Below are 144,179 nucleotides of genomic sequence, written 5' to 3'. Positions count from 1 at the left end.
GGGACAGGTTGACGAATGAAGAAGTGAAGGAACGTTGTGGGGTAGATGTGGATGTGGTTGAAAAGATTAGGAGAAATACACTGAGGTGGTTTGGACATGTGGAGAGAATGGAGAATGAAAGACTGACTAAGAGGGTGTATGTAGGTGAGGTGGAGGGAGGGAGAGGGAGGGGTAGACCGAGGATGAGGTGGAGGGATGAAGTTGAGAGGTATATGAGGGAGGGGGGGGTGAGTTGGGGGGAGGGGAGTCAAATGGTGGGTGACAGTGACTTGGAGGCGTTTTGTCTGCGGCCACCCTTTGCGGGATTAGGGCGTCGGGCTATAGATAGATAGATAGATAGTGTGTGTGTGTGTGTGTGTGTGTGTGTGTGTGTGTGTGTGTGTGTGTGTATGTATATAGTACACGAGTAGACCGTAGCATCAGTCGAGCAGGGCAGTACTCCCAAAGTGGGTGGAAGCTAATGACAGGGAGAGCTGTAGCTCCAATTTCATCATCCCTAGGGACTAGTTCCTGACCATCCCTCTTTGCTGAACTTTTTTCAGTGTTTCAGTAACACAGAGTAGGCCAGCATGCTCTCCAACACAAGCTTCTCTAACTGTCATCACCAAACTACATGCACAGTATACACTACGCTTCCTTTTCAAAATCAAAACAAGGAAAATGGCGCACCTAACCATGCCTCAGAGTCCCCGGGGAGGGGGGGGGGACCACCGTTCTCCCGGTGACGACTCTACGAGCTGCCTGGAACCACTGTGTGACTCACTTTTTCATTTCTGCAACATTCCTCTAACTTTCTATCTTTTGAACACCTCTAAACCTCACCTTCAATTTTTAACCGAGACTCATCTATCTGAGGCAACTAACAGCAAACCCTTTTCTGTATCCTCCTACTTTCTCTATACTCATTTCAAAGCCAAAGGTGGCTGTTGTGTATATGTATGCAATGACTTATCTTGCTCTCATGTTCTTGAACTTGATTCTTCTGCATTCTCCACTCTCTGGCTTCGGCTGTCCTGTCATTCTCTGACTAAATATATCTGCACTGTTTACTTATCCCCAAATTCTACTATAAAAAATTCTTTGACTACCTTACTTCTACGATGGAACACATTCTATCCATTTCTCCTTTCTCTGAAATCTGCATTCTATGAGATTTCAGTGTTCACCACCACCACCTCTGGCTCTCCTTTCCTTTCACTGATCCACCTGGTGAACAAGCCTACATCTTTACTATCCTTAACGACCTACAGCAGCTTGTACAGCACCCTACCCTTATCCCTGACGTCCTTTGAGAGAGCTCCAACATACCTGACCTCTTCCTTGAAACTAATCCTTCTGCTTACACTGTTAATTTTTTCTCTCCGTTGGGCTCCTCCGAATACAACCTTATTACCTTAACCTGTCCTATTGCTCCGGCACGGCCTGTGGACCTGTGGACCTTCCAACTGTGGCACTCTGGAGCTGCAGATTGGGAAGCCTTCAGGCAGTACTGCTTTGATTTTCCCTGGAATGATTATTGCTTCCACGGCCAGGAGCTATCTGAGTGTGCCTTGCATTAAGGTGGTTATTCTTTCGGGCATGGAAGCATACATTATTGTTTCATATCCTTTGACTAATGCAAGAAGGCCTTGGTTTAATCACGCATGTTCTAATCCTGTCCGCAACAAGGAGAGGGCCTAGAAAAGGTACCAGAGCCAACCCACCCCTGAATCACATCTTTGTTATGTTTCTGGCCGGAATCGTGCTAAGTCTGTTCTTCGCCCTGCTAAAAATAATTTCATGCATACTAAATACTCTCAACTCTCCATCTCGAATTCTTCCCGCTTCTTCTGGCACCCTACCAAAAACCTTTCTAACAACTTTACCCCAACATCCTCTCCTCCTGTTTTCTACTCTGATGGCTGTGTAGCTATTTCTTCCACAGATAAACAGATCTCTTCACTCTGACTTTCTCCTCCAATACCACCTTAGACGATTCCGGTGCTGTTCCTCCATCACTTCCCCTCTCTGACTTCCCCATGACTGACAAAATTTCTTCAGCTCATGTATTTTCTGCCATCACTGGCCTCATTACTAACAAGGCATATAGGCCTGATGGAGTCCCTCCTGTTGTCCTCAAGAACTGTGCTTCTGTGCTTACACCCTGCCTAGGTAAACTCTTTCACATTTGTCTCTCAAATTGTACCTTTCCTTCTTGCTGGAAGTTTGCTTTCATTCAGCCAGTCTCAAAGGAGGACCATTTCCAACCCTTTAACTATCGTCCAATTGCCTTGCCAACCTGTGTCTCAAAAGTTTTCGACTCAATTCTCAATAGAAAAACTTAAATCATCTTTCCTATCACAACCTTCTTTCTGATCGTCAGTATGGGTTCCGTCAGGGACGCTCCACTGGCGATCTTCTCACCTACCTTTCAGGCTCCTGGTCATCCTCCTTTCAGGACTTTGGAGAAAGCTTTGCCATTGCACTTGACATCTCAAATCCTTTCAATCGAGTCTGGCATACATCTTTAATTTCCAAACTGCCCTCTTACGGTTTCTATCCTTCTACCTGTGCCTTCATCTACATCTTCCATTCTAGTCGTTCTATAATCGCTGTTGTAGACGGCCATCGTTCTTCTCCTTGATATATAAACAGTGGTGTTCCTCAGAGCTCTGTCCTGTCACCAACTCTTCCTTTTATTCTTCAATGATCTTGTAAGCTGTACTTCTAACCCTAGCCACTTGTACGCTGATGAAACCACCCTTCACCTTTCCATTCAGTTCCCGCAACATCCATCACAGCAGTTATTTAAACAAACAAGGGATTATTCTATGGCACACCTAAAGTCTATCTTGGTTCGTATCTCTGACTGGGGTAAAAATAATCTGGTTGTTTTTAATGCATCAAAGACTCAGTTTTTACACATATCAACCCATGAAAATCTTCCACAGTAGTACCCACTAATGTTTAATAATATCCAGCTCAATCCTGCATCATCCTTGAACATGCCTGGGGTTTCATTCACTCGGGATTTATCTTGGAAAGATCATATTACATCTCTTGTAAAATCGGTTTACAGGAGATTAGGTGTACTAAGCTGCCTCCGTACCTTCTTTACCCCTGCACAATTGTTGAGTCTATACATGGGATTTTTCGCCCCTGTGTAGAGTACAACTCTCATGTGTAGGAAGGCTCCCAACATAGAGCTCTTCTCAGTAGGATGGAGTCAAAGGCTTTTCGTTTCATTAACCCTCCTCCTCTTACTGGCTCCCTTCAACTTCTGTCTCTTCGCTGCACTGTTGCAACTTTATCTCTTTTCTATCGCAACATTAATGATCACTGCTCCTCTGAACTGTCTGCTTGCATCCCTCCCTTTTATTGACGGGTGCATAGCACGGGTCTAGCAACATACAAATGCTCTCAACTCTCCAACTCGAATTCTTCCCGCTCCTTCTGGAACCTCGCCAAAAACCTTTCTAACAACTTTATCTCATCATCCTTCCCTCCTCTTTTCTACTCTGATGGTTCTGTAGCTATTTTTTCAACTGCTAAAGCAGATCTCTTCGCACAGACTTTCTCCTCCAATTCCACCTTAGACGATTCTGGTGCTGTTCCTCTATCACTTCCTGTCCCTGACTTCCTCATGGCTGACATTAAAATTTCTTCAGTTGATGTATTTTCTGCCATCACTGGCCTCAATACTAACAAGGCATATGGGCCTGATGGAGTCCCTCCTGTTGTTCTCAAGATCTGTGCTTCTGTGCTTACACCCTGCCTAGGCAAACTCTTTCGCCTTTGTCTGTCAACTTGTACCTTTCCTTCTTGCTGGATGTTTGCTCTCATTGAGCCAGTCCCAAAGAAGGGTGACCACTCCCAACCCTCCAACTATCGTCCAATTGCTCTAACGTCCGGTATTTCAAAAGTTTTCGACTCAATTTTCAATAGAAAAAAATTTAAGGCATCTTTCCCATGACAACCTTCTTTCTGATCGTCAGTACGGGTTCCATCAGGGACGCTCCACTGGCGATCTTCTCACCTACCTTTCAGATTCCTGATCATCCTCCTTTCGGGACTTTGGAGAAAGCTTTGCCATTGCACTTGACATCTCAAAGGCTTTCGATCGAGTCTGGTATAATTTTTTTTTTTTTTCAAACTGCCCTCTTACGGTTTCTACCCTTCTATCTGTGTCTTCATTGCTAGCTTCCTTTCTGGTCGTTCTATAGCCGCTATTGTAGACAGCCATCGTCCTTCTCCTAGATCTATCAACAGTGGTGCTCCTCAGGGCTCTGTCCTATCACCAACTCTCTTCCTTTTATTCATCAATGATCTTCTAAGCTGTACATCTAACCCTGTCCACTCATACGCTGATAACTCCACCCTTCACCTTTCCATTCGGTTCCCGCAACGCCCATCTCAGCAGTTACTTCAACAAACAAGGGATGAGGCTATGGCACACCTAATGTCTGACTTGGCTCATATCTCTGACTGGGGTAAAAATAATCTGTTTTTTTTTTTAACGCATGTAAGACAGTTCTTACACCTATTAACTCGTCAAAATCTTCCACAGGTATACCCTCTAATGTTTAATAATATTCAGCTTAATCCTGCATCATCCTTGAACATGCTTGGGGTTTCATTTACTCGGGACTTATCTTGGAAAGATCATATTACATCTCCTGTAAAATCTGCTTCCAAGGGATTGGGTGTGCTAAGCCGACTCTGTTGTCTCTTTTCCCCTGCACAATTGTTGACTCTATACAGGGGTTTTATCCGCCCCTGTGTGGAGTACAACTCTCATGTGTGGGGAGGCTCCCCACATACAGCTCTTCTCAATAAGGTGGAATCAAAGGCTTTTCGTCTCATTAACTCTCCTCCTCTTACTGACTCCCTTCAACCTCTGACTCCTCACCTCACTGTTGCATCTTTATCTCTTTTCTATCGCTACTTCAATGGTCACTGTTCCTCTGAACTGTCTGCATGCATTCCTCCAGCTCTACGACCGGAGTGTAGCACCTGTCTAGCAGCAAACTCTCATCCCTTTTCTGTCCAACTCTCTAATGCAAGAGTTAACCGTTACTCCCAGTCCTTCATTTATGCAACAGGTCAACTCTGGAACTGTCTCCCTCTGTCTGTATTTCCTACTCCCTATGATCTCCAGTCTTTCAAACGCAGTGTGTCCAGGCATCTCGAAATGAATGGATCTTGAATTTGGCTCTCTTTTGTATTTTGTTTTTCTCTTGGAGGGAATTCTTATTGCGGGCTCATGGCCTTTGGTTCCTTCTTCCTCGCATAAAAAAAAAACTCTCATCCCTTTTTTGTCGAACTCTCAAATGCAAGAGTTAACCGTTACTTCCAGTCCTTCTCGTATGCAACATATCGACTCTGGAACTGTTTCCCTCCATCTGTATTTCTTACTAGCTATGATCCCCCGTGTTTCAAACGCAATGTGTCCAGGCATCTGGAAATGATCGGATCTTGAATTTGGCTCTCTCTTGTATTTTGTTTTTCTCTTGGAAGGAACAGTTATTGCGGGCTCGTAGCCTTTGGTTCCTTCTTCCTAGCATTTATATATATATATATATATATATATATATATATATATATATATATATATATATATATATATATATAGCTATATAGATAGATAGATACAAATATATAGATATATATTTAGAGAGAGACAGAGTAATTATAGATAGATAGATAGATAGATTGACAGATTTTACGCATTCATTTATTTACTTATTCATCTGTTTAACTATCTATCTATCTATCATATATATATATATATATATATATATATATATATATATATATATATATATATATATATATATGGGGGCGCCAATCATCCACTCACTCAATGCGGAGTGATGCCATATGAGCTCTACACTGGGTGACAAGCCAAATGGTTTCATTTACCCAGGAAGCCATATACTATGCTGGGTGGTAACCATATACCCGGGATTTCTGGCAGAGTTTAATTGTCCCCCGGATTCCCTTATCGAAAATCACTCAATCATGGCAGTCGTTTCAGAGAGCCTCGGAGGGCCCAATACCTGCCCAGGGCCCCAACCAAATGGGCAGACTCGCTTGGCCATGTGGAATGTGATAGCTGTGAATGAGGAGAGGAAGAGGGTGGATGTGGTGAATGTGTTTAAGAGTGCGGGATATGCTGTGATGGCACTGTGTGAAACGAAGATGAAAGGGTGCGAAGTGGAGGAATGGGAGTGCATGAAATGTGGAAGATAGGGAATGAATGGGCAAGGAAGATATAAGGAAGGAGTTGCTTTGTTGATGAGTGAGGTGTGGCAGAGTGGAATGAGAGACTACAAATGTGTCAGCTCAAGGTGTATCTATGTCAAGTTCAAATTTGAGAAGGTGAAAGTGGGGTGATTGTAACATATGCACCATGTGAGGGCAGGAGTGAGAGAGAGAATGACAAATTTTGGGATGAGCTGGATGAAGTAGTGGGAGAAATGTCCAGGAGCTATAAAGTAATCGTAATATGGGATATGAATGGAAGAGTAGGCACTGGCCCTGAGGATGACATAATGGGTTGTTATGGAGTACCAGGAGAAAATGATAATGATAAGTGACTAAAGGACATGTGTCAGGAGAGGAGTTTGTGCATTTGTAACTCATAGTTCAAACACAAAGATGCACATAAATATACATGGTATAGATGAAACGGGGATCGTGTTGAAAGAAGCCTAATTGATTACGTGCTCGTAGAGAGGTCGATTATGAGAGTGGTTGCTGATACTGGGCCGTGAGAGGACGATGTGGAGGTCTGTCAGATCTGTGATTGTGGTATGCAAGATCAAGCTGAGAGGAGAGAGGTAGATCAGGAGAGAGAGGAGCAGTCAGGAAGAAAGACTGATAGTTGAGGAGCTGAGGATCAAAGAAAAGGGAGATGATTACAGGACCAAAGCAGAAGAGGAGTTAGTATCAATGAACTGGAATGAAAAAGATCTGGACAGCCTGTGGAATGTATATAGGGATTGCTGGGTTAGGAATGCTAAAGTGGTGTGTGGTGTGGCAAGAGTAACAACAAAGAAGAAAGGTATGGCATGGTGGAATGATGAGGTTAAGAGAGTGGTGGAGAAGATGAAGAAGTGGCCAAAGTGGTTACAAGATATTGGTTCAGTTGAAATAAGAACTGAGTATAAAGAAAGCAAGAAGCAAGTAAAGAGACTAGTGAAGAGGAAAAAGAAGGAGGTAAATGATGATCTGGGAAGAAAAATGAATGTGAACTGCTCTGCAAATAGGAAGTTATTCTGGAAAGAGGTGCGGAAATGTAGATGCGAAAGCGGAAAGAAATGTGATGGTGTGAAGTATGCAGATGGTATTATTAACCCGTAGAGTTGAAGACAGGACCAGATGGAGAGAAAGTTTTGAAAGCCTGATGAATTGGAATAAAAAGAGCACAGCGGCTCTAAACGTGATTCGTTTGGGGGGGGGGTGCAGAGAAGGAATGCAGTGCCAGGAGACGTGACACTCGCACAGGTGAAGAGTGCTGTGTAGCAGCAGTAAAATGGGAAAGCAGCTGCGGTTGACGAGGTGCATGCAGAGATGCTTAAGTGCAGTGGAGAGAGTGGAATGAAGTTCTTGTTGGAGATATGTAAGAAGGCATGGATGAGTGAAACTATGCCTGCAGAGTGAAAAAAGGCTGTGATTGTACCCCTGTACAAAAATTAAGGTGAGCGAAGTGAGTGCAAGAATTATCGTAGCATAAGTTTATTGAGTGTGGTAGGGAAGGTTTGTGGAAGAATTATTACAGAGAAAGTAAGAAAGATATCAGATGTCCTAGTGAGTGATGAACAGGGTGGCTTTAGGAGTGGCAGAGGATGTGTGGATCAAATATTTGCAATGAGACAGATAGCAGAGAAGGCTTGTGAGACGGACCATAAGATGTTTATGGCATTCATGGATCTGGAAAAAATATACGACAAAGTAGACAGAGAGTGATTGTGGAAAGTTTTACGCATGTAAGGTGTAGATGGTAAGCTGCTAGGTGCTGACAAAGTTTTTATCATGGTAGCAAAGCATGTGTAATGGTTAATGGGCATCTAAGTGAATGGTTCACGATCGGTGTGGACTTGCGACAAGGTTGTGATGTCCCCAAGGTTGTTCAATATATATATGGACGGGGTGATGAGAAAAGTAAAAACAAGAGTAATGGAGAGAGGGATGGCATTGGTAATGAATGGTGATGAGTGGAATATCTCAAATTTTTTGTATGCTGATGATGCAGTACTGCTTACAAGTACCGGACAAGAACTTGGTAGGCTTGTGCAAAGTTTTGCTGATGTCTGTGAGCATCGTGCCTTGAGAGTAAATGTAGAAAAGAGTAAAGTGGTGGTAACTGAGAGAGAAGGTGACTTGCAGTGTGATTTTAACCCTTTAACCGCGGGTGTCATCTCAGAATGACATTGCAAAAACTGGACCAAACCGCGGGTGTCATTCTCGAATGTTTGTGAATATTTTGAATACCCCGCGTTTTTTCCGTGCGCCAATTGTTTCAAGGGAGAGTAGCTATTAAGTTCTTTCACTCCAGCCGACCCCCACCTCCCTCCTCCCATCCCCCGGACCTCCACCTCCCACCCCCCGGGCCCCCCACCCCACCCCTGACCAACATGCATCAGTATCTGTCCAGCTGTGTGAGTGACAACACCGCTGATGTGGCAGTGAAGTGCGGGCAATTACAGTGCCTTTTACCTGCCTCAGTGAACACAGGGTGGGTGTTTATCGTATGTGCAGTGTTCATATATGTTTATAGTATTATCATCAGAATGAAGTTGGCATTTGGTAATGGTGTGTGAACGAAAAATAGTGATTACAACACCGCTGATGTGGCAGTGAAGTGCGGGCAATTACAGTGCCTTTTACCTGCCTCAGTGAACACAGAGTGAGTGTTTATCGTATGTGCAGTGTTCATATATGTTTATAGTATTATTATCAGAATGAGGTTGGCATTTGGTAATGGTGTGTGAGCGAAGGTAATGGTGTGTGAGCGAAAAATAGTTTAGATCGCTCACTTCTAACGGCACTGCCCACCCAGTGATAGTCAACGAAATCATGAAACCTACATCATTGCAAAGCCGAAGGTTAGTACTTTCTAATGGTACCTTATTTTTCACTCTAGATTTATTCTGTGCAGAGTTATAAAGGTTTAAAGTTTGTTTACATTTCGGTTGAAACCCCCACGGGAGAGGCCAGTTGGGGCAAAACAATGCCCGTGGTTAAAGGGTTAAAGTGAATGGAGTGTCAAGAGTCGGCGCGATTAAGTATTTGAATAAACTCATGACATTAACTTTGGTGGGAAACCGCGAATTCTAGTGGAATCCCAGTATTTATCGCTCAGTTTAACCGCCACGTATTCACCCGATCGGGAGTGTTTTCAGAACAATTTTTCACTGTGTCATAAATGATCGTCTTTGTGTGTGACTTTAGCACCTCCGCTGAGTACTTTGTTATGGGCGTGTTTCGCTCATTCTAGCCATTAGCAAGTGCGGCTCGACACTTGCCTCTCTCTCACGATTTGAAGTCAGTCAAGATTTGTGCGCCGTGGAAGCAGATAGTGTGTGTGGCAGTGTCCTTCCTCAGCAAGGACTCCCAGTTCCTGCCGCCGCCATTGAATTCCAGAGGCTCAGCATGTGCAGTGTCCTTCCTCTGTAACGATGCCCAGTCATCCGCTTAGTCCACTTTTCTGACCAGTACTTCTTTTCGTTTTTCCTTGGTTTAAGAGTTAGCTTCTGAGTGAGCGAGTGAGTGTGATCTCCTTATTTTGAATTCATTTTGAAATGTAACATAAATTTATTTCTTTGTAATCAATAAATTTAACAGTTCTTTTTCTTGAGCTTAATATAACGTAAACTTGTGTTTTATTTCTCCATAAGCTAGTTGCAGCTCCTTGCTTGCATAAACGCTTTGCTGTTCATAACTGGTACTTAGGCCAGTTCTTTTGTATTAACTCAAATCCGTTGTGCCATCTAGGAGTTAATTGTATCAGCAAGAACTTGTTTACCATTAAGAGGAATAGTTATTGATTGTCAGGGGTGGAGTCACTTTCTCCAGAGGCCAACAGTACTAATAAACAGCACTTGTGAATAATTAGTCTCTGCTGTGTACTGTTGAGAAAGTTTATAAATTCTCGTCCTTAGAGAATCGGCGAAGTAAGCAAACATAAAGTAATCATTGCTTGATTTTCACAATACAATTCATTGTCCTGTTCTTAAGTATTATTGAATAATTATTCTTTAATATTTTATATTCTTAAAAACCCCGTGACAATTGGCTACCTCATTCCGGGATATTAACTCCTACCTCTATAGTTGTTCACGAGATAATACTCACTCGTTCATACTTAGGTATTTATCATTAAAGTCTATAGGCACTATCTTACTGGTGATTATTGATTCAGTTCTATTAATTTACGTGATAGTTTTCACAGTCAGTTGTTTGTTTAATTTTCTTTCCTTACCAGTTTAATTAGATAAAAACTGGTCACCACTAACCTGTGCCTATATTCTTTATTCTTGATTATTGGCATCTTTCTTTGCAAATTGCAGTCAGTACTGAGTCGCTAGTTTACTTAGATTGAGTTAGCATCATGTCTACGAGCGTCTATGTACAGGAAGCCAATTATATGGGGCTTACGGATCCGGAGAAAATAAAGGACTTTGTCCTGTCTCAGTTTAATTACAAACAGCAACGCGATAATGATGCTCGTTAAGAGCGTCCAATTCAGTGTGAGGAACGCGAAAAGGAGCGCGAATACGAGCGAGAACAGCGCAAACTCGAGCGAGAACAGCTCGAACACGAGCAGAACGTGAACTCGAGTTAGAACACGAGCGAAAACAACACGAACTCGAGTTAGAACACGAGCGAAAACAACGTGAACTCGAGTTACAACATGAGCGAGAACAGCGTGAGGAACGAGAGAGAGAATGAGAACACGAACGTGCCGAGCGAGAAGCACGCGAAAAACATGAATTTGAAATGTTGAAGCTCAAGCGAGATTTCTTGGCTTCCGACACATCTGGTGCAGCTGGCCCAAGATCCATGAGCGCTATCGCTGCACGTATTATGGTGACCCCACACATCAAGCTTCCCCCATACAAGGAAGGTGAGCGAATCGAGCCATACATAGCTCGTTTTGAAGACATAGCTCAGCTTTACCGGCTGGATGATGCAGCTAAGCGGCTTCTGTTCCTTAGCCTGTTTGAGGGCCCTGCCTTCGATATTCTCTACAGAATTCGTGGAGACAATCTCATGTGTGAGATGATGGAGGCCGCACTCGTCAAAGCATACAGTCTCACAGTTGACGATGCCAAGAGTCAGTTCATGAGGGCGCGTTTACAGGAAAAAGAATCTGCCGTTCAGTTTCTTGACCGGCTTACTGCTTACTTAGATGAGTGGATGGAGAAAGATGAAACTCCTTCCACACATGAGGGGATAATTGACCTTATGCTGTGCACACAGCTAGAAAAGTCGTGGCCTACTGAATTTATGGCTCAGTTTAAGATCTGCCAGGTAAGAGATGCCAGCCAAATGGTGAAGAAGGCTGATGCATTTTTCATTGCATATGGGTATCAAACTCACAAGCAGCATACCTGGAACAGGAAACCTGATATATCTGGGAAACCGTCTCAGACTGAACCCCAGCAACAAGGCCGTTTTCAGAATAATGGCCAAGATCCAAAACCGCAGAAGAAGGACCAGGGGCAAAACACTCAGAAACCTGAGTGAAAGCGGTACGATAAGCAGAACTCTAACCAGCAGCAGTACCGGTATTTCAAGAAGCAGCAGGGCAAGGACAAACCATATAACCCTCAGACAGGACAATCGACTTTAGTGTATGCAAATGCAGTCCTCATGCCACAACAAGCGTACAGTGATGCCAACCCCACCAGTACAGGTACTTCGAGACAGTTCACTATGGTCCTTTCACCGCAAGAAGTCCATTCAGGGTGGGGCCCACCTGGTGAATCACCTCTAGCGATGCTGCCAAATCAACCGTAGTACATGCCTCTCTCTCTCTTATTTCCCATCTATGTGCTAGTTGAAATTGTTTTTTATATTCTGTATATAGTAAAGGACGCTATATAGTACATTGGGTATCACTTTTTAGAATTATAACAATGATTTGAATGAATTCTATGACACGTGGCAGGGCTTTTTTCCCATGTTGCCAGGCCGAGGGCGGCGAGGGACCCAGGGTCAGAGAGAGGATTAGGCCTACAGGGGAAACCTCTTAGAAATAAAACGCGCCTAGACTTTTATCTCATAGGTGGTGTGGAAAAAAGCTGAAAATAAATAATAAATATATACAAAATATATATATATATATATATATATATATATATATATATATATATATATACACATAAAGAGAGAGAGAGAGAGAAACAGGTGGGATGGGGGTAGGTAGGGAGACAGAGTGATAATCCGATAATTGGTGGTCAAATTGGCAACGTCGCACTCGGGGAAAGTCCAACTCCTGCCACACCCTGAACGGACTTCTTGCTGCGAAAGGACCATAGTCCCTCAACGACAGTGAACACCCCTCCACAGATGGCCAATGCTCCATCTCCCCAGGCAGTGAGTACGACCCCTCAGGTATCTAGTTCACAGGGAACCATGTTTGCCGCATCATTTATTCAGCAGCCTAATCAGTGGCTAGCTGCTTACTCCACAGGCCCTTCCACAGGTGACAGTGCCTTCCTTGTTCAGCCAGGGTTTGTGGGAGCCATTTTCCTGTGATGGTCCTGAGAGACAATGGTTCCTCAGGTTGCTCTGTCAGGCAGAGTCTAGTTCGGCCTGAGGAGTATACAGGTCGACAGATCCAAGCTAACCTTATTGATGGATCAGTGAGATTGTTCCCTGAGGCATGTATTCAGGTGGCATCTCCATTTTACACTGGTACGACACTCACAGTTGTCATGCCAGAACCCTTATTTGACCTTATCATAGGCAATATTTCCAGTGCCAAGGATAGTTGCACTGAAGATAACGCTACTCAGACTTCGGCTGCAGTAACATGAGCCATGGCTGAGGCTCCAAACTGTGTCACCCCGGTGACCATTGAATCACTGCAAGATCTGATGTGTAGCCAAGTTGTTGTTCAAGAACAACACTCTGACCCAACTCTTGCTGCCGTGCAGAAGAAACAAAAGGGTAGAATGATAAAGTATTCATGGGGAGGTCAAGCCAAGTTCCTTCGCAAACAAGGACGGCTGTACCGTGAGTCACGAACACCCCAGAGCAAGGTTCGACTGCAGTTTGTCGTTCCCGCCAAGTACCGCCAAGCAGTGTTAAAATGGGGTCATTGTTCAGCCTCAGAAGGTCACCTGGGCAAAAGGAAAACCCAGGGCCGTATCCGTGCTGACTTTTTCTGGCCAGGGATGGCCAGATTAATGGTATGTGTGTTCATGTACCACTAATCAGGGACATGTCCTTCCTGCCCGTTTGAAACCACACCCATAATCTCTGAGTCAGTTGAGAGACAGGGCAATGGTAATGTGGGTGCAGACCTAACATCTCGCCCGTTGGCCCTACAGGACACAGTGTGTCCAGGGCCTGTACATATATATGTACTGTAAGTTAAGGGGGAAGTTCGAGAACCCCGCAGAGACAGTCCGAGGCTGTGTATGAATTACCTTGTGGAACGTCTCGAGCTGTGGGCCTCTCTGAGGATTCCCGGAGAATGCACAATATCCACATGAGTGTTCACACCCATGATGGGTGTTAAAATGTGACCTGCCCAAGATTGCGTAGGGATTCTCAGCTTCCTGTCATTAATCGTAAGTGTAGAGTTAGGTTAACCAGTAAACTGCCCGTTCTAAGAGATTTGAGCAATTCAAGAACTGACACGTTTCCTGGTTAATAGTTAGGTTAACTAGTAAACTGCCCGTTCTAAGAGATTTGAGCAATTCAAGAACTGGCACGTTTCCTAGTTAATATGCATTAACCAGTAAACTATAAGGGTCCTGAGAGATTTGTGAATCCTAAGACTACGTTTCCTGGTTAATAACGACATAAGTACTGATTGCTAGGCAGAAAGAGAGAAATGACACTTTTGATGCTCCACCTTGATTCCTTTTGCAGGTGCAGCTGGCAGGTGCAGCATTGCCATGCAGAACAGCTGATCGTCCCTGACGCATGCTGCCGCCTCTTCTCTTCTGCCTCGTCGTAATCATTTATTACTGATTTGCATTATGTAATTTTACACGTAGTACAGTTACACTACAACTGTCACACATATATCACGGTACATAACAATTAGTTGTTAATGTAAATGTAGCGAACTTTTTGCTCAGTTTGACCTGAGTACAGGATTTTTCACCATCATCATGGAGTTTTTCCCTCAAGATTGCTTCTATTAACGTAAATACGATTTTTTTTTTTTTTTTCGCTCACTGGCGACTGTGACTTTCTCCTGTAGCAGGATAGCACACACACACCACAGTGTGAATCTTGTGTGACTGAGTTAGGATTTATATGTATGTATATTGAATTTTTTTTTCTTGAAAAAAAAAAATTCATATTTGATGGGGCATAATATCACAATTAAGTATTTGAATAAACTCATGACATTAACTTTGGTGGGAAACCGCGGATTCTAGTGGAATCCCAGTATTTATCGGTCAGTTTAACCGTCACGTATTCACCCGATTGGGAGTGTTTTCAGAACAATTTTTCACTGTGTCATAAATGATCGTCTTTGTGTGTGACATTAGCACCTCCGCTGAGTACTTTGTTATGGGCGTGTTTAGCTCATTCTAGCCATTAGCAAGTGCGACTCGACACTTGCCTCTCTCTCACGATTTGAAGTCAGTCAAGATTTGTGCACCATGGAAGCAGGTAGTGTGTGTGGCAGTGTCCTTCCTCAGCAACGATGCCCAGTTCCCGCAACCGTCGTTGAACTCCAGAGGGTCAGTGTGTGCAGTGTCCTTCCTCAGTAACGATTTCCAGTCATCCGCTTAGTCCACTTTTCTGACCAGTATTTCTTTTCGTTTTTCCTAGGTTTAAGAGTTAGCTTCTGAGTGAGCGAGTGAGTGCAATCTCCTTATTTTGAATTCATTTTCAAATGTAACGTAAATTTATTTCTTTGTAATCAATAAATTTAACAGTTCTTTTTCTTGAGCTTAATATAATGTAAACTTGTGTTTTATTTCTCCATAAGCTTAACCCTTTCCTGCACGATAAGTTTCAGTAAGTTTTCTGGTGCAGGAATTTTCACTACGAAGCCGCCCGGCCGGGGAGCGCGCGCGCGACAAATTTGAGCAAATTTGAGCAAATGAAACACATTCTTGCCTTATTTTCGCCACCCAAAAATCCATGTATTCCCATGAAACCTATCTCCAGGTATGCATGGATGTTTGTTCTATCTGATAAACATGACCAAAACACAGGAAAACACCAGCAAAAAAAGTTATTAGCCCTGGAAGCATGGTCGAGTAAACTTTTTTCACTTCCCAACATCGCCGTTTGAAGGTTTTCCATCATACAGGAAAATGACCTAATAAGTTTTTATAGAGAATTTCATCAGCTTTCTAATGAAACAAATCCGGTTGAGATACAATGTATACTTTTCGAGAAAATGGCCAAAAACTGAGAGCCATTTTTGGAAAAATTTCACTGACCTCTGAGAGCAAAGTTTTCCCAGGCCTTATGTTTTTATTACATAGTAATATGCCCCAATTATCCAGCTTTCCCACTGTGACGGGAAAACCCCATACGCCTCATAGTTCTCGAGTAAATCGAAAAAAAGTACTAGGCACTCCGTGCGTGATTGACTTTCGTGATGCTCGCAAGGCGTATGCAATGTTCCCGTCTACGTAACAACGAATTTTTATCAGAAATATTACATAATTATGTATTGTACATATGTAGAATTTCCTGCTCTTCATCAAGGTTCAAACGTGAAATCGATACATCCAATAGTTTCCGAGTAATTGGCAGAGAAACAGAGAGTATTACTACGAGCATTTTTCAATGGTAACAGCCGGGAAGAGACACTCATTTCCACCGCCTTTTCTCGCACAAAACGTAACATAATGCTTACATTTTGGTATTGATCATACGTAGAATTTAGTGGTATAGATCATGGTTGTTACAGAAAATCGATCAGTCTAATACTTTTCGAGTAATTGGCCGACAAAGTGAGGTTAGTACTCCGAGCGCTTGTCACTGATAACAAACGCGAGGAAAAAGAAAAAAACCCTCGCCTTTTACCCCCCAAAACGCTACCAAAGGCTTACATTCGGGTATTGATTATACGTAGAATTTAGTGGTATTGATGATGGTTGTAACAGAAAATCGATGTCTAATAGTTTTCGAGTAATTGGCCGACAAAGTGAGGTTATTACTCCGAGCGAATGTCACTGATAACAAATGCGAGGGAAAAAAACATTTCCCTCGCCTTTTATTCCCCAAAACGCTACAAAAGGCTTACATTTTGGTATTGATCATACTTAGAATTTAGTGGTATTGATGATGGTTGTAACAGAAAATCGATAAGTCTAATAGTTTTCGAGTAACTGGCTGACAAAATGATGTTATTACTCCGAGCGCTTGTCATGTCACACAACAACCGCTAGGAACAAAAACATTTCTCTCGCCTTTTACCCCCCAAAACGCTACCAAAGGCTTACATTCTGGTATTGATCTTATGTAGAATTTAGTGGTATTGATGATGGTTGTAACAGGAAATCGATAAGTCTAATAGTTTTCGAGTAATTGGCCGACAAAGTGAGGTTACTCTTCCGATCGCTACCAACTTTTACACACACTGTTTCTTCCTTGCACACCGGCCTGAAGACTATGCTACTAACTTTTTTTTCCCCCTATCTGTACAGACTGTTACATCTTCCATGGATGTTTTTCTATTGTTATAACCTACTACACATAAACATAACTCTTCTATAGTTACTGCTGTGGAGATTTACTTTCTTTCATATGTGTAATCTGTAGGAGAAAAAGGTTATTTGTCTGAACGTGTGAGAGGTAATGGTAATAGATTATTACATATATCAACAAAATTTGCAGAACTCACTTCCTCCAGGGATGTTGATCCAGTTAGACCAGGAATTTGAAGATGAGGAGTTATGTAGTGTGTGTGTGTGTGTCAGCTTCTCCCTGAGAGTATGAGGCAACGCTATTTTTAGCACACACCACACTCGTTCACGGAAACTCGCAGCTTGTTTGACTTATATTTCATACAATTCCATACGCATTTACACTATCAGAATCACAATAATTCCAGCCCTAAAACACCGGTAATTCTCCCCTCCCAACTTCAGGTTTGTCCCTTCACAACACTCTGTTTCATGCCACACGTAACGCTTGCTGGCTCCATAATTTCACCAAGCCATCCACAGTATGTTTCACACAATATATATTAATGCCTTGGCTTCATTTATATACGTATTTCCACTCACGCCATACGGCCTACGGGGGGGCGGAGTGGCGAAACCCCGCTACACTGACCATGCGTCTGGCTCCAAGGCCCAACGATTGCTAATGGCCAGAATTGCTTTTCAATACATATATGTATGTTCCATCGACAATATCACGTCACTATATGTTCACATACAATGTATTATCTCACTGAGTCAATAGGGCCTTTGCCTTGGGCAAGAGGGGGAGAATTATGGACGATTTAAAGGGAACCACGAGCTGTCAAACACCACCGCCTGACTGCTCAACAAACACTGAGGTTAGAGGGAGCGGGCTGAGGCAGATAAGGCAAAGCAGCGTTGCCAGTGACTTACCTCAAGAAAGCCTTGGCTACCCTATGACGCACCCAAAAATCACGCAAATCGGCCTATAAGTTTTTTTCTGACGAATATTTTTGTGCCTAAACCACGCGATTTGCGTGACTGTGCCTGGCAGAGTGCAGGCCGACGTCACGCGAATCGCGTGACTGTGCCTGGGAGGGTCTAGTTGCAGCTCCTAGCTTGCATAAACGCTTTGCTATTCATAACTGGTACTTAGGCCAGTTCTTTTGTATTAACTCAAATCCGTTGTGCCATCTAGGAGTTAATTGCATCAGTCAGTACTTGTTTATCATTAACAGCATTAGTTATTGATTGTCAGGTGGAGTCACTTTCTCCAGAGGCCAACAGTACTAATAAACTGCACGTGTGAATAACTAGTCTCTGCTGTGTACCGTTGAGAAAGTTTATAAATTCTCGTCCTTAGAGAATCGGCGAAGTAAGCAGGCATAAAGTAATCATTGGTTGGTTTTCACAAGACAATTCATTGTCCTGTTCTTAAGTATTATTGAATAATATTCTTTAATATTGTATACACTTAAACCCTGTGATATGGAGAGAGACTGGAATTGGTGAGAGACTACAAATACCTAAGTACAATAATAGAAAAGAGAGAAAAATGTGCAAAAGAAGTTGAAATTAGCGTGATACAAGGAAGAAAACTAGCTGGTGCAATGAAGGCCTTAATAAGAAAGAGAGGCTGGAGTGTTGCAGCTGCACAAGGGTTACTTTAAGGAGTGTTTGTGCCAACTATAACGTATGGATGTGAGACTATGGTTTGGCATGAAATATATATATATATATATATATATATATATATATATATATATATATATATAGATAGATATAGATATAGGTAGATAGAGATATAGATAATTATATATACATAAATAGATATATAGATAGACAGATAGACAGATATATACAGATAGATAGATAGATAGATATAGATATAGATATACAGTTATACATATATATATGCATATATAAATAGATAGATAGATAGATAATTTATATATATAGATAGATACATAGGGCATATATATATATATATATATATATATATATATATAGATATATATATATATATATATATATATATATCTATATATATATATATATATATATATATATATACATATATATATATATATATATATATATATATATATATATATATATATATATATATATATATATATATATATATATATATATATATATATATATATATATATATATATATATATATATATTGTTACGGAACAGAGAAAGATAATGTACACTTTAAGTGAGAATACTAATAATCACTACTGTCCCGTAAAGGTCCAGGTTCAAAATAAAAGAGTTAGGTAATATTACAAGTTAAAGTTTAATGCTCAAACTAACAACAAAACATTCAGGACTCATAAGGATAATGTAATGGCAAAAACAGGTTAAATATATAGTTAACTGCAATAGCCTCTATTAACACGAAATTAGCATGAGTAAATTTATATAAGTCAGCCCTGTTAAAATGAGATACCAGATAATACTCAGTGAATGCTAGATATATTATTACAGATACAAAATATTATTAATGATGGCTGACAATAAGAACCTTTACATTAATTACAAAAACCTTACTAGGCCTAAGAATTAACCTTATGCTACACAGTACAAGAAAAAATGCAACAACAGTTATACTCAAATTACACACAGCTGCTAGATGGCTGGAGACTTCCTGAGCACTCACAATAACAACTGTACAGGGGAGGACAGAGATGTGAACAAAATGAGGAGCAGATCTAAGTGGCAATAATGCAGAGACTGAGCTCATTATATAGGGGCCAGCAGAGCTTGATACAACTTGTAAGAAGGACGTGCAAATGAAGCCATAGGGGACAAAGAGTTGACAATCCTGCTCTGAACAACAGAAAGGACGACTTACTCTACTATAACGGTAGAAGGGGGGACTGAGGCAGAACACGCTCGTGATCAAACAGGCAGCACACTGTACGTTAGAATTACACAAAGGATGATGAAATCATAGGCTATGTAACACCTCCCCACAAAGAAAAAAGAAATTTACAAAGGAAATTTCTTATTACTCTAAAACAATCTGTCTAAAGTCTAGATAAGCAATATGCAATAACATTTTCTTTCCCTTGACATGTTGTATGTCTAATAAATACTCCTGAAGAAGTAGACTCCATCTTGTCAATCTCTGATTTTTATCTTTAAACTTACTAAGGAATTTCAGTGGGTTATGATCGGTATAAATGACTATGGGGTCAAAACCAGAACACAAATAAAATGAAAAATGCTGTAAACCCAAAATCAAGACCAAAAGCTCTTTCTCAATAGTTGAGTAGTTCTTTTGAGGTGGAGTGAACTTCTTACTGTAATAAGATACAGGGTGTTCAATACCCTGATCAACCTCTTGCAGCAAAACAGCCCCAGCTTCTGTATCACTTGCATCAACAGCCATCTTAAAAGGCTTAGCAAAATTTGGAGTAGTGAGCACTGGCTGACTTAATAGGATAGCTTTATGTTTGTTGAAACAGGATTCACAGTTATCGGTCCAGACAAATTTAATTCCCTTTTTCAGTAGGTCTGTAAGTGGTGATACAAGAATTGAAAAGTTAAGAACAAATCTCCTGTAATAACCTACCATTCCCAAAAATCTTTGTAGCTCTTTCCTACTTTTAGGTCTGGGAAGATCACTTATAACCTGAACCTTAGCTCCTGGTGGTGCAACATGTCCATCACCAATTACGTACTCAAGGTACTGAACTTTAGCTTGACCAAACTCACACTTTGATAAATTAGCTACAAGATTAGCCTGAACGAAACGCTCAAGAAATTTACTGACATGGCATAGGTGATCTTTCCAGTTGTCACTGAAGATTAGTACATCATCAATATAAACAACACACCCTGCCAAACCCTCTGTTACAACATTCATGAGCTTCTGAAATGTGGCTGGTGCATTCTTCATACCATATGGCATTACGGAACATGCAAAAGTCTTTCCTAGTGTTACAAAACATGAGATCTCCCTAGCACGTTCAGTCATAGGTACTTGCCAGTATCCCTTTAACAAATCAAACTTACTTATGTACCTAGCCTTTCCGATCTTGTCTATGCACTCTTCCACACGAGGGAGAGGGTAAGTGTCTGTTTTGGTTATCTGATTAACACGTCTGTAGTCAATGCAAAGCCGCTGTGACCCCCCTGGGTTAGGGACCAGAGTGACAGGAGAACTCCACTTGCTCTGACAGGGCTCAATCATCTTGTGGTCCAACAGGTAGCCAAGCTCCTTCTGGATGAGAGGAACTTTCACTGGGTTCACACGATAAGGAGGCAATTTAATTGGCTTTGCGTCTCCAACATCGACATCATGCATCAACACAGTGGTTCTTCCTGGAGTGGCACGGAACACTTGTGGGTACTCCTGCAGTAATGCCGAAAACTCCTGCCTTTCCTCGGGAGGTAGATGAGAAAGCTTAGTCTGGAGATCGTTCATGATATCAGGATTCTTCCCCAAACTATCACTCAGGCTCATGCTGCATGGGAGAGCTTCACTTGCAGACTCGGGTGGAACAGCTACAGTGCAGACTGGGTTATTTTCGTCCTGCCTGTGATATAACTCTGGCATGTTGATGTGACATAGTTGCTTGTTCTTTCTACGATCTGGTGTGGCGATGACATAGTTGACATCACTGAGTTTCTTCTCCACGAAATAAGGACGACTAATCTTGGCTTGAAGAGGTCGCCCATGAACTGGTAGCAGAATCAAAACCTGATCTCCTGGCTGAAAGTGGCGTAACCTGGACTTCTTATCATACCAAGTCTTCATCTTCTGAGCAGCTCCTAAATTCTCTCTCACCAGCTGTAAAGTAGTGAACAGCCGTTCTTTGAACTTCATCACATACTCCAGCAGGTTGACGTCATCTTCCTCCGACAGCCAGCATTCCTTGAGTAACTTAAGGGATCGTCTTACTTCATGGCCAAACAGTAGTTCAAACGGTGAGAAGCCCAGTGATTCATTTGGAGATTCTCTTCCAGCAAACACAACGAATGGAAGACCTTTATCCCAGTCTTTCTGATGTTCCAAACAGTATTTCTTGAGCATCGATTTGAGTGTTTGATGATATCTCTCCAACGCTCCTTGGGTCTGGGGATGGTAAGCTTAGGACGTGATCTGGGTGATGCCCAACTGTTTTAGAGACTGCTTGAAAACGTTTGATATGAAATAACTTCCCCGGTCTGACTGTACCTCCTTGGGCAGACCAAACTTTGTGAAGAACCCTAGCATTTCCTTAACCATGTTCTTTGCTTAGATATTTCTAAGTGGAATGGCTTCAGGATAACGAGTAGCCATATCAAACAGGGTCAACACATAAGAAAATCCTGAAGAAGTCTTAGGAAGAGGGCCCACAATATCCACCAACACACGGGTGAATGGCGCCTCAAAAGGAGGAATGGGAACTAGAGGTGCAACCTTTTTGGTCTGATTACACTTCCCCACAACTTGACAGGTGTGACAAGACTTACAATACCAGGAAACATCCTTGAAGATACCTGGCCAGTAGAAGTGTTTCAAAATGCGTGCCACAGTCTTCCTCACTCCAAGGTGTCCTGCCAAACTGGAATCATGAGCCACTCTAATGATGTCCTGCCTACAAACACGAGGGATGACAACTTGATGTACAACCTCCCATTCACAGTCGGCTGATACTGTTGGGGGTCTCCACTTCCTCATAAGTACTCCTGACTTTACATAATAACAAGTAGAAGCACCAGCTGACTTCCTCACTGCAAGCAGAGTTAGCTAGACCTTTCAACTCAGGGTCAGCAACCTGCAACTCAACCAACTCTTGACGAGACAAATTATCAACACTACGGGGTACTGCCTCATCTGGTGAGTGGTCCAAATTAGCAAGAAAAGTGTCAGCTAGGATAACATCATCATCATCATTATCCTCTAAATCACCAGTAACTTTAGACTTAGCCCTAGTGACAGCACATGCAGGGAACACATCAGGGACATCACAATCCTGGGTCGCAGCCACTGGCTCACTAGACAACTGAGGAGCTGGACACACTTGACTTCCACCAATATCATTTCCAAGTAAGAAAGTTACACCTGACATTGGGAGTGTCTCAACCAACCCAACCATAACGGAACCATTAACAAAACCAGACTCTAAATTCACTCTGCACAGAGGGACAGAGAAGTAATTATTCCCTACACCTTGTAAGATTACAGTTTCATCAGAGGAATTAACATTAGAGCCTAGAACACTGGTCAGCATAAGGGATTGGCAAGCACCTGTATCACGGTATATTTTAACTGATTTCCTGTCATTACTGTCCAGAGGACTGATAAAACCATCAGACAGGAAATTAGCACATGAACTCTTGAGAGTGTCACCCACGTTACTGCTCAAAAGAGGAGCTCCATCATAAGAATTTAAGTTACCCCTCAAAGCAGGTTCAGTTAACTCAGTTAAAGAATTCTGGGAACTCTCAAGGGTGGACACTAGACCAATTGACTGAATATATAAAGACCCATTTTTGTTCACATCACGCTGTCTCCTGAAACATTTCTCCGTAGTATGACCAAGCTTACTACAATAAGTACATTTACTTTTCTGAAATCTAGAGGTGAAGCTGGTATTTACTTCCTGAGAAACATCATCTTTATTCTCTTTCCTGTTACCTGTACTCTGAGTAGAGGCAACGTACTTACTCTCAGCTTTCCTTTTTTCTCTAGAATATCTCTTGTGAGTGAGAACATATTCATCAGCTAAAACTGCAGCATCAGACAAATTATCTGTTCTTCTCTCATCAAGATATAGGCTTACATCTTTATAAATACACCTCTTGAAGTCCTCCAGCAAAATTATCTGCTTAAATTTACCAAAATCAGAATCCACATTCTTAGAATTTAACCACTGCTCTAACAGATCTTCTTTGATTTTTGCATACTCAACATGGGATTGCTTATCTTGCTTATAAGTTTTCCTAAATTTTACTCTATAGGCTTCAGGAACAAGCTCATAGGCCTTAAGAATCAAGCTCTTAACTACATCATAATTATCAGATTGATCCTGAGGCAAAGATGCATAAGTTACTTGAGCTTTACCGGTGAGAACAGTTTGAAGGAGTACTGGCCAATACTCCTTAGGCCAATTAAAACCTGTAGCTACCCTCTCAAACAACTGAAAATACTTTGTTAAATCAGATTCATTAAAAGGAGGGACAAGTTTAACATTTTTAGCCACATCAAAATCATCAGAGCTAGATGATCCAGTTCCACCTTGTTTCATGCGATACTCATGGTCTGCCTGAATCCTGGCAAGTTCAATTTGTGCCTGTATCTGTGCCTCCTGAATACGAGCCTGAGACTCCGCCTCCTTAGCCTGAGACTCAGCCTCCTTAGCACTTGCTTGAAATACAGCCTCCTTAACACGAGCCTCCTTCAGGGCTAGCTGTAACTTAGCTAATTCGATCTGCGTTTGCTCATTTGGAGGAGTTACATTAAACAAGCTTTTATTAATCATGCCAACGATTTGATCTTTAGAATGATGAGAGTGAACTGCAATTCCCAATTGTTGAGCAACAAGCTTAAGTTCATTCTTTGTTCTGTTTTCTACATCACACACTGTTTGCACATTTGACAAAAAATCTTTGGCTTCATCAAGTGTAGTAATAGTAGACATCATGAATAAATCACAGTCACAAAATATCAAGCAATATCCTTATGATAATATCCTGAATATCCTGATATGAGGTCGCCAAATTTATGTTACGGAACAGAGAAAGATAATGTACACTTTAAGTGAGAATACTAAAAATCACTACTGTCCCGTAAAGGTCCAGGTTCAAAATAAAAGAGTTAGGTAAAATTACAAGTTAAAGTTTAATGCTCAAACTAACAACAAAACATTCAGGACTCATAAGGATAATGTAATGGCAAAAACAGGTTAAATATATGGTTAACTGCAATAGCCTCTATTAACACGAAATTAGCATGAGTAAATTTATCTAAGTCAGCCCTGTTAAAATGAGATACCAGATAATACTCAGTGAATGCCAGATATATTATTACAGATACAAAATATTATTAATGATGGCTGACAATAAGAACCTTCACATAAATTACAAAAACCTTACTAGGCCTGAGAATTAACCTTATGCTACACAGTACAAGAAAAAATGCAACAACAGTTATACTCAAATTACACACAGCTGCTAGATGGCTGGAGACTTCCTGAACACTCACAATAACAACTGTACAGGGGAGGACAGATATGTGAACAAAATGAGGAGCAGATTTAAGTGGCAATAATACAGAGACTGAGCTCATTATATAGGGGCCAGCAGAGCTTGATACAACTTGTAAGAAGGACGCGCAAATGAAGCCATAGGGGACAAAGAGCTGACAATCCTGCTCTGAACAACAGAAAGGACGACTTACTCTACTATAACGGTAGAAGGGGGGACTGAGGCAGAACACGCTCGTGATCAAACAGGCAGCACACTGTACGTTAGAATTACACAAAGGATGATGAAATCATAGGCTATGTAACAAAATCTATATATATATATATATATATATATATATATATAAATATATATATATATATATATATATATATATATATATATATATATATATATATATATATATATATATATATATATATAAATATATATATATATATATATATATATCTATATCTATCTATCTATCTATATATATATATATTATCTATATCTATCTATCTATCTATATATGTATATATATATATATATATATATATATATATATATATATATATATATATTACCCCTGGGGGTAGGGTGGTTTCCAGGAATACTCCCCCAGTATCCCTGATTGTCATATGAGGCGACTAAAATGATTGGCGGAGGGTTAGTGCCCCTCCCCGGAAAAAAGCTAACTAAAAAAACGAACAAGAAGCCTCGGACAAGAACTGACCAAAAGATGACGACCAAGAGCCGGGCAAAGGACATGGTACGGATCGCGACGTGGAATGTAAGGGGTGCGAATGATGAGGTGAAAGAGACAGAGATTTTCCAGGTGCTTCAGGGTGCGAAATCTCATGTATGTGGAGTAACTGAAACAAAATGTAGAAGAGAGAGTGTGAGAGAATGGGAGTATGGATGGGATATATCTGCAGGAGTAGGTGAGAATGAGAGGGCAAAAGGAGTGTGTATTGTTGTGAGTAAAAGATGGAAGAAGAACGTAAGAGAGTATGGATCAGTTGGCTTAAGGATTGTGTGGGTAAGATTGAAAGTTGGAATACAAATGTAGGCGATTGTGTGTGTGTATGCGCCAATGCAAGATCGTGGGAGCAGAGTGAGAGAGGAGTTCTGGACAAATGTGGAGTGTGCATGGAAAAGTTTGGAAGGAATGAGAGAGTGTTTTTTATTGGTGGTATGAATGGTAAAGTGGGGAATGTGAAGGTGGATGGAATAGTTGGTGAGTGGGGTGTGCCTGCTGAGATACATGAAAATGGTAGTGCGTTAGCGCACATTTGTGCCAGAAGCGGGATGTTGATAGCCAATACCCTCTTCAGGCATAAAATGATCCACAGGTATATATGGCGAATGATGAGAAGGGTGGGTCGTAAACTGAATGAACGGAAGGCAATGATAGCTAATGTGTGTGTGGTTGAAAGGATGCGAAGATGTGTAATGGATGCAAGAGCTTATAGAGGTTGGGGGAGTAGACTTTCTGACCACTACTTTGAGTGGCCAGAATCAAGATCCAAGCAAGATGGAGAAATAGATGAAGGGAAGGATGGGAGGAAGGAGTAGTTGCAAGGAGAGTGAAAAGGTTACAAGAGGATGAGAAAAAGGCAGAATATAAGAGAGAAGTGGAGGAACGATTGGGTAAATATGAATTGGAGCAAATGCGGGACGTGGAAGGTGTGTGCAAGATATTCACAGAAGAAATATGTGCAGCATGTGATGTGGTGTGTGGGGTGAAGAGAAGACGGATAGGGGTGCAAGGAACAGCGTGGTGGAATGAAGAGGTGAGACAGGCTGTGGCACAAAAGAAGAAAGCATACGATGAATGGATGAGAAATAAGTGCATGGAAGAAGTTGAGAGGCAGAAGAGAGAGTTATATGGAGAAAGGAAGAGAGAAGTGAAAAGATTAGTAAGAGAGAGTAAGAAGAGAGTGGTTGAGGAATTTGGAAGGAATTTGAGTGTAAATTTGAGGAACAGCGTGGTGGAATGAAGAGGTGAGACAGGCTGTGGCACAAAAGAAGAAAGCATACGATGAATGGATGAGAAATAAGTGCATGGAAGAAGTTGAGAGGCAGAAGAGAGAGTTATATGGAGAAAGGAAGAGAAGTGAAAAGATTATCAAGAGAGAGTAAGAAGAGAGTGGTTGAGGAATTTGGAAGGAATTTGAGTGTAAATTGGAGGGACTGTAAGAAAATGTTCTGGATAGAGGTGAAGAGAGTAACACAGGGTGGTAGTGAAGTTAGTAGGGGAGTGAAAGATAAAAATGGTAGATTACTTGTGGAGAAGGGAGAAAAAGTGAGCAGATGGAGAGAACACTTTAATGAATTGTTGAATATAAAGAATGGAAGTAATACGAGTATAAGTGGCTGGGGAATGGCTGTGAGAAGGAGGGAGGTGAGAAGACAGGAAGAATCAGTAGGACAGAAGTTGTGAAAGAAATGAAGAAAGTCAAACTGGGGAAAGCCCCAGGAATTGATGGAGTGTGTGGTGAAATGCTGAATCATGAGGGAGAGATAGTAGTAGAATAGATGTAGAAGATGTGCAGATTGGCCTAGGAGGAAGATAGAGTCCCGGAGGATTGGAAGGCAGGCATGATTATTCCCTTGTACAAAGGAAAAGGGGAAAAATAAGTGTGTGGTAATCATAGGGGCATTTGTCTTCTTGGTGTAATAGGAAAAGTGTATGGTAGGATACTTGTTGACAGTTAGGGAAATAACAGAGGAATTAGTTGGAGAAGAACAGGGAGGCTTTAGGAAGGGAAAACGTTGTGTAGACCAGATTTTCATTCTTAGATCTTTAGTGGAAACGTGTCTAGAGAAGGGAAAGAAGTTGTATGCGGCCTTCATGGATTTGGAGAAAGCAAATGACAGGGTGGATAGAAAAGGATTGTGGAAAGTATTAAGAATGTATAGTAGATGGGAAGTTGTTGAATGCTGTGAAGAGTATGTATGATGGTGCTAAGGCTGCAGTGCGTGTGGATGATGAACTGAGTGAATTTTTTTCTTTGAAGGTTGGGTTGAAACAGGGATGTGTCATGTCTCCATGGTTGTTCAATCTGTACGTGGATGGGGTAATAAAAGAGATACAAGGTAGGGCAGTAGATGTTGGATTGGCCCTAGTGAGAGAGGGTAGTGTTTGGAAACTCCCTGTATTGTTGTTTGCAGATGATACTGTGTTGTTAAGTGAAGACGAAGGGGAGCTTCAAGGTTTGGTGGATGAGTTTGGGAGAGTGTGTAAGAAACGGAATCTAAAGGTGACTGTAAGGAAGAGTAATGTGATGGTCTTTGACAGAGGTGAAGTCAGCGAATGTACAGTGAGGTTGGATGGTGGGGAAATGGAAAATGTGAGTGTGTTTAAGTACTTGGGTAGCGTGATGAGTAAGGATGGAAGTTTGGAGGGTGAAGTGCTTGAAAGGGTACAACAAGGAAGAATGGTTGCTTTTTCCTTGAAAGCAATTATAAGAAACAGGGAAATGAGCATGGAAGTGAAAAAGTTACTACATGACAGTATTGTGATACAAACTCTAACGTATGGAAGTGAAGCTTGGGCGTTGTTGGAAGGACACAAGTCAAGAGTGAGAGCAGTGGAAATGAGTTATTTGAGAGGAGCCTGTGGAACCACGTGGAGAGACAGGCTGACACATAAGGATATTAAGGAACGTTGTGATGTGGATGTGGAATTGTGGATGTGACAGGAAACGTTTGGAGGAACACACTGAGGTGGTTTGGCTATTTGGAGAGGATGGAGGGTGAGAGACTGACGAAGTGAGTGTATGCGAGTGAGGTGGAGAGGGGGAGAGGGAGGGGGAGGCCAAGGATGAACTGGAGGGATGGAGTGGAGAGGTATATGAGAGAGGGGGTGTGAGTTGGGAGCAAGGCAGTGAAATGGCGGGGGACAAGGCGACGTGGAGGCAATGTGTTTGTGGCCATCCTGTACGGGATTAAGGCGTTTGGCAATATATATATATATATATATATATATATATATATATATATATATATATATATATATATATATATAGATAGATAGATAGACAGACAGAAGACACACACACACACATACACACATACATACATACATACATACATCCATGTATACATATTTACATATTAAATTTGGTGCAGTCGGTAATAGGATCGTGGATAAATGATCCGTTGCTGGAACTGGCTCATGAAGTAATAGGTTTTGGGGTAATTAGGCCCAAATGCAAACATAAGTCTATAAAATATGAAAGATAGATCCCGGTGGCAAATGATTTTTATCAAGACTTTCCACAACCCTGTGGAAAGTTTTATTTTTCTAGTGATAATTTTTATTATTATCACTTTAGCAGAAAGTCGATAATTCAAATTCTGTTTGGCCTAGAGTCTTGTTCCTTGGTTAACTTAGAGAGCTGTCGCCTTTTTTTGGCCAAAAACGGCGGCAATCGGTCAACTGGCTTTCCGGGTGTTACCCTGAACATAGAAAAGTGATTTAGCCATCCTATCTCAAGAACCGCTTAAGCTAGAAAGCTAAAATTTTACTGAAACATAGACTGAAGGCAGATACAGTGCAGAGAGAAGTATGGTGCTACTCGGTCGGTTATTCTCTGAGAACGGAGCTTTTCTCTATATTCTGCATGTCACCTGACTTTCCATGAAGGATTAAAGCTACAGCCACCTACCTTGGTTGACTAATAGAATATAATGCCTAAGGTGACGTGACAATATCAGTGACTTTGACTTCAAGGTCTCTTTATAGCTCGGCTTCTATAGTCGCGAAGCGTGACTTTGAGGTTGTTATTATCGTGACCTGGCAACCTAACATCCAAAAATGCGTCTGATTTCGTATATAATATGAGACGCATGTGAATGTATATAATATGTTCGTGTATAATAACATTCGTGTATAATATATTCGTGCATAATAATATGATTCGTGTATAATATGATACGAAATCAGACGCACTTTTCAATGGTAGGTTGCCAGGGTACGATAATGACAACCTCAGAGTCGTGCGCCGGGACTATAGTAGGTAATGGCTATGGGAAGTTATTCTTTATCAATATACTCCTTGGACAATTTTGCCGTGTTCCAGTTATTATTACTAATATTATCATTATTATGTGCGTTTTAGTACTTGGGTAGTGTGATGGGTAAGGATGGAAGCTTAGAGGGTGAAGTGCTTGAAAGGGTACAACAAGGAAAAAAGGTTGCTGGTTCCTTGAAAGCAGTGATAAGAAACACGGAAGTGAGTATGGAACGGAAAAAGCTATTACATGCCAGCATTGTGATACCAACTCTAACGTATGGAAGTGAAGCTTGGACCTTGTTGGAGGGACAGGAGTCAAGAGTGAGAGCATTGGAAATGAGTTATTTGAGAGAAACATGTGGAGTCACATGGAGAGACAGACTGAGAAATGAAGAAGTGATGGAGCATTGTGATGTGGATGTGGATGTGATAGGAGGCATTAGGAGAAACACAATGAGGTGGTTTGGACATGTGGAGAGGATGGAGAGCGAGAGACTGACGAGGAGAGTGTATGTGAGTGAGGTGGAGAGGGGAGAGGGAGGGGGAGGCCAAGGATGAGATGGAGGGATGGAGTGGAGAGGTAGACGAGAGAGGCGGGTGTGAGCTAGGAGCAAGGCAATGAATTGGTGGGGGACAGGGCGATTTGGAGGCGATTTCTTTGTGGCCACCCTTTACAAGATTAAGGCATCTGGCAATAGATAGACAGACAGACAGATCATTATTATTATTATTATTCATTATAATAACAATAATAATAATAATAATAATAATAATAATAATAGTAATAATAATAATAGTAATAATAATAATAATAATATTATTATTATTATTATTACTATTATTACTATTACTATTACTATTATTATTATTAAAATTATTATTATTATTATTATTATATTATTGTTATTATTATTATTATTAAGCCGGTGAAGGTTTATATCCAAGGGGTGGTTGGGGTTGATTGCTCATGTAATGCCACTCAGGGATGAGTGAGGCTGGTCACTCATCTTAAATGTCGAGACTAACTGCCTATCCCCGGGCTCCTACGCTCCTCTTGGGGCAATGTAGGATTGAATGATGGATGGATTATTATTATTATTATTATTATTATATTAGAATTGGTATTAGTATTAATATTACTATTACCATTACTATTTTTCTATGGGAAAGGAAATTGATCTATGGGAATATAGATCTCTTGTGCAGACTTAATTACTTGAGGAATTTCACCCATGAAGGAAGAAAAGTCCATTCAGGAAAATATGAATGTGGAAAAAATGTCTCCACAGATCAGAAATAAGTCCATGTTGTAAACAGGTCATGATGTGAAATACTTCCATGACGAAAATTAGTCCAAAGATTGATCTGGTATAAGGGAAAGATAAGTTCAGGGGGAGGTATAAGTACCATGCAGAAAATGGGTTAGTGGCAAAAAATAGGTGTGGGTAAGAGGCAGATAACTGGGCCATGAGGGAAAAAAAGCTCCTGAGGAAACAGGCCAGTGGGGGAAAAGGATCCAATGAACAGGTTCACAAGGGAAATTAGGTACGTGTTGGTTGAGCCCAAGAAGGTATAGTGTGAGACCGACTCATATGTGAGTGAAAATTATTTGATTATCATGGAAGAAATACCATATATGCATATAGGTATATATGTGCACTGAATGTGTGTGCATACTTTAAGCAAATGTACCTGCAAGAGGTGTCAACAGAGAGCTCCTTGCATCACATGCGGCGTGTAAGAAGACCAGCAGCAGACCAAGCTTCATCATCCTTAGGGCCAATATCTGTGAGGGCAATCAGCCTTTTAGTAATATGGAAAGTTCATGTATCTGTCATGCAAGACAGTAGATAGGGGTCTGGCGCCAGGATACTAAGTACAGGCATTTAAGACAAGGGTGACAAACCACGATAAGCCCGAGAGGCATCGTTTTAGCAATGATCCCGAAACAACCCTCAGACTGAAACCTTTATGGTTCTTGCCCAAAAGCCAATAGAACAGAAAGCGTCGATTTCGTTAACTATTTACCACCCATCATGGTATATGTTTCCCTAGATTAGAAGAAACCATTTGGCTTGTCACTCGGGTAGCCACCAGAAAGATGCATTACATGGAGGAAATGGATGGTGGCCACGCCCAACTACCATAGTGTTCGTAAAAAATATATATCGCATTGGAAATGTACTAAACATTTCAAAGGGCACCCAAATGTATATTAGTGTACGGCTGTTGTATCTTAAGTAAAGGTTCATATCCATGTAATGCACTTCTATAATAAGTTAATAATTGCTTTTTCTGCTAGTTGCTGTCACATTTATAAATACTGGCTTTGAAGCCGAAGACGAAATCCCTACTTACGCCAAGGAAGACGTTCGCCAAAACTTTGACAAAACCAACAAATGCGTGTATAATCCCCTCCATACTCTTACCCCATCTCTGCCCTTTGCTTGTTCAACGTAGGTGTTGGCAAGACAGGTCATTGTCATAACACCAGATCACCTCTGGGGAGGATGTGAAGTGGGGTGGGTAATCATGATAAACGCGAACACCCCCCTCGCCCCTGACATAAAAAGCCTTTTCACATTCTTCAAAACTGGTGTTATGACATGGTTGGGGAGTTTGCGTTTAGTTAGCTCCATATCAAGAGGATTGAAAGAGGTAATAAAACAACATAGTTTCTTTTTTGTAAAGTTTAATGCTTGACAGGAACATATACACTGGGGATCACGGGCTATAGCTCGCAGGCTAGGTATAGCACTGGACATTTCATCTGGCAGGATCTTTTTTTTTTTTTATTGTTTCTCTTTTTTTTTTTTTTTTTACGAGGACGACGTGTGTAAAAGGTAAATTTTTCAGTGCCTGATTTGATACAAGGCATGTGCATGGTAAGGGGTCCTAGGGCCAAGTCATCACACTGATGGATCGCATAGCACACAAGAGACATCCAGTTGGCACACATTAACCTTCACCTTTTCACATTATATCACCCATATATATATATTTTTTTCACTGTCATTCGCTTGCATTAATTTTATTGTTTTTTCTTTGTCTGCTAAGATCACAAACAATCCAAAGAAATAATCTTGTGAGAGCACCAGGGAGGTGCACCGTGCTACCTCTGGTGACGACTGGGTGCCTGCTGCCCTCCTCACCCAGTCGTGGGTTGGAGCACATTGTGCAGGGGTCTCCTAACTGGTATGGAGTAGCGTGACAGCAAGAGAAAGTGTAAGCGTCACTTCTATGAGGGTATGGAGCACGGTGTTATTTTCCTTGGTTACTGCCTGGGAAGGTGCTAACTGCTCTGAATGGGGCATCCCCCAGGGCGTGATTTATGTATGTCATGATGAAGGACGTCCCTGAACTTCACTGGCCACCTCTCTGTTCAAGTGAGAGTGAGTGTGTGGAGCATATGCCAGAGATGCCGCTATTCCCCGAAGACCGTGTGTTCACGGATCACTTACCCAGTCTACCTCCTCTCTTATTTCACGGGTGATAGCAGACTTTACTAGTAGACTCTCTGCTAAGCATAGAGTGCCCTCAATGAAAAAGGGGGCACTTGAATCTCCACAGAACAATGTCTCTCTCGAGTCTGTGCCCATTGAAACTTCCAGGCACTGCTTAAGAGCTGCTACTGGGCATAGATGGTGGTGGACAGTACGCATCCTACAGGCTGGGATTGTGAGAGGAGCAAGTCTGAAGTCTTCTTTCTCGTTTTTTGCAAGCGTCCTTGGAGATGGCATTAGGGACACCGCCAATCCATCCTGTGCAAAGATAGTGCATGCTCGGAACAGTGTATAAATTTACGACAGTTCCCACCTTGCCTTTCGTCTGCACCAAACTCGATTGAAACTAGAAAGCGCTCACAGAGCACATACCTTCGCCAATGCCATTGCCATTAAAAAGGATCCTGATCCGTGGATATAGGATCCGGATCTGAATCTGCCACAAAATTTAATCAGTTCCTTCTTGGTTCATAGCCCACCTCTCCACAAAATTTCACTGAAAATCATTGAGAACTTTTGGAGATATTGTGCGGGATACTCCGGATCCGGTTCGGATCCGACCCTAATTCAACAAATTCTTCCTTGGCCAATGGCCCGTCTTTCCGCTTTATTTCATCAAAATCAGTTCACAAGTTTCTGAGAAATCTCGGATCCGCATCCGTGGATACAGGATCCTGATACGACCCCAAATTTAATCAAATCTTTCTTGGTCCTTGGCCCAAATTTCCACAAAATTTCATTGAAATTCATTGAGAACTTTTGGAGAATTTTGTACGGGATACTCTGGATCCGTATCTGGCACAATATTTAATCATTTTTTCCTTCCCCCATGGCCCACAGTTCCACAAAATTTCGACAAAATCTGTTCATAACTTACAGTAACCCAACTAACAGACAGGCAGACAGACAAACAAACCAATGCATTTTAAAACATAACCTCCTTGGTGGAGGTAATGACAGGACCTGAGACTCTGCTACTAAAGGGCCTCTCTAATCCGCTCAGAAACAGAGGAATGCAATCCAGAGGGATTGTTGGAGGAGGCCGACAGTGTTCACAGCATATCCTCCACGAAATTCGACAAAGGATAGAACTCACTAGAGAAATATCATACATAAAAATTCAATGTTGCTCGGGGCTTCACTGTTAGGGGTTGGTGAGGCACTCCATCCCCACAGGCAATACATTAGGGCTTACCCTTTGCAGCACTCTGGTATTAGTACCAGATTTCTCACAATCAAAGCTGAAGTCGCAAACTACGTTTAGGAGAACTTTGGTTGCAGGTGAGCGAAACAAGTATATGAGTGTCAACTTCATCCAGTCCTCCTCTATCGCATTCGGGCCATTTGTTGGCATACAGTGCACCTTGGATAGGTGGAGCAGTAACTGCATTGTGTCTTTGGTGACAAAGAGGTCCACATGCATGTGGCCATACCTGAGAACCAATGAGTTGATTATACCCCTCCAGACAGTCCATTCAACTGAGGCTAACTTAAACTTGCAGTGTGCAAAGGCCCTCTGTTCTTCTCCCCAGATAATTCTGAGTCGACAGGTACCAACGGCAATGGTGAGTTAGCCACTGGATTTGTTCTGTCTGTGCCAGGAAGGGCTAAGACCTTGACGTGCCATACTATTTCATGCAATGCAATGCCAGTTGGTTGTGCCTTTGCATTACCCCTAAATCCCTCATATTTATGTGCTTGACGCATTCTGTCTATGTCCAAGCCCGCAGTTGTTGGTGCCACACTCATGACAGAATGTCCTCCCAAGTCTTAGGCATTGGTTACAATGGTGGGATTCTGGTACCATCCATCATCAAAGTAGCCTCCTGGGGCTGGCAGGGACTGGATGGAGCATGTCTCCTGTGCAACATCCTTTCTCTTGGGATCACCTTTACCGTCCGTGGTAGGTGGTAGTGGCATAACCTACCAAGATCAGTACCCATAGCAGTGGCTCCCCATGTGTTCATGACTTCAGGTAGGCGTGAACTGCCCTAAACAATTTTCCCGAAGGCAACATGCACTGTCCGGGGAGGAACGAACTCGTATTTGCCTGGTGTTCTACTCCAGACCTAACCAGAATACTTGCTTCACAAGGGTTAACAAAGATTTTCCATATTGATTTTGAAGCCGAGCTCCCCAGATGACTTGATTACTTAGCTTGAATTTTCTGGACACTCCTCCTTGGTGGCTCTGGCGAGAAGCCAGTCGTTAAGATACATTAATACATTGATCCCCTCTGACACCATATGATGCACCAGCACCTTTGATGAAGACATGACTAGCTAGGCAAAGACCGATAGGCCAGCATGTTGACTGGTGAGTAAGTAATCCTTCTAGATCAGTGCTTGTTGTGTGACACTCCTTTGCAAGTGTTAAGTTTTAAAGAGTAGGGGCCTTTGTGCCGTTTTATCATGCAAATGTGTTCAGTGATGAGGCTGGTGCCTTGTCGTCCAGTCTGGGATGCTTGGAGAGCTTGTAGTGATGAGGAGAAGGCGATCTCTGCTGCATGAGAAAGGTTAGAGCAGAGAGCAGGAGGTGTATGGTACGTGGAAGGCGAGTACATGCCTCCTTTACATATGCATCCAGGACCTTGTTAGAAGAAAAGGGACCCTCCCAGATGATTGCTTCCCTTGCCACTCACTCCGTCATGATGAACGCCATGTTTCTCACATTAATGCAGTTTGTCACTGTCTGCAGTGGAGATTAATAGCAAGTCATTTTAAACTATTGTTGAAATTGAGATGCGAGTACCAGCACAGAACCTGAGTAGTTAGATGACAGTTTCACTGCTCTTTATGGACACTGGGAATTGAATAGGCATTACCCTATGAGGAACTTTGTAAGAGTCAGTCCATTCCTCCAGGCTTAGCAGGAAGTAGGCCTGTGACAATGAGAGGGCGAACTACTCTGAGAACATTGCCCCTTTCCAAATGCTGTGGTTGTCAAGTTCCCACTTGGCCCAGTAAAAGGGGAGCATCACCATCAATGCTGGTAGTGTTGTGCTGAAACCATTAGCTGCACATTGCTGTCTTATTCAGTGGAAGGTACTGCAATTACCTCGCCACTGTAGGCGTCTGTGATGGCTGTGACATTGGTCGTGAAAGGTCTTGCTCTTGCTTACACCATCATAAGCCAGATAGAGGGGAACTGGACTTCCGTGGATTCCTGCACTGTTAAGACCCATCATTGTTCTATGTTCTGGCATTCTGGTAATGATTTGTCTAAATGCTCCGTGAAAATTTTGATGAATGAGACCTGCACAAGCAGCTCCCAACCCTTCAGGACTAATTGACAGTTAAAGCAGGTGGTTTTCACTAGGTCTGGCTATCTCGCCCTCCTCGTTCCATTCCCCCTGTGAATATTAGGGTGTGTAGTTGTTTAAAGAGGGTTGGGGACTGCTCCCCTGCTGCACCGGAGAACCCCGTTTGGACTCCCAGTCAAGTGACTGACGAGAATCCGGGGATGAGGAGATGGAGGACAGTGACGAAGGGGGCCTTTGGGAATACCAGTGTCTAGTAAGTGGAGGAATGGAGACATGGGAGTAAGGTGAGGTGGGTCAGTGAGGTGAGAGAGGATGAATAGTGGTAGCAATCGATCTCTGCAGTCACCCTCAGCTGCAGGGATTGCTGGTAATGGTGAGTGAGGTCTTTGCTGTGGTTCGGGAGAAAGTGTAGTGTGTGTGTGGGTGGTGTCGTGGCCTTTGTTCACCTATCTCTATGCTCTGGATGGCTGGAGTAGCCAGGTGATGAATTTCCTGTTTGATGTCCCAGGTGCGCGTGCATTGTCAGGGAGAGTGAGGTTACACCTTCATCTATGGCTACTGTCTTGCCCTCTAATTGTACCTCATCAGACCGGGCAGAGGTGTTGAAGGACGGAGCTGTATCACTGGCCATCCTTCACAAGCAGAAACCAAGTTTCACAGCCATCTCACTGTTCTCTCATGTCAGACTGCTTTCTCTGTGGTGAGCTGCTGACTTTTGAGCCCTCTTCCAATGGGCTACCATGCAGGTGTATTCCAGGAGGCTGTCCGAGTTGTGAGCAGTAGACAGGGCGTCACACCATGGAAAGCAGGTGCCACAACACTGGAAAATGAAGACATAGCCCTCTGTACATCAGGTGTGAGACTTACAAAGTATATGGCCTGTAGGACTACATATTATATTTACAAATCATGATAGATAGATAGATAAATAGATAGATAGACAGCCCTCTGCGAGCCTGGGAAAAGGAAATGAGGTTTGCAAGTTACACTGAGGAAAGCTGATGACAGCAGCCAGTAAGGAGATGATGCAGTTAGCTGTCAGCAGTCCTCTCGTGAACAATGACCTGGTGACCACACGCACATATACACACATACTCACACACAGGCTTCTTTAAACTTTCCATCCACGAGGAATACACGTGATACGTCTTCTGTTTCACCAGATTTTAGGAAAGAGAGCTTAGAAGGGGACAAGCGATCCTAGAGACAGGTCACGGGAGAAGGGCTTGGCAATTTGAGAGAGAGAGACAGATAGCGAGACAGGGAGGTAGCTACCCGGGACTTATACTTCGATCCGTGTGAGAGACTTGTTAATATTTCCAAGACGAATAAAAATAGTCCCATACTATTCTTTACCTCTCCTGTCACTATCACCCAGCATCGAATGTGTTGGTAAAGAGACAAAATAAAAAGGTATTAGATGTGCTACGACACATTCTCAGTGAAAATTATGCAAGCTGGGATGATTGGATTCCCAGAGTAGAGGCCTCAATTAATGGGTCTATAAATAAATCCATTGGTGACACACCACATTTCATTATATATGGCACAAATAAAAAATTACCATATGAGCTCCTAGAAGGTGACAGCATGCCTATATACAATTACGATGATTACTCTAAACTCCGTTTACGTGAATTCCAGGACATTCACAAAAGAGTCAAAAAACAATTAACGATGTCCAAGGAAGAAATGACGGAGGCATTTAACAAGATGGCAAAAGATTCACTTATCAGCTTATGAGACCTTGTTTACGGAGTCATTCATACGAGAGACAATAAATTATCCCCAAAATTTGAGGGCCCATACAGAGTAATTAACATAAAAGCAAACAAAGTTTTAATTAAGTCACTTTCAAGTGGCGAGGAGAAACAAGTTCATATTGACCATTTAAAACGAGTTTCAAGGGAATTTCACATAATTATTCAGCCTCGGATACAACCGAACAGGTGAAAGTACCTCAAGAAACCAAGCAAGAAAACAACAATGATTACAAAAAGAAATTAAGGTCATATACCAAACAATCGAACATAGGTGCAACTATTCCAATAAAATCTACAGTACATCATTTACGAGAATTAAATATCGATTTAAACTCCTTCTATAAATGAAATAACAGTTAACCGTAACGCACATCATCACTATCATCAACCACAGCTTTATAGGAAATTAATAGATTTTTTTTTTTCGGTAGGTTACAATGAAGGGACTTATGCTATGGATTCTCCTCTACATAGTAAGAGTATATGCGCACCTAGACCCCAAGCATATAGTACGACAAGGATGCCTCATAGCTCCAACGGCCACGACTACAATCGTTAAGGACGTCATGAGTACTGAAATAAGTCTAGATTACTTGTATGACTTACCTACTTATCTAGAAAGACTTGCGACGCCGATGCGAACTCTGGACTTCAAGATAGGGAATTATGTTTCACAAGCACATAACAGCAAGGAAGTGAATGAAATGGTGGAAGTTAGCGAAATGGAAACTAGAACAGGCGAAGTCAACTATGCTCGTCATGATCCAAGATCTCCCATCTTATGGACCGGAGGTACTGAGCGACAGGAACAACATCACACGTACTCGCCAAAAGCGCAGTTTGTTCGATCTGGGCGGCGCAGTTCTTGGAAACATCTTTGGATTGGCTACAGAGGATGACCTTAAAGAAATAAACAACAAATTTAATAAGATAGCTCAGGTACTAACATACCAAGATAAATTCATCACAGGACAGAACTCAGCAATGAAGACAATTGTGAAAAATCTGAAACAAGCAGAAAACGTAGCTCTCGAGAGTGTAGATAAAATAAATGAGTTAGAGGGCAACGTTACTCTTTTCCAGCACTTCTCCATCATCACAGAACATATTGACACGATTCTACTACAATTAGAGAACACTAGAGATCGTTTCAGGGCACTTATGCAAGGAATTTCGAATGCTGGTGATGGCAAGATCACAAATGACTTACTCCCAGTTCATGAGCTACGTCAGATAGTTAGTCAAGGCATACATAAACATAAATTGAAGCCATTGTTCCGCAGTAGGGAATTTATGCAATATTACCCGTATTTAGAAGCAACACTAACACCAACATCAGTGGTAGTTCATGTACCATTCATCACTGAAGACCTGTTCACAGTATACCAAATACACCCTTTCCCCTATAAAAATAACAACACTTTGGTCATCATCAACATCAACATAGACATCGAACTCATCATGGTCTCCAAGAGACGGGACACTGTCACTTTCGCAAGTGATTCAACGATTGAACGAAAGTGCCGCACATCTTTACATGCTGTTCATCTTTATCCTGCGTACATTTTCACGTTTCAGCCTACTGATACGGTCCCTTGTGAAATGGCTATCATCAGCAATAACAATATTCATCATCATTGCAACTTCACTTTTGCTCCAGATAAACTTGTACACCATCAACGCATTGGACACTCACAGTTTTTTTATTTCCCTCCTAACACATCAGTTTACATAGTCTGTCCAGATATACCACCATCTCATACATCAGCCTCAGGATTATACATAGCACCAGACTACTGTGCGGTATTTACACCAGCCATGTCTACTTTATCCACCATCAATCACTACGCCATTCTCAACCATACACACAAACATTTCCACCCACTGCCTAATATGAACTTAAACATGAGCACAAGTATTAAGCTGACTTCACCTAAGTTTGAAACTATGCAGCTGATCAATGAAACAATGAAGCCCTGGGAAGATTTGAGTTTGAGTATGTTCAACCCATATTATGTGTATAGCCCTGCACCTACCGTCTTTATAATCGTCTGCATTGTAGTTGCAGTACTGCTGTTCGCAATGCACAGAATGCATGCAAGAATTGCTAATTTGGAGTCATTATTTAGTGGGGGGAGAGTTAACATCACAGTTAACCACCCTGAATAAAGTGTATATATTTTGTATATTGTATTAATTATATATATATATATATATATATATATATATATATATATATATATATATATATATATATATATAAACAAACAAACAAAGAAAAAAAATGACCCATATATGGCAGACCAGTACCATTATCTTTAAATGAAATATTAATAACTCTTATCATAATCTTCATTTTAAACAATTTTTTATTCTTGCATGTATGCATTTCACTATAATAACCCAAGTACATAGTGTATTACAGTTAAATAATTTACTTTAATGCATTTATTCAAATATGTATACAACTTGTTTAAAATGTAATATTACTGAATAATCACTATTTACTATGAATAATATATGTATACAATATTCATACAATTATGTTACTTTACAATATTATGTATTTCACTTAATTAGCTTATAAGTTCATTATAATGTGTATGTAGTATGTAATAATAAATTAGGACTATTAACTGTCGATGGTACGCCATTTTCGCGTGGCCGAGCAGATGTAGGACTACATATTATATTTACAAATCATGACAGATAGATAGATAGATAAATAGATAGATAGACAGCCCTCTGCGAGCCTGGGAAAAGGAAATGAGGTTTGCAAGTTACACTGAGGAAAGCTGACGACAGCGGCCAGTAAGGAGATGATGCAGTTAGCTGTCAGCAGTCCTCTCGTGAACAAAGACCTGGTGACCACACGCACATATACACACATACTCACACACAGGCTTCTTTAAACTTTCCATCCACGAGGAATACACGTGATACGTCTTCTGTTTCACCAGATTTTAGGAAAGAGAGCTTAGAAGGGGACAAGCGATCCTAGAGACAGGTCACGGCAGAAGGGCTTGGCAATTTGAGAGAGAGAGACAGATAGCGAGACAGGGAGGTAGCTACCCGGGACTTATACTTCGTTCCATGTGAGAGACTTGTTAATATTTCCAAGACAAATAAAAATAGTCCCATACTATTCTTTACCTCTCCTATCACTACATGACAAATGGGGAAGCTACTACAAGATATAAAAGCCGCTCGACCACAAGTCTAAAATATATATATATAACTCAACTACAACTCAAGCACAAAGAACCACAAAGTATTTTATGACACAAAGTCATTTATGACAGGCCATCCCTACATACCCTCCCAGGGCATCCTCCGAAGGAGAAGGCTGACCTTGGATGGGAAATGTCAGCCTGGGAAGGAGGCATACACAGAATCACAGAAGTTAGAAACAAAGGGCTGCTACCTCCTCCCCTTTCCCCTGTCGCTCTCCACATGGGACTAGTAGTAGTTCTGCTTAAGGGAACCTCCCTAGCCACATGCCCCAGAAGATGAAACAAAACCCCAGGGACAAATATTAGTGAGGGAAGGGCAGGTAGAGGGGGAAAGAGGATTAAGCAGGAAAGTTCCTCACAAGAAATTACACAGGTGGTCGCCCACCCCTGTTCCTAGAGGAGCGGCGGGTGGGGGTCGGCAACCACGTGGTTGAGAACAATGAAAATAACACTGAATTACCCACAGAAAAAATCATGGCAGGAACCCAGGGCCGGAGACCTGGGCGAACACGACCTAGGGCAAACAAACTGGGAAGGAGATAGCCTGCCAGGCACATGCGGCTTGCAGGCTGCACACCATGTGGTGAAGGCAATCACCAAAGTAAGCTTTAAGAAGTAAAACCATGGCCTGAGCCCCGGGCTAAAGCAGTGACAGCAGTTCACAGTACTTCCTCATTGTAAACACCATATGCCACATGGGCCAGAAAGACCAAATGAACTTGGAACTAATGTTAAATTATCCATCGGGAGAAAACAATGAGTGGAGCCTTGGGAAAACAAGGGAGAGCGTCGTATGATGGAAATAGCTCGTCGTGCCCATTCAGACTGAAAACTGTGCGCAATTGTGCAAGCCACACACTACTGTACTAGACCAGTTATGGCCTGGGTAAACATAGCATGACAGAAGAATTCTGCCGAGCTAGAATACAGCGAAAAAGTTGTGAACCTCATTCTCAAACAGCATATTAAAAACTACACAATGTTGACATTATGAAGAGCAGAACACTAAAACCTGGCCTGAGAGGAAAAATATAGCATGATGGAAATAGCTCATCATGCTTGGACAGACAGACCACTGTGTGGACTTTGAGGCTTAAGGCAATTAAGCCAAAACGCTTGTAACTACAAAAACTAACACAAATGGAACAAAACATGTCATAGCTCCATGCAAGCAGAGTCTAGGATGAGCACCTTGCTGTAGAGGAAGCTTGCCCTACTTGATGAAATCTGTGCTCCATGAGGAGCTAGGAGCCACACTAAAAACCATATTTTCAGATGTCCTATAGTAAGGCAGCAGTCCAATCCCCGACAGCCTAGCATGGCAGAAGCAAACCACTGCAGTCATATCGACTGAAAATTTGCACACAGTGTGGGGCTGCAAACCAGAAATAAACATACTGAAACTACGAAAGACAAATGACAAAAAAATGAAACAAGGGCACTTTCTGCAAGATGCAGGCTTAACATGCAACCGTGAAAGTAGTAACACAGAGTTGAGATGCTGGTGCACAGCTTGTAGAGGACTGATGCTGTCCCCAGATGTTGCTCAAGCATTGCACGGAAAGAGAGAATAACTTGTCTTGCCGACACCAGCGTTGAGCAAAGGAAGGACAGAGAAGGGGTAATGGGGTAAGGATATGGGAGGATTGTACTCACGTTTGCCAGCTTTCCCTTTTTTTTAGGCTGCATTTATTTCCACGATTTTGGGGGTATAGTTCCCTGCTGCATCCAGCAGAAGTTAAAGGAGCTAACTCTACAGCTCACTAAATGCTGACTCGCTCACCTGGTTATTAATATTATTTTATCGAAAGAAAATGGAGAGGGGCACATTCACACACTGGCACTGAGGATCCACAGTCTGTTTATACAGTATCTTGCAACTCACTCCTCTTCTTCAGGAAGGAAGATTGTGGACTACAAGAGAAGGGCACCTTCACTCTGCAGTCCATTGGACTTACCTAAAGATAAGCCTCTGACAACGAAATCAACATTAAGCCTCCCTCTGTAATGTTAAGCCAAATTGTGTTAACGTGCAACTAGCAGTGCCACCCATCTTTGCTAGAGTTAGCCATATTATAGACAATTAATGACGGGGTTTTAGAAATCCTTAAAGGTAAACAAATTCGTGGATGGACGAAACAGCAAGCACACACATTTCTTCACCAAATAATACACCCACTAATTCATCTACTGATCTTGGAGAACTTTTTTGGGAGGAGAGGCAGGGACGTCATTTGGGGGGGGAGGGCAGCAAGGTGCGCTCGCCCCCCCCCCAAGTTTTCTGAGGGGGCCCCCAAATCAATTACAATTAATGAAAAAAAAAAATAAGGTTAACACAGTGAAATTAAAAATAATTTGTATTTAGCCTCAATACGTTTTGAGTGAAACATATCGTGTGTGTGTGTGTGTGTGTGTGTGTGTGTGTGTGTGTGTGTGTGTGTGTGTGTTCTTACCTAATTGTTCTTACCTAATTGTATCTTTACAGGAATGAATCAAGCTCGTACTGTCCTGTGTATTAAACCCATTTTATCATACATATCCCAGCTCGTACTATCCTGTGTATTAAACCCTTTTCATCATACATATCCTTAAATTTAAGAATAGTTTTGGCACACAATGTTTCATTCCGTAGTGCATTCCACTGATCAGTTGCCCTATTTGGGAAACTGAATTTCCTTACGTCTTTATCGCCTCTCTTTTTATGTAATTTTTTGCAGTGTTCTTTTGCTGATGCTTCCCCATAGGTTATATCTTCATTTATGTCTTTTTTCTATTTCCCTGAGATGCATTTATATAGCATAATCATGTCTCCTCTTTTCATTCTCTCCCGTATTGTTGGTAGATTCAGTTTTTCCAGTCTTTCTTCGTACCTTAGATCCCTTAAGCTTGGTACTCATCTTGCAGCTGCCCTTTGTACTTTTTCAGTCTTATCTATGTGTTTTTTGAGATTGGGATTCCAGACTACTGATGCATACTCCAGGGTTGATCTGATGAATGATGTTCATATCTTTCTCAGCAAGTCTTCATTTATATATGTGAATGCTGTTCTCATATTATCAAGCATTGTAGACATGTTAAGTACCCTTCTCACTGATGTGGTCAGCTGGAGATAGTATGTTATTAATAATCACTCCTAGGTCCTTTTCCCTTTATGATATGTATAGGTTAATCTTCCTAACATATAATCCCAATCAGGTCTTTTCCCACTTTTACCAAACTTAATACATGACACTTATTCACACTAAATTTCATTTGTCATTTATTGCTCCATTCATGAAGCTTATTTAATTCCTCTTGGAGCTCTGCAAGAATCTGTTAGTAATTTTCCTTTGTATTTTTGCATCATCCACAAACATATTTAAATAGTTTTAATTTCCAATGTTACTGTCTGTGTCATTTATATGTACTAATAACATAATTGTTGCCAGCACTGAGCCCTGTGCAACTCCGCTAGTTACTTCCCTCCATGATGAGTAATTTCCCATTAATACTGTTCTCATTTCCCTTTTCCTGAGAAAATCCTGCATCCAACAGTACAGGTTGCCTTGGATACCTCCTTGATGGTACAGTTTCCATAAAAGTCTTTGGTGGGGTACTCTTTTAAATGCTTTCTTGAAATCTAAATAGATACTGTACACCCATCCTTCTCTTTTCTGTAATGTTTTTATAACTATCATAGTAGCTTAATTGATAGTAACACATTATTTTCCCTTTCTAAAACCGAACTTCCTTTCTGTTATCATATTGTGTTTTTTTAGATGGTTTACCCAAACTTGTTTTTATCAGTTTTTCCAGTATCTTACAACACTGGTCAGTGATACTGGTCGGTAGATGAGTGGATTCTGTCCATTCCCTTTCTTGAACAGGGGAACAATGTTTGCTTTCTTGCAAATATCAGGAAGTTGATCGTGATATAAGGATTCCTTGAATATTAAATATATTGGTCTGCTTAACTCTTCTGCACATTCTTGTAGCACCCAACCTGAAATTTCGTCAGGACCATTTGTGTGTGTGTGTGTGTGTGTGTGTGTGTGTGTGTGTGTGTGTGTGTGTGTGTAATAATCACAATAAGTTACCAGCTCTATTAAAGGATGTCAATGTAAATATGTTCCTAGCCCGCTGTTCAGTTAAAGTCAGTATCGAACTGCCTTTTTTTTATTGTATTCTGGCTATCATTAAAAGATTTTCTTCATCTTGGGAAGTATGTTCCTGCAGGAAGGAGTCTTAAGAGTTCATTAGGTCATCGGTTCCCAAAGTGGGCGGTGGTCCGGAAAGATCCAGGGGGACGGTGAGGTACTGTGAGACTGTGAGGAAAAAGGGGACGGTAGTGGGGCGGCTGGGTGGCATCAGAAACATGTAAGCATTTTTATTTTTTTACAAAATCTATAGGACAAAATCTAAGTCACAAACACTTGTGACATTTATGCTTTACAAAAAATAAAAATAACATAGAATTGTACATGAAAGTATGGTTTTATTTTATTTTGTGGGTTGAAGTCAGAGTTTAAAGTTCGAACGTTTGCCAATGCTAGAATATCCATTAGTGTGTGTACCAGGAAGTAATTGGTTTAATAAATAATTATATATAGTATATATATTTGTTTACTGCTTTAATTCTCTAAATACAGCTTTGCATGTGGCTTCAAAATGCTCACTTGCCACCCCACCCATGTGGGGAGGTGGGAGTAGGGGGCCTCCTAAATAGCCTATGCCCCCCCCCCAAGGAAAATTGAAATGACGCCCCTGGGGAGGGGGGGTGATGAGGGATCAAGAATCTGAAGGGGAGGTCAGTATTTACATCTATTGGTCCCCACGACCTATTTTAGTCCGTATTAACCCTTATCCACCAGGGCCTTTCCACCATCGTCCACTCCTTCTTACAGGGAAATTTCCGAGATTTTGGGAAAAGTACCCTTATTTCAAACCCTGATGTCTTCTAAATTATTATAACTAGAGAAGAAAGTAAGTATACGTAAGACTCTTCAACTCTTCCTCTTTCAAATGAAATGATCTCAGTCCGCAGGTGGTCCCATCAATGAGTAAGGATACATTAAAGATGACTGGTTTTCCGTGTTTACAGGCTAATCAAGGTGTACGCCACTGCCAGTGACCTTGGACTCGCTGGCTAGCATTGGCAGCACTGACTGGAGTGGTGATTGTAACACTGCCCGGCCTCTCGGAATATTCCACTCATTCTCACTCCGAGCTCAGACGTTGTCTAGTGAGGAGGTCAGGCCGATTTGTCCCGAGATCTGAACTCTGTTTCATTTACTCGTGGCGATTTTCGAGCATTTTTCTCAGTTTTGGCAGTGTTGAGACTTAGTCTCTGGCACCGAGAAAGATTTTTTGCTGTTTTCCAGGTTTTTCTGCGACTTCATCTCAGATTGCCTGGGTGTGAGTGGGAGTGCGTGTGTGTTTGTGACTGTGTGTGTGTGTGTGTTTTTTTTTTTTTTTTTTTGGCCTGCCGTTAGTGTCCCTCACTGTAGTACGACGCCGAACCCTGAAGGGGTGCCGTTAGGGCACTTCCATGAGGGGGGGCCATTAGGGCCTGGTTAAAGGAGGCAGTGAGGGCGGCTCTGGTAGATTAGGGAAGTCCCGAAAGGGGCAGTGGCAGGGCCTCCCACGTCGCCCTTTAGAGGGTGGGGAGCATAGGTTGCCTGTCACTGTAGGGAACTAGGCCACTTTTTGTATTTATTGTTTTTGTATTAAGAGTGAGTGTTGGTGTAGTTGCTTGTGTGACTGTGTGAGTGGTGTCAGTGAGTGTCTGTCAGTCCCAGGGACTATGAAGGGGATCCGGTCCCCTAGGCCTACAGGGCCGGTACGCTTGCCTCCCAAGCAGAGGCCTTCCTGCCCTGCTACTGTGCCAGGTGCGAAGCGAGGGCCCCGTCCTTCTGATGGCAGCTCTCGCTCGTCGACGTCTGGCGAGACCTCTGCAAAAGCAGCTTCCCCTGAGGTTGAAAAGAAGGGGCTTACTCAACCTGCTTCCAGGCCAGGCGCGAAGCGGGAGCGGCGCCTCTCAGACGCCAGCTCCCACTCGTCGACGTCTGGCGACGCCTCTGCTTCCCCTCCCTCTGCGATGCTTAAGGGGACTGCTCCCTGTGCGCGGCCAGCTGCTTCAGGCCCCACTTCCACTACGGCACGTGCACGTGCAACCAAGGTTTCACGTGTGCATGAAGGAATGGAGGACGACTCCTCGGCTCCTCCTGCCCCCAGAGCTAAAACTCAGCCTCTTGACAGCGCCCATGCAATCGCTACTACATCTGTGCGCCCATGGCCTCAGGCGCCTACCACTGGCAAGGTGCCACCACCTGCTGCCATGGCTGCAAACAAGAGAGAGAGTACTGCAGCAGCATCCACTACCGCTACTCCCCCTGATGGAGCTGCCACTTCTGCTACACCCGTCAACTCTCTTGATGATGACGGTTTCATCCCTGTGGTGCGTAAACCACGACGAGTGCCGCAGGGAAACGCCCCTCCTCCTGCATCCAGGACTTCGGTGCCACGGAGGCATCCCTCCGTGTCGGTAGCCGTGCGCCCTCCACCTCGCTCTTCCTATCCAGCGTTCCGCGTGCCTGTGCAAGAGGGGTACGCGACAAGCTACGATGCTGTAGCCACACTGGAACGCCACCTGCCAGGGCTGCGATGCTCCAATGTCATTGGGAAAGACGGCAGCTCAGTCTTGGTCCCAAAAGATGAGGGAGCATACGATCTGTTAAGGACGACAGCACAGGACGAGGCCTCTCCTGTCAAAATAATAGAGCTGACACCTGGGCAGTCAGAATTCCAAAGCAGTCGTGATGGGCTATCCTTTGCGGATGCCGGTGGAGATACTCCTCCAACACCCTCAGGTCGAAGAGGCAACCCGCTGCCAGAAAGCGCGGACCAGGGAGGAGACTCGGCAGGTTGTCGTCACCCTGCGGGGTCCTCTGATCCCTGTTATCGACCTGGGGAACTGGGGAGAGTATCACCTCCGCCCCTTCACCCCCGAGCCACTCCGCTGCTACAGGTGCCAGCGATACGGGTACCACAGAGCCAATTGCAACCGGCCTGTGATCTGTGGGATGTGCAGTGGCCCACACGAAACGGGGAGATGCCTAGTAAAATTCAAGGCCAAGGAGCCTGTCTCCACCCACTGCCCCAACTGCTCGGGGAAACACCATGTGTGGCACCCCAGCTGTCCAACCAGAATTGCTCTGGTCGATCGTGGCCGAGAATTCCAAGCTGCCTGGGTGAGGAAGAAGCAGGCGAGCAGCAACAATCCGGCACCTCCGGGTACTTTCATTTGGGGGCAGCAACGTCATCCAGCAGCGACTGCACCCCCAGTACTAGACGAGAGAGCGTTTCCGCCACTCCAACCTGCTCTCACTCGTCACACGACGACCGCGGAGGTCCATCACCCTCCTCCACCCAAAGTCCAGAAGATAGTCGAGGAGTCTACTCCACCAATGCCTAACAACACGGACTCTCCTCTCATAGTGTTCACCAGAGAGGAATTGCGAATGCTGGGCACAGAAATTGCCAGAAGGCTAGCTCAGATGCTGGGGACGATCCTTGGCAGGCCTCTGGAAATGGCGCCACTTGTACAGGCCGTCAACGTCATAGTAGACCGAGTGGTAGAGGCAAAAGAACACCCTTGCCCTTCTGCCCTGGCACCTCCAGCATCATCTCCCACACAGACAACCATGGAGGAACCGCTACCCACCCAGCTTCATCTGCCTCGCCCTTGCATGTCAAACAACATGACTCCGGGGCTCACACCAGCCACAGCAGCCATAGAGGAAGAGCGAAGGGCTCTTGGCCTCCAGACAGATCCTCCCCAATGCCAGACACAACTGTCAACCCCAACCCAGACGATGGAGGAGGTTCGTCTATGTCTCTCTCCGGACGGCAGGACGACACCTCCCTCAGAATCCTCCAGTGGAACTGCCTAGGAGCACGGAGCAAGCTCCCGCTCTTGCAGGAGGCGGCTGAGAGGGACCGCCCCCATATCATATTACTGCAGGAGACCCTGCTCCCAGACAGTTCCACATTTCGTCTCACGGGTTACACCACCCATCTCCTCCTGTACGTTCGTGGCGTCACACGGGGATGTGCCGTTCTGGTTCAGGACCACATTGCGTGCACAGATTGTGAGCCCCCTCCTTTCTGTGGACCTGATGTGGAGGTCCAGGGCGTGGTTCTCCACCTGGCTGAGTCGCCTCTAACGGTATATAACATATACCGGAGCCAGAGGGGCACTCTAGAGTTGGGAGATTTGTTCTCCCAAGCTGCTAGGGGAGCCGTGTATATAGGGGGCGACTTCAATGCCCACCACGCCCTTCTATCTTCGCCTCTTCAGTCCAATGAAGCAGGACGGCACATCTCTTTGGTTCTGGAGGAGATGGGTGGTGTCTCCCTACTCAGTGATGTGACAGAACCCACCCATATTGGGGGAGGTCGCCTCGATCTCTCCCTTGTCTCAACACCACTTGCGGGTCTGGCGTCGTGGTCACTCCACCCCCACCTTGCGAGTGATCACTTCGCTCTCAGAGTTAACCTGCCTCTCGCTCCCCTCCCGCCACCCCCACCTCCACCACCACGGTGGGACCTACGCAGGGCGAACTGGACTGCCTTTGCTCGTGCTCTCACAACGGCCTTCGAGACATCCCCTCCTGCCTCGGATCTCGATAGCCAGGCAGATCAGGTAGCACGCATTTTTGCACAAGCTGCCTCTCTTGCCATCCCCATGCAGCGACGCTCGGCGAGGTGCTACCGAGACGGCTGGATCTACTGCGACAGGGTCAAGGAATTGAACAGGAGACTCAATGCGGCTCGCAGGCAGTACCGACGGCGCCGTACATCTCCGCACCGTCGGTATTTGTTTGCCGTGACACGCCATGTGGCTTCGGAGAAACGCCGCCTTAAGGAGGAGACGTGGATCGGATGGTGTCGGACGTTGGATTCTCACTCCACTCTGCGTGAGATGTGGAGAAGAATCAAGTCCATCTCCGATCCACGTCCTCCCCGTCTTCCATCTCATCCTGACCCTGCCGCTGAGGCCAGCCATCTTGCTTAGCACTTCGCTGACTGCTCTGCCTCGTCTAATCTCCCGCAGTCTGTCAGAGCCCTACAGGAACAACTGTCCGCCTCTTGCACTGCAGCAATTCAGGCAGCATGTGATAGGCCTGACCCTGGTGACTGTCTGATCACCAGTGGGGAGCTCCATAAAGCGCTGCAGTGCAGAGAGGACACTGCGCCGGGGCTTGACGGCCTCACATACTCTGTCCTATCAAATGCTGGAGATTATGGTAGAGCACGTCTACTTGACCTGCTCAACCTATCGTGGTCTGAGGGGCGTCTTCCGAGGTCGTGGAAGACGGCTGTTATCCACCCGATTCCGAAACCTCGTGATCCCGCCGCCATGCGCCCCATCTCCCTCCTCAGCTGTGTTGCCAAGACGGCTGAGAGGGTTGTGCGGGCTCGCCTTGCTTGGCGGCTGGGACCACTGCACCCAAGGATTTATGCTTTTCACCCTGGCAGGAGTACCACCCACTGCCTCGCATCATTCCTTGGGGAGCTGAGGGGAGGAAAGGGAATGGCCGTCTTCCTCGACCTTGAGAGGGCATTTGAACTAGCGAACCCAACGGTTATCTTGGCGGCTCTTGCAGCCAGGGGTGTGGGAGGCAGGTTACTATCCTGGATCAAGGATTTTTTCACTGCTCGATCAGCGGGGGTCCGATTTCAGGGGCATCTCTCCCCTTTTTCTCACCATGACAATGGCACCCCTCAGGGAAGTGTCTTAAGCCCGCTCTTGTTTAACATCTTGATGGAGGGGCTTTTAACCATTGACTATGGGCCTGGCATAACACTACTGTGCTATGCAGACGACCTAGCCCTCATTTTTACCCACAGGGACTGTTTTTCGCAGGCATATTCTGCCCTCTCCCGCCTGCATGAAAAATGCAATGAGCTAGGGCTCAAAATAAATCTTACAAAGACCAAATGTCTGCCCTTTGGCCGCCGTCCCCCTGACTTCCCGGTGCTGCTCGGAGGCCACCAGCTCACCGTGGTCACTTCGCACCAGTATCTGGGGGTCTGGTTTGACAGGGGCCTCACCTTTGGCAGCCACGTCCAATATCTGAGGGAGCGTGCCTTAACTCGCATGGCTGCCCTCCGATACCTTTCAAAACAGAGTCTGGGGGCATCATATGCAGTCCTCCGCACTTTTTACATCCACGCGATCCGCTCTCTTGTGGACTACGGAGCAATCTGCTTGTCTGGCCTCACACCGCCAATCTCCAGATCGCTGGAAGTCATCCAGAATGATGCTCTACGAATCATGCTGGGTGCTCCACGTTGGACCCAGATCACTAACTTACGGATGGAGAGTGGTTTGCCGTCGCTGGCGCACCGAATAGCACTACGAGTGACGCTTATCACTCACCAGTTAGTGCAGCGCCGACCAGAACTGCCAGTCTCTGCCCTGCTCCTACGACTACTACGACGACCACCTGAGCCGCTCCCCCAACGCGACTGGGCCCGAACCACAGCGGCTCTTATCCACAACCTGGAAGTCACGCCTTGTCTCTGCCAAGGCCCTGATTCCCCATTTCCTGGGTTTCAACACCCACCGCTATGGAGGCCACCTCCATTCCACATTCTCACTCCAACGGAGGCAAAACCTCGCTCCTCTATCCCTGCCATCCTGCGACAAGAGGGTCTCAGTCAGGTGGCTGCTCTGCACTCCCCGGGCTCGGCCACTTACTTTACAGATGGGTCGGTCCACCCTGATGGCTCTGCTGGGTCCGCTTTCGTCCTTGGAAGGACAGTTGAATCATGGCACCTCTCCCCTGGTGTATCTGCATTTCAGGCAGAGCTCGCAGCAATTCTTGGTGCGTTGCGACATGCTCACCATCATCATTACCAACGCATCGTTGTTCATACAGACTCCCTTTCTTCTCTGCAGAGGTTGCGCTCATTCTCACTGCAAGACAATATATTTCTCATAACGGCCATCCATACATTTGCAACCCTCCTTGTCCAGAGAGGAGCCACTATCACTCTTCATTGGCTCCCAGGACATGTGGGGATCACTGGGAACGAAACAGCTGATGTCGCTGCACGCTCCGCCTGCTCTCTGCCAGAGATCACATTCCCACTTCTCCCTGGCCCATCACATGTCCGTCGCACTTTGACTGCAAAAATAGGTAGGCTGTCTCGGGAGGAGCACCAGCTTTGCGTCGCTGAAGGTTCCACATCTGCGACTTGGTATGCCACAGCCACATCATACTCTCCTTTGGTGCCTCCCCTAGGCCTGCCAAACTATCTTTTAGTGCAACTTAGAAGATTACGAATGGGATTCCCATGCTATAAGCAGATTAAAAATGCGGCAACAGATCCGTGTGCTCATTGCTTAGAGAGGTCGGATACGCCTCTCATCCATTACATACTTCACTGCCCTGCCACAGCTCATCTCAGATCTCGTCCCGCAGCTGGCTTTGCCCAATCGGGCAACGATTATACTGACGTTGCTGGCATTGTGGCCAGAACACCTTTTAAAATTTTATTACAAACAGTTAGGGACTACCCCCCTCCTCGTTAAATACAGCTTGTACGCTACATGTGCACCACTGACGGGCTCACTGTTTGCCCGTGTCTCAGCACTGCTGAGACGAATATCCAAACAACAACAACAACAACACTCATTCTTTCGACTTTTCCTTACTCACCACCGACAGGATGAGTCATCAGCCTGTCCTTGTGGCTCGCCATAGTTTTTTCCACCCGTCTCATAGTACCATTATTCCCCGTGGATGTATAGGAAAAGAGTAGCTCTTTATTTTCTGTACTCACTTCTTGCATCAGTTATAATAATTTCCTCCTACTACAGCACTTACATTTGCACTTGACATCATGATTACGGGTAATAGTACTTTGAGAAGTAAATGCTCTGGCTGTTTCACGAACTATGGTGAGTATGAGGTAATTACTTGTAGAGAAATTGTGATTAATTTGTAGTAATCAGAGGCATCGTGAAAATATTACTAATGTTATACACAACTTACATTTCTTGCTTTTCACATTACAAATACACTAATGCTCACATAATCACCATTATTTTCTGAGTAACGAGAGAAAAGTTTATTTACAGCCAACCAGGTGACCTTTCTCTCCAATGCACTTTTGGTTTTCTTTCACTGTACTAGATAGGGTTACTCAAGGTATTTCCAATCATTGTTTCACAAATAACCATAAACAGTAACATTTATTGCAATGCACTTGTAAAACTTATTATAAAACACTTATTTCATAACAGATATAACTTATATCTTACATTTCACTTATGTATAAAAAAAACACACTTGTGCATATCTGTTCACTATTTACAATTTCCCACACACCTGCTCAGTCACTGAGCCCTTTCCCCCCTGCAGTAAAGGCAGAACTTTCGCAGGGGTCGATGATGCAATCGGAATTGGATTTTTTTTTTAATGAGAGAAAGAAGGAACCAAAGACTAAGAGCCTGCAAAACAGTTCCTTGTAAGAAAAAAAAAAAAACAATACAAAAGAGAGCCAAATTCAAGATCTGTTCATTTCGAGATGCCTGGACACACTGCGTTTGAAAGACTGGAGATCAGAGGAAGTAGGAAATAGAGACAGAGGGAGACAGTTCCAGAGCTGAACTGTTGCATAAATGAAGGATTGGGAGTAACGGTTAACTCTTGTATTAGAGAGTTGGACAGTAAAAGGATGAGTTTATTGCTAGACGGGTGCTATGCACCCGTCGTAGAGGTGGAGGGATGCAAACAGACAGTTCAGAGGAGCAATGACCATGGAAGTAGCGACAGAAAAGAGATAGAGGCAACAGTGTGACGAAGAGACAGAGGCTGAAGGAAACCAGTATGAGGAGCAGAGTTAATGTGATGAAATGCCTTTGACTCCACCCTATTAAGAAGAGCTGTATGTGGGGAGCCTCCCCACACATGAGAGTTGTATTCCATACAGGGGCGAATAAATCCCGTGTGTAAAGTCAACAACTGTGCAGGGGTAAAGAAGGTACGGAGTCGGCTTAGCACACCTAATCTCTTGGAAGCAGATTTTACCAGAGATGTAATATGATATTTCCAAGATAAATCCCGAGTGAATGAAATCCCAAGAATGTTCAAGGATGATGCTGGATTGAGTTGGATATTATCAAATTTTAATGGGTACTCCTGTGGAAGATTCTGTCGGGTTGATAGGTGTAAAAACTGAGTCTTGGATGCATTAAAAACAAGATTATTTTTACCCCAGTCAGAGATACGAGCCAGGTCAGACATTAGGAGTGCCATAGCCTCATCCCTTGATTGTTGAACTAACTGCTGGGATGGACGTTGCGGGAACCGAATGGAAAGGTGAAGGGTGGAATCATCAGCATACGAGTGGATAGGGTTAGATGTACAGCTTAGAAGATCATTGATGAATAAAAGGAAGAGAGTTGGTGATAGGACAGAGCCCTGAGGAACACCACTGTTAATAGATCTAGGGGAAGAACGATGGGCATCTACAACAGCAGCTATAGAACGACCAGAATGGAAGGCACAGATGGAAGGAGAGAAATCGTAAGAGGGCAGTTTGGAAATTAAAGATTTGTGCCAGACTCGATCGAAAGCCTTTGAGATGTCAAGTGCAATGGCAAGACTTTCGCCAAAGTCCAGAAAGGAGGATGCCCAAGAGTCTGAAAGGTAGATGAGAAGATCGCCAGTGGTGGAGCGTCCCTGACGGAACCCATACTGATGATCAGAAAGAAGGTTGTTATAGGAAAGATGCTTTAAAATTTTTCTGTTAAGAATAGACTCAAAAACTTTTGAGACACAGGATGTTAATGCAATTGGACGATAGTTAGAGGGTTGGGAATGGTCACCCTTTTTTGGGACAGGCTTAATGAGAGCAAACTTCCACCAAGAAGGAAAGGTACAAGTTGAAACACAAAGGCAAAAGAGTTTACCTAGGCAGGGTGTAAGCACAGAAGCACAGTTCTTGAGGACAATAGGAGGGACTCCATCAGGCCCATATGCCTTGTTAGTATTGAGGCCAGTGATGGCAGAAAATACATCAGCTGAGGAAATTTTAATGTCAGCCATGAGGAAGATAAGGAAGACATCACTCTACACTCTACCAATGCCGTGTACAGACTGAGCCGTGCATCAGTGGGGTACCTTGGGTACCTGCCTACCCGATGGTTGTCATAGAAAATGGTCGTGAGTTCAAAGGGTGCCGGGAAGGTGCTGGCAGCATATCCAGTCAGCCGGCGGCACTCCACGCCCTGTAGTGTGACGACTTGCAGCGCACAGGGGTTAATGCACACAAGAGACTTCATTCCATCCATTCATCTAATCCTTTTCTGTTCATCAGAACTGTACAATCCTGAGGTTGGGATACTTAGTCCCAACATTTAAGGCAAGATTTCTTTCCTGAACCTTGAAAACTATTAATCTTTTTTTTTTTTTTTTTCTGTGGGGGGGGAGGATCAAGGATTTAAGGTTGTGCTTCCTCCCCAATCGTAAATCTTATCGTGTCAAATACCTAATTTAGCCTGTAAGCAAATACATCCAAAATTCTATTCTTTTAACCTAAAAACAATGCATATTTCTAACAGGATAATTTGTGTCGGAGGCTGTGCCTCTTCATTTGAAAGTCTAAGTGCAGTTCCAGTGATTCAGTCTAAATTCTTTTGCATTTCTTTGTGGGCACACAATGTTTCACTTTATATATAAAAACGTGAATAAATTTCTAGTGGGTAGTTGAAACTGAGCACACACTCCCTTTACCAAACCTAAAGCGATGTCCACGTGATGTGTGTGGCCTTCCTCGGTCTTCATCTATAACTAAACAAATATGCGGCACTGAAGCTTGTATATTTTTGGCATTTATAGCAGACACAGGGAGTGCTGGAGCTCCCATTTCATCAGTCCTTGGGACCAGCTCCTGACCATCCCCCTTTGCTGAACTTTTACTGTGTTTCAGTAACATAGAGAATAGGCCACATGCTCTCCAATACAAGTACCTCTAACTGTCAACACCAGACTACATGCACATTGCACACTCCAATTTCTATTAAAGGTTTTACAAACGAAAAATTGTAAATATTTATCAAGCCTCAGAGTCCCTGAGGGAGGGGAGGGGAAAGATCAAAACCCCGACCATCCGCCCTTCTCCCGGTGACGACCCAGTGAGATACCTTTAACCACAATCTGACTCACTTCTTCCTTTCTGCAACAATCGCAGCCTCTCCTTCAACTTTCTCTCTGTTGAGCACCACCTCTCCTCCTGTAAACCTCACCTTTTCTTCCTACCTGAGACCCAGCTGTCTGAGGTGACTGATAGCAAACCATTCTCTGTATCCTCCTTCCTTCCCTATACTCATTTCAAAGCCAAAGGTGGTTTTTGTGTAGATGTGGTTACGAAACAGAGAGAGATAATGAACACTTCAAGTGAGAATACTAAAATCACTACTGTCCCACAAAGTTCCAGGTTCAAAACAAAAGAGTTAGGTAAAATTACAAGTTAAAGTTTAATGCTCAAACTAACAACTAAACATTCAGGACTCATAAGGATAATGTAGTGGGAAAACAGGTTACATATATGGTTAACTGCAATAGCCTCTATTAACACGAATTTTGCAAAAGCAAATTTATCTAAGTCAGCCCTGATAAATGAGAAAACCGAATAATGCTCAGTTAAAGCAAGATATAATAATAATAATACAGATACAAAATATTACTAATACTAGCTGACATTAAAACTCTACATGAATCACAAAAACCTTACCAGGCCTACGAATTAACGCCTTAGGCCATACAGTACAAGAAAAATGGTAACAACACTTATACTCAAACCATACAGCAGCTAGATGGCTGGAGACTTCCTGAGCACTCACAAAAATAATAATACACTATACAGGGGAGGACAGAGATGTGAACAAAATGAGGAGTAGATCCAAGTGGCAATTAATGCAGAGACTGAGCTCATTATATAGGGGGCCGGCAGAGTTTGATTCAACTTGCAAGAAGGACGCGCAAATGAAGGCACAGAGGACGAAGAGTTGACACTCCTGCTCTGAACAACAGAAAGAACGACTTACTCTACTATAAGGGGGAGAAGGGGGGAGTGAGGTAGAACACGCAAGCCTGGTCACTATGGAAGCCACGAGGCGAATCGTGATCAAACATGCAGCATACTGTACATTAGAATTATACAAAGGATGATGAAATCATAGGCTATGTAACACCTCCCCACAAAGAAAAAGAAATTTACAAAGGAAATTTCTTATTACTCTAAAACAATCTGTCTAAAGTCTAGATAAGCAATCTGCAATAACATTTTCTTTCCCCTTAACATGTTGTATGTCTAATGAATACTCCTGAAGAAGTAGACTCCATCTTGTCAATCTCTGATTTTTATCTTTAAACTTACTAAGGAATTTCAGTGGGTTATGATCGGTATAAATGACTATGGGGTTAAAACCAGAACACAAATAAAATGAAAAATGCTGTAAACCCAAAATCAAGGCCAAAAGCTCTTTCTCAATAGTTGAGTAGTTCTTTTGAGGTGGAGTGAACTTCTTACTGTAATAAGATACAGGGTGTTCAATACCCTGATCATCCTCTTGCAGCAAAACAGCCCCAGCTCCTGTATCACTTGCGTCAACAGCCATCTTAAAAGGCTTAGCAAAATTTGGAGTAGCAAGCACTGGATGACTCAATAGGATAGATTTAAGTTTACTGAAAGAGGATTCACAGTTATCGGTCCAGACAAATTTAACTCCCTTTTTCAGTAGGTCTGTAAGTGGTGATACAAGAATTGAAAAGTTAAGAACAAATCTCCTGTAATAACCTACCATTCCCAAAAATCTTTGTACCTCTTTCCTACTTTTAGGTCTGGGAAGATCACTTATAATCTGAACCTTAGCTCCTGGTGGTGCAACGTGTCCATCACCAATTACGTACCCAAGGTACTGAACTTTAGCTTGACCAAACTCACACTTTGATAAATTAGCTACAAGATTAGCCTGAACGAAACGCTCAAGAAATTTACTGACATGGCATAGGTGATCTTTCCAGTTGTCACTGAAGATTAATACATCATCAATATAAACAACACACCCTGCCAAACCCTCTGTTACAACATTCATGAGCTTCTGAAAAGTGGCTGGTGCATTCTTCATATCATATGGCATTACAGAACATGCAAAAGTCTTTCCTAGTGTTACAAAACATGAGATCTCCCTAGCATGTTCAGTCATAGGTACTTGCCAGTATCCCTTTAACAAATCAAACTTACTTATTTACCTAGCCTTTCCGATCTTGTCTATGCAATCTTCCACGCGAGGGAGAGGGTATCTGTTTTGGTTGTCTGATTAACACGCCTGTAGTCGATGCAAAGCCGCTGTGACCCACCTGGCTTAGGGACTAGAGTGACAGGAGAACTCCACTCACTCTGACAGGGCTCAATCATCTTGTGGTCCAACAAATAGCCAAGCTCCTTCTGGATGAGAGGAACTTTCACTGGGTTCACACGGTAAGGAGGAAGTTTAATTGGCTTTGCGTCTCCAACATCGACATCATGTATCAACACAGTGGTTCTTCCTGGAGTGGTATGGAACACTTGCGGGTACTCCTGCAGTAATGCCGAAGACTCCTGCCTTTCCTCGGGAGCTAGATGATACAGCTTAGTCTGGAGATCATTCATGATATCAGGATTCTTCCCCAAACTATCAATCGGGCTCATACTGCATGGGAGAACTTCACTTGGAGACTTGGGTGGAACAGCTACAGTGCAGACTGGGTTATTTTCGTCCCGCCTGTGATATAACTTTAGCATGTTGATGTGACAAAGTTGCTTGTTCTTTCTACGATCTGGTATGGCGATGACATAGTTGACATCACTGAGTTTCTTCTCCACGAAATAAGGACCACTAAACTTGGCTTGAAGAGGTTCCCCATGCACCAGTAGCGGAATCAAAACCTGATCTCCTGGCTGAAAGTGGCGTAACCTGGACTTCTTGTCATACCAAGTCTTCATCTTCTCCTGAGCAGCTCCTAAATTCTCTCTCGCCAGCTGTAAAGCAGTGGACAGCCGTTCTTTGAACTTCATCACATACTCCAGCAGGTTGACGTCATCTTCCTCCGACAGCCAGCATTCCTTGAGTAGCTTAAGGGGTCCTCTTACTTCATGGCCAAACAGTAGTTCAAAGGGTGAGAAGCCCTGTGATTCATTTGGAGATTCTCTTGCAGCAAATACAACGAATGGAAGACCTTTATCCCAGTATTTCTGATGTTCCAAACAGTATTTCCTGAGCATCGATTTGAGTGTTTGATGTTATCACTCCAACGCTCCTTTGGTCAGGGGATGGTAAGCTGAAGACGTGATCTGGGTGATGCCCAACTCTTTCAGAGACTGTTTGAAAACATTCGACATGAAATTACTTCCCCGGTCTGACTGTACCTCCTTGGGCAGACCAAACTTTGTGAAGAACCCTAGCATTTCCTTAACCACGTTCTTTGCGGAGATATTTCTAAGTGGAATGGCTTCAGGATAACGAGTAGCCATATCAATCATGGTCAACACATAAGAAAATCCTGAAGAAGTCTTAGGAAGAGGGCCCACAATATCCACCAACACACGGGTGAATGGCGCCTCAAAAGGAAGAATGGGAACTAGAGGTGCAACCTTTTCGGTCTGATTACACTTCCCCACAACTTGACAGGTGTGACAAGACTTACAATACCAGGAAACATCTCTGAAGATACCTGGCCAGTAGAAGTGTTTCAAAACGCATGCCACAGTCTTCCTCACTCCAAGGTGTCCTGCCAAACTGGAATCATGAGCCACTCTAATGATATCCTGCCTACAAACACGAGGGATGACAACTTGATGTACAACCTCCCATTCACAGTCGGCTGATGCTGTTGGAGGTCACTTTCTCATAAGTACTCCTGACTTTATATAATAACAAGTAGAAGCACCAGCTGACTCTTCCTCACTGCAAGCAGAGTTAGCTAGACCTTTCAACTCAGGGTCAGCAACCTGCAACTCAACCAACTCTTGACGAGACAAATTATCAACACTACGGGGTACTGCCTCATCTGGTGAGTGGTCCAAATTAGCAAGAAAAGTGTCAGCTAGGATAACATCATCATCATCATTATCCTCTAAGTCACCAGTAACATTAAACTTAGCCCTAGTGACAGAACATGCAGAGAACACCTCAGGGATATCACAATCCTGGGTCGCAGTCACTGGTTCACTAGACAACTGAGGAGCTGGACACACTTGACTTCCACCAATATCATTTCCAAGTAAGAAAGTTACACCTGACATTGGGAGTGTCTCAACCAACCCAACCATAACGGAACCATTAACAAAACAGACTCTAAATTCACTCTGCACAGAGGGACAGAGAAGTAATAATTACCTACACCTTGTAAGATTACAGTTTCATCAGAGGAATTAACATTAGAGCCTAGAACACTGGTCAGCATAAGGGATTGGCAAGCACCTGTATCACGATATATTTTAACTGATTTCCTGTCATTACTGTCCAGAGCACTGACAAAACCATCAGACAGGAAATTAGCACATGAACTCTTGAGAGTGTCACCCACGTTACTGCTCAAAAGAGGAGCTTCATCATGAGAATTTAATTTACCCCTCAAAGCAGGTTCAGATAACTCGGTTAAAGAATTCTGGGAACTCTCAAGGGTGGACACTAGACCAACTGACTGAATATTTAAAGACTCCTTTTTGTTCACATCAGGCTGTCTCCTGAAACATTTCTCCGTAGTATGACCAAGCTTACTACAATAAGTACATTTACTTTTCTGAAATCTAGAGGTGAAGCTGGTATTTACTTCCTGAGAAACATCATCTTTATTCTCTTTCCTGTTACCTGTACTCTGAGTAGAGGCAACGTACTTACTCTCAGCTTTCCTTTTTGCTTTAGAATATCTCTTGTGAGTGAGAACATATTTATCAGCTTATACTGCAGCATCAGACAAATTATCTATTCTTTTCTAATCAAGATATAGGCTTACATCTTTATAAATACACCTTTTGTAGTCCTCCAGCAAAATCATCTGCTTAAATTTATCAAAATCAGAAGTTACATTCGTAGAATTTAACCACTGCTCGAACAGATCTTCTTTGATTTTTGTATACTCATCATGGGATATCTTATCTTTCTTATAAGTTGTCCTAAATTTTACTCTATAGGCTTCAGGAACAAGCTCATTCGCCTTAAGAATCAAGCTCTTAACTACATCATAATTATCAGATTGATCCTGAGGCAAAGATGCATAAGTTACTTGAGCTTTACCGGTGCGAACAGTCTGAAGGAGTACTGGCCAATACTTTTTGGGCCAATTAAAACCTGTAGCTACCCTCTCAAACAACTGAAAATACTTTGTTAAATCAGATACATTAAAAGGAGGGACAAGTTTAACATTTTTAGCCACATCAAAATCATCAGAGCTAGATGATCCAGTTCCACCTTGTTTCATGCGATACTCATGGTCTGCCTGAATCCTAGCAAGTTCAATTTGTGCCTGAGCCTGTGCCTGTGCCTCCTGAATACGAGCCTGAGACTCAGCCTCCTTAGCATTTGCCTGAAACTCAGCCTCCTTAGCACAAGTCTCCTGCAAGGCTAGCTGTAACTTAGCTATTTCAATCTGCGTTTGCTCATCTGGAGGAGTTACATTAAACAAGCTTTTATTAATCATGTCAACAATTTGATCTTTAGAATGATGAGAGCAAACAGCAATTCCCAACTGTTGAGCAAGAAGCTTAAGTTCATTCTTTGTTCTGTTTTCTACATCACACACTGTTTGCACATTTGACAAAAAATCTTTGGCTTCATCAAGAGTAGTAATAGTAGACATCATGAATAAATCACAGTCATAAAATATCAAGCAATATCCTTATGATGATATCCTGAATATCCTGATAAGAGGTCGCCAAATTTATATTACGGAACAGAGAGAGATAATGAACACTTCAAGTGAGAATACTAAAATCACTACTGTCCCGCAAAGTTCCAGGTTCAAAACAAAAGAGTTAGGTAAAATTACAAGTTAAAGTTTAATGCTCAAACTAACAACTAAACATTCAGGACTCATAATGGCAAAACAGGTTACATAAATGGTTAACTGCAATAGCCTCTATTAACACGAAGTTTGCAAAAGCAAATTTATCTAAGTCAGCCCTGATAAATGAGAAAACCGGATAATGCCCAGTTAAAGCAAGATATAATAATATTACAGATACAATATATTACTAATACTGGCTGACTTTAAAACTCTACATGAATCACAAAAACCTTACCAGGCCTACGAATTAACGCCTTAGGCCATACAGTACAAGAAAAATGGTAACAACACTTATACTCAAATTATACAGCAGCTAGATGGCTGGAGACTTCCTGAGCACTCACAAAAATAATAATACACTATACAGGGGAGGACAGAGATGTGAACAAAATGAGGAGTGGATCTAAGTGGCAATTAATGCAGAGACTGAGCTCATTATATAGAGGGCCGGCAGAGCTTGATTCAACTTGCAAGAAGGACACGCAAATGAAGGCACAGAGGACGAAGAGTTGACACTCCTGCTCTGAACAACAGAAAGAACGACTTACTCTACTATAAAGGGGAGAAGGGGGGAGTGAGGTATAACACGCAAGCCTGGTCACTATGGAAGCCACGAGGCGAATCGTGATCAAACATGCAGCATACTGTACGTTAGAATTATACAAAGGATGATGAAATCATAGGCTATGTAACAATGTACACAACGACATATCCTGCTCTCGTGTTCCTGAACTTTAATCTTCTGAATTCTCTACTTTGGCTTCTACATTCCTGTCATTCTCTGAGTAAATATATCTGTGTTGTTTACCTATCCCCTATTTCTACTATGAAAATCTCTCCAACTGTCTTGCTTCTAAGATGGAACACATTCTATCGATTTCTCATTTCTCACAATCTCCATTCTAGGAGATTTCACTATCCACCATAACCTTTGGCTCCCCTCTCCTTTGACTACTCCACCTTGTGAACAAACCTACATCTTTTCTATCCTTAATGACATAGAGCAGCTTTTACAGCACCCTACTCATATCCCTGATCATCTTGAAGAGAGCTCCAACATACCCAACATCTTCTGTACAACTAATCCTTTAGCTTACACCGTTAATCTTTCCTCTCCATTGGGCTCCTCAAGTCGCAACATTATCATCTTACCCTATCCTATCGCTCCAGTAAGGCCTGTGGACCTTCCAAAGAAGCAGTGGCTGTGGCACTTTGGAGATGTAGATTGGGATGCCCTCAGGCAATACTTTTTTTTTTTTTATTATTATCCCTGGAATGATTACTGCTTCCATGGCCGGGAGCAATCTGAGTGTTCCTTGCACATTACATATGTTATTCTCTTGGGCATGGAAGTGGTGATATGGAGCTTCCTTCACTGACGAAAATCCGAGCCTTTGCCATCTTACCTTTAGGTACTGACTCGTAAACCTCTATTGATAATTTTGTTTAATATTAATTGTCCTTATTATACCATTCACTTATTCTTGTTCTTAGCGAGTAAAAGAACAATGGTCAGGATCTGCCTTCGCCATAAAAAATGCAAATTGGGAGAGGATGAAAAACATGAAGACAACAAATTTTAATTATATTTGAAACTGACCTAAATGCACTCTTGTTTCAAAACTTTCGTTCTTTCTGCTCCCCATTTGTATTTCAATCATTATATATAATTTTAACTAACAACTGGGTAAAACTAAATTGTGTAAGTAACCAAACGTACTATAGTGACTGTATGCAACCTTAATCCAACTAATAATAGGTTGCGAGTTGCTGAACGGCAGGAGGAGGAACGGGACTTTTGGGGACTGTAGTGTATTTAAGTTAATGCCAAATAATATTAGTGTTCATTGTGTTCATCTTTTTCACCCTCTTCCAATTTGTCTGTTATGGGGAGGGGGGAGATCCTGATCATTTCTTATTATAACTGATTGACTATATTGCAGAAATTATCCTGGTCTGTCAAGCACTTTACAACGCTGACATATTTTATGAGTACGTCAACCCTTGATATCTCATGACGGTTTTGTTCTGTGACGGACCGGCTCAGGGGCCAGTCTAACAGAATCAGTGTCACTGAGAGTCCGGCCACAAATAAGTCTTCCTAGAGCCTCCTGGATGGTACAGGTACCTTCCTAGGATCCCTCAAGATGATTAACATTGATTGTTATATTCACAAAGATTCCTTTACACCTAGAGCCCAGAGTGTCTGACAGTAAACAGCTTGGCTGTTTCCGTCTCAGAGAGCCGAAGGAACGTGATGCCAAATTCACCACCATCTGAACACTTTAGTAATCAATGAAATTACCTAAAAAGCATGTTATGATACTGAATGAGAGAGGTATGCTTTTTTTATTCACTGCAACAATACATTACACAGAAAATCAGGGACCAGTTTAAGCAGTTACTAGGACAGTATACTAATGAGTCACTTGAGATCTATTTTCATCTACTGGTATACGAGTTCACATTCTGAAGATGATGAGCAAACTATATCTTGAAAGTGAACTCAGTCGCGTTGCCTTCAAAGTGGAGGGGTTCGATGTAACGTCAATCACCCCTTCACTATGAAATGTCTCCCCAGTTGAATGAAATAAGTGTGAGTTGCCAGAGTAACTAATACATCGCAGTGAGTGGTTTAAGAGATATGCAGTGGTATCCTGCTGCCAAACAAGGAAAGTAATCCGGCACTAATGCATACTATATAAAACTGCTAAATAATTACATTGTGATATACTGCAGTTTTTTTTTTTTCTTTTTACCTATTGACAAGAATTCCTCTTGCTGGGAAGAAGTAAAAAACATCCTCAGTGAAACTCCTTCCGTAAAATATGTAAGTACAAACATAATAATAATCATCAAATGAGAGGAAGACTGATATGAAGAAGGTAAAGGGATTTACACTCAGGATCGTAGACGTAGACAGGATATATCGTTATTTATGCATATTTTGCCCTATTTTTGAAAACACAATGGCGGCGGTTTCTTGATATTCCTAAAGAGTTTTTAGTGTCTTGCGTTTCAAGTTTCGCCGCCAGTTTAGTCCTGTCACTCTTTTCTGTAACCTCAAATCAAGACTGGCTGGCAACCGATCTAGGCACGAGACTCCAAGAGATGTCCCGCGATTTTCGTATTATTTTTTGAGCCCCACAATGATTTTTTGGCGATTCCAAGAGTACTGACTTCTTAAGCATGAAAAGGAAGAGGATATCCGTCCCAAGAGACGATGTTTAATTTTGCACAATAAACCGTGGGCAAGGAAATGAAATGACGTTGCTGGGATAATGTGTTGTCTCCTGTCACTATGCTCGTCCTCCAGGATGTGGTTCCGAGCTGACGTATTCTCTGACAAGCTTTGGCATCCACGTTTCTCTCCTGCTGCCAGCGGTGAATCCATCTGTAAATCGATGAGACACTTGCACCAGTCTTCAGGGCAACGTCTTTCACTGATACGCCTTCCAGCCACATCCTCACTATATGCAATTGATCTGCCATCACAGATGGGTATAGAATTAGGCACTTACGAATTTATTTTACAGTGTCAGACAAAATACTCATGCAGCGTTATTTATGTGCTAAGGTATGGTGCAAAAATTAAATCAAAATAAACCACCATTATTTTCTTGTACGATATTGTGATGTTGGAGTAACAGCGATGCATATTTGCTCTCTCTCTCTCTCTCTCTCTCTCACACACACACACACACACACACACACACACACACACACACACACACACACACACACACACACTTACTTACGTGCTTAAAACTGTCCTTCTGCTGTAGAGAATAACACCTGCCGTACTCACTAGGATGGTGTGCTTCTCACTGTCTTTGGTGGCAACGTGTGTGACAATGCGGAATAATCCTGGATCCACAAACTTTACCCCACAGTAGACACATCACATCCTAGTTTGATGGAAGAACTCTGTTTTGATTGTGCCTCCATTGTCTACGCTTTTCTCTGGCCAGTTTCCGATCTTCTTCAAGATGAATTGCTCCTTTGCTGCAGAGGGCTTGTCATTGTTCTTTGTCCGAGGTATTGGTTTAAAGATCTTTTAGTATGATGTTGCATTTCTTCAACGTTGTCCTTATATAATCTTTATCTTTTCTTTTGTCCCTCTTGGTTGCGACGTGCTACAGGGAGTTGGCCATACAGAACCTGGCTTGGAAGTGGTGCTCTGGCATGTGGAACACGTGTCTAGCCCATCTCAAAAATTTTTAGGACATCATGGTTTCTGTGCTGGTTGACTTTGCCCACTGTAGGATTTGTACCTGAGGGACTTTATCATCCCATGTGAATCCTAGGATGCGTTGTACGTATTGGCTGTGAAATGACTCAAGCTGTTTGATATGAAGCTCGTTGGTAGGCTAGAATTCAGCTCCATGTAAGAGAGTGGAGAGGCATACAGATGTATATACTGAAACCTTTCTCTCGATACTCAGGCTGATACATTCAAAGACACTGAGTCTCAGACTTACAGGAAAAGCCGAGACGTGGTTGATTCCTGCAAAGACTTCTGCATCAATGTTATGTTTATCTGTGTACACACATCCAAGGTAGGTAAAATTCCTCACCTGTTATACACTCTAGCCGTTTGTCTGAAATGTATGAGGCTCTGCTAGGTTGTTTCTCTGATATATTTTTCTATTTTACTGACATTAAGAATCCCATTGCATGGTATATATTAGAAATGATGGCAATACTCTGTCGTAGGGATTCTGCGGTATGTGTAAGGATAGCACAGCTTTCAGCTCTAGAAGAGAAGTCTTTGACTGTTACTGAAGACGTCCGAGATTAAATAAGTTACTGTCTAGACGGAAAAGGGTTTTTATTAAATTATCAGGATTCATTTGTTGGTGACTTAAAAAGGCGACTGCAATGAGACTGATGTTGAAAATGACAGGAGCCAGAACACATCCTTGCTTTATCCCAATATCCACTTTGACGGGCTCGGATTTGCTCCCACCTGTGGACACACGAACATTCATGTTGTCATGCAGACTTTTCAGGATGGTAAAAAATTTGTTATCAACTCCGAATTTTGAAAGAGTGTTCCATAAAAGTTCCCTGCTGTCAGTGTCAAATACTTTTGCAAGATCAGCACTCGTAAATGCAATTCATATACAATTCACAGTTCTGCTCGTGGCATTTCTCTTGTATCTGTCTGGCAACAAAGATCATAAGCTCATATCACAGGAACTTTTTTCCCTACCAAATCCATATTGTGTTTCAAGAAGTGTTGACTCAGTCAGATGATTTTTCAGTCTGGATAACATTATCTTGGCTAGTACTTTGCAAGCATTCACCAGGAGGGAGATAATTCTACTGTTGTCACAGTTTGGGCAATCCCATTTCTTCTTGTAGATGGTGACAGTATCAGATGTAAGCCATTCAGATGGAATTTGTTCTTTATTCCAGATATTCAGAATGAGATTATCAAGGCACTGGTGGACTAACCGGCCACCCTCAGTGATTGATTCAGATGGTATTCCACCAGTGCCTGCGTTTTTGTTATTTTTTTTATAAATCGGATGGCCTGAATAGTTTCTGCAAGTGTAGGTTGGACATTGAGACCTGTTGCTTGAGGAGCATTTGGGATGTCATGAAGGATATTGTGTTACCCTGGGCTTCTTCGATTCAGTAAGGTGTTGACGAGTTGTGCCCATCTTTCTTGAATTGCCTCCTTGTCTTTCAGGCGCTCTCCCTCGGGTCAACGTATAGTGTCTATGTTGTGTTTGGTTCGGACTTAGTTTTTATCGACTTGTAGAATCCAGGTTCGTCATATATATCAGTTAGTCTTTGCAGGTCTTTTGCTTGCTCAGTTCACCATTTGTTCTCCATGTCAGGCAGCCTCCTCTGGGTTTCATTTATAAGATCCTGGAATTCAGTTTTTAGGGTTAGGGAACTAGGATGAGCCAACCAGTTGTTATGTGCTCTATGCCTCATTGCAAGAAGGTAATGTATGTCCTTAGCATGATCATCAAACCAGTCATTGTGGCAGTACGTGAAGAAGTCTAGGGTTCCTTCTGCCGTGCCGTGAAGCATTGTCTCAATGTCCGGCCACTCTGTGTCCGGGTTTGTTGCATTGTTGCTTTGGTCAAGTGGTGGGCATTGAGAGCGCTTGTCTGTAATAGTACTGCGGAAGCTGTTACAAGTTGCTGCATCCTTTAAAATAGTCTATCTATCTATCTATCTATTGCCCGACGCCAGAATCCCGTATGGGGTAACCATTTGACTTTGAGTTATTTGTTTTACGGGGAGGGGCACTAACCCTCTACCAACCCACTTGCTGACACGTAGGGAGCACGTATGGTTTGGTTATATGGTTACCACCCAGCGTTGTAAATGGTTTCTTGGCTTACAGGAAACCATTTGGCTTGTCACTCAATGTAGAGCCACCTATAAGGGTAAGAATTGCAATAAGAAGTGACAGGAAAGATGGGAGAATTAGGAAGAGAGGAGGGCAGGCACAGAAAAAGAATGATAAATGCTAAGGAAGAAGTAGGCAGCACTACTTCAAGTGAGTGGATGACGGTCGCCACCACCTACCACTAAAAATAGTAAACTTTATATTCTTGGAGGATAGTCTACGGTGCATTTGTGGGCGTGTGACCACTTGCAGTTTGGCGAGTATAATGTTATGGTCTACTGAGCACCCAGCACCTCTCGTGGATTGGGTTATAAGAACTTCTTTTTGATTTTGCTGCCCTATAATGACATAATCATTTAGGTGCCAGTGTCTAGATCGTGGATGCATCCATGTGTCTTTTGTTTATTCTTCAGTTGAAAAACGGCGTTGATGATGACCAGACCGTGTTATGAGCATAATGAAAGCAGTCTAAGGCCATTGTCGTTCATGTTACCAACTCCATGGAGGCCTATAATGGCTTGCCAGAGGTGATTATCTTTTCCAGTTCTGGCATTAAAGTCTTTAAGCAGGATGAGTTTGTCATTATGTGGTTTTGGGGAAATATTAGCATCCAGAGAGTCGTTGAAGGAATCTTTGCCAGTGTCCTCAGAGTCAAGCGTTGGAGCACAGGCACTGATGAGTGTTTTATACTGACCTTAGAGAGAGGTTTGTGCCAGGACATCAGCATCTCTGATATACCCACAGGTGATTCTTGGAACTTCTATAGTAGGTTGTCTGAGTATCCTCTCCAGAAATAATTATACCCTTCTCCTCCTTCTGTTAGCTTGTCCTCTCTGGAGAGGTGGGTCTCAGGTACAGCACCAGTGTCAGTTTATTATCGTTTTAGTTCATGGGCAATAAGGGCAGTCATACGGCATGGTCCTGGGGCTTGGTCAAAATCAAGCAAGGTCCGTATAATCCTGGTCGCAAGAGTCAGAGGGATTCTTTGGGTTCTTCAGTCGTAGTGTGGAATGCCTTGACACACGCGGTTATTTGCCCAGGTGCAGAGCAGCAAATTTAGGTTACCTTTTCAAAACCCCTCCCATCAGATTAACCAGCTTGGTGTCCTTTTTTGGCTGCTTAGTCGCAATGGATACTGCTGAAGGCATGGCATGCTCCTATGCCATTATGCCAGCGACCACTGGGCCAATGCAGCCAATGTGCAGGACTCGAGCTAGCGACTTCCACCCTCCACGGTCTGTCACCATCACCGTATCCTGTCACCGTAGGGCATTTAGTTTTGATGACTGGGTTAAATGGGAGGTGAATATAGCTGTGTGCTTGTACAATGAAAGCATTAGTGTGGTGGTGAGAGTGCCAGTCCTACTGCCACGTTACTTGGCCCTTCTTAGTCTGTGATGGTGGCATGAAGATTCACAGCGCCTATCTACTGACCAGGGTTGCAAGAGTCTGCAGAAGCTCTGACTGTCATGCCCTGTCTTTTGGAGGACATCACTCACGAATTTCACATTCGGGGTTTACTCGTGTAGCCTTAACGCATCCAAGGGTGGATGGGTACACAGTCTGACCCCTCACTGACGGCCCCTTCAGCATAGGTAACCCTGTACATCTGTTGAGGCAAGAGGGATCTTCCCCCGACCGATATGGCCCACCAGATTTATGGGGTACGCATGCACCCCACCATGACAAGATGGTTCCTGTGGGAGGTTAGGTGCACACACACACACACACACACACACACACACACACACACACACACACACACATGGCACAAACTTCCATCAACTCCCTTTCAATCCTGCAGTTGGAAGATGCTAGACTACAGTAGAAAACTTTAGTCTGCACTCCACCAGGTTTACTTTCACATGAGCCAAGGGTTGCAGTTAATACAATATATACAGTATGGTATAAACATATAATCAATTGTATTTGTTTATGCAGATTATCTCATTTCAGTACTCAGGTTCACAAGATCTGAGTGTGCCTTAACCCAGACTAAGTTACCCTATCACTGGACTAGTTCCCGCAACTTACCTTACCTTACAGTAAATTAAAGGTTATTTATATACAATGCATAATATACTGGAATTGAGAGATATTGCTGCATGAATATAGAGGTAAAAGTACCACTATTACCTCTTCTTTGGTAAAGGTTAAGGAAATGTGAGTACACAACCTCCCTATGCCTTGATTTCTTCCTGCAGAAACAGATTTGTGTAATGACAAAATAACAAATCATCTTTTATCCTAAGTCTGACCTCTGATCCTCGAAGATAATAGCAGAAATATATTCCACTCTGAGAGTATCATACTCCTATAAGGAATAAAGTGTCCTTTTTTTCTATTTGTACCGAGGTTCTTCACAAGGACGCCTTTGCGTGGTGACACCTATATCACAGGGTGACTCCACTTCCTGGTTATACAAACGTTAATCAGCTTTCTCCCTGTCACTCGAAACGAGGATGGTGGTCTTTAGATGAAACACAGTTTCAGCCTGCAGTTCACCGGGTTCCCAACCAGATGAACCTGGGGCAACAAACACTCAGTTTACACACCGTCAATTTCGAGGCGTGTGTGAAAGTGGCTCAGTTGTGTTGTTCTTACTGTTAACACTATACTGCTGTGGAAGGAATACTCCTTTCTTTGAGGGTTTCTGTGTAACATGCAGATCACTGACGTTTGAAGAAATGAGCTTATTGACTATGAGCCGGTAGGTGAAGAAAGGTAGGCTAAGAACCATACCTCCCAAACATTATGTCCAGAGTATTCAGGCAAGAATAGGTTGCCAGATATCTCTTTAAAAACAAGTTATTGATGAATTGGCTGATTAACTGAAATAAAATCTTGCGGGGCAACTGCCAGAGTCAAATTCCAAAATAATATGAACATAAACTTCAAAGTGAAAAAAAAAAAAATAATGGGCTAGATGGCAAATTTATATAAAACGATGAGCATTGCAACCGATCGGTGTATATAATGGCCTACTTACACAGTCTGCTGTAGTTAAATGGAGTCAGTGTTGGAGGACGACCCATGCCAATAATCGAACATCGATATTTCTGAGACATCAGGGGAGGCGTGTGTCTTGGTTCAAGAGGGACGTATGTGGATGTTATCTGTGAGGGAGTCAAGATTCCGCAACTTTGAGACGTGAGTGAATACGAATGAGTCCCATTCAACTGAGCAGACTTTGGTTAAGTTATTCCATATATATATATATATATATATATATATATATATATATATATATATATATATATATATATATATATATATATATATATATATATAGCCTATATATATATGGCTACAAACAAATTGCCTCCATGTCGCCCTGTCCCCTGTCCCCCGCATCGTAAGGAGGGAAAAGTGGTATAGATAGTGATGGTGATGATGATGATGATCATGATCATGAAAAACTTTGTGCATCTAAAATGCGGGCAGACCTGCCATAAAATACTGCATTTATCTCCTGTCCGATGACGCCCTTTCAGTGTATTTGTGTTGTCCAAATAATTTAGTTTCAACTTGGAAAGGATTCCAAAATGTAATAGTTTTATACTGGTATATCCAGTCAAGGTAGTTTGGGAAACCACTCCCAATACTGACCGTAATCGTCTGGTGCTGTTAGGATTGAGTGATTGATTGAAGAACCTGTATAGAATATATGACTGCTCAACTCCCTTGTGTGGCACCGGACAGCAGTGAAACAGACGATACGATAAAGTAAAAGGAATAAAATTAAAACACTAAAAGCACTAAACTCTAAAACTTACAAAGGAGTCTGGGTGCCTGCACAAAGGAGAGGATTCCCCCATCCCTCCCCATAGCACAAGCACCGGGCTGTGTTTGTAATAACGTAAAGAAGACGTAACATGAGGGACAGGGTTAACCTCAATCCGATGACGTCTTTTTCAGATTTATCAGGCCTTCACTAAACAGTTTTACTGCAAGTACGAAGAACATTTATTGAAGAGTTTACTGAAGGTTATATCTAGTCTATTACAAGCTGCACAAAACCGTCAACATTATTAACCCGGTTACTGCGATGGTGTCATAAGTTTATTGTTACCCTCAAAAGTAATATTAAACTCAGGAAGAATTTCTCGTATTCAAGGGGTTCATGAAAGATAATGTGACCGCCCAAGATCAGGTTCAGATTGTTTTCTCCCAACCTCAATAAAATCGCTTAGAGATGTGAAGATCATATTATGAAAGATATCTTATTCTTATAGCTGGAAAACCAGTTCCTATGTTTACTTATTAACTACCATTTTTTTTTTCGCACCTTCAGATAGTTCTTTTGGCAACAGGATAAACTTGTCGGATTGGTGTTTGTACTTTCGTCGGTTTAGGAGCTCCTTAACTGCTCTTCCTTGACGATTTATTTCATTTATCGGGATTCTTTTTACTCTCCTCCTCTGCTCATTAAAATATTTAAAATACTATCATTCACAGCACAAGCTAATCCAGACTGATATTAACCAGCCTTGTCCAAAAATAAATCGCTAAGGAACAGGGGTTAGGGAAATTCGTTACGCGAGTAGAACGTGACCCTGGGAGAGTGAAATATAGTCTTCATTAACTTCACCTCTACTAGTGGTCTCTCCCAAAATACTATTAACTGCCAGCAGGGAAACTAATTTAACACGGTACCGTGATGAAATGTTTAAACGACTTAGGCCCGCATCTCGTCGGCTAAGGCAGCTCCTTAACATCTTTCCCTAGGCGATTTAAGTTATTAGTTACATCTTACCGTCCTCTTCTGTTACAGAAATACTTCCAGTATCGCCATACCCCGGATTAATACCGCAAAAAATATATATTAACCACTAATATCCATAATTAAATCTATTAGCAGAGGTGTTAGGGAGCTTCCAGAATACGAGCTTTAGATCTGTTTATTAACAGCTCGAGGATGGTTAAGGCAGACAACTTTTATCCCCGTCTCAGTTTTCCCACAGGATATGACCCGCAGTATCAGTTTACATCCAGGTCCCTAATACAATGCTGAAAAACAAACTCAGGTTCTCCCAGTTGTGAGCTGATTGTACTAACAAATGCACCACCAGCTGGCATGAAAAAATTTACAATATTTCCGAACAGTTTTATCACTAAGAGTCACCATCTTAATTAACGTGCTAGGAATCACAAGGCCGAATTAACTAACCATTTTTTCTTTTTTCTTTTTTTTCATATGAGACGTTGGCTAGGTGATATATTGAATATTTTGCAGTCCAGTTTCCCGTCTTCCGAGTCCTAGGCAGCAGTCATTCGTAAAATATGAGTGGTCACCGAGTAGGTAAATAGAAAAAGAAACCCTTAACTTTAAAATTCCCATATGTTCCTCATGGTTTCTTGGTCTGTCTTATTCTGCTTGTGGGACGGAGCCACACCGTCGGCTGCCAAGCTCAGTAAGGGTCGTATCCACGTGTTTACTTGGCAGTCGACTGCATAGCTTTATTTCACAGGCATTTTGAAGTCCAGTTTTGTGTGGATCGTTCAGCCTCTGAAATGAATAACAGAATATCGATATCTAAGAGGACGTGTGGCCTAGTTCACTGGTCGTTGCTTCATGATTATTTTAATACTTCACGTTCCTGTTTCTTGAAACTTCCCATTTCATTATTTTATTAGTGAGATGATGATAATTTTTTTAATAATGATTGCAAAGACCTCATATGTGTGAAATGTGAATATAGCGCAACGTATGAGAGGTAACGAAGTCTGGTCGACATGTCGCAGCAAATAAGTGATAACACTTCATATGGGCGTTATGGAATGGAATAAAAAACATGTCAGGTAATATACCGTATAATTTTATTAAAGGTTAATTATAGTATGGGATAGGAGTGGCTTCCTGATGGTAAGATCGTAAGATAAGTCCCATCGGGATCACGGAATAAGGAGTTGCACTTCTTTGTGACTGTTTACTAAACTTTCACAGGACTAACCGGCACGCCATGTAATATACCCCCGTTAATTCCATCACATTCAAGCCAGAATGTTTGCGTATAGATGATTCAGTATTAATGTCCAAGATGTGACATGTGATGGTGTATTTCTCACTGCCGAAGTGTCGTATGCACTGCTGAGTCTATGTCACATGTGTGACTATTCCCTTACCTTTAATTGACTGGCTACTATGTGAATCATAATCTCATTCTCCTTAATTATTAATTAATTACGATAAGTGTTCTCAGTGTTGTGCTGTCTCTAGGAAAGGTAACATTATTGCCTGCAAATTGGAATTCAAAAAGGTTGTGAGTACTGGGGGTGTGGATGCTTGGTATTCCTTTATGCTCTTCACAATGACCGACTCTATACAGGATCCGTATTGTCCCTTGTGCAGTGTACGGACGTCGTGTATGGGCAATATCTGCTTTATAAAACATGTTGTACTAAGGCTTTTCCTTTCATCGACTCCAGTCCTGTCTTGGACTCAGTTCTCTGCAAAAATACATCACTATTGTTTTTGCTAATATGGAGGACACCGTTCATCTGCCCTTTCTTTTTCTTATTATTATTTTACTTTATTTTTTTTGGTTGTGCTTGCTTTTACATTGGACCCTTCAGCAATATGGTGTTTTCTGTGCTTGTATTCCCTGTACCTTCAGGCGACGTTATTCATGGTAATCAAAACCTTCGTAGTTATTGTGTTAGAAGCTGTCTCCATCAAAATACGGTTAGTATCACTAATCAAACTATACATTCATCTCTTTTTCTTCTGCCCATATCTTTCATGTATTTAGTAATGGTTAGTTTCATTCCTTCATGCATATTAGTACAGTTGTATAGAACTGGAATAGTCAACATTCATGGTGCCATTCCTTTCCCTGCAATACTGTAGTCAGTTTTCCCGTCCGTTAACGAAGCTCCCTAACACATCAGCTAAGCGATTTAATTTGCACACTACTCCTTATTATCTTGTAAGTCATTTGAATCACTGAAATAACACCGTAATCATCATGCGTAACATAGAAACTGATATTAACTAGCCATATCCAAAATTACGTCGCTAAAGCAGAGGTGTTAGGGAGCTTCCTTAACCGACGATAATACAGGCCTATGGCTGACAGCGGCCTTTTATATATATATATATATATATATATATATATATATATATATATATATATATATATATATATATATATATATATATATATATATATATATATATATATATATATATTTATATATATATATATATATATATGATCGACTCTGGCCATAGGCTTCACAGCCTGCTTTCAAGGCCCAGTAGTCCTCCTACGTACCGTACACCTCTACATGTCACCACTTCGGCGCTAACACCCACCGTCCATACTGAATACATGCTAGGGCTGTCTCATACAGGACTGGTGTATTGGTATTAGCGGGGGTATTTTTACGACATGTCGGCAGGGCTTCTGGTAGATCAGTAAAGCCTAATATTCATGAAATTCAAATCCTTAAACTGTTCCCTGCCCCACCGGGATTTGAACCCGGGTCCATTAGGACTGCAGGCCAACTCTACCGATTGAGCCACCGCCTCCCTTGTGAGAAGAGTGATGAAAGACTACCAAAGAAATAAGACAATTAGATGTAGAGGCAATGACGGAACAGGGACACAAAAGAGGAGATGGAATGATGGTGTGAAAGAGGCAGGGGCTTCGAAGTACAGAGTCTCGCATATCTAGGAGGAGGTGAGGCGGGTATGGAGCAAAACGGAGTGGAATGGACTGATATCTGGGGAGGAGAGAGAGAGAGTTGAGAGTCACGGTCAACGATCTGTAGCCAGAGAGAGAGATGAAGTGACCAGAATAAACGGTATAACAATCAACGGTGTCTAATTAGAAATTTAAAGTTTATGAATGGTTGAGGAATAAACATGAAAAAACAAGAAGCGGTACCAGGAAAAACAAACCCGTCTCCGGCAGTCATTTTAGTGCTGACGTGTAAACACAACAGGATACCTAGTCAAAGATGTCACATATAAAATTAGAGAAATCGGGTGACAATTGACGATTTTATGCCCATTTGAAATTTTAGGCCCGACCCACCGACACTGACCCCCCTACCGCTAACTGGGGGGTGACCACCTTGATGCAGTGAGGCATGTTACAAGATGCAGATTTGAAAGATGTATCGTTAGGTTTTGGCGTCATGTCGATGTGATAAATTTGAAAGGAGTTATGTCGAAAAGACGAAATATACATTTTACATTTGGGGGACGTACAGCCTGGGCCTTGGCCCAATTTGGCCCAAAATTTAATCAGGTGATCAGAAGTTCATAGCCCTGTGATGTTAGCCAAAATCGCCCCGGTAGATTTCACGTCAAATTGTTAACAGACAGACAGACAGACAAACAAACATACAAACAGGAAGTCGAAGAGACTGAAATCAATACCCGTCCCCGAGCCCCTGAGGGGCGGGGACGGATAATTAAGACAGACATGATTCCCCACTGCAGACTGGATTATTGTGTATATATTTGGGAATATGTTAATGTTGAACTAACTAGGTTCCTTAATAACTTAATAGGTTTGCTTCCAGTCTGTTATATTTATACTCATTGCATACATAGCCAGTTACACGACAACATAAAGATTACACCAGTAATTTTGGCGACGTAGTGTAACATCAGTAATGCAGCCAACTGTTATTTCAGTGTGTGTGTGTGTGTGTGTGTGTGTGTGTGTGTGTGTGTGTGTGTGTGTGTGTGTGAGAGAGAGAGAGAGAGAGAGAGAGAGAGAGAGAGATGTTGCAAGTGTAAAAAATCACAACACGAAGTATTAACACACCTCTTTAAGGGCATGGCAGGCCCTACCTTGTCTTCGTAAGGTTTCCAAACAGCAGAAACTTCCATCACTCGGATACCTTCCCTACTGAGTGTCTTCTCGATCATCTCACTTTTATACATCAGCGCCAGGCACAGAGCGACGACGCAGAACATGCTCTGCTCTGCCGCATTTTGCTTGGCTTGACATTTTGTTTTCCGGGATGAATAAACAACGTGACGAGAACAAAAACAGCAAACTTACCTTAGAAATAACAGTAAATGCCTCCCAAGAGAACTGATCATTGTTGTTATTATTCTTTCTTTGGTGTATCGAGTCTGGAAAATAGTGTGGTATCTGGAGGAATATTTTAGACCATATATCCATAGTCAAGCTCACGTATGATATCACGTAAATGTAAATGATCATAGTTTCATTTGTCCATATGCTTGCTCCAAAATTATCTGAACAGTAGAGATTAATACATTATTTTTTTGGTTATTTCACGCAAAATATTGATGTACAACACACAACGGGACATGTCATTCATAATTCACGTTAAATTGTACCAGGAAAACAGAGCTACCAACAGGTAGCAATGCCCTCACTCAGCTGGAATTTGTGTGTGTGTGTGTGTGTGTGTGTGTGTGTGTGTGTGTGTGTGTGTGTTTGAGAGAGGAATGTTAATTTCTTACTTCATATTCAAGACTTAAACAAAGTATTTCATAACAAATAAAGATCCTGTAAAGAAATACTCTTCCCACATGTCTGTCTGACACTAAGAATCGGTAATAGTTTGGGACGTCGTGACATCAAGGTTTTCGTGCAAAACCAAATAATTGGCCAATCCATTATCAAGCCGTCCACTGTGACCCTATGTCATACAGGCTGAATGCCAATGATTTTGTGATTAAATAATACTTTCAAAGCTGAAAAAAAAAAAAAAAAAAAGATACAGAACGCTGTACTTTTTTTCCAGTATCAAATTTCGTTACTGTTACTGAAAAAGTCCGACATAAAACAACGGTAGTAGAATGATGAAACGTAATTATGAACGATTTTCTTCCAGCCCAAATATAGCTTTTTGTTATACCACGAGCTACTTCTGGCCACTTCAATCTGTAGATAGTAGAAATCTGGTAAGCACGCTTAATAATACACACAATTACATACGCAGCAAACAGTCAGGTACCGTCCATGACAGGAACGCATTGTACTTTCGCGTTTTTCATCTCGAGGAAATCTTTGCTGAAGTCGCTTTGACAAGATTTACTGTACTCTCCCTTTGCCCTGCTACCTTCATAGTCAATTCTACCTACTTCTGCATTTCCAATGTATCCTTAAATCTGCCCCGTTACATGTTTTGCACCTCTGTTAACCCGTCACGTCCCGAGGTTTTCCGCACCTCCGACATCCCCCAGTCCCGAGGTATTTTCGATTTTTTTTTTTTTTGGCTAAAACCTTCGCTTTTGGTGAGAAACATCGAAAATTCATAGAGAAATCGCTCACCTGAGGTTTAAAGTGCCCAATCCAGGTAGGAGTTCCTCCTTACCTGAGTGGGTTTTCTAACATGCTGGCACCAAAGAAAACGAGTTCTATGGGAGGGTAACTATTTTATCCACTCATAAACGGTATTTATTTATTTACTTGGTACGAATGTATATGTAGTATGACAGTATATTGGTTTTCAAGCAGTAATAAAGGCATTATAAGCATTGTTTCACTCACTAACTAATCACCATACCTGACCTATTTTTGCCACACTACCTGATCATTATTTCTGGCTGTTTCTTCTTCTAATGCTATGTAAACATTGTCCTCCACATTGTCATCGATTGGGGAATCACTCTGGCCCTGAATAACTTTACTAGCCAGGTCACTGGTAACAGGTCCTTTGCCAAGACAATGGCGTGAGGGGGGGAGGGGGGAGGTTATGCAGTGTAAGGCATTGTCCCTGCTTGGTATCTTGTACAGGAATAGAGGAAGGTGTCCCGTGTATACATACGAAAAATCACGTGCGAAAATTGAAAATTGTGCAAATTAGGTACCTTGCAATTGCACGACGTACTGGTACGTCGCCGGGACTGGCAAATGCAAATCGTGGTGACGTACCCATACGTCGTCGGGACGGGGCGGGTTAAATCAGATCGCCACCATCTACACACTGTGTGTAATGCTGTCTTCAGGTGACACTACACTGACTGACAACCCAAATGGTTTCGTGTAGTCCAAACAACCGCATTAAGGCCTGGCGGTCTACTGCTGAAAGTACTATGACCGGATGTGGCCTGTAAGACAACCGAGGAGTGTTTCGGGTTTACGGGCAGGCGGTGGCCGAGAGGGTAGAGAAATGGCCTGCAGTCCTGGTGGACCCAGGTTCGAATCCCAGTTTCACTAATGATCAATGAGAGCTCTTCACGACTTTGACTTTCAACAGCTGAGTGCTCCACTCTGGCTTCACACTTATTAACACTAATGCAGATGTGTGTGACTACCATTCGGTCTTTTTAATGTGGTTGTTCGCTTCAGCATTAACAATCCTCCAAGTATTTAGCAGAGCATTTGCTTTAGTTCTATGACTTCCTTTCATTTTTCTACACGACCCTTCTTTTTATGAAACAATAAAAACTTGGGAATTCTTCCTGGTCCGTTAGCAACAATGCTTCCATCTCTGTAGTCGAACTAACATGCTTTAGGGTCACAGTTTTTGCCAGTGGAAGTCATCTAAATTAATCTTAACTGCATTGCAAGAGGATGGATTTATTAAGTTTAATTGATCCACTCACCTATATCTACCAATTGAACGAGGCTTAGAATCGTTCATGTCGATAATACTATAATTATCTGTCACAACAGCTGCCTCAGCAAAATTATCCACCTCTTTCTTAACTAGGTGAGTGTCAACGTGCTTGGCAATACTCTTATTCCTTGTGAAGTTCTCCATGATTATAAGTTCTCCCAGCTTAGTGAAATCCTTATTAATTTTCTTTTAGAGTACTGCCACTGATCAAAAGCTTTAAGTACTCAAGGGAGTACACCGTAGCACCAGTAGAACAGGGCGGTACTCCCGAGGTGGATGGCAGGCAAGCTGGTGATAGGGATAGCTGGAGCTCCCGTTTCACCAGCCCAGGAGCTGGTCCTGCCCATCTGCCTTTGCTGAACATTTTCAGTGCTCTTACTTACACAGAGAGTAGGCCACCATACTCTCATACTGCCTCTACCTTCAACTGTCTACACCACACTACATGCACATTAGATATCACACCTATTTCCATTCAGCCGTAGCAATGGCCGCTCCATTAACTTCAGCAAACGCGATGGAATCTCGGATTGCCACCACCGCCAGGGTGGGACTGGCAGCTCAGCATCAACCCACTTGCTATCAAGTGACGACAGCGACTATTGCAAATACACTTCATCCTCTTCAGCAGAAAAGCACAGGTTCGGCCCAATACTTCACCAATATCCGTGGTATTAGTACCAATTTGAATTCAGTTCACTTTATTTCTTCAATTAGTATCCCCCCTAGCTCTGTTCCTCACAGAATCCCAAATCTCTCCCCCTATTGAAATATCCTTATTTTGTTCTCCTGGTTACCATCTCCTCACAAACTTCCGTAACAAGGGTGGCACCTGTTGTTACACCAAATCTGAATTTGCAGTTGACACTGTTTTGAACTTCCTTGCAGCTTATTTGATTATTCACTGTACAAACTAAATTATCTCAATATTACCATTTTCTTAACACAAGAAAGAAGGAACCAAAGGTTAGGAGCCTGCAAACCGTTCCTTCCAAGGAAAAAAAAAAACAATACAAAAGAGAGCCAAATTCAAGATCCTTTCATTTTGAGATGCCTGGACACACTGCGTTTGAAAGACTGGAGATCATAGGAAGTAGGAAATACAGACAGAGGGAGACAGTTCCAGAGTTGACCTGTTCCATAAGTGAAGGACTGGGAGTAATGGTTAACTCTTGCATTAGAGAGTTGGACAGAAAACGGATGAGGGTTTGTTGCTAGACGGGAGCTACGCACCAGTTGTAGTGGTGGAGGAATGCAAGCAGACAGTTCAGAGGAGCTGTGACCATAGAAGTAACGATAGAAAAGAGATAAAGATGCAACAGTGTCACGAAGAGACAGAGGTTAAAGGGAGCCAGTAAGAGGAGGAGAGTTAATGAGACGAAAAGCTTTTGAGTCCACCCTATTGAGAAGAGCTGTATGTGGAGAGCCTCCCCACACATGAGAGTTGTACTCTAAACAGGGGCAGATAAAACCAGTGTATAAAGGAAACAACTATGCCGGGGTAAAGAAGGTATGGAGTCGGCTTAGCACACCTAATCTCTTGGAAGCAGATTTTACAAGAGATGCAATATGATCTTTCCAAGATAAGTCCCGAGTGAATGAAATCCCAAGCATGTTTAAGGATGATGCAAGATAGAGAAGAACGATGGCCGTCTGCAACAGCGGCTATAGAACGACCAGAAAGGAAGCTATAGATGAAGACACAGATAAAAGGATAGAAACCGTAAGAGGATAGTTTGGAAATTAAAGATTTATGCCAGACTCGATCGGAAGCATTTGAGATGTCAAGTGCAATGGCAAAGCTTCGCCAAAGTCCCGAAAAGAGGATGACCAGGAGTCTGAAAGGTAGGTGAGAAGATCGCCAGTGGAGCATCCCTGACGGAACCCATACTGGCGATCAGAAAGAAGCTTGTGATAGAAGAGATGCTTTAAAAATTTTTGTGTTAAGAACTGACTCTAAAACCTTTGAGACACAGGATATTAAAGCAATTGGACGATAGCTAGAGGGTTGGGATTGGTCACCCTTCTTTGGGACTGGCTGAATGAGAGCAAACTTCCAGCAAGAAGGAAAGGTACAAGTTGACAGACAAAGGCGAAAGAGATTACCTAGGCAGAGTGTAAGCACAGAAGCACAGTTCTTGAGGACAACAAGAGGGACTCCATCAGGCCCATATGCCTTGTTAGCATTGAGGCCAGTGATGGCAGAAAATACATCAGCTGGAGAAATTTTGATGTCACCCATGAGAAAGTCTTAGGGGGGAAGTAGTGGAGGAACAGCACTGGAATCGTCTAATGTGGAATTGGAGGAGAAAGTCTGAGTGAAGAGATCTGCTTTATCAGTAGAAGAAATAGCTACAGAACCATCAGAATAGAAAAGAGGAGGGAAGGATGATGAGGTAAAGTTGTTAGAAAGGTTTTTGGCAAGGTACCAGAAGGAGCGGGAAGAATTCACTCCCCCAATGCTTCTTCAGAAGCCAGTATATCTGACTCCTTATGCACACAGTTGACAAACCTTAAACTTACCCTTAGCATTGAAATTACCGTTTTGGTTGATGTTAACGATAATAATATAGGATGGTTATTGCATTCTGCCAAGACTGACGATACTGGTCTAGAATGTGAGCTGGTCGCAGAATCGTTTAATCTCACGCAGTTGGTAAAGCAGCCAACCTGAATACCAGATAATCCTGACTGTAACGCTTATCTCTTAGATCTATTCCTGACAGAAAATCCAGATCATTACAGGATAGTACTCTCACCACTTGGATGCTCTGACCACAATTTCATCAAAGCCTCATTAGTCAGCTCCTCCAAACCTCCCTGTTCTGAACCAGTCAGGGTGACCCAATGGCACTTTGATAGGGCAGACTGGGATGGATTCAGAAGTGATCTTGCTGACATTCCATGGCAGTCTTTCTTCTCTACTGACATCAAATCTACCAGGCCCACATTAATTACAGTGCAAGCTGATATGGAATTGTTCATACCAAGTTAACAGTTCAATAACAGATCGGACTCCCCAAAATGGTTTGATAGCAATTGTGCCACAGCAATGGCCCAAAAATCTTAGCATATAACTCTTACTTATAATTAGTAACATCTGAATTAATCAGTCAATTTAAAATTGCTAGAAACCATGCAAAAGCAGTAATAAATCACTAAATCAAACTTTCTTCAGAACGAATCATCCAAACTGCTAAACAACCCCAGTGACAAGGGAATATTCTGGTCAACTATAATTTCTTTCAATAATAACATTAACAAGTCATCATCCATTCCTCCACTAAAATCTTCAGACGGTAACATTACAAATGACCCATGCGGTAAAGTGAATATCCTTGCCAGTACATTTGCCAAAAACTTTACAGTAGAGAAAATCAAGCAGAAGGTCCCAGTACCTGAACATAACTTTACCGAAATTGTTCCACTTAAAATACAGGCTAGATACATAAAATCCATCCTAGACAATTTACCAACCAACAAAGCTCCAGGTCCAGATGGAATTCCTCCATTTGTTTTGAAAAGTGCTCCCCAGAACTTGCTTCTGTTCTAGTTAAATTACTCAGACTATGCATACGTACTATTGCGGCCAGGAGTTCTTAGCCATCCTCGTCCAGCCAACCCGTGTATGTGGCAGCGTCGCATTCACGAGCACAGAAGTTGCCTTCGATGCATTTCTGTCGAAAAATATCCCTTCAGCTTTGGGCTTGTACTAATGGATAAAGCAATAGTAATATTTACTTTGAAGGTTTGACTTTGATAACACGAATATATCATACTGATTATTTAATAACTTGTTTCTCGTATAGAGCCAAGCAAGTGACAAATATGTATATTTGGTTCCACTCCACGACTTCCTGTTGGTTTGAACCAGCGAACACAGAGTGAACAAGTTCGAAGCATTCATTTGTTAACAGGAGAGAGAGAGAGAGAGAGAGAGAGAGAGAGAGAGAGAGAGAGAGAGAGAGAGAGAGAGAGAGAGAGAGAGAGAGAGAGAGAGAGAGAGAGAGAGAGAGAGAGAGAGCGTTGATTGTTGGTTGCCTGTGAATTTTGGAATAATGAGGTGGAGCCAGACGGCGCGGGGAAATGCAAGGGATGAAAAACCCTGGATTCCTGTGATCTATTGAAAACAGGCCACAGTGTGAATATTTCTTCCATCAGTCACTAGAACTTGCCTTGCTTTGTGATATATATATATATATATATATATATATATATATATATATATATATATATATATATATATATATATATATATATATATATATATATATATATATATATATATATATATTTAAGCATTGCTTTCGTTGGATTAATGAATTAGGAGATGCTGTTGATTTAACAAAAAGCTGTGCTTAAGAAAGTAATTTGCCTCTCTGTCCAGAGAGAGATATCCAGCTAATGAGAAAAATACTCATGAGTTTGCCAAAAATCTCCAGGTGCCAACCACCAGAGAGAGAAAAAAATGCAAACATAAGGCATTTAACAGAAGTTACGCGGCCTGCCAAATTATTTGACGAAGTCAACTGGCGTTACCCAGAATAAAACCCATCTTTCATTTTGTCCGACGAGACGTTATCCTGGGATAAATAAACTCCTTCGTCATCAGCCAAAGGAAAAATTCCCTGTTTAGCTCGAGCACCTTATTTACTCGTATCGCATAAAATCATGTGTATGTAGCCGGAATGAAGCCCCTTATCTACGGCCTGGCAAACTTCCTGTAAAGAGTACCCGGTACTATTTTCTACCGACAGACTGAGTTAAGCGGTGAGAATCATCTTTCTTTTAAGGAAATCGACCCCGCCTGTGTGTGTGTGTGTGTGTGTGTGTGTGTGTGTGTGTGTGTGTGTGTGTGTGTGTGTGTGTGTGTGTGTGTGTGTGTGTGTGTGTGTGTGTGTGTGTGTGTGTGTGTGTGTGTGTGTGTGTGTGTGTGTGTGTGTGTTGAATTGAGAGTCATCTGACTTGTGGAGCATGGTATGCGGGTTGGAAGGTTGGTGACTGGGTGGGTGGATTGGTTAGTGTAGGCTGGTTGTTTCACAGGCGGATTAGGTGGAGTGGGTGGGTGAGAGGGAGGGAAAGGGTTGTTGGGCTGGTTAAGTGGGGTGGAGTGGGGTTCGTGCATTGTTTAAGTGGGGTGGGTGGTGGGGCTACCTGTAGGACAAGACAAAAGACGGGTTTGTGTCGTCCTACTTTTGAGAGATACTGTATTGAGTAAGGTTGTGGGTATGTGCGTTGATGGGTGGGTGTGTAGATGGATGGACGGACTGTGGGAAAACAGGCCACTGGGGTTAGGTGATTTGAGTTAATGTCCGAGTTGGGGAAATCGGTGCACAGGGGATATTATTCTGGAATCATGCTGAAGTAGGTATATATATATCCAATGGGTTACAACAGGTCCATCGTGCAATACGTCTGTTGGTTAGGTCTGTGTTTCAACTGCACGCATCAGTGGGTGATATAACCACGTTGGATAACAGGTTTATGGGGAAAATAGGTTCATTGTGAAAAATACATCCATGGGTATACGACCAAGTAGCAAACCTGCATCCATGGAGAGATTCAAGGTCGACGGAGAAATTGGTCCGTGGGGAGAAAATACATCAATTGGTAAAATTAGTTCGTGGGAAAATAGGTTACGTATAAAAGTAAGCATCTCTGAAAAAAAAAAAGTCATTAAGGAAAATAGGTCCATGTGGGATTGTGCTCCGAGTGGTGAAAATGTCCATTGATAAAAATGAGGTGAAAATAGGTCCAAAAGGGCATACACGTACTGTAAACATACATGGGGATATTTACAATAAATGGGACCTAAAATATCCAACTTTTAACAGCGATCGTTGCCTGGGATTAGGCTTACCGCTGCACACCTTGGACCAAACAACCATTAGCCAGTCATTATATTTCATAATTTACCTTCATTTAGACATAGAAAGCCAACCGAAACGAAAGGAAAAATCCCTGTTTAACTGTGTTGAGCACCTCATCTCTCCACCTCATTCCTCTAAAATTCACAGGCACCCGCTACTCTCTCTCTCTCTCTCTCTCTCTCTCTCTCTCTCTCTCTCCTGTTAACAAATGAATGCTTCGAACTTGTTCACTCTGTGTTCGCTGGTTCAAACCAACAGGAAGTCGTGGAGTGGAACCAAATATACATATTTGTCACTTGCTTGGCTCTATACGAGAAACAAGTTATTAAATAATCAGTATGATATATTCGTGTTATCAGAGTCAAACCTTCAAAGTAAATATTACTATTGCTTTATCCATTAGTACAAGCCCAAAGCTGAAGGGATATTTTTCGACAGAAATGCATCAAAGGCAACTTCTGTGCTCGTGAATGCGACGCTGCCACATACACGGGTTGGCTAGACGAGGGTGGCTAAGAACTCCTGGCCGTAATAGTACTTCTTCATTCCTTAATTCATGGAAAGAAGCCAATATCCACCCAATTTTGAAGATAGGAAGGTCCCCTGACATCTCTGATTACAGACCAATAGCTGTCACGTCTTCTCATGGTAAAGTATTAGAAATTGTAATAAATAAGCACATAGTTCAACATCTTGAACCCAACAGCTTAATTTGTGATACTCAGTATGGTTATCACCATGAAAGATACATTGATATACTCGATCTCCTGATTCTCACCATCCATCAGTCAATTGACCAACATGGAGAAACTCATGCAGTAGCCCTTGATATTTCTATAGCTTTTGATAAAATGTAGCACTGTTGCCTGTTATCGAAACTCCCTTGTAGTTTAGTCCGGTTTTCAGGTATTTGGACAACTCCAGGCATTTTGGAGTCAAAGTTGGCAGATAAGCTATTCTAAGGTGTTTTTTTTGTGCAGAATCCATTTTTGCTGTTTGCCAAGCTGTATCTCTCAAGCTGACACCGTCAGACGGGTAAATCCAAGATGGCCGCCTTAAACTCAAAAGCATAATTTTTACAACTGGTGCCTCGTCCGTATATCATTATGACGACCGTAAAATCTTATTAAAACCCACTATAAAGTCACTGTACATTAATTATTTTATTGATATTACTTTTCTCTTAATTAAGTAATAAACATAAACATAAATCCAGGATGGCTGACAACACATTTATATTACAACAAGTTGCAGATTGCAAATTGATGAACAGGCATAGTGGCAGTGTGTTTTACACAGTGTCATTGTTGGGCTTCGACATTGCTACAATCGTCATCGGATGTTCTATATTTGCATGCTGCTGTACAACGCAAGTGGGACTTTTTACATTTGTAACGTGCACTTATACATCGGTTGACACAGTTGCAGGTGATCAGTTCCACACATGAGTCTGGGACTGGGGATAGGGACATCAGCGTTGGCACCAGTGATGCACCTTCCATCCTCCATCCCATCATCTCTGGTTGAGGTAGTTCTGGATACTGTTCGTTTGCCTGTCGCCACACAGCTGTTTGACAGTGAGCTCTTTCGATGTGAAACGAAAGGGCATCATCAGTTGGAGGAAGAGTCTCTGGAGCACTGGACTTCACGAACAGGATTTCACGCGCCTTGTTGACTGTTGTGACGTTGGGGACATTGTACAACTTACAGATGAATAATTCAGCGTTCTTTGCTGTAGCGTCAACGAGTTCACCTTGACCTAGACCTTCAAGAAGGCGAGAGTGTTTTGAAACACTTTCCAGCAAGTTTTCTTTCCATGCCTGAGGAGGTATGTAGTTGTGTCACTACCAGTGATGGCGTGAAACACTGTAATGGATTCCATCTCATCGTTATCAAAAGCAAGCCGTTCCACAATGGTGTGTATAGGAATATACTTCCTATTTGCAGCTGTTCCTGCCTTCAACCCAACTTTGTCACTGGGCATTTTGTGGAAATGTGCAAGTAGTAATACCAGGACATCTGTGTCAAGTGCAGCTATCACAGTGCTAGAGCCTCGAATTTCTGTACAATGCAGAATCATTCTTGTATCTGCCTCTTCGTGCTGAGCTTTGAGTTTGTCTGTGTCCACTTCTGGATCCGATGATTCCACCTGTTCTTCATCGACGAATCCGCCAGATACCACAACAGTTTTGTTTGCTGAAACCTTCAGCATCAGTTATTGTGAGAGGAAATTGGCCAAAGCTGCCTTGTTTTCAGGGTGTGCCATGAAAGTATCCCACTTTGCTGGGAGTGGAACATTCCTGCCTTCAATCAAACGTCGGATCGCCACTGATGCTTGACCACGTCGTGTCCTTGTTCCCTCTTTGATGGATTTCTCGTAGTATCTGTCAAACACTACATCAATTCGTTTGAACAGTGTCCCACATTGAAGACCAGCTCCAATGAAGACGTCAGCTAGGTCTCCAAATGTGGCTGCTTTGGGTGGTTTCCCAGTGGAACAAACCATTGCTTGACCATCAATTATGGGTGTTGCTGTTTCCTCAAGGTCTGCAGCGCCTATGCTGGGAGGACATTGTATTCCTGAAGTGAGTACTTGAGCCAAGTTTGCTTTTGATCCAGATCGAAGTCTACCGATTGTCTCAGCCAGAGCCTGGGGGACTGTTAAAAGTTCATGCATCATTACTTCTGACAGGTTTACACGTCGGCCACTCTCATAGGCAGTGATCAGGCGCTGGATAATTAATTAATATATTTTGTATTTGAAGCAATTCTTCAAAATATGCATTTTCTAGAAAAATGTTGGCCATCTTGGATTTTGTCCGCTAGGAGCAAAACCGCACGAGATACAGCTTGGCAAACAGCAAAAATGGATTCAGCACAAAAAAACACCCTAGGAAAGCCTATTTGACAACCTTGACTCTAAAATGCCTGAGGATTTTTATACAGCCACATTTTCCAGATATTCCACTAGTCTATTGCTATGGAGTAAAGTCTTTTGTTCCTCTGATTTCCTCTTATCTCAGTGACAGAAATATAGCAGTAAAAGTAGATGATGTACTGTATATTCCATTTTCAACTCAATTAACCCTGGCGTGCACAAGGATCAGTTCTGGCTCCAACCCTATTCCTAATTCATATTAACGATCTCTTATCTGTCACTCAGAATCCCATCCATTCATATGCAGATAACTCAACACTTCACAGTTCATTCACACTTAAACACCCATTCACAAAGTTTAATATCTCTAACTCACAAATCGGTACAGCCATCTCCATAAATCAAGACTTATCTAGTATCACTATATGGGGACAAAATAACCTTGTCTCATGTAATGCTAGAAAAATCAAATATATACAGTATACTAATACACAATTATTGCCAGATTCCTATATTACCTTCAGTCCTACTAATATTCCTATCTCCAAAGAATTGAAATTCTCTGTGCGTCACTTAACAATGCTCTCAGCTGGACCTTTCATGTCAGATCACTTGCTATAACTGCCTCCAAAGTTATTGTACAGAGCTCGTAGCTTCTTTACTGACTGGCAGTTAAATGTAGTTTATTAAAGTCATGTGCACTCTGAGCTGGAATATTGCTTACTCATGTGGAATGGATGTCGAGAGGTTGCACTAAAACAACTAGACAAAACTCAGACCAAAGCTGTTAGAATTATTAATAACCTTGCTATGACAAACAAACTACCTCCTCTACAGGTAGGAAGGAATGTTGCCTCCCTTGCATTGTTTTATAAATACTTTCATGGCAAATGCTCATACGAAGTTGAATCCATTGTGCCACCTCTCCTTGCCTTTCCCTGTGCTACACAGGCATCCGGTAGCACTCATAACTGGACTGTCACATTGCCATATTGCAGAACTTCCGCCTGTCAGAAGTCTTTTATTCCCCGTACTGCATCTCTTTGGAACTCGCATCCCCAGATATGTTTCCCTCCAAACCTCAATCAATAGCTGTTCAAGTCGAACAGTTACAGATTATTTATGATTGGAAGACACCAGTAATCTGATGTATGGATTATTTTTTAATTCACTTTTTCTTTCCTCTCCAGTATTTTTTTAATAACTTACACATATGTCTGAACTTTTTGTCTGTAAGTGGTTCTAAACCTGAGACCGTATACCTCTGGTACAAGTTCATAAACCCCGCGTATTGCATCTTTTACCACCTCATAATCAGCATACTGGTCAGCTGATAAAGCAATATAGGCCTCCTGTGCTGTACACAAAGTGCGCACTGAAGTAATATCGATCAAGAGTTACTAGGCCAGGAAACACGAGCTACCACCTCAAACATTTGGAAATATTTAGTGACACTTTACGCCTAAAGGAAAGACTAAATGTTCTCGGCAGCATCAAAAGAGTTCCTTAAAGAGGCACCACAAGGACTAGATGAACCGCCAAGCTGCCTCAGTCAGCGCTCATGAATTAGTTCACGTTGTTACTCCCGTGCTTGAAGTTGTCTCATTTTGCAGCTGAATTTTAGCTATTCCAAATTGTTCACTGACATTAGTATTTAAGGCATTAACATCTATTTCTGAGTAGTATGAACGTGCATATGTGGCTGTTGGTACAGTACAAAAACTTAGGATTCTGAACATTATCAACACTGTGAACAGATGACTCATGTTCCCTGAGATCATGACCAGTTGTAGTTTTATCAGTTTCAACATCTTCACTCACTTTAAGCACTGAGTCATGAATCAAACTAATTAAATTAAGTTTATTATTACTGAGAAGTTTCACTCATAAGACTTGAGTTGTCGGCTTAAGGTCAAATTTAGCAAGATTTTCTGCTTATACTATGTAGGGTAAGTTTGCAAACATGTTCTAACATCACCAATATTTTCAGAATTATGATAGATAAATATGTAATTAGGTTCAGACCAAAATCATTAGGCTACCCTGGCAGAGATCGCCATTTTGATTCTGCTACGGACTGGGCTCTTATATAAAGGCGTCCCCCTCCAACATCTTCATTTACCTTAAAGAGACCATTCAACATTCAACTCGAGAAGTTGGACATAGCCCTCAGTAACTTGTCTAGTAGGAAGTTACTTCTAAATTGACTGTAATCGTCTGGCAGGTGTAAGACGAACAAAATACGGCCATATGCAGGGTATCGTGGAAGATGGGCATAGCTTTGGGAAATAATATATGAAGTAATTCAAAGTAAAACATGGGCAACACTACGGTTTTATAACTCCCCACCTGACAAAGCACATGCCCCCCACCTCCCTGCACACCTACCCAAGCACATAACGGCCCTCACCCCCCCAGTCTTTTCTTTTAAAGGTGGGAGTAAGGCGAACGCCTTGAGAACCCATAAAAATGAGCGCTTCAGATTCCTTGTGAAGGTTGCATTGAAATCTGTGGAAAAATTATTTTTGCTACTTTTCAAAAAAAAAAAAAAAAAAAAAAACTACTTAAGACACAGCATTCTACCTATCGAAAGGCACCAGTTCACTATAAGACACATAACCATGTGTAATTTCATGACTGTGTTGTGAATACTTTTTGAGTTCTGGCCCAGAAACGAAATATCAACGCTCAGCCAGCCGCCCTGCCACCCAGCAGTTATTGATCCCAGTGATAACAACATACTCAGACTCTGTCAGGTGGAGGGTATAAATGTTGATCTACATGGCTTCAATTCTCAATCATTACCGAGCTACATTTACTGAAGACCCTTACAAAACTATGGTTACTGAAAACCTTATGAGGAAGACCCTATGGAAGACCAATTTCCCCAATTATTTCATCTGTTCACAAGCGAAGGTGTGACGTTGCCGAATCATTCACACTGAACTCACTCCAATGTTGCCAATAGGACTGAATGAATGAGTGTTGCCAAAGAAAAAAAAAAATGCAGCCAAGGTGGGGTTGTGTTTGGTGGGGTGAGTGAGTAGGTGGATGAGTGGGTAGGTAGATACGTGTCTCCCCAGATAACAAGGCAGGAGATGGACTTATACTGCTAGTAATCATATAATATGTCTCTCTTACTTGGATTTTAGTATATCGTTTAGAAGACGGTGGACAGATTTTGAATAGATATGGTACACTTGGGTCATTTTTCAGAATCCTGCTAAAACTTCAAAATAACTTTTTCACATGGAAGTGAAGATCCGTCTATGCACGTACTAATAAACCTAATAGGATAAATGAAACTACTATTTCACGAGAGAGAGATAGAGATAGATAGAGAGAGAGAGAGAGAGAGAGAGAGAGAGAGAGAGAGAGAGAAGCTTTAGATTTCCAATTCATCCAATTTACAAATCAGTGCTTTGTTGGGGGTAAGGAGAGTATTTATGTGTGGGGGAGGGGAGGTGGACATGTGCGATTAACCTGCCCTTTAGTGGCAGACTACTGGCATTCTCCCTGTTTCTTTATTAGTATTCACGGTTGTGTCCGTCCCTGTGACGTAGGGGACAAAATCTAGCCGCATGATGGGATGGTACCACCACTCTGCGATCAGGTTGTGTTAGGAAGAATTCTGCCATCGTATTCCCTGCGTGCCATAAAAGGCGACTAAAAGGGACGAGCTGAAGGGACTAGGGACCTCCTCCTCTGTATTTTTAGTTACTACGGTGAGACAGGGCATAGAAAGAGAAGGGATTGAGTTATCCCAGTACCCTGAGGACTGGGTTATTTGAATGTGCGTGGATGTTGTACACTTCTTGCTAAAAGAGAGGAGATTGGGAGAATGTTTGTGAGAAGAAGCTTGGATGTGTTAGCTTTGAATGAAACAAAGATGAAAGAGAGAGGTGAAACTACTGTACTGTAAGTTTAGAAGTGTGACTGGAAGGAGGTCAGGTGTTGATAAAGGAAGAGTGAGAGAAGGAGTGGCCTTGAGAGTGAGCCCGGAAGTGCAGCAGTGTGTAACTGAATGGAAGGTGTCATCGAGACTAACGTGGGTGTAAGCGAAATTTGGACGTGAGCTGTGGGTTTTTGTGAGTGGATATGAGCTTGGTAGGGAAAGGGATGAAGAAGTGAGGGAGTTATTCTGGAATGACGAATGTTTGCAGAGTTTTGGAGCAAATGTGAATGTGAAAATGATGGGATATCTGAACGCTAGAGTGGGAAATGTAGCAGTTGAAGGTTTCGTTGGTATGCATGGTGTGCCTGCAATAAATTTATAATGGGGAAAGTATGATACGGATGTCTGTTGAGCAAGAGATGGCGATTGGAAATACCTTGTTTAGGGAAATAGATATAAGTATACATGGGAACGACAGGAAGCTGGAAGAGTTGCTGATAGAGCACTGATGAACTATGTGGTTGTCTCAAGGAATGTAGGAGAAAAATTCCTGGATATGAGTGTTTTGAGAAAGGAGGGTGGAGGTATGTCTGACCAGCACCTGGTGGAGGGAAAGATGAGGGTAGGTATGAGATGGGTGAGATCAAGGAGACTTAGGTGTGATAGGGAGGTTTTGAAAATCAGTGAGCTGGATAAAAGAGAAAATTATATAGTATCAGGAAAAGTTGAAAGATGAGTGGAATGCAGTGAAAGATCAGAAAATGGCGGTGTGGAGAAAGAATGGCAGTTGTTTAAGTGTGCTGTAGTGGGGTATGTGGAAGAGGTGTGTGTTGTGAGGCGAGCAGGTAGTGGTGTAAGAAAGGGAAGTGGACGGTGGTGTGAGGAAGTAAGTATGGCTGTAGCTGAGAAGAGACGTGCATATGAAGTGTGGCTGTAAAGGAATGGTGAGGTGTCCTATGGGAGAGATAAGAAAACGAGCAAAAGGGTGAGAAGCGGTGTGAACAACGCTAAAGTGGCAGGATATGAAATGTGGGGTAGGCGGTTGACAGAATTTTTAAGAGAAAAAGAAATTGTTTTGAAAGGAGGTGAAGAGAGTGCGAAGGGGAGAGTCTGGGAAGGAAAAGCATGTAAAAGCTGAGGATGGAAGGATGTTAACTGAGTTGGATGCAGTAAGGAAGTGATGGGCAGAGTATTTTGAAAGATTGTTAAATGTAGAGGAGGAAAGGGAGGCTGAGATTGTGGCAGATGGAAGGATGCAAGGAATAAATATGTTGGGAGAGCTGAATGATTCTTTGATCACGACTGAGGAAGTGCAGGAGGCAATCAAGGAGATAAATGCAGGAAAAGTTGCAGTTTTGGATGGTTGTCCTATGGAATGTCAGAAAGATGGTGGAGCTACTATTGTTGAGTAGTTAGTAAGATTGCTGAATGTGTGTTTTGTTAGTGGTATGGTACCAACTGTCTGGGCAAGTGCATGTGTGGTTACACTGTGTATGGGTAAGGGTGATAAGTATGACTTTACCAGTTTTAGGGGTATAAGTCTGTTGAGTGTTGTGGGTATGGTGTATGGTAGAGTGTTGATTAACCCGTCACGTCCCGAGGTTTTCCGCACCTCCGACATCCCCCAGTCCCGAGCTATTTTGGACAAAATAATTTTGGGCTAAAACTCCCGCTTTGGTTGAGAAACGAAGGAAAATCACCAAAAATGGGCTTACCGTGGTCTATAAGTGGTCGGAACAGGTGAGGTCCCCCGCGCCAGGTATCGTATTCTATCATCGAAGTGTGAGGCGCTCACGTTAACTATGGTAGGAAATATTGGGAGAAACAACACACAACACCTCTATATTTATTGAATTTGAACTAATAAACAATAACAGTTGCAATACAATGGATTTCAGAGACATATATATGAAAAATAAGCATTGTACCATCGCGCGAGCATAGCGAGTTAGGTCCGAGTCGTAACATGCTATATGCTAAGTTTCTTGTATCAGTCAACATATCATTTTTTCTACTTGTATACTTCTGTTTCAATGACATTTTACCAATTTTTACTGTTTGTATATGTTTTCAGATGTTTTCATTCATTATGATGACATGCAGCATAAGTTTAGCGCACATCAGCTTACTAAGTGCACTCGTTATGACTCGTATTTCAACATACCCAATTGTTTTATCACTTTCCTATTATTTTTCCCTTTACATAGAACCTTTCCTCCACCACTGTAAATATTTTCAATTATTTATATTCATTACGAGGGCATTTAGCGAAATGCTAGCGCATATTCACGTAGCAAGCACAATCTCAAACACTCGTGTTTCATCTTCTACTTTATTTATTCACTCAAATCATACTTTCCCACTTACATTACACACGTTTACACCCCTATACTGCACTATACATACTTACTGGCATTATTTATTCAAGTGAGTGTTAGAATATTGCATGAAAATACCCTCGCAATGAATGTTTCGACCAACATAATACTCAAACACTTATATATTAATTCTTCACATATATTACACACTTTCCCATTTGTTGACTTCTATTTTCATAATTACGGGCCTTATTCATTCAACTGAGCGTCAGGATATCGCATCTCTATACAGACTTAGAATATATTTCAGCACTTACAATAATTTGAACTTATAGTATACCCATTAGCATTTCCAATAATAATAATTACATATTTACGGGCCTTATTTATTGCACTGAGTGACAGAATATCGCATCATAAAACCCTCGCTAGGTATGTTTCCACTTACAGCATATTTATACACTTACATACAATTTTTACACTTATGTTATACCCGTATGCACTTTATACTAATATTTTCAGATCAACATGACTGATAATTTCACTGAGCGTCTGTTTGTCGCATTTACTTCATAGTTTCAGCGTCCTATCGCATTCACACCATATCAGAATTGCATCAACGTGTGATATTCGCTGAAACATGGGTGAATGCAGAGACCCACGTCACACTCCACGCACTCATAGCGGGTGTCCTTCCTCTGTGTGGTGAGTCTCACCCGGGAATTGCTACACACGTGACACCTGCGTTGCGGCCTAGGTCTGTTTGGCTGGGGAGGGATAGGAGTGGGGAAATGGCGGCCGGATATTCTCAGGGAGTTTGGGCAATAGGGGCAGTGCGGGTGCGATGTTGGGGCCTTTCAACAGCATAACGTCCAAACATCTCTCTTGTGAGCTCCCTCACAAACCCTTCAAAGGTTTCCTGAACTCCTGTTGTCATGGCGTGAAGGTGGTGGCAATTCAGAGCAGTGATGTCTAGCAAGTGGAAGAACAGTTTCTTATACCACTTCATCGTGGTCCTGGCACACTCTACCGTCGATATCATGGAGTCTGACTGGTCCACCAGGCGCATGTTTATGTTATAGTCCATGACACACTCAGGTTTCCAAATGTGACGCCTGTTCTCAGTCCGGTAATCAACGGAATCAGTACAGTGCATCAAGGGGCAGTGAACCGTTGACAAGAGGATTTCTTCTCTATTATGGTTCCACACAGTTGCAAGGATGTTGTTGGCTTTGAAGAGGACAACCTCATTCCTTGCAAGTTTCCGCCCTACCTTGTCCATGTGACGCCGGTTCACCTTCATGGTTCCACAGATTCCCGTTTCATGCATGTGAAGATAACGAGCAAGAAGAGGGCTAGTGTACCAGTTGTCCAGGTAGAGGACGTGACCACGATGAAGGTAGTCTTCTATCATTGTCTTTACCACTGCTCCTGACAGTCCAATACTCTGATCTTCTGTTATGTCTGTCTGTGCAAAGGTGTACAAGACTATGTCTTGCACGTATCCAGTCCTACAGTCGCACATAACAAAGATCTTGAACCCAAAACGATGCCTTTTGCTGGGTATATACTTCCTAAATGAAATATTACCTCTCCACAACACGAGACTCTCGTCTATGACGAGGTCTCTGTAGGGATAAAATGACGAATGAAAGGTGTGCCTCAGGTGATCAAAGACCAACCTAATTCGCCTCATCTTATCTGTGTCGTTCGCATTTGCAGGATCATGAGCATCATAGAAATGGAGGCGACTTAGAATTTGTTGAAACTGATTACGGCTCATCACTTGCCCAAATATTGGGGTAAACATAACAGGGTCCCTTGTCCAGTAAGCCGGAATTCTGTTTTTTCGTATAATACCCATGAAAAGGACCAGGGCAAAAAATAGGAACATTTCTGAAAGGGAGACAGGGTAATCATATATGATAGAATGCCTACTCCTTGTTCCCAATCTTTCACTCTCAAGGTGCTGGGTGCTTGCAAAAAGGTTGGTTTGGTAAACAATCTGCTCCACGAATGCCTGACTAAATAACAGGTGGAAAAAATCCAACCTGGTGGAATTACGGTGATTTCCGGGAGCAATGCAGCCAGAGCACTCCTGCTTAGTGAAGTGGTGAATGAGGGTAGAAAAATCACTTCCATCCTCCCAATTCCATCCCACAAATCTCTCGTCCCCATCATCCCCATCACCACCTTCGTCTGGGTGGGGAGGAGATCCTGATGGGGGAGGTTGGGGAGAAGGAGTGCTGAAGGCTTCCCCACTATCACTCCTCTTCCCTCTGCCTTTACCCTTTCTCTTTCCCTTACCCTTACGGCCTTGAGGAACATTAGGGGGCTGTGGGGATGAAGTAGGGGAATATTGGGGAGCATAAGACGTGCTGGGGAGTGGTTCCTCCACACCTTCCCCTTCCATGACAACACCACGTGATTTTTCATGCACCCTAGCTCGCCCACGTGTTAGGGGATATTGGGGAGCATAAGACGTGCCTGGGAGTGGTTCCTCCCCACCTTCCCCCTCCATCACAACCCCACGTGATACAGAACGCACCTGCACTCGCCCACGTGATACTCCCTGCCGCCTCACACTACTAGGGAGACCAATGACTCACTCATGCCACTCTCACTTTCCATACTCCTCCCTGCACTTTCCCTTTCACTCCTCACTCCCTCCACGGCACTTCCTAACTCCCCAAACAAAATACTAGGCCCATACCTGCTTGTCTGGCGTGGTGTGCGCTCGGGGCCACGATGAGTTATTACCTCACGTCCATACCATGTGGCAGCATGTCCCGCGACTCCGTCCTCGTCCTCGTCATCGAATTCAGGTTCCACATCATGTTGGGGCTGGGCATAGGATGTTGCACGTGGTTTCTTGGCCAGCTGCCCCTCTCTAGCAGCACGGTAAGTCATGTACTGCCGCTTCCTGGGGGACGGGACTTCTTCATCACTGCTGGTGGTTTCCTCCTCTTCTGGCTGCACATACTCTTTATCAATAACCTCGACATCCAGTAGGTGATCACTGTCGCCTGTAAAGGCGTCCAGGGCGGCTTGAATTTCGACCTCTGAGAGACCTCTCGTAGCCATGTCTGAGCAGGACCGTTGCTAACAGGTGAGTGGACGAGCTGCGGGTTAGCGCAGGTCGCGCGGGGTCACCGAGTGTCCCCACCTGGTGGCAGGTAGGGGAAGGTCAAGCGACGATACGTACCGAAAATCAAGCACGAGCTTTGAAAATTGTGGAAATTATGCACTTTGCAATTGCACGACGTACCGGTACGTCGCCGGGACTGGCAAATGCAAATCGTTGCAACATACCCATACGTCGACGGGGTGGGGCGGGTTAAGAGAGTTAGAGAGGGTAAAAAAGAAGTGATTGGAGATGAACAGTGTGGCTTTAGGAGAGGAAGGGATTCCATGGATCAGGTGTTTGCTATGAGACAGGAGTGTGGAAAGTATTTGACGAAAGGTAAGGATGTGTTTTGGGCGTTCATGGATTTAGAGATACCATATGATGGAATTGATAAGGAGGATTTGTGGACTGTTTTGAGACTGTATGGACTTGATGGTAGATTGTTACAAAGAGTGAAAAGTTTTTATGAAAATAGTAGAGCGTGAGTACGAGGAGGAGATACTGTTAGTGATTGGTTTCCTGTGAGATTGGGGCTGCTGCAGGGATGTGTGATGTCACCTTGGTTGTTTACCATTTATATGGATGGTGTTGTAAGGGAGGTGAATGCACAAGCGTTAGGTGAGGTTTGAGTGTAATGAAAGCCGATGGTAGAGAGTGGAATCTGAATCAGCTGCTGTTTGCAGATGACACGGCACTGGTGGCTGATTCCGAGTGGATGAGATAATTGGAAGAGGAGTTTGGAAGGGTAGGTGAGAGGAGAGTAAATGAGAATAAGAGTAAAGTGATGAAGTGTACGAGGTTGGTAGATGGTAGGAGGATGAATGTAGTTTTTAATGGTGAGTTATTTGAGGAGGTAGAGTGTTTCAAGTATTTAGGGTCACATGTTGCTGTGGATGGAAAAATAGATGTAGAGGTAAAGTTTACAATGAATGAAGTAAGAAATGTGATGGGAGGAATGAAAAAAGTGTTCAGATGCTATTCACATAGAATGGATGCAAAAACAAGGCTGCATGAGGGTGTAGTCATACCAGCTGCATTATATGGGGTGAAACTTGGATTTTGGGTGTAGCAGAGAGCAAGAGTTTAAAAGTAATGTACACGAGGTGTCTCAGGAGTATGTGCGGAGTGATGCATATGGATTGAGTGAGAAAAGATGAAGAGTGGAGAACTGGAGTTATGTGCGAGATGGCTGATTGAGTTGAGCAGAGGTGTAACAATGGTTTGGGCATATGGAGAGAATGGATGAAGAATGATTGGTGAAAAAGATAACTGAACTGGATGTGAGAAGTATAAGGCTGAGAGGAAGACCACGAATAGGATGGATGGACAGTGTGGAAAGAATGTCAGATGCACAAGGGATGTTTGTAGAGCAAAGGAGAGTGGCTGCACATGATAGAGATGACTGGAGAGAAATTGTGAATGAATACATGGTGATGCAGCGGCAATGGGATTTTCTCCTTCATTTGGTCTGATCAGGTGCCCAGGTTAGGTGTAGGTAATGGGATGAGTCCATTATGATGTGGCAAGGGTAAACTAGCACGGCTGTTGGGCCCTGCTGCGGATGTAGCTGATTGCACTATGCAGTTGACCCTTGTGCGGTGTGGTATGGTGAGGATCTGTCCCTTCTCCCCTTCCGACTAAGCTATGAGTAAATGTGTGTGTGTGTGTGTGTGTGTGTGTGTGTGTGTGTGTGTGTGTGTCTGTGTGTGTGTGAATGAGTAAATTGGATGTGTGTCGTCCTGTTTCGGCTTTCCCCTTTTCTCTGGAGGAAGCATCCTAGGTATTGTTACATAGCCTATGATTTCATCATCCTTTGTGTAATTCTAACGTACAGTATGCTGCATGTTTGATCACGAGCATGTTCTACCTCACTCCCCCCCTCCTCCCTTATAGTAGAGTAAGTCGTTCTTTTTGTTGTTCAGAGCAGGATTGTCAACTCTTTGTCCCCATGGCTTCATTTGCGCGTCCTTCTTACAAGTTGTATCAAGCTCTGCTGGCCCCTATATAATGAGCTCAGTCTCTGCATTATTGCCACTTAGATCTACTCCTCATTTTGCTCACATCTCTGTCCTCCCCTGTACAGTTATTATTGCGAGTGCTCAGGAAGTCTCCAGCCATCTAGCAGCTGTGTAATTTGAGTATAAGTGTTATTACATTTTGTTCTTGTACTGTATAGCATAAGGTGTTAATTTGTAGGCCTAGTGAGGTTTTTGTGATTAATGTAAAGTTTGGATGTCAGTTATTATTAATAATATTTTGTATCTGTAATAATATATCTTGCATTCACTGAGTATTATCTGGTATTTTCATTTTATCAGGGCTGACTTAGATAAATTTACTCTTGCTAATTTCGTATTAATATAGGCTATTGCAGTTAACCATATATTTAACCTGTTTTTTGCCATTACATTATCCTTATGAGTCCTGAATGCTTAGTTGTTAGTTTGAGCATTAAACTTTAACTTGTATTTTACCTAACTCTTTTGTTTTGAACCTGGAACTTTACGGGACAGTTTTCTCTGTTCCGTAACATAAATTTGGTGACCTCTTATCAGGATATTCAGGATATTATCATAAGGATATTGCTTGATATTTTGTGACTGTTATTTATTCATGATGTCTACTATTACTACACTTGATGAAGCCAAAGATTTTTTGTCAAATGTGCAAACAGTGTGTGATGTAGAAAACAGAACAAAGAATGAACTTAAGCTTGTTGCTCAACAATTGGGAATTACTGTTCGTTCTCATCATTCTAAAGATCAAATTGTTGACATGATTAATGAAAGCTTGTTTAATGTAACTCCTCCAAATGAGCAAACGCAGATTTAATTAGCTAAGTTACAGCTAGCCCTGCAGGAGGCTCGTGTTAAGGAGGCTGAATTTCAGGCAAATGCTAAGGAGGCTGAGTTTCGAGCACGGGCTAAGGAGGCTGTGCTCAGGCTCGTATTCAGGAGGCACAAATTGAAATTGCTAGGATTCAGGCAGACCATGAGTATCGCATGAAACAATGTGGAACTAGATCATCTAGCTCTGATGATTTTGATGTGGCTAAAAATGTTAAACTTGTCCCTCCTTTTAATGAATCTGATTTAACAAAGTATTTTCAGTTGTTTGAGAGGGTAGCTACAGGTTTTAGTTGGCCCAAAAAGTATTGGCCAGTATTCCTTCAAACTGTTCTCACCGGTAAAGCTCAAGTAACTTATGCATCTTTGCCTCAGGATCAATCTGATAATTATGATGTAGTTAAGAGCTTGATTCTTAAGGCCTATGAGCTTGTTCCTGAAGCCTATAGAGTAAAATTTAGGACAACTTATAAGCAAGATAAGCAATCCCATGTTGAGTATACAAAAATCAAAGAAGATCTGTTAGAGCAATGGTTAAATTCTAAGAATGTGGATTCTGATTTCGGTAAATTTAAGCAGATGGTTTTGCTGGAGGATTTCAAAAGGTGTATTACGAGTAATAAAGATGTAAGCCTATATCTTGATGAGAAAAGAATAGATAATTTGTCTGATGCTGCAGTTTTAGCTGATGAATATGTTCTCACTCACAAGAGATATTCTAGAGAAAAAAGGAAAGCTGAGTGTAAGTACGTTGCCTCTACTCAGAGTACAGGTAACAGGAAAGAGAATAAGGATGATGTTTCTCAGGAAGTAAATACCAGCTCCACCTCTAGATTTCAGAAAAGTAAATGTACTTATTGTAGTAAGCTTGGTCATACTACGGAGAAATGTTTCAGGAGACAGCGTGATGTGAACAAAAAGGAGTCTTTAAATCAGCGGTTCCCAACCTGGGAGCCATGGGCCTTATTGGTAATATAAGATATTATAAGGTATTTGGTCTGGGTAAAACCTGACAGAAATCAAGTATGATATATACCTTAGTGTGCTAGTTTAGCCTTAAGTATATTGGGGTAATTACCGTTTTCTGCACAATATCAAATATTAAAAATATATAAATATACGATCTGAGTTATTTAGGGGCCATGGAGCTTCTCATAATTTTCTCGGGGAGCCACAGGAAACAAAAAGGTTGGGAACCACTGCTTTAAATATTCAGTCAATTGATCTAGTGTCCACCCTTGAGAGTTCCCAGAATTCTTTAACTGAGTTAACTGAACCTGCTTTGAAGGGTAAATTAAATTCTCATGATGGAGCTCCTCTTTTGAGCAGTAACGTGGGTGACACTCTCAAGAGTTCATGTGCTAATTTCCTGTCTGATGGTCAGTCCTCTGGACAGTAATGACAGGAAATCAATGAAAATATATCGTGATACAGGTGCTTGCCAATCCCTTATGCTGACCAGTGTTCTAGGCTCTAATGTTAATTCCTCTGATGAAACTGTAATCTTACAAGGTGTAGGGAATAATTACTTCTCTGTCCCTCTGTGCAGAGTGAATTTAGAGTCTGGTTTTGTTAATGGTTCCGTTATGGTTGGGTTGGTTGAGACACTCCCAATGTCAGGTGTAACTTTCTTACTTGGAAATGATATTGGTGGAAGTCAAGTGTGTCCAGCTCCTCAGTTGTCTAGTGAACCAGTGGCTGCGGCCCAGGATTGTGATGTCCCTGATGTGTTCCCTGCATGTGCTGTCACTAGGGCTAAGTCTAAAGTTACAGGTGATTTAGAGGATAATGATGATGATGATGTTATCCTAGCTGACACTTTTCTTGCTAATTTGGACCACTCACCAAATGAGGCAGTACCCCGTAGTGTTGATAATTTGTCTCGTCAAGAGTTGGTTGAGTTGCAGGTTGCTGACCCTGAGTTGAAAGGTCTAGCTAACTCTGCTTGCAGTGAGGAAGAGTCAGCTGGTGCTTCTACTTGTTATTATATAAAAGTCAGGAGTACTTATGAGGAAGTGGAGACCCCCAACAGCATCAGCCGACTGTGAATGGGAGGTTGTACATCAAGTTGTCATCCCTCGTGTTTGTAGGCAGGATATCATTAGAGTGGCTCATGATTCCAGTTTGGCAGGACACCTTGGAGTGAGGAAGACTGTGGCACGCATTTTGAAACACTTCTACTGGCCAGGTATCTTCAGGGATGTTTCCTGGTATTGTAAGTCTTGTCACACTTGTCAAGTTGTGGGGAAGTGTAATCAGACCGAAAATGTTGCACCTCTAGTTCCCATTCCTCCTTTTGAGGCGCCATTCACCCGTGTGTTGGTGGATATTGTGGGCCCTCTTCCTAAGACTTCTTCAGGATTTTCTTGTGTTGACCCTGATTGATATGGCTACTCGTTATCCTGAAGCCATTCCACTTAGAAATATCTCAGCAAAGAACGTGGTTAAGAAAATGCTAGGGTTCTTCACAAAGTTTGGTCTGCCCAAGGAGGTACAGTCAGACCGGGGAAGTAATTTCATGTCAAATGTTTTCAAGCAGTCTCTGAAAGAGTTGGGCATCACCCAGATCACGTCTTCAGCTTACCATCCCCAGACCCAAGGAGCGTTGGAGAGATATCATTAAACACTCAAATCGATGCTCAAGAAATACTGTTTGGAACATCAGAAAGACTGGGATAAAGGTCTTCCATTCGTTGTATTTGACGCAAGATTATCTCCAAATGAATCACTGGGCTTCTCACCTTTTGAATTACTGTTTGGCCATGAAGTAAGAGGACCCCTTAAGCTACTCAAGGAATGCTGGCTGTCGGAGGAAGATGACGTCAACCTGCTGGAGTATGTGATGAAGTTCAAAGAACGGCTGTCCACTGCTTTACAGCTGGCGAGAGAGAATTTAGGAGCTGCACAGGAGAAGATGAAGACTTGGTATGATAAGAAGTCCAGGTTACGCCACTTTCAGCCAGGAGATCAGGTTTTGATTCTGCTACCGGTGCATGGGCAACCTCTTCAAGCCAAGTTTAGTGGTCCTTATTTCGTGGAGAAGAAACTCAGTGATGTCAACTATGTCATCGCCACACCAGATCGTAGAAAGAACAAGCAACTTTGTCACATCAACATGCTAAAGTTATATCACAGGCGGGACGAAAATAATCCAATCTGCACTGTAGGTGTTCCACCCGAGTCTGCAAGTGAAGTTCTCCCATGCAGCATGAGCCTGAGTGATAATTTGGGGAAGAATCCTGATATCATGAATGATCTCCAGACTAAGCTTTCTCATCTACCTCCCGAGGAAAGGCAGGAGTTTTCGGCATTACTACAGGAGTACCCGCAAGTGTTCCGTGCCACTCCAGGAAGAACCACTGTGTTGATGCATGATGTCGATGTTGGAGACGCAAAGCCAATTAAATTGCCTCCTTACCGTGTGAACCCAGTGAAAGTTCCTCTCATCCAGAAGGAGCTTGGCTACCTGTTGGACCACAAGATGATTGAGCCCTGCCAGAGCGAGTGGAGTTCTCCTGTCACTCTAGTCCCTAAGCCAGGTGGGTCACAGCGGCTTTGCATCGACTACAGACGTGTTAATCAGATAACCAAAACAGACACTTACCCTCTCCCTCGCGTGGAAGATTGCATAGACAAGATCGGAAAGGCTAGGTATATAAGTATGTTTGATTTGTTAAAGGGATACTGGCAAGTACCTATGACTGAACTTGCTAGGGAGAGCTCATGTTTTGTAACACTAGGAAAGACTTTTGCATGTTCTGTAATGCCATATGGTATGAAGAATGCACCAGCCACTTTTCAGAAGTTCATGAATGTTGTAACAGAGGGTTTGGCAGGGTGTGTTGTTTATATTGATGATGTATTAATCTTCAGTGACAACTGGAAAGATCACCTATGCCATGTCAGTAAATTTCTTGAGCGTTTGGTTCAGACTAATCTTGTAGCTAATTTATCAAAGTGTAAGTTTGGTCAAGCTAAAGTTCAGTGCCTTGGGTACGTAATTGGTGATGGACATGTTGCACCACCAGGAGCTAGGGTTCAGGTTATAAGTGATCTTCCCAGACCTAAAAGTAGGAAAGAGCTAGAAAGATTTTTGGGAATGGTAGGTTATTACAGGAGATTTGTTCTTAACTTATCAATTCTTGTATCACCACTTACAGACCTACTGAAAAAGGGAGTTGAATTTGTATGGACCGATAACTGTGAATCCTCTTTCAACAAACTTAAAGCTATCCTATTAAGTCAGCCAGTGCTCGCTACTCCAAATTTTGCTAAGCCTTTTAAGATGGCTGTTGATGCAAGTGATACAGGAGCTGGGGCTGTTTTGCTGCAAGAGGATGATCAGGGTATTGAACACCCTGTATCTTATTACAGTAAGAAGTTCACTCCACCTCAAAGGAACTACTCAACTATTGAGAAAGAGCTTTTGGCCTTGATTTTGGGTTTACAGCATTTTTCATTTTATTTGTGTTCTGGTTTTGACCCCATAGTTATTTATACCGATCATAACCCACTGAAATTCTTTAGTAAGTTTAAAGATAAAAATCAGAGATTGACAAGATGGAGTCTACTTCTTCAGGAGTATTCATTAGACATACAACATGTAAAGGGGAAAGAAAATGTTATTGCAGATTGCTTATCTAGACTTTTGACAGATTGTTTTAGAGTAATAAGAAATTTCCTTTGTAAATTTCTTTTTCTTTGTGGGGAGGTGTTACATAGCCTATGATATCATCATCCTTTGTGTAATTCTAACGTAGAGTATGCTGCATGTTTGATCACGAGCGTGTTCTACCTCACTCCCCCCCTCCTCCCTTATAGTAGAGTAAGTCGTTCTTTCTGTTGTTCAGAGCAGGATTGTCAACTCTTAGTCCCCATGGCTTTATTTGCGCGTCCTTCTTACAAGTTGTATCAAGCTCTGCTGGCCCCTATATAATGAGCTCAGTCTCTGCATTGTTGCCACTTAGATCTACTCCTCATTTTGCTCACATCTCTGTCCTCCCCTGTACAGTTGTTATTATTGTGAGTGCTCAGGAAGTCTCCAGCCATCTAGCAGCTGTGTAATTTGAGTATAAGTGTTATTACATTTTGTTCTTGTACTGTATAGCATAAGGTGTTAATTTGTAGGCCTAATGAGGTTTTTGTGATTAATGTAAAGTTTGGATGTCAGTCATTATTAATAATATTTTGTATCTGTAATAATATATCTTGCATTCACTGAGTATTATCTGGTATTTTCATTTTATCAGGGCTGACTTAGATAAATTTACTCTTGCTAATTTCGTGTTAATAGAGGCTATTGCAGTTAACCATATATTTAACCTGTTTTTTGCCATTACATTATCCTTATGAGTCCTGAATGTTTAGTTGTTAGTTTGAGCATTAAACTTTAACTTGTATTTTACCTAACTCTTTTGTTTTGAACCTGGAACTTTGCGGGACAGTTTTCTCTGTTCCGTAACAGTATATAGATAGATGATTGTTGCTACAGATATTAAGCTTACTGGACTATCTACTGTAGTCATTCAAGCACCACTAAGGAATTCACACTCAAGGCGATTCATTCTAACGAAGCCTCATATAATGCTTCGTTTTAGCGACTGAGGATTGTCATAAGCAAGGAACTCAGCTTAATTAAGCCCCATTTGATGTTTTAGTGTAGCTTCCTAAGGATTTATCACGCAAGTTATTAACCCTTGGGAATCCCTACATGGTACCTGGCTTTATCAAAATCCCGTATAGTCCATATGTGTACTACATTTGTAAATGTTCAGTACTGTAGGTAGGTTTCCTCCCTTGTCGCCGTGAGCCACAGTGGCAGTAGTTACTTGTATGTTTAAGAGTTGAATTAAAGATTCTGAAATACTTGATGTCTTTATCTGAACCATCTGCTTCATTGATACTATTGTTGTTGTTGTTGTTGTTGTTGGTGGTGGTGGTGGTGGTGGTGGTGGTTGATAGTGATGGTGATGATTTTGTTGTTGTTGCGCCGCAGGTTCATCTGAATATGAACTCAACAGAGTGAATTTTAAAACTGTCCTTTTCTTGAGATCCAGCATTGCCATTTCAGGGGACGGGCTGTTAAGGGACGTTTATAGGAAGGCAATGAAACTGCCCAATTATATCGATGCCACATCATGAAGGCTTCCTTCTTTAATACCTCTCGATTATAGGCTTGTTAAATGCCAACAAAACATTTCTATCTTTCTGTACTGTCACCAGTTCAATGCATGAAGGGTGAAGAAGAAAAAAGGACACATTTCTATTTTCTGCTATAAATAAAATAGTAAAAAGTACGTTAAGAATTAGGGTCATATCTTTCACTTTATAGTATATTCATTGCCTAAAAGTAGCAAGGATAGTTAATGTTAACACCTTTCTGTTACGAGCTGTTACAGGCGAAAAAAAATAATCATGTGAATTAATTCGTTTGTATTTTTTCTGATTCTGACTTTACATACACCTCATAAGAATAAAAGGACTTGTGAACTGTTTTTTATTTTTTTCTTTTCTACATTATTCATGTTTCCTGCAAATGATTACTAATATTATGAATGCAACAGTAATGATGCTCTAAGGATGAAGAGGTCAGATACTAAATTATGTAATGTCAATAAACAATCTGCCTGCGGGAGTCATATGGGAAATTACTCAGTCTAATATTTGTTTCGTAGGTCCAGGTGTATGTGAAGGGTGAGGCTCCGACACCAGCAGCCTCTCCACTACAAAGGCCACACTGCCCAGGGTGATGCCCACCAGGAGAAGCAGCAGAGGTCCCTGCACATGGAAAATAGACAGACTCCTAAAATTAGTTTGGCTGTGTTCTGTTCCATCCTGTCCCTGCTGTTTTATTTCTTCCCTCTGTTTCATTCGACTTTCACGTGCAGCAGCTTCCATTGTTTCCTTTTTCCACTGCTCATACAGACCAGCCTGAAAACAGACAATTGCAGTAGTGAGTAGTGGAAGAACCTAAAATAGACTTCGTCAGGTCCTATTGTGAATGTTCCAGTTTTTATGTATGCCTTGTAGGAATCTCTTAACCAATGGTATTATAGCACTGAAATTTCTATCTCTCTATCTATCTATTGCCAGACGCCTCAATCCCGTTCGGGGTGGCCACAAACAAATCGCCTCCAAGTCGCCCTGTCCCCCGCCATTTCACTGCCCCGCTCCCAACTCACACCCCCCTCCCTCATATACCACTTCACCCCAACCATCCATCTCATCCTCGGCCTCCCCCTCCTTCTTCCCCCCTTCCACCTCACTCACATACACTCTGTTTGTCAGTCTTTCACTCTCCATCCTCTCCACATGGCCAAACCACCTCAGTGTATTCCTCCTAACGCTTCCTATCATATCCACATCCACACCACAACGCTCCTTTATATCCTCATTTGTCAGCCTGTCTCTCCATGTGACTCCACAGGCTCATCATAAATAACTCATTTCCACTGCTCTCACTCTTGACTTGTGTCCTTCCAGCAACGTTCAAGCTTCACTTCCATACGTTAGAGTTGGTATCACAATACTGTCACGTAACTTTTTCACTTCCATGCTCACTTCCCTGTTTCTTGTCACTGCTTTCAAGGAACCAGCAACCTTTCTTCCCTGCTGTGCCCTTTCAAGCACTTCACCCTCCAAGCCTCCATTCTTACTCATCACACTATCCAAGTACTTAAACGTACTCACATTTTCCAATTCCTCACCATCCAACCTCGCTGTACATTCACTGACTTCACCTCTCTCAAAGACCATCACTTTACTCTTCCCTACATTCACCTTTAGATTCTGTTTCTTACACACACTCCCAAACTCATCCACAAAAGCCTGCAGCTCCCCTTCGTCTTCACTGAACAACACAGTATCATCTGCAAACAACAGTACAGGGAGTTTCCAAACACTATCCTCTCTCACCAGGGCCACTCCAACATCCACTACCCTACCTTGTACCGGTACCTCTTTTATTACCCCATCCATGTACAGATTGAACAACCATGGAGACATGACACATCCTTGTTTCAACCCAACCTTCAAAGAGAAAAATTCACTCAGTTCACCATTCACACACACTGCAGCCTTAGCACCATCATACATACTCTTCACAGCAATCAGCAACTTCCCATCTTCTCCATATATTCTTAGTAATTTCCACAATCCATGTCTATTGACCATGTCATATGCTTTCTCCAAATCCATGAAAGCCGTATACAATTTCTTTCCCTTCTCTAGAAACTTTTCCACTAAAGATCTAAGAATGAATATCTGATCTACACAACCTCTTCCCTTCCTAAAGCCTCCCTGTTCTTCTCCAACTAATTCCTCTATTCTTTCTCTAACTGTCAGTAAGTATCCTACCATACACTTTTCCTATTATACTAAGAAGACAGATGCCCCTATAATTACCACACACTTCTTTTTCCCCTTTTCTTTTGTACAAGGGAATAATTATACCTGACTTCCAATCCTCCGGGACTCTACCTTCTTCCCAGGCCAATCTGCACATCTTCCACATCCATTCTACTACTATCTCTCCCCCCTGCTGCAGCATTTCACCACACACTCCATCAATTCCTGGGGCTTTCCCCAAGTTACTCACAGACGTTTAAACATTTCGGCAATGATTATAGAATATGGTAGAGCATTTATCTGCGATCCATTTCGTAAAAAAAAAAAAAAAAAAGACACTTCTAGCTGTACTAGATTTTTTTTTTTTTTTATGGCATACGGAATATCAATAGTCGTTCATCACACCTGGCCGCTCTGAGTGAACTGTTTGCTATCATTTCATTCTCGCCCGCCCAGGCCTCACGCTCTCTGCATTCCTCACTCAGTGATTTGTGCAGCATCGAAAAATGATTACAATCATTTCAATCCCCTGCCCTAATGTTTAACTGTATTGTTATGAAACTGATACATGTTACAAATGAATAAGTGATCTTCCTATTGAATGAAAAAAAAAAAATTAAGGATGTAAAACACCATACTTTGTCGTTCAGTAATGTATTCATTTACTTTCTGACATACAGTATATAAAGTGTGTAAGTACTGTATATATGTCAGAGAGTAAATGAATACATTACTGAAAGACAAAGTATGGTGTTTTATATCCTTTATTTATTTATTTATTTTTCATTCATTAGGAAGATCATTTATTCATTTATAACATGTATCAGTTTCATAACAATAGTTAAAAATTAGGGCAGGGATTGAAATGATTGTAATCATTTTTCGATGCTGCACAAATCACTGAGTGAGGAATGCAGGGAGCGTGAGGCCTGGGCGGGCGAGAATGAAATGATTCCAAACAGTTCATTCAGAGCGGCCAGGTGTGATGAACGACTATTGTTATTCCGGATGCCATAAAAAAAAAAAATCTGGTATAGCTGGAAGTGTCATTTTTTACGAAATGGATCGTAGATAAATGCTCTACAATATTCTATAATCATCACCAAAATGTTTATATGTCTGAGAGTAAATGGGCATTGAATAAATAAGTGAATGATAAAATATGGTAATTCCTTTTTTTTTTTCGTTCATTAGGAAGATCAAACAACAAATTGTAGTTAAAAAAAAAAAAAATCCAGCAAATTATATGGTTGGACTCAATCTACTTCGAAAGAGTGTGAGCGGTTGTGTTCTTCACCGGGCCCCCGTGAATGAAAGGGTTAATTTTGTTAGCATTTTTTGATAACTCTTCTACAGTGTTCACACTTTGAGGGGCCTTGACCTGTTTCTCTAATATTTCCCTAATCTCATAAATTCCTTTGCATTTTTCTCACAGATTACGTCTGATACTACTTTCAATATGTTTATTATATTTACCATCTCTTTGTTGTCTCTGGTGATTCTGTTTCTTATTTCTTCTTCACCTCTTCCAGTGATAACTATAGATCTGTAAATCCCAGCTGTTTCCTTTATCAGCCTTGGGTTCTTCCGTAGGATGTCTTTCACCTCTTTTGTCATGGCTTTTGCTTCAGCCTTGTTTTTTAAATCTTGACTTGTTTTGGCTACCTCTGCCCGTTTATGTTGTACTTCCTCTGTGTAGTTTCTCATAATTTAATTCGCCTGAGTTTTCTTATCATTGTCTCTATTCTGCTCTGTCAGATCACCTGCTTGTCTAATTATGTCTTTATCATCATTGTACTCCTCCAAAACTCTTTCATGGGTGACTACTGTATTTCCCATTTCGTATACTTTCTTCCTCAGAATCTCTACCTCAGCTTGGAGGTCACCTACATTATTGGTGCATCTTTTCTGTTAAATTCCTTTACCAGTTTCTCATTTTTCCCCTTTTGTTGGCATAGTTCCTTCCTTATTTCATCCAATTCCAGTTTGAAAGTTTCTTCCAATCTGTTCACTTTCTCAGCTAATTTATTAAATGTAACCAGTTCCACCAGGACTGTGTAGTCATCATTTTGTTTTTACTGTTTCCCTTCCTCTTACCTAGTTGCACTTCTTGAAAGTACACCATCTTATAGAAATATATTTTCTACTTACAGTTTAGCATGTCCGTTCCGTCAGTGTCTGAATTTACCCTGGTCTCGTCTGTTTACCGGACGCAGCTCCTGTTGTCTGATAAGGCAGCAAACTCCTCAGGACTCTGACCACTTGATATACTTCCTTTGGAAGTATATCAAGTGTGTGTGTGTGTGTGTGTAAAAGTTATGGAAGAATATTCACTAAACCATAATGAAACAACAATTGCATGAGTAGACACAAGTGATTAACTTTTGGTTAGGATTTGATCAAAGGTGACTGAATACCAGCCGTCATACATCAAACTGCATGGCGAAAATCTCAGCAATAGATAGAGATATTTTCTTATAATTAGGGTCCAAGATATTTTGCCAGTGATTAGCATTTAGCCCCCAAATGCTTTTGTTTTTTATTTCACTAAAAGTTTAAACAGATTTCACGAGATTTCTAAGTTTAACCCAGCAGAAACCATTGTTACCCTGGGGTGACGGTTTAGCGCATTTTCAAAACATGAATAAGGAGGGAACCCCAGCTTTTGTCCTGTGATGTTTGGTAATATGACATGATAGATGAATGGTAGTAAGTTAAGAACCTTCCCCACAAAATCCCATCTGCAGCAACTCAGGGTTTTGGAGGGTTAAGTGTAGCTGCAGAGTATGTCTTTCATGACATTCTTTAGAAGCTGCAGCAAAATTCTGTTATCATTTGCGTGAAGATACCCTGCCATGCCTCGTCCTGTAATAGCTGCTCCACAGTGGAACTGTTGAGGTGTTTGAGCAAATTGGGAGGAACTTCAACTGCCCGTGTCAGAGTTTCATCTTCTGTGTTTGCCTTCAGGAGATTATGGTCAGAAACAAGACTCTCTCTGCTCTAAGAGGATATACAGTTCTCCACCCACCAGCTGTTATGGACTGTGATACTCGAGGTGGCTGTCCTCTACTTTGCTGTAGCCTACTGTCTGGTCTCTCCTTCAGGCTGTGGCTGTTCAGTTACACCTGGGGAGGAGTTACATATTCTGTTGTCTTTATCTATCCCTCCCCCCCTTTGACGCCCCTCTGTACCATGACTACTTTATTCGTCAGCTTCGTAGGTCGTTTGTTCTTCTAGGCGACGCAAATCTTTGCCATACTTTGTGGAGTGAAACTATAGTATATGTAACACCTTTGGTGATCTCCTGGCATCTACTGCTGAGGATTTGGATCTGGCTCCTCTGAGCACGGGAGAGCTGATACATTTCATGTACAGCTCCGTTCAGAAGTTCGTACTACACCCAGCGTGGAAGGCGCTAGTTTCTGCCCCTCCTTCCCGGACGACAGGTTACAGCTTCGAACCTCCCACGCGCAACCAGACTTTGGCTAGTATCAAAGCAGTGTCATTCGCTCACCGACTGTTAAATGAAATGAGAATTTTATTTTCATATTGACATATATCAGTCAATCTTACTGCTGCTTAAATGATGAAAGTATGTTTATATTCGCCCGGCTTAAAAGAAATAATAAAATAACAGAAGAAAAGCACATAACAGAATATTAGAAGGTCGGCTATGAATCAATATGATTATGCGAGTTAGTGAGTTATCGCATGTCTTAATCCCTAGACACGGGCAGTTTTTCAGCTAACCATCTTAGCTCAGTATTTATGAACAGTTTTACCGTTTCAAGGAAAATCTAAGCAGCCAAAAATAATGTGTATGCAGCCAAGACATTCAAACATTTACGAAGTATCTGAACAGCTAAAATTCAAGTTCATACTCAAAAGTAGATGAAGACGATTGGTGGAGTCTAAGGAATAATAGAAATCATATGTTTTAAGATGAAGTAGCTAACATGATGTTTCCTCTACGTAACCGTCGGTCTTTCTCTCTCTCTCTCTCTCTCTCTCTCTCTCTGTGTGGTGTGGGAGGGGGTGTTCCACCGAGGTGTTTTGGCTATCCTCTGCTCAAAGGCGAAATCAGCACCATCACGTGCCCCACCAAGTTGACATAAATCGGCGAGACGAGAAATTAGTGCTCAGAGGTCAAATTTTTCGCGCTACGTGATGATGGCTTTTCCATCAGGGCAACAGCGCATCAACTTGACCTTACTACAAAAACTGTGATGAAGTGGATAGAGATGGGAGGAGGGTGCCAACCTTCAGGACCAACGTAAGTCATGTCTTTTGTATTACTGTAATTTTATGCTAATAATGAATAATTGTGAACAATAGCTCCCCGTTATATTCCAGTGCTAATAGAAACTAAAACTAGTTTTCGGTCCCTGTGGAAGATGTCAGTGAAAACAGCTTTATACAGTGGACTGGCGTAGTAAAGGGGTGGGAGCGGGGTTGCAACCTTCTCGAGCATCAGTTTTTGGGAGAGTGGCGAATTACATCCTGAGTATTATAGTCAACGTTCCCATTTTACTTTTTGACGTGGTGTGGGTGATTAATGTAAAGCATATGCAACAGGTGTAAAAATAGTAATAATTATGCATTATTTTCATGGCCAAATATTCCCTACACTACATCCACAATTATTAGTGGCTGCCAGAGCCAGCGGGCGTGGCCACGCACGGTGGCCGATGTTCACTTCGCCTCTTCTGTTGCTTTTTTCACGTTCACACACCTCACACCCGAATATTCATTAAGCCTAATAAAGTCGTGATTTACATGCAATATACAGTATAATGTTCCGTGATACTTTCCCAGCCAATGTTTGCTGAACCTTGTCTTGATCTTTCACAAAATATCAGACTTCGGTTCAGTGATGCATTGTCCACACAGTGTGTGTGTGGGGGGGGATTGTGGGAGTGGGGGGGGAGTGGGGGAGTATAGGGGTGTGGGGGTGTAGGCCTGTGGGTGTGGGGGTATGGGTGAGTTGTGGGGGTGTGGGTATGGGTATAGGTGTGTATGTGTGTGTATGTGTTTGTGTCTGGGTGTGAGTGTATCTGGCTATGGGTGTGTTTGGGTGTGGGTGTGAGTGTGTAATCACTTAAACTCTTTGTATAGCATAAGGACGAAAATTATGGAGTAATGGCACTGGAAATGGGACAGTTTTGGAATGTGTGTGGCGTGTGCAGAGTGGGTTAAGTAATGAATAACAGGAACTGAGAAATTGGTGTGAGGAGCCTTATTGATAACATAAACAGTTGGTGTGGTCATGAAGAGAGAATGGAGAATAATAGGAACTGAAAAATTGTTGGTGTGAGGAGGCTTATTGATAACATATAATGATATACAGTTGGTGTGGTCATGAAGAGAGAATGGATATTGATAGGTTGTTAAAAAGTAAAGTCGAGTTTGAAAGTCGGCGGAGGTTTGGATGTTGTAGTTGTTGTTGTTGCAACCTCAGGTTCATCTCGTTGCGATCCCAATGGAAATCAGAAGCTTCTACCCGTCGTTTCCAAAAGTCTTTGGTTGAGGTTATATTTAAAGACTGTGTTGCAATAGTGATGTGCATGTGGTGAATGAATGTGTTGTGGTGTGGGGGGTTGCCTTGCAGTGTGGTCAAAGTAACTTGTTTGTGAGTTGTATTTTGTGTCGGAACCGTAGCAGGGAACAGTGGTGACCACATCGCAGTCTGACTACAGTTTTTTTTTTTTTTTTTTTTTAGACGAAGTTGCACTTGACAGGTTGATGATGACTGGCTGAATGCGACATGTCCGAGTAACATAGGTGTATTTCAAATAATTACCAAGTAATGTGACATTACCTGGTAATTATTTGAAATACGAGGATGTTATTCGGACATGTTGCATTCAGCCAATCATCACCAACCTGTCAAGTGCATCTTCGCCTCAATTAAAAAAAAAAAAAAATGAGTATAGGTGTGTTCGTGTCTTTCTGTGTAGGGTTGATGAGGAGTGTATGTCTTGTGGTGGTTCACGAAGGTTGCTGTTTGACTGATGGGTTTGGATGGCTGTGGTGGCTAATGGCTGTGTTTATGCACTGTATGTCTGTGATTTGTAGTGTTGGGTGATCTGTGATTTGTATTATTGGGTGGAGAAGGGGGTATGTTGCTGAGATACTCTGTGTAGTGTTGGGCAGTTGTTCGTTTGTTTATTTTCGGATAGCGGTGATGCAACATGATATTGCAAGGGTGAGATGGGTACTGAGCTACAGCAATTAACTGTCTCACGCATTCATATGATCTTTGGAAATAATTTTGCATCTTGATGAAAGTGATCTATAATAATGATTTTGATGCATACTGTACTTATTCTTTAGGCTTTGTTCGTCTCCTTAACTCTGCTGACTCCCTTCGGTCTCTCTCTCTCTCTCTCTCTCTCTCTCTCCAGGGATGGCCAGACCGGGAGAGGGGGGTCCACCCCCCAGTGTGTGTTCTGAGTTGGTCAAAGAATTACTGAGTTGGTCAAAAATCGAGAAGTCATTTAGCAGGCTTAAGATTTTAAAAGCATAAGCCTATTTGCGAAACCGAACCAAAGAAAAAACGTTACATTATCTGATGGTTCTTGCTTGTGAAAGTGACCTAACTGATCAGTTAGATCTTCAAAAAAACTGCAAATTGGTGGAAACTCATGAAAACATGAATAAAATTCTAAAAGCCATTATCATTACACACTCTGTATATACAGGTTGTTACTACTGAATCCTTATTAATCCATTATCCACATTCACTTCAAGTTGACTCAACATTCGTTTTTCACCTTTTTCCTTATTGGACTTACCAAGTGTGATTTGTGTATGTGTATGTTATTTATTTTTTTTTTTAAGTAGTCAGTTTAAGCATCTTGTATCTCTCACTGTATGACTGAAAATCAGTGAACAGTAGTGCAATTTTGAATTAAGTTGTGTCTATAAGCACCAGAAATCCAGAATAAGAGTTTGTTAAAATTTGTCACCAGTAAATAAGTTACTTTCCAGGAAATACTGTAAGTCTGTTACAATAAAAATTACTTTCTCATAAATTTGGTTTGTTTCCATCTATTTAGTTGGTCAAACCGTAACGCCAAACGGATCAAATTGGTCAAAATTGTCCTTACCCCCCCCCCCAATCACATACTCCTCGGGCCATCCCTGTCTCTCTCTCTCCCTCTATACACACACACACACACACACACACACCACTGTTCCTCTGAATTCTCTGCTTGTTTCTCTCCCCCATTACGACTGAAACGAGGCACTAGCCTTGCCCCATCCTCTCACCCGCTCTGTGATGCATCTGTTAACTAGTAATCTGCCTTTCTTGTATATGACTAGTTAATTGTTGAAATGTCTTAGGATGTCTTTTTCCAATGCATAGTGCCACATTATTTTGAACGCTGTGCATCCAGGCATCTCAATGAAATGGATATTTGTGTTTACGTTTCTTTGGATGGAGCTGACAGGGTTTTGATTTATGATGGTCACATACAAATCAGTCCTAGTCATTCTAAGAACGAGACTTCAATTCCCATTTCTTGATGTAGCTGTTGTTGTTGTTGTTGTTGTTGTGTAACCCTGGTCTGTCTGGCCAAGCAGAGCCTTGAACCACCGTCAAGCAATCGCCTCTGCAGGGGTGTCCCGTGCAGTGATGGGATGAAACTTGAATATCCGGCCTTGAGCTGCATTTAGTATCGCTACGCCACTATCTTTATAGGCAGCAGTTTGTTTAGTACAACTGTTGCCCTTGTAACAATATTTTCATATCATACAATATATTTCAGCACAAGTATACATACTCGTAATGTTTTCCCAAACTAGACTTTCGGCGTTGATTTTTATTAGTGCCATATTTACTAATAGCGAATACTTTCATGTTAGAAAGGACGGGAGCCCCTCGAAGAACCACCCAGGCTGGAGATGCTGCTATTGTCGCAGCAGCAGGGGCAACACCTCTTACGATCGCGGTGGCCATAAGGGACAGTCTTCAGTTAGAGGTGTCCGCGCTGGCTGTCAGACGAAGGCTGCATGATGCTGGTATACACTATAGAATTCCAGTAATGCTGGAAAGCCTGATACAACAACACAGAGAGGGGAAGTTAGCCTTTGCTCAATGCTACTTTCAGAAGAATCTAGACTTTTGGTCGTGAGTCATCTTCATGGATGAGAAGTGTTTCTCCTCCACCTCGCATGGTAGGGTTCACTGCTGGAAAAACAACACCAGGTATATGATATTACCATTTTTATTACTGATAAAATTCCGTACTGTTATTCCACCCCCCTCCCCCAAGGCTTCGTCTTCGTTGCAGTCATCTGTTTTCTGTTCACCTCGCTGTTACAATAATTAACCGATATTCAGACTTTCACCTATGGAATAGGTCAATAATGAAGCTGTCTTCCGCAGTCTGCATACCCCTCCGTCCTTGATTTCCAGTCTTTTAAAGGCAATATGACCAGGCATCTAAAATAATCAGGATCCCTTGTTTTGGTCTTATTCTGTTCATATTATCCTGGAAAAAGACATGATTCCTTCTACTCTTTGCCTCTATTTTCTTTGTATAAAGACATTAGTGCCGAGAAAAACTGTGATCAGTTCTACATAATATAAGGTTAGGGGGGCATGTCATCAACTAGTATTCTGTCTAATGGCTGCAACAATACAAATATATATATATATATATATATATATATATATATATATATATATATATATATATATATATATATATATATATATATATATTTATATATATATATATATTTCGAATGCAGATGCGAGAGGGTCGACATTTGTGAGGAGGCACGAACGGGTCACGTTACCTGTAACATCTGGGGATACCTGACTCTACATGGCCTCGGTGACATGTTCAGCATCGAGGGGAGTTTTACTGCTGACCAGTGTGTCCATATCCTGAAGGAACGTTTCCTGCCATCTTTACCTGCAAAGGGTTTCCCGTTCCAAGATGGACCTGTAATGTCCATGCATGACCGGTGCCCCATCCACACCGCACGTGTAGTACGGCAGTGGTTTCAGAGACAAGACATACTTCACCTCTCAGACTGGCCAGACAAAGGGGCCAATCTAAATGTAACAAACATGTTTGGGCTGACATGATTAATTCCTGGCAGCCAGGAGACGAGAGGATAAGAAATGATCTCCTCGACCACGTAAACGCCCAGCAGGAACTTTGCCGGTTCAAACACGACTTCATCCGTGGCCTTGTAAGCTCCATGCCTGATAGGTTGCAAGCAGTGATTGAGAAAGAGGTAGGCTGGACCCGATACTGATGTGAAATGTTAGGCAACAGTTATCATTATATTAAGGATATGTATGCATATTATATAGATAGATAGAGAGATAGATAGATACTGTTGATAGATAGATAGAGATAGATAGATATAATAGACACAATAGCTAGATATAATAGTTACAATAGACATATATTATAGATAGTTAGATAGATAGATATAATAAAGATGTAGATATAGATATGATATAGATAATTAGATATGGTATAGAGACAGATATAGAAATAATATAGATAGATATAGATATAATACAGATTATACTCGTGTGTATATATATATATATATATATATATATATATATATATATATATATATATATATTTATATATAATAATTTGGTTTTACGCCAGGTATCCCCGAAGGGCTAATGCGTTGCCCCTGGGTAGAGGACTTCTGAACTAGAGCGTGTAGCATTTTATGACCGGATGCCCTTCCTGATGTCTACCAATGACCCTTGGGTGGATTCGATCCTCCGACCCTTCGGTCAGAGCGGAGCGCTCTAACCACTGAGCCACGGCTCATACGTAATAAATATAATGTGTTCCTTGGCCTTCCCATACAAACAGGATGGATGAAGGAAACTATTGCAATGTCTTTTCCTCCACAATTATGCGATTTGTTAATGCGTCGGTGGTGGTGGACGGTGGTCGCGGCGGCGGCGGTGGTGGTGGATTGTGAGTGTTGGTGGGTGGCGGCGGCGGCGTTGATGGTGGTGGGTGGTTGTGGTGGGTGGCAAGTGGCGGAGACTGTGGTGGTGGTGGCTGTTGTTGTTATTGTTGTTGTTCTTATGAGTTTGTGTTTGTGTGTGTGTGTGTGTGTGTTTGTGTGTGCGTGTGTTTGTGTGTGTGTGTGTGTTTGTTTGTGCGTGTTTGTGTGTTTGTGTGTGCGTGTGTGTGTTTGTGTGTTTTGTGTGTGAGTTTGTGTGAGTTTGTGTGTGCATGTGTGTGTGCTGTGTGTGTGTGTGTGTGTGTGTGTGTGTGTGTGTGTGTGTGTGTGTTTCATTGGGAGAATAGTCAGCTCACAAATCACTTATTGATTCATATCACACTTCATTTCCCTCTATTTGTGTATTGTAACTTATTACTTGTATACATATTTTCATCACAACCGCATAATGTCCACGTATTTCCTTCATTAATATGTAATAATACTTGCCAATATCTGTATAAATATCCATTTCATCTCAATTTTCGCATTCGTCGTGTGACTGAAACTGTTCCGGTATTTGCTGCTCTGTCTGTGGTGGCGAGCGGTTCGGGGTATTAACATGTCCTCCAGAAAGAGCTGACCGAGGCTTGTGCCTTCCACTTTGGGTGTAGTACGAACTTCTGAACGGAGCTGTACAAACTGGCATTCTATCTGTTATTTATCTTACATTGGTCTCCCGTGATTCTTCACTGAACTTTTCATGTGAGATTTTGTCTCATTTGAATGGTATTGATCGTTAACCCCTCTTGTGGTTAAAGCATGCAACTATGTGTTGGTGAAGTGTGTCCTTCCCTGGTGTTTGGGTTTGGCTGACTGGGGAGAGTCTGCAGAACACTATAGTCTTGACTGCAGTGTTCCCAACTTTCAAACGGGTGATGATGCAGAGCAGTATTTCACAACGACTGTACATCAAGCTAGCCATTCTTTTATTCCACGAACGTCTGGAAAGTTTTGCAGGTGACATGTGCCTTGGTGGGATGAGGAGTGTGCTTTAGGCAGGTGTGTCCATAAAGCTGCTTGTAGGAACCTTAGGAAAAATAGAGATGTGTTCTTATAAACTCATCTTAAGAAAGCTTGTACCCGTTATCAGTGGGTTCTGAAGAACTCGTGTCAAACCTTGTGGAGAGCCTATGTCTTCTCAATCACCTTATCCACTCCTTTACCATTGGTCAGGAAGGGGGTTTTGAAAATAACGGGTAAGTAATCATCTTCTCCCTTGGTGCTTAACCCGCCCCGTCCCGACGACGTATGGGTACGTCACCACGATTTGCATTTGCCAGTCCCGGCGACGTACCAGTACGTCGTGCAAATGCAAGGTCGCTAATTTGCACAATTTTCAATTTTCGCACGTGATTTTTCGTATGTATACACGGGACACCTTCCTCTATTCCTGTACAAGATACCAAGCAAGGACAATGCCTTACACTGCATAACCTCCCCCCTCCCCCCCTCACGACATTGTCTTGGCAAAGGACCTGTTACCAGTGACCTGGCTAGTAAAGTTATTCAGGGCCAGAGTGATTCCCCAATCGATGACAATGTGGAGGACAATGTTTACATAGCATTAGAAGAAGAAACAGCCAGAAATAATGATCAGGTAGTGTGGCAAAAATAGGTCAGGTATGGTGATTAGTTAGTGAGTGAAACAATGCTTATAATGCCTTTATTACTGCTTGAAAACCAATATACTGTCATACTACATATACATTCGTACCAAGTAAATAAATAAGTACCGTTTATGAGTGGATAAAATAGTTACCCTCCCATAGAACTCGTTTTCTTTGGTGCCAGCATGTTAGAAAACCCACTCAGGTAAGGAGGAACTCCTACCTGGAATGGGCACTTTAAACCTCAGGTGAGCGATTTCTCTATGAATTTTCGATGTTTCTCACCAAAAGCGAAGGTTTTAGCCAAAAAAAAAAATTTCGAAAATACCTCGGGACTGGGGGATGTCGGAGGTGCGGAAAGCCTCGGGACGTGACGGGTTAAAATTCAGAGATCTGCTTTATCCAAGTCCTCTGAAGTAGCGTCAGCCCTGGCAGTGCATTTTTACAGTGTTTTTTGTTCAGATCCGTCCAAACCATTCAGCTTATTCCGGCATCAACAGGAAAGGTTAGGTATTTTATTTCTGTATACTGAATTGAATCCTCATGTTTTCTTTGCCGTCTGTGAATTCAAGGCTGCTCTCCAGCAGTGTAATGACTCTGCTGCTGGACTTAATGACATTCCTTATGCTATGATTTACCATTTGTTGTACGATTCTCTAGTTTTATTAGTAATTTACAATAGGATAAGTATCCACTAATTGGGGGATGAGTATTGTTCTTCTATTTCCTAAGCCACTTAACAACTATTTTAATGAGTCTAAGTATCGACCCATTTGTTTGACATCATGTGTATATTTACTGCTTGAGAAGATGGTTAGCGACAGACTAGTTTAGTAACTAAAGAAGATGTTTCTTTTCTCTGTGACAAAGAGGGTTTCATTGGATGAGATGTACAGTCGCCAAACTTTCACCTGGGCCACCTAGCCGCGAGATGTGGGTAACGGGTGCTGGCAACAGTGAACCTGTTTCTTCGTGAGTACATGGTCGGCGAAAGTTCGAATCCTCAACTCTCTTCGTCTGCAATGAACCTCCATCAGAGTTCATCCCATAGATGGCTGAGTACGGAGTTGGGTGGGGAGAAAAATGTCTCAGGAGTAAGGCAGCTCTCCCATCGGCTCACCCAGTTGCATGAAACTGGTCGCACGGAAAATTGTTATGTGCCACAGGTCACGCTGACCAAGACCAAATAAATATGACTATATTAAATTTATAATAAGGTAATATTTATAATATTATAAAATAAATATATACTATTATATATAATCTCAGGGGAGGATACATCAAGTCGGTCGACTCATGACTAGCTGACTCGAGGCAGTAGGCTATTCTGCCTCAGTGAACGAGTTTCAACCTCCGACATATACAGTTCCTGTCTCTCCTCCTTCGTTTAAAGTAATATAATCCCAGTGAGTAATCCTGTAAATAGAAATGACCTGACTTATTTAATCATGTCTCGGATCAAGAATGGTATTTCAATAGGTTCAATCAAGACCAGCCCAAGGCTAGCGAAATGCAAAACGAACAGACACCGGCATCTATTTTTCTACCGTAAGGGCCGGTCTCACGATGGTTCTTCTCCCCAGTATTCAGTAGACAGTTTTTAGCCATGGGTTTATCATGTAATAATGAAAAAGAACACGTTTATTAATATGTGATATATGTAAAGATGCGGTCTTCTAGATTATTTTACTTATTGTTTTCAGTACTCGCATTATCTAATACTTTCAAGAAGTTCCTTTGAAATTTTATCAGTAAAAAATTGTTGACTGAATATTAGGATGAACTCTGAGGTTCACTCACTGAGCTCTATAATATGGAGAGGCTTTCTCATGGGTAACACAGCATAATTTATGTAGCCGCCGTCAGGGCGGCGCTAGTGTAGTGGCAGCCATGTTACACCACGCCTGATGCCCGCGTTTTTGTATTGAGCTGCTCTGTGGGTTTTTGAAAGCAGCCGATGATTCCGGAAAATATAGTGCGATCGTCCACTGTGCAGCCTACGGATACAGAAATGGGCACAGGAATTCATCGAAGAGAGATGGCGCTACATTTCAAAGCAAGAAATATATCTTGTTGCTAATTCTTTAACATTACTGCCCCCTGGGGTGGGGTGGGAAGATTCTTCCCCAGTATCCCTGTTTTACACTCATTGGCTAAATGTACCCAATATAATTCGTTGAACTAGGCAGAAAAATAATCATAATCCATATATGTTTTTGTATTATATGCGACGAGTGTATCTTTATTAACAACCACTGCTAAGTGGAAATATAGTATTTGTATTTGAATTTGAGTGCTGGTGTTCCAATATGGTGGCCAAACTCACACTCTTGCATCGGAGATAGCCTCTCCATTCTGTAGAGCTCAGTGGGTTCACTACGGATCACGAGAGTTGATGATCCGAACTTTCGTCGAACCTGTACACACGAACAAATAGATACCCTGTTGCCAGCACCTGTTACCCACCTCTCGCGGCTAGGTGGCCCAGGTGGAAAGTTTGGTGACTGCACATTGGACTACTTTATCGGATCTGAGTCAGCAGTCTTTGAGGCTATTGCATCTGGGCAACATCTTGTAGCTTTGTTCCTTAACCTTGAAAAGGCATATGATACAGCATGGCACCATGGCATTTTGAATTAACTTTACAATTTGGGGCTGCAAGGTCACCTGCCATTGTTCCTTAGTGACTTCTAGTTGAACTGCAGGTTTCAGGTCCGAGTGCTGTCCTCACTCTGTCCTACGAGTTCAAGCGGAAGGTGTTCCACAGAGGAGTGTGCTAAGTGTTCCTTTACATGCTGTTGCCATCAATGACATACTTGATTCCCTGCCACAGAGGATGTCTTCTTCCTTTTATGTGGATGACCTAGTGATATGGTTTTCTGGTTTCTAGATGTGTGCTACTGAAAGGAGGATGCAGCTGGTGCTGGAAAGAGTCGCCAGCTGGGCAGACTGGGGAGCTTTCCATTTTTCTTCAAGCATGAGTGTAGCAATCTACTTATATAGAATAAAGGGGCTGGCACCTGCTACAGTGCATGGAGAAGACTAAGTTTCTTTGACTGTCAGGTTACTTGAGTGTTACATTTCAAACTTCTCTGTGTCATGTATGCAATCAATGACTTTGTTGAAGGTACTGTCTCTATAATTTCACACCTAGTGGGGTGCTGGTCAGAGTACACTCTTTCACTTGTATCAAGCCTTAGTGGGATCTAAGCTTGCCTATGGTTGCAAGGTCTACGCCTTCCGTGCTGTACCGCAACTTAGTGTCCTCAGTCCTTTGCATGATGCAGTTTTGTGTCTTGTCACTGGTGCTTTCATAACCTACCCAATTCCTAGGTTGTGCAGGCTGATGTTCCTTCCTTTTGTGTACAGCACAAGTGGCTAATCAGTTGTTGCTGGAATCGTGTAAGATATATTCCAGAGTCATTTATTGCTGCTTGTGTATCATGGCAGTAATTTTTTCAGTATCATGTTTCTCATCCTCACACTCCACATTCCTTTGGGTACAGGGTTATGGGGGATTTGGGTCTCTCTGCATAGCCTGTCTGCCCCAGTCGGTTACAAAGAATTGCACAATGGTACCTTCCCGAGGGACAAGTGTGCAGGGATTTTTAGGATACTAAATCTTCTTTCTCTTCTCTGATGCTTCATCAGCCATCAGCTATTTTTGGAACATTCCATTCACAGAGGCACCCCTCCCTGTATATAAATATGGTTCAAAGTGACACACTTATTCATTCTCATCGTTGCACTCCACATTCCTTTGCGTACTGGGCCAGGCCGATTATGAAAGATGTAGGTTTCTCTGCACTATGTCTGTCCTGTACAGCTCAGAAAAATCGCCCCATGGTGCCTTCCTAAGGTGCAGGTGTGCATGGATTCTGAGGTTACGAAGTCTTCTGCCTCTTCTTGGGCTCTCCATCAGCTGTTTAAGAACATTCGTCAGTTTACAGAGAAACCGTCCTTGTATACACAGATGGTTCAGAGTCAGACACTGGTATCAGGTCTGGGGTGAAATTCCCAGATTTTGCAAGGGCAGGAATTTTTCTAAATTCCACTAATTTTACATTAGAATTTAATTCAGCTCATCCCCTGTCCTTGCCGTTCTCGAGTAAGGCAAGGGTTCATTCGCATGTCAGTGTGGACGGCAGTGAGATGGAAGATATACTTGCAAAATCTGTTTCTTCTCGATGACCCCTGCCAACTACTCCCTTCCTGCTACCGATATGAGACCATAATTGAAGTATGTGATTCTTAATCGCTGACAAAGCCTGTGGGATGCTGTTGTTAATAATAAATTAAGGGATGTTTTTCAGAGGGTGTTAGTATGGAGGGTTCTCCCCTCCATGTCTTAGCGATTGGAGGTGGCTGTTGCCCTGTTACACACTGGGCACTCATGGCATAGTCATGAGTTCCTAATGTGTGGTGGGGCTCAAGCGTATTGTGCTGATTGCTTTGTTCCCCTTACTTTCCATCACATGCTAGTCCTATGTCCGAGTCTGGGGGACCCGTGGTGAAGGTTTCTCCATAGGCATGGCAGGACGGATGGTTCCTTCTCACTGTCTTTCATACTTGCGGTGGCTTTTCATATTTTAATAAAGAAGAGAACCCCAGTGTAGGGACCTATGAGCTTCGCGACTATGTGCCAATAGGCGGAGGGTAGTAAGCTTAGTACACTGCCACCAAAATCACTCCCACAGGAACTCTGGGAGCTAGTGGGTTAAAGATGTGAACTTCTAACACCTTTTATAGTTGATTCATGATTGACTTACTGTGTTGCCATTTTTTCCTTGTTAGAGGCATCGACTTTGAGTAGCCTACACAGGTTTTAACGTTTATTCCTCATCACATAATCGAGCTGTTGCAGCGCCACAATATATATTTCCAATTATTCAGTTTAATTCTCTTGTCATCTACGGAAAATTTTTAATCATCTCAGGATATAACTCTTGGAAGACTTGGAATTAGTGATGACTCGTTCACTACTAGGGATTTATCTGCAACTGGGTAAAAGTGCTTGGAGGTTGCAAAAACAGAATATGTAAGACATCATTCTTGTGAAATCAATAACTTCTTTACTACAATGATATCTTTAAAAATATTGCTATCTTCAGTTATTGTGACTCAGATTTCGTGTATAAAACATATTAAGCCAGAAGATAAAATTCTCTTACCCACCTGCGATATAATCCTCAAACATTTATCAATCTGAGGTGTGTAGGGGGCATCATGAGGCACTGGCCAGGCTAACGAAAGCTGTAGCAGCTTTTCCTTGCCTATATACAAGGGGGAAGTGCCATCTAGTTTAGCAAAGTTCCGGGATATTATCTGCTGCAGGGTCAGACGGGCAGCAAGATGGGCACTCCTGAAATAAACACAAAAAATAGTATAAAATAATAATTAACCCAGACGCTTTCCCCACCTAGAAACAGCATGAGGTATGATATATTAAGCCGGAATATTCGGTACTGGGAGAATAATGCATAGCATGGCCAGCAGAATGGGCCACATAATCATTCGTACATCATTCAGTCCTCTGGAATCCGGGCGCTTTGTCACATGCCAAACCATCTACACGTTTTTTCTCCTTCAAATTCAGCTGACAAATGGCTTTTCAACTGGCTGTTAATATTAAAAGGTAAAAAACGATAAAATCATATTCAGTATTAATAAACAACTTCATGCCCTTCACGTGAATGAACCACTCCTGCGAGTAAGGACATAAATAATGGTTCATTTAGGCTCAAACCAGGAAATATTTATTCAGATGAGAGACATATGGACAATGAAAGGATTAAACAATGGCTGTACAACATCTTTGTTTGTTTGTTTTTTTCTTTTCAAGTCTTTCATTTTCACAGTTTCTCTTAATTCCTTTACTTGGAGGACGCATTTCCTATTTAGTTGTATTTAAAGTCCAATCACTGTATTCAGCCTAATATGAAGGGATTATTGAAAGCTGTATCTGGTTTTCATCCTCTAAAGGTCTTCAGTATAATCGTGTGGGGATCGTAAGATGTTAACATAAAGTATTTAGTGAACAAATGTAGCATGAAAACTAACCTGGACTGTGGCGATTTAGTCCTCAGTTTCTTCGTTTAGAGGTTCCTGTCACTATTCCACCGAATATTTTATTGCAAAGGGAAAATATCATTTATAAACGTGAGGTATTTTCTCTCTGTAATAACTGACAGTAATGCCAGATAGTACTCTAAGTTCACTCTGAATGACATATAACAGACTCACTTCATATAACAGGGGTCACTGTTTAAATAGCTATTGTGGCCCGTATTGTCGTTGGCTAAGGAAGCTCCACATCATCATTTCCTAAGCGATTTATTTTGCTTATTGCACTTTACTGTTATACTTCGTGTTATATGAATCCTCCAAACATCGCCGTACTTTGCATAAATAACGTACAAAAGGATATTAATCAGCCACATACAAAAATAAATTGCTACGAATGATGTGCAAGGGAGCTTTCTTACCCAGCAAGAATACGGTCTGTGTCTGAATGAGATGCATTATTTTGAGAACAGACTAAATATAAAAGAAGTACTTTTTCGCTATTCTGGAAAATTGTATCAGTGTGCTTACCTGCATTTTTTAAAACTCTCGGATCAGTATGATAAAGTTTTGGAAATCCAGAACCATAGGCAAAAATGTGTTTATGAAATATTGTGAAAAATTACAAAAGAAGAGAAAAAAATCTTCATAAGTTTTGCTCAGTTATAGTTATAATTTGTGTTCCTCCAGCTTTATTTGTCCATAAACTATTGCCATGACTCTTTGTGAGGTCAAAATACCAAACAAATTATCACCATACAGAATTATAGTTTGTCTTCTCCGGATAATAAGTAATTGTTTTAAGTAATTACATCACATGGAAGTCACTGCTATAAATGGTCGAGAATAAATACAGTTGACAGAAGCACTAGCGAGACCCCTACGTTCTACTGTTACCTTCAGTCCGCTGACACTTGACTTTTCAACCATGCAATATCCAAGCAATGTCATTCAGGTCTGGAGAGATTTTTCAAACAGGTGAGGACGGATCGGACATCCATTTACCCCTTCATGACAAGAGATCTGCCTAAAGCCGAACAATGTCGTCTGAGGAAACATGAATAATGAAACAAATGCATTCGAGGGCCGAATGCTAATCGCCTGCCAAAATATGTCATTGGATAAGGTACAAATTACCCACAAAATAAATTTAAACAAGATTCACAAAACTCTACTGAATTCAGTCACCGCACTTCGCAAAAAAGCCCGTCGATATTAAAAAAACAGGCAACAGTTTATGGATTTGAAATTCGTTAAAAAGCAGACTTTACTGATCTGCTATCAGACCCGCTAACATGTCGAAACGACAACCTCGCTGATACCAGTACACCAGTCCTGTGTGAGGCAGCCTTAGCATGTTTTAAATATGGATGGCTGATGTTAGTGCCGAAGTGGTGACATGTGAAGGTGTATGGAGCAGTACGTAGAGGGACTGCTGGATCTCAAGGAACGGGGTATGGTGCTTACACCCTGATTCGGACACATTTTAAAAAGTCATGATATTAAATTATCTTATCTGGAACAGTAACTTAAGACAATGTATAATATACGGTATGTAAAGAACAAAAAATACTTGTAAATAATTGATAATGCCGGTACATTTTTCTTTTCTATTCCACTTGTTCATATACAGTACAATAGTTATTTTTTCTACTGCAAATGTATATGACAAAAGATTTACATACATTAAAGAATCAGATTTATTCATGCAAGCATCCCAGTAAATTTAATTATCATATGTCGGTCAACGTATCTCCGAAATACCAAAAAATCATGTAACAAGTCATCATCCATTCCCCCACTAAAATCTTCAGACGATAACATTCCAAATGACTCACGTGGTAAAGCGAATATCCTTACTAGTACACCTGCAAGAATTGCTGCGATACAAGAAGTCAGCTACAATGTCCCAGTACTAGAACTTCATTCTCCCGTAATTGCTCCACTTACTCTAAAATACGGACTAGATACATACAAACCATCCTAGACAATTTACCAACCAACAAAGCTACAAGCCCAGGTCGAATTCCTCCAATTGATTTGAAAAAGTGCTCCCCAGAACATGCTTATGTTCTAGTTAAATTATTCAGGCTATGCTTACGTACTTCTTCATTCCCTAATTCTTGGAAAGAATCCAATACCAACCAGTTCTGAAAAAAGGAAGTTCCTGTGACCCCTCTGATTACAGACCAATATCGATCAGGTCTTCTCTTGGTAAAGTATTTGAAATTGAAGTGAATAAGCACATAATTATACATACTGAATTCAACAAGTTTATTAGTGATAGGCAGTATGGTTTTCACCACGAAAGATCCACTATTGATATACTCAGTCTCCTGACCCACACGATCCACCAATCAGTTGACCAACATGGAGAAATTGATGCAGTAGCCTTTGATATTTCTAAAGCTTTTGACAGAATGTGGCACCATTCACTGCTGTCTACAGTAAACTCCCTATCGATGTACTAACATCATTTGTTTTTCTGATTTCCTCATATTTCAGCAACAGAAATATAAAGTAGATGATGTATATTCAAATATCCTTCAGTGACCAACGGCGTGCGACAAGGATCTGTTCTGGCTCGAACCCTATTCGTAATTCATATTAATGATCTCATATGTCACTCATAATCAATTCATTCGTATGCAGATGACTCAACACTTCACAGTTCATTCACACTTAAATACCCATTCACAAATTTTAATCTAACTCACAACTCAGTACAGCCATCTCCATAAATCAAGACTTATCTAGGATGACTGAATGGGGACAAAATAACCTTGTCTCATTTAATGCTAGTAAAACCAAATATATACAGTTTACTGATAGACAGACAGTGCCAGATTCCTATAATATCTTCAGTGCTACTAATATTCCTATCTGCAAAAGTACTGAAATTCTCGGTGTTTTACTTAACAATGCCCTCAGCTGGACCTCTCATGTCAGATCATTTGCTAAAGCTGCCTCAGAGAAATTTGGATTATTGTACAGAGTTCGTAGTTTCTTCACTGATGAGCATTTAGCTATAGTTTATAAGAGTCATGTGCACTCTCAGCTGGAATACTGGTCACCCTTGTGGAATGAAAGTGGACAGGTTGCACTAAAAGAACTAGACAAAATCAGAATAAAGCTCTTAGAAATATCAGTAAGCTTGATATTACAAATAGACTTCCTTCCTTACAGGTAAGAAGGAGTATTGCCTACCTTCCATTATTTTAGAGATACTTTTATGGCAAATGGTCAGACGAAGTTGCATCCATTGTGCCACTTCTCCATACCTTCCCTTGAGCTACATGGACATCTGGTAGCTCTCATGACTGGAATGTCACACTGCCATATTGCAGAACTTCAGCCTATCAGAAATCTTTTATTCCCCGAACTGCATATCTTTGCAACTTGCTTTCCAAGAGTTGTTTCCCCCCAAACTTCAACCTTCAGCTGTTCAAGCACAACTGTTACAGATTTTTATGAATCGAGGAGACCAGTAATGTGGTGTATGGATTTTTTTAGTCATTTGTTTTTCTTTTCTCTGTTCTGTTATTAAAAAAAAAAAAAAGTATCACTGTAAGTAAAACCAACTCACTTCATCTTCAGAGCTGCGTTGAGTCCGTCCATATCATCTCCCTCGACCATCATGCTCCCAAATTCTCTAAAGGCACTTGATTCCGAGTTTAAAAAGAACTTCGTGTATGTACCACCAGAAGATCTTGTTGTCACCCTGTAACATGTACAAATAAAAATTGTTTAATTAGTATTACTACTGAGGCCCCTAGAATAACGCAACACCAAAACTTAACTTCAAGATAAATTTATTTATTTTTTTTATTAACTTTAAAATTGGCCTAAAAATGTCATATTTGCATCTCGAATGCTAACTTGTGACAATTAATTAAAACCAAGATATGATGCTAGTCACGAAGAAGTGCTATGGAAAGAAAGCAAGATGTAGTATTGTCTCTTCCTGCCACTGAGTTTCGTGAAATAAGCTACAGATTAAAAAAAAAAAATAACTGGGGCAAGTTAAATTGAAAGACCTATTGAGCTATAGTGTATTTATTTGGTCTTTCTGTCTACCGTTTATTACAGCACATTCCTTGCATTTACCCTATTGTAGTATAGGAATAATAATAATAAAGTTACACAACTGTCTGAATATATGATACGCAATGAACTGAATAATTTCCAAAGTGCTGTAGGATGTGCCAATCTGGTCCACGTATTAAGGCAGACAGTGGAGGAAGCATAAGCGAAAGACAGTACGGCAGTGATGTCTCTGGAGAACAATGCTTTGGAAGTGAATAAGGTTACGAGAGCGGTGAGCACAAAAGCAAAGAAAAAAAAAGAAAAAAGTAAACCCGGATGATGTATTACGTGGTACTTGAGAACACCATTTATTGATTCTTTCAGTGTTGCCCTGCTTCTGAACAATCAAGGCTGAAAGTACCGTATCGAAGGATTTGAATAAAACACCCGCTGCTGTGTGAAAACTAACTCACTGTGTGATGTGTTAGTGAATGAGGGGAAAAATAGAACTGGGGGTTTAAGAACTTTGATGCAGTGATAGAATATAACCAAAGGGCTCAGAATTAACTTACGTTTCAATTTCATCCAACACCTTTGCATCCAAACGTTTGTTCTTCGATGTCTCACCTGTCAACTACTTTGACCAGCTCCTCAACTGTCTCTGGTCTGGGTGGCATCCTTGGGAGGGTGAGGGAAGCGATGAGACTGGCGCGATATGCTGTGCCCACCACCACACTGAAGAACAACCAAGTGCCGACCAGGATGTGGTTGGACTGGCTGGTTGAGAGGCGTCCGTACAGTCCCTGGCCCAACAGGGTGCCCACAGACTCAAGCACCACCGACCCAGTACTCAGCACTCCATGCCGCGTTTGCCACGTTTTCCTCCTCGTAATCTGTAAAACATACATATACAGTGATATACGTACATATACAATGATATGAATGTGTAGCTGTTTCATTATTGTGTCATAGGGGCGAGCAGTGATGTTTCGGACAGTGGAATGGTTTTGATAATACGAGCCATGATAGAAAGTGCACCTCCTCGCATCTGCTACCGTCAGGAAGACACGCAATTCTGATGAAGTCATTCGCGCTTTTTTTTTTTTTTTTTTTTTTTTTTTTGCAGAGCTGCTTGGTATGTCCAGTTTCGTAAAGTAATTTTGATCTTTTTCTGCATTTCTTAATGTAATTTTTCGGCTACATATAGCACGCTGTAAAAGAGTGAAAATGTCATGGAATAGTCAGATATTGGTTATAGTGAGGGTATGATTTATTATTCATTATTTTAGAGTTCATTTGATTAGGAATGGCTATAGTTCTTTCTTCGTCGAAAAAGGCAGACCAAAATAAAACTGTATGAAAGCAAAATTAATTAATAATTCCATGTTGTGGTTTCAAGAAATCAACAGGAGTGAAGTACCCCACCACTTACATGACACTTGTGGCTGTAGTGGAGGCTCGGGGTGGCAGTAACAATCCGAACCCATTCTTTACTCATCTATACCTTAAATATATATTCCAGCAAAGTGTTTAAGGATATGTTGTATAAAAACAGCAATATATATTCTTTAATTTCTTATTGCATGAATCTAACATCATCCAAGAAAAGTCGTTATACTTATAGCTGTAAAATGTAACTAATATTTTTCCATTACACTTCTTTATTGCTCGCTCTGATTTTCCCCTGTGAGTCTCCTGTTAAACACTCACTTGAACCTATCGTCTGGAGGTAACTGGAAAACATAATAAAATTAGCCTGACCAAGGGAGTGTTCATGGTGCCAGAATAAGCAACTGCCTCCATTGACACATTCACCTAAATGTAAATCGTATACTGTTGGCTCATGTGATATAAAAGGGAAGAACAAGAAAACGCGACCATGAGAGGGTTAAATGCATCATTGTCCTCGGTGAGTATAAAACAATAAAGAACAATGGCAACAGACATATTTGGCACCATAAGGGACTTCGTTAAACTGAAGAACAATATTGTGCTTCGCTAGAGTAAAGCACATTTGTGTAAATATCCTGAAAGAGCTAAACTGAAGCATTGCCTTGTGAAAATATATTTTCGTGTGTGTAACTAACACTGGAAGACGACCCTGGGCTGCTAATTGAGAATGTCCCACGACTAACTTATTTATGATAAACAACAACCACAACAACAACAATAATAATAATAATAATAATAATAATAATAACATAAGGAACCGTTTTCTGCTGCCTGTTATTACTAATACTGGATGTGCCCGTGCCTGACCACTTGCATGTTTACCTTGACAAGTGTGAAGCAGACAGTCAGCGTACAAGCCAAGACACCGATCCACACTTGGCCACTTAATGGGTAGCAGAAGCTCAGCCAACTGGGTGTTATGACCGGCGTGGCCATGGCGAATTTAGCATTAGCTTGATCATAGGCGAAAGTGAAATCCAATCTGGAACCATTGGTATAATTAAAGAGGCTACGTTTGTAGATGTTATAGCCATTTGTTCCATCTAACTATAGGCAAGAATCTGTTCTCGAACAACAATAATAATAATAGATATAAAAATAATAATAATAATAATAATAATAATAATAATGATAATAATAATAAATTATTGATAATAAAAATAATAATAGTTATAATAATAATAATACCAATAATAACAAAAATAATAATGCAGTAATTAAGAATGAAAGTAAAGCATTCGGAATCCGGATGCTAATTGCCCACCAGAATATACTGCTGAACAAGTCCAAGATTTTGGCCATATCTTGATATTCTGAAGGTATCATGTTGATAACTCAAGCCGTTTATGAGATATTATTGTGCCACAGGAGGGCTGTAAATAATACTTGATTTTTGGCAGCCATGTTTCTGACCTAAACCTTGACCCCGAGTGCCCATTTTCGAACTCGGCCAAGATTTTGGCCATATCTCGATACCTTGAAGGATTCATGTTGATAGCTCAAGCCGTTCATGAGATATAATGGTGCTAAAGGCGGGTGATAAAAAATAATTGACCTTTGGCAGCCATTTTGGTGACCTTGACCTTGATCCCGTGTGGTGACTTTTGAACTCGGCCAATATTTTGGCCATATTTTGAGGCCCTTAAGGTTTCATGTTGATAGTTCAAGCCGTTCATGAGATATAATGGGAACACACACACACACACACACACACACACACACACACACACACACACACACACACACACACACACACACACTGAGGCACGGAAAAACATTATTGCTCCATTTCGTAAGGTGGAGATAACTAGAGGCTCTCCCAGTGGGGGAATCACACCAGCCGTAAGCCGATACATATCTAGCGCGGCTTGGAATATGACCTTGACCTACTTTAACCAATTTCTAACGCGTTGGTTTTCATCCCTACTACACACCTGTAATATTTTGTGATGATATCTTGAGCGGTTGCAAAGTTATCATGGTAACAGACACACAGATCTTGACCTACTTTCACCAATGTCGAACTCATTATCGATTTTTTATCTACTACAGACCCGTAAAATTTTGTAATGATATCTTGAGCGGTTGCGAAGTTATCATGCCAACAGAAACACAGACAGACAGAAAGACGGACAAATTGAAAACAATATCAGCTTCGCTATCGCAGCTAATAATAATAATAATAATAATAATAATAATAATATTATTATTATTATTATTATTATTATTATTATTATATTATTATTACAGCTGAAACTGAAGTCCCATCTGGAAACTACCGAAATGTTACATATTTTTTATATTAGCAGCTTCATCATCTTCCCATGGCTCCAGGCATACCCTCCAGATCATTTCCTTTACAATGGAACAGTGTCAGACTACAGGAAGCTACGGTATATTATTTACAACTCCATCATCATCTTCCCATCCATCTATCCTTCCAAGTCCTGTTTATTATGTTGGGAAAACGAAAATAACCAAGAATTAGGCGCAGGTAAAATATTTTTCTCGTCGATAAACCTATAGTCCTTCTTGGACGCACTGCCAGACTATAACATGTTGGTACTGACATTTTTGTTTTCATCGATTGAAATAAGATTCTTTTTAAAAGATGAGTTAACCGAGCCAGTTTCTAACCCCTTCATTATGGGTTGGACTTTCTTAGGCTTACTAATGTTGCTTAGTAATATAAGTGAACCAAAAGAAGTGTCATTACTGAGAACAAGCAAAAGAATGCACTTCCATATTTCTAAGCAGTCATTAGAAGAATGCTCATGACTTCTGTGCACTGACAGGTTCATTATCTAGTTACTCCACTTTAGCAAGTAAAACAAAATTCAAAAATTATTTTCATCACTTACGTTATCTATAATTAATAAGACAATAGGCAATTTTAGATTTCATAGGCTATCTCTATCTTTTGACAATGTACAGCTTTTCTTTGCTGCATAAAACTATCTGGAATTGAACCGGATTATCCAAAAAAAACAGTGAACACTGCAGGGCAAAGGTTACCCTTAGCTTAGAATCTCACCTCTCTAGATCTTGTGGAATAACAGCATATATCACTGTTGCCATGAATGATTTACGAATATGCACCTGATCTGTCACCTGCAAGTAAATATAACATTAAAATATAGAGATGAAAGTCCCAGTTTTATATATATATATATATATATATATATATATATATATATATATATATATATATATATATATATATATATATATATATATATATATATATATATATATATATTCTCGTGTGTCATTTTTACTCTTTCACGGAAATGTTTCGAACTAAAAGTTATGATGTTGCATTCCTTAAATCTTATCAACAAGATGCCCTTCCTAATTTGAAAGAAACTGATCATTTTAGTGCATAATAAAGTACGAGCCAAAGGCTCCAAGTATAATAATGTATTGTTCTTCCTAGGAAGAACGAAAACAAAATTCGTCACGTTTATTTCGAGATGTCTGGACTGGACACATAGTTTTAAAGTTTTGAGGTCATAGGCAGTGTGAAATACAGAACGATGACAGTTCCTGATCTGATCATTTTTATACTTGAGGACTGAGAAAACCTGGTAACCCTTGCAAACAGGAGAGGGGGACTAGGGTTCACTGCTTGGCGGATGTTATATGGCTTCCGTTATTGGGGAGGGACAAAGGCATTCACTTCAGAGGAGTTATGATCTTTGAAATATCAGTAAAGTATGGCAGGATATACAACGCTTCAGTGAAGTGCGAGAAGCATGATGCCACAAAGAAGCAGGGGGATGACAGGAAGTTATTCCTTTACCTCCACTGTGTTTTGAATACGAGAGAGAGAGAGAGAGAGAGAGAGAGAGAGAGAGAGAGAGAGAGAGAGAGAGAAACTCCTTACAGAGTCAAAATTATCCCTTGGACAAAGCCAGCAAACTGTCCAGGGATAATGAACGATCTAAGGCAATTTTCTTTTAATTTTCTAGTTTTACCAATTAGGGAATAAATAGTCAGAATGAAACATAAATTCTTGCTTTCGGTACCAAACCTTTATAAGAGAAATATGATAACAAACTGTAAATAATAAATTTAATAACATCGTGTAAATGATATATATAAAAACAGAGATAGAGTCGAAAGAAACCCATCGGTGCATATCAAGAAAAAACGACGTCACTCACAAACAGCGGTGCACTATGGTTGAAATTATCTATGTACATACGGAGGGTTCATAAAAGACACCAAATAGGATATCCCTGGGTTTATCATGCAGTTTTAGGTGGCACTGACGAGACCGATGCCAGCGACAGTTTATACTGTATGTTTCATTGATCGACATCAGTCATCACTGAGGGCAGTGGAAAGGTTAAAGTGCTGTTTCAGTATGATTACACATTTCATCTAGGATGATACTGTAGAACACTGATATGCTGGAGCTGAATCGAGTTTGAATATAATCTTAAAAGAGATGACATGTCATTTGAAATTAAGTTCTGGCGGTAGCAGCCAAATTGTGAGCAAATCCGAACCCTTGCAGTGAATACTTTTTGAATATTGATTTTGTGGAAAACAATGCAGTTTCAGTAGAGATCGTATATTAAATAATCGCTAACATATCACATAAGAATGTGAGTGGGCTACTAAATATTGCAAAACGATGCTGATACTAAAATCCGATGTAATATTCAAATTAATTACTTTACAACAGCAACAGATAGTAACAGCAAAAGTTTGAATGTAGACTAGTATATAATTCTCACCTCGTTCCAGCTGCGTGATGGAAGGACACGGAAAGTAAAATTCAGGGTCTGGGCAACCACAACCAGCTGGTTGTAGTCAGTGCCTGAGTACCTGGTGGTGTTGCCCTCGATGGACTCTTGCCAGTAGGGTTCATATGTAGAAGCCGTCACGTTTATCGTCGCGCCATAGAAACTGCCAAAAATAATGTAATATTCTGATCGGACGGAAGTTGCAACTGTCAGCCACAAATTATACCTGCTTTACACTAATCTGCACTAGATTTTCAACCGTTCACAACATATTTTACATACCTCAGATACAGAAAAATTCAAAGCTGTGTCTTTATTTCATTTCCATAACACTTTCACATGACTAGCACCATATTCTAGTGTTAATCTCTTGTTAACCCATTCAAGATGAAGAGATGACAGTTTAAAGCCAAATTAGAATGAAATGGGTATAGCTCAGTGTATACTCGTGAGTAATCTGGATACATTACTCATATTTTTCCAGTTTTGTAATGTCCAGTAATTTCAACAGAGTACATAAGATACTCCAGTTCTGAAATGGCCAGTAATCTGTACACATTACTTGGTGTATTTCTCCGGGAAAAGGGGCGGAGGTGTGAGATAGCGTAGACCTGATGTGGGGGTCCAGGAAGCCACTTTCAGCACCCGGGCACCGTCAGGACTGTACGGCAAGTGAACCAACATGCTGTACCTGCACAATACGTTTGAAGTTATCAGGCAGAATGAATTATATTTCCGACACTACAAGAGTGTAAATTATAATTTCCTTTAGCTAATGAAGAGACAGTTTCATGTAGTTTTTGGAAGTTATATCTAATTGAGGCTATAATTGAACCCCTTCGTTAAGAAGTATAACTAACTTCTCAGTCTGAAAATTGTCTCCTGAGTGAAATATTCTGTCGGTAGCAGGAATGAACGAAAATTGTATGAACTTAATTCCACTTATTGTCTGTTCATCACATAGGGCCATCTTTTAGATGCCTTGGATGTCTTCTAGTAATAAATCTAATCCAGTTATTTGCTTCCTACGTGAGCCATTGGTTCCATATACTCGTCACTGTTTTTCTGTCGCCGAAACAAAGTCGTATTCAGGGTTTCTCACGGGATATAGACCACTTACTCTACTCTTTTCTCATTAATTTGGCCTAATATTATCACCTCTCCATCCTGAAGGCTAAGCTGTAACTAGATATCAGGACAATGATAAGTTGCTGGTCATGAAAATTGTCAATGAAAGGATATATAACCATCAAAATTGTTATTCAGCAACTTAGCTGTGTGAAATAAGATGCAAAAGGGAAAAAAAAGTCTGGGACAAGTTATAATGAAGGGGAAAAATGAGGATACAGACGGACAAGTAATAAGATCATTGTACTTTGTTCTCTCTTCAGTCCAACAAAGCTTTGAACTACCAACTCAGCACTGGACAGCAGGCTTTTATTCAGTGTGGAACTCTGGCTACGATTTCCTTGTATTAGTTGGGAAAATTAGAGGGTTGGCAGATACTATTGCTCAAAAGTGTTTGTGTATATTAGCCACCTAGATATTACAGCTTTTTTTATTTATTCCTTTTTTTTTGGGGGGAGGGGGATTCCTACAATCGCTAGATGATTTTATTAAACTTTGGAGAGTTTTTAAATACTGGAGTGAAAAATAGCCTCCCTCAAATCATTCACAGCGAAAACTTCTTCCAAACTCAATTTAAATTCTTTGGTATTACTCTCGATTAAAATTTATGAGACATTACGGTTCTGAAGGCTCTAAGATCTCGTCTATGATTACTTATACGTCGTTCTTAACCCGCGCCGTCCCGAGGACGTACTTCCACGTCCTCACGTTTTGTCACAGCTAATCCCGAGGAGGTACTTCAACGTCCTGCAATTGCAAGGTTCATAATTTCCACAATTTTCAATTTTCGCGAGTCATTTTTGGTACGTACTGTATACACGGGACACCTTCCTCAACAAGATGCCAGGCAGAGACAATGCCTTACCCAGCATTACCTCCTCCCCCCCCTGCATGCCCTTTTCTCAGCAATTCACCTGTTATCAGTGACCTGGCCAGTATAGCCATGTCATGCCACGGTACGAAATTCAGGGCCAGAGTGATTCCCCAATCAATGACAATGTGGAGGACAAACTTTACATAGCATTAGAGGAAGAAACAGTTAGAAATGATGATCAGGTAATGTGGCAAAAAAAGGTCAGGTATTAGTGAGTGAAACAATGCTTATAATGCCTATATTACTGCTAGAAAACCAATATACTCTTGTACTACATATAAATTCGTAACAGTAAATAAATAAATACCGTTTATGAGTGGTGTGAAATAGTTATCCTCCCATAGAACTCGTTTTCTTTGGTGCCAGCCTGATAGAAAACCCAGTAAGGTAAGGAGGCTCTCCTACCTGTAATGAGTATTTTAAACCGCAGGTGAGCGATTTCTCTATGAATTTTTGATGTTTCTCACCAAAAGCGAAAGTTTTAGCCAAAAAAAAAAAGGGTCGAAAAATGGTCGGGATTGGGGGGTACCAGTGGTCAAAATGTGGTCGGGATGGGGCGGGTTAAAGCTTTTTAAATGACACACAAGCGCATAAGAGGGTGTCCCACCCAAAATTAGTAAAGAAAAAGAATGAATCTACTCTGGCTAGGCAATGGGGACTCGACACAAATGACGGTACACTTAAATTACAAAGGGGAATACGGACTCCTAGATTATAACAGAAATTTACGCATGTCTTTGGCCGTGGTGTACGTGGTGCACGTGCCCATTGCCCTGGTTCCCATCAGCCAAGTGTGGGGACTATCAAAAGTACTGTGTAAAAGGAGGGGAAAGGGTTTTAGCCCACGGAGGCTGCTTTTGATGATCCTTAGGCAGGTATTTGGCTACATTTTCCGAGGACAGGCAATTCGTGCATCATGTATTTTTCACCGTACTTTTTTTTTTTTCACTGTCCGTGAATGAATACCTGGGCACAGGATCATTATCGCCAGAAACTCTCCCTTCACTGGATTATTCCCTTCTGTGATGAGAGTAAGCATGACTGAATGGTATCCTGTTGAAGTCGGTGAATTATACGTGTGGCAAGGTCTGACCGTACTGATGGCACATATAAAAAGGGCATGTCATACAGGACTTGGATCATCAACGACCTAACAGCCACATCTGTCTTTGGGAGGTACATGGCACATTACAGAGTACTTTGCCATATTATGGTTCCTGCACTTTTCCCCAAACGTGTGACCTTACCCAGAGACAGGGTGTGGAAAATTCTCCCAATTCTGACCATGCTAAAAAGTTCTTCCGTTTTTTTTCGCCTTTCCATAGAGCTGTGGCGGTTGAGTTGCATGTATTATTCTGGGGTTGATTGGCATTTATCCAATAAACATCGTCCAACGTCATCATTTATGCATCAGTCTTTGTTGCTTGTGACTGCAAGATTGGATATATGCTGGACTTTGTAGTTATCGTCCATCTAGCGAGATGATAATGTAACCGCCTGCGTTTCTCATGTATAATGTAACTGCCAATTTTCTTCCTGAAGATGGGACAGGAACCAGCGGTACTGTCAAGCCAAGTAGGAAGCACTACCCTGTTACCCCTGCCAAGACCGAGAATGATGCATTTCTCATCGAGAAATGGGGTTTCATGTTGGTCATCCACTGGCATGACAAGTGGGATGTGCTGCAGGTGGTAATAGAAGGTGTTCCTACACCTTTCTGCTATCACTTGTGAATGCATTCGTGTTGTTCAGACAGGTTGTTGGCATAACTGCTGCATCAAGGACACAGTGCTGCATTAATGCCTGACAGGGTCACCCAGGCAGGCTACCTCACATGTCACCGCATGGTGAACCTGGGCACCTGCAGGTTAAAAACTATCCAGGCAGTGCCATGTCTGCCTGAACTGTCAGTGATGGCAGCAGGTTTACAAGCAAATGCTCTACCACTGCAGTGAGTTAAAGGAGATTTCTTCAGTCACTGGTGTGTGGGAAAGTGTAAATAGTGTATAAACTTACTACATAAGAATTTGTCATCATCATCATCATCATCATCTGGACCTCCTTTCCCACCCTAACGCAAGGTGAGGAGTAGCAGTGTCCAGACAGCCCAAATTTGCCCAGTCCAATGGGCCACACTTCCATTCACTCATCATTAAAGCCCCAGGAATCCTGGCTCTTTCGGATACGCCAAAAACATTCACCACGTTCTGTAACTTCACATAATCGTATCCGATAGAGTAAATCCTGATGCTGCCACGTTAAAAGGGGTGCCAAATCACCGATCATGCACTTCTCCTCACAACATTCATTCAGCCAGCTCGATCTCTTGTCAGATCCCTAGCATCACCGACTTCCAAACCTCTTTTCCCCACACACTCATCCACCATATCTCTCCACCGTCTCCTTGGCCTACCTCGCCTCCTCCCTCCTACGAATGAGCTCAGATATACCTTTTTCACCACTCTGTTGTTATCCATTCTCTCCACATGACCATACCATCTCAGTACACTTTCTTCGAATCTGGTGTCCACCGACTTCCTCACTCCACATTTTTCATGAATCACATTATTTCGTATCCTATCCACTCTCTGTACTCCACATACATTCCTAAGCAGTCCCATCTCCATTGCTTTTACTCTGGACTTTTCATTTTCATGCCGCACCATAGTCTCACATCCATATATTAAAGTTGGCATTAACACTCCTTCATGTAAGCCTCGTGCAGTTGCAACACTCAAGCCTGTTTCTTATCAAGGCCTTCATTGCACCAGCTACTTATTTTCCTTGTGTCACTCTACTTTCAACTTCTTTTGCACATTTTCCTCTCTTTTCTATCACTGTACCCAGGTATTTGTACTCTCTCAGCAATTCCAGTCTCTCTTCATTCACTTTAACATCGCACTGGGAGTCACCCTCTCTCTGAGTAACCATCACTTTACTTTTTCTACATTTACTCTCAAGGCATGACACTCACAGACATCAGCAAAACTCTGCACTACCCTACTAAGTTCTTGTCTGGTACTTGCACGCAGTACTGCATCATCAGCATGGAACAAATTTGAGATATTCCATCCATCACCATTCATTAGTCATTACCAACGCCATCCATCTCTCCATTACTCGTGTTTTTACTTCTCTCACCATCCCATCCACATAAATATTGAACACCATGGGACATCACACAACCTTGTCGTACGCCCACATCGATCGTGAACCATTCACTTAGATGCCCATTTACCCTTACACATCATAAAAACTCCTGACGGCACCTAGCAGCTTACAATCTACACCGTACATGCGCAAAACTTTCCACAATCCTTCTCTGTCCACTTTTTCATATGCTTTTTCCAGATCCATGATTATCATAAACACCTTATGGTCCTTCTCACAAGCCTTCTTTACTGTCTCACTGCAAATATTTGATCCACACACCCTGTGCCACTGCTAAAGCCACCCTGTTCAACACTCTTTAGGACTTCTGATATCTCTCTTTCTTTCTCTTTAATAATTCTTCCATATACCTTCCCTACCACACTCAATAAACTTATGCCACGGTAATTCTTGCACTCACTCCGCTCACCTTTATTTTTGTACGGGGGTACAATCACAGCCTTTTTCCACTCTGCAGGCACAGTTTCCTCATCCATGCCTTCTTACACATCTCCAGCAAGCACTTCATTCCACTCTCTCCACAGCACTTAAGCATCTCTGCATACACCTCATCATCCCCAGCTGCTTTCCCATTTTTCAGTGGCTTCACAGCACTCTTCACCTGTGCGAGTATCACGTCTCCTGGCAGTGTATTCCTTCTCTGCACACCCCCTAAACCAAGCATGTTTACAGTCACTCTTCTTCCTCTGTTCCCAGTCATCAGGCTTTCAAAATATTCTTTCCATCTGGTACTTACTTCATCCCAATGGGTTAATTATCTACCTACATCCTTCACAACATCACATTTCTTTCCACTTTCACTTCTACATTTCTGGACCACTTTCCAGAATAACTTCCTATTTTTAGAGCATTTTTTTTTTTTTTTATGCGAGGAAGAAGGAACCAAAGGCCATGAGCCCGCAGTAATACAGTCCCTCCAAGAGAAAAACAAAATACAATAAAGAGCCAAATTCAAGATCCGATCATTTTGAGATGCCTGGAC

The sequence above is a fragment of the Coenobita brevimanus genome, chromosome 32 (genome assembly GCF_032717465.1).
Source record: "Coenobita brevimanus isolate Jiangsu-jjx chromosome 32, ASM3271746v2, whole genome shotgun sequence".
NCBI classification, from domain to species: domain Eukaryota; kingdom Metazoa; phylum Arthropoda; class Malacostraca; order Decapoda; family Coenobitidae; genus Coenobita; species Coenobita brevimanus.
Note: the sequence above shows the minus strand (reverse complement) of the source record.